General features: G+C 39.7%; 4 protein-coding genes across 14 annotated transcripts; all 4 read left to right on the top strand.

The window, feature by feature from the left end:
- The first annotated feature begins 1462 nt into the window (after positions 1-1462).
- arhgef1 (Rho guanine nucleotide exchange factor (GEF) 1) lies at positions 1463-45955 on the top strand. Of its 7 annotated transcripts, XM_085291571.1 has the most exons (32): positions 1463-1735; positions 19967-20053; positions 20163-20276; positions 22969-23067; positions 24236-24278; positions 24389-24494; positions 26085-26225; positions 27996-28025; positions 28850-28958; positions 29154-29223; positions 29363-29395; positions 29967-30155; positions 30595-30730; positions 31791-31802; positions 32524-32688; positions 33608-33795; positions 33907-34053; positions 34372-34454; positions 34703-34828; positions 35003-35117; positions 37258-37358; positions 37538-37612; positions 37728-37803; positions 38162-38329; positions 38418-38505; positions 38598-38714; positions 40480-40532; positions 40625-40768; positions 40892-41017; positions 41660-41841; positions 42281-42385; positions 42872-45955. In XM_085291571.1, the coding sequence occupies exons 2-31, from the start codon at positions 20003-20005 to the stop codon at positions 42350-42352; spliced, it is 3159 nt and encodes a 1052-aa protein (XP_085147697.1). In that variant the 5' UTR covers positions 1463-1735; positions 19967-20002; the 3' UTR covers positions 42353-42385; positions 42872-45955. The 7 variants fall into 7 exon arrangements, with proteins under 7 accessions (XP_085147697.1, XP_085147692.1, XP_085147695.1 ...); XM_085291566.1 differs by lacking the exons at positions 31791-31802; positions 32524-32688 and having other exon boundaries at positions 1465-1735; positions 19970-20053; XM_085291569.1 differs by lacking the exons at positions 31791-31802; positions 32524-32688 and having other exon boundaries at positions 1465-1735; positions 29369-29395; positions 29970-30155.
- A 142-nt stretch (positions 45956-46097) lies between these two features.
- Positions 46098-50209, top strand: cd79a (CD79a molecule, immunoglobulin-associated alpha). The gene is made up of 5 exons (XM_085291573.1): positions 46098-47652; positions 48111-48431; positions 49062-49177; positions 49399-49461; positions 49621-50209. Exons 1-5 carry the CDS (start codon positions 47613-47615, stop codon positions 49744-49746), a joined length of 666 nt encoding a protein of 221 aa, XP_085147699.1. The 5' UTR covers positions 46098-47612; the 3' UTR covers positions 49747-50209.
- Positions 50210-50399: 190 nt separating this feature from the next.
- On the top strand, positions 50400-79212 carry lipeb (lipase, hormone-sensitive b). 5 transcript variants are annotated; one of them, XM_085291559.1, is made up of 16 exons: positions 50421-50548; positions 50996-51032; positions 53970-54010; positions 57843-58084; positions 58962-59246; positions 59982-60072; positions 60448-60474; positions 61124-61269; positions 61693-61878; positions 64377-64529; positions 67208-67352; positions 69004-69231; positions 72113-72298; positions 73236-73417; positions 74363-74629; positions 75417-79212. In XM_085291559.1, exons 1-16 carry the CDS (start codon positions 50458-50460, stop codon positions 75816-75818), a joined length of 2709 nt encoding a protein of 902 aa, XP_085147685.1. In that variant the 5' UTR covers positions 50421-50457; the 3' UTR covers positions 75819-79212. The 5 variants fall into 5 exon arrangements, with proteins under 5 accessions (XP_085147687.1, XP_085147689.1, XP_085147685.1 ...); XM_085291560.1 differs by lacking the exon at positions 60448-60474 and having other exon boundaries at positions 50422-50548; XM_085291564.1 differs by lacking the exon at positions 50996-51032 and having other exon boundaries at positions 50449-50548.
- Positions 79213-80220: 1008 nt separating this feature from the next.
- Positions 80221-120790, top strand: tmem145 (transmembrane protein 145). Its single transcript, XM_085291558.1, has 15 exons — positions 80221-80385; positions 93822-93896; positions 94343-94420; positions 97765-97851; positions 98496-98597; positions 106031-106115; positions 106710-106781; positions 109520-109588; positions 110207-110287; positions 110612-110690; positions 112145-112238; positions 115169-115341; positions 116028-116148; positions 116502-116690; positions 118171-120790. The coding sequence occupies exons 1-15, from the start codon at positions 80275-80277 to the stop codon at positions 118408-118410; spliced, it is 1656 nt and encodes a 551-aa protein (XP_085147684.1). The 5' UTR covers positions 80221-80274; the 3' UTR covers positions 118411-120790.
- Positions 120791-122689: the final 1899 nt, after the last annotated feature.

The following is a 122689-nucleotide window of genomic DNA, read 5'->3' as shown; positions in this document are numbered from 1 at the left end:
CATGTGAAAAATATTTTAAAGAAAAAACACCTCACTATCAAACAAGAAACGTCACTGTGCTTGTGATGATCACTGGTACTCACTAGACAAAACATTTGCAATTGTCATTACCAACTGTAACTAAATTTGTTTGACAAATACACAAGGAGTGGGGCTGCAGACATAGAGGGTGAGTCTTTTAGAAAGGTGTGCAACAGAAAATAGTAACATCATCATTAAAGTTCAGATCATTTAATGTATATGTGGCATCCACGTCATGTGTACATCATTTGTCACCAAGCGCTTAGGCCTCACTACTTTTCTACGTTAATCCAGGGAGAGATTAAATTAATTTTCAAAGAAGTTTGTCAACCTGGAAAAAGATTTAAAGGTCAAAGAGAATTTATAAGCTGACACAGTACAGGTAGAGACATGTATTAATGATTTAGAGGTCAATTTGGAGACATTGTTTGCATCTACAATGTGTTCTTTCAGACTAGTGACACAAAAAATTCCCAAATACACATTTAAGGGTTTATTTTGCTACATTTTTTTTATTTATGTAACACAGTGCATATTAATCAGACATTATATTTGTATATGTAAACACTTTACTCATGTTACAAGAAACAGTTGCCTTAATGTAAGAAAAAAAAAACAAATCTTCTAAATCTTTATTGTTAGATGTATTTGGAACGTTTGCCCTTTTTATCTCAGGGTCAAAAAATCTCAATGTAGAGCAAAAATAAATACTTAAATATTCATTCAGTCAGTCAATACACACACACACACACACACACACACACACACACACACACACACACACACACACACACACACATATATCGTTAGGTGTAGATTTGTTGCCTGGTCGTTATCATATTTCTCCACAGTGCGGCGCCAGAAGGCTGGAAAATAAGTGAAGCATCGAGAAAACCAGGGAGAAAAGTTTTTTGAGAGTTCAAGCCTGTAAAATATAAATAATTCATATTAATACTTAATTTCCCGCAGACATAGTTCCTTCAGACATTTCTGATTTCTTAGCTTCGCAGTAGTGAAGATAATTTTTTTCTAAGCAGATACAGAGATTGACACCATCCTACATATCAATAATTTATGCTTTACACTGTCGGTCTTTGTTCAGAACATAATACACATTTTTAGAAAGAAAAAACTGTTTTGTTTTTGCTGCAACATTAATTATAAAAGAAAACTGAAGACGAATGGGTTTAACAGGTTTCATGTAAGTAGTGGACTGGCTAAGTAAACAATAGACAGAGGAAGGGTTTCATTTTGTATTGTGTTAATAACACTTTTTGGGTATCTCGTCTAGATATTTCTAAATGGTAGTAAGCGAATTCGTGTTTACACAAATATAAAGGGTCCATAAACACCGTGCTAATAAAATTCTCTTGTGTTGCAGAGAGTAGGTTCTTAATGGGGACAGGTTACTGTGTAACACAGTGCGGAAACAAGCCGTTTGTAGGGGTTACTGTTACGTTTTTATATAACATTCAAACCTTAAAACACACGTAAATTGACAAAAAGTTATAATATTGCCACTTTTATTTATTGCGTACTCGATAATTTCGAAGCGGTACACTGTAACTTCCCCCCCTCGCGGTTAATCACTCAGTTTTTTTTTTTATGTGTACTTCCGCGTACAATGTTATTTTTTTTCTTCCCACTGACACACGGCAACTTCGAACAGGAAACCTCTTAGACGTCTCGCCTGTCGGTTTCTCTGTATTTACGGGTAAGTACACCATTCATAATGTTCACATGCTTGTGAACATTATCACGCTTTTGGACTTTTACGGGTTTCAGTGCTATAGTTTGAGTGGTTTTTGGCTATTTGTTGGCGCTGGCTTCCCCCCCATACAGCCAGAGCGGCAGACGATAGCGTCCGCATACAGGAATGCTGTACTCGGCTCACTGCACGACATCTCGTCCTGTGCGATCAAAGCCCATCTGCAGACGATTTTATTCAACATTTTGGCCATTTTCATTAGCACTGGGATAGCCACAGGTTTATTTTGTGAACTTGTTTAACAAAGGCATGGGAGTAACAGGGGAAAGAAAAAAGAAAAGAAAAAAAAACTTAAGGTAGCAAACTTGTCTTTGTGTATTTTTTGGCAAAGCCATCGAAATTTTATACGACTGTCCTCAGTTTCGGTTTAGCCCAAACTACAAATCACTTTAATATTCTCAAATGGAGTTATGTTTTGTATTGAGCTAGTCAGTGGGAAGTTTATAGCTTGTGACCTTGAGAATTTTTATGTATTTTTTTCTTATCTTCTTTGAAATAGTATCTTTATGAAATGTATCATATGGGTAATCTGGTTGTTACAGCTATACAGTGTGAACCTGTGTGTATTTTACCTCATAAATGTTTTTATTATATCCAGCCTGTGATGCAAGTATACACACACATACAAAAAATACTCTCAGCACATTATAGAGGCTTAGGAAACCACTACCAGATCAATTCCTCTGTTTTCCTCTCATTTATTTGTCGACACTTTTTTCCCACAACATGAAAAGTAGCATCTGTCTTATCCCTCCCAGTTTTTCCCCCCTCCCCCTTTGCTTCCTGTTTCTATATAACTCACTTATCAGATCGGCCTATAGACTGGGGGTCTCAATGCAGACAAAGTTCAATAATTAGTGTCTGTATGTAATTGATTGCCAGTGGTGATGTTTTTTCTCTCACCAAGTGCATTGCCTGTGCAAAACAGGCAACAGTTTCCTGTGCTCACAGGAAACTATAATTACTGTACATCTAGTGGTGCATCTAGTACAGCTTCAGTATCTCATGCTACCCTAGACAGAGGATGCTAGGGTAGTGTGGGCTGTGTATGCCAGTAAGCTGTAAGTTAGTAATTAGTCCTCAAAGAAAAACGGTTGCTTTTAAACAAGTTGTCAGGGCAGTTTATCCAGGCTTTTTTTTAAAGTCACCAATCATGAGCTCAGTCAAAGCCACCTTAGAATCACCCTAAATTTTGATGATGCTTATTGCCCATTATTTGACTCTGCCTGTGTGGTAAGGGCATTGGAGCTGGCGGTTTTAGAGACTGTGACTTGTTCCCAGTCAGCCGCTGCACCCCAGAGGCCCCATGTGAAGCAGGCTCTGCCACTTCCTGTTACGCTCTGTTAGACTAGAGGTGCACTGCACTTGTCATCTTTCTCTCGCTACATTTTACAAGTGCAGGCTTGTCTGGAGCCCAAAGGCTACCTTCTCTTCCTTTTAAAGGAGTGTTGGCTATTTAATCTGAGTTGCTGCACTGCTCTCTCCCTCTCTTTCTTCCACTCTCTATTGTTTTAGACCTACATAAACTCAGCCATATCCCCTCTTTCTTAGTGAGGAGGAAGATAAACTCAGGATATCGCTACAGTGAGCCATTTTCAGTTGTTGTTTAGCCTATGTGAACGATACCAAACAACTGGAATGACGGGTAATGCACTTTCAGTGGAACAGCCAGCAGCTGTCCTAAGGGCCTGGTGGTGTATTGCTAGCACAATGATAATTTACTGTACTTGGGCTCTGACTTCAAAGGGAGCACAGGTATTCTTCTCTGGCTGAAGATAGTCTGACAAACAGTCAGCAGATAATGAGAGATGGAGTGGACTCCCTGCTATTCTCTCTGTGAGTCAGAAATCTCCTGATTCCTCCTGAATGAGCTCACTAGGTGAGGTGGGGTGAAGTTCCAAACAACTGTGTGAGATGGTGAACAGGAAGGTGCTCATGCTCTTCGGCGCGTGTGACGTGAGTTTTTGTGAAACCGCAACATATGACCTCTGATCAAGGCACAACACTATTGTGTCATTGTAACTACTTCTGCATTGGTTTGCATGGATCTCTCATACAGCAATAACAGCACAGATTTGTTGGCTGCATAGATATAATGTTGTAGCTTCTTTGCATAGTTTTTGTTGTTGTTGTTGTTTTTGCACGGTTGTGAAATTGTACCTGTACCTTTTTGTTGCATTTGCATAAAGAGAAAAAGGAGGCACTTTGCAACATCATATTTTTATTCTTGGACTTTGCTTGTGTAGCTTTGCGTGATTCACAGTTCAGACTAAAGTCGTGTCGTCTTGTACTGGGCTTCAGTGCAGTCTCTCTCTCTACATCCACCCCTGAGCAACACATTTCAGGACCTATCTATTTCTGACTGTCTTCTGATTGGCAGTCTCTTGCAAACAAAGGATTTGAACAGTAGGTGGGTTGGGCTGCAGTGCTTACAGGTTGACCATATTATTAGGGGTTATCAGTGCTCGCTGAAAGGAAATGTTTAGACCAGTCTCACGTTGTGAGCTTTTGCCTCCGCTGAATCATTTGCATATATGCTCATGATTAATATGAGCATCCATCATTGTAATAGCGCATATGTGTCAGAAAATAAGAAAGAGCGTAATAGAGAGCGAGCAGTATGTTTCTATGAGTATTTATGGTGCCTATGTGGCCTACATGTGGGAGTTCCCCTTTAATTGAGTAATACATTATTCATGTGTCATTATGGCTTTCCAGCATAGACCAGAATGTATCTGTTCTGGGCTTCTTCTGTGTTTTTACTTGGCTTGTCTGTTTTTGTTTTTGTTTTTCTCACCTGTTAAGTTCCGTCTTCCCTCTGCTGTCATTTATGTTCTGCTCAAACTGCATGTGCTCGAAGTGGATTTGCAACTTATGAGTCATATGTGTGCAGCAGTGATGTCCCGCTGCAAATGAAGCAGCCCTTTTGATTTCAAAATGAATGCAGCACGAATCCTTATGAGCTTTCTGACTGATGATAGGAGTTTTTTGTGCAATTTCAGCCTTGTCTCCAGGAGCTTAAGCGTCTCGTATGAAAAAGAAAGAAAATGGAAAGACTTGCATCTATCTGTCCAAATGTGAGTCAGACGGGCTGGCTGGAAGGCCGATGTGACAGGGGGTGAGGGAGTGAAGAAGCAGAGAATGAGCTCTTTCATTTGAGGGTCAGAGTGGAAAAAGCGAGACCAGACTCCACTCTTATGTTTACTCTCGAGGAGTGAAAGATGGTGGGGGCTTGGTGGGGTGAAAGGTCCTCCAGTCAAGTGTGTGGAGACAGTGTGTTGGCTGTGTGTTAGCACACAGCTCTTTACAAACAATCGCTCATCCTGTGTTATACAATAAGTCATCATTTCCATTGTCATTTTAAATAATGGCAACTTCTATATTTATATTTTGATTACACTGTTCCACTGCTAGTCTACCCTACATAATGTATTACTTTTAACTGTGATGTTTGGTGCACATTTAGCCTTACAGCTTCATACATGTTCAAGGGAAAAATTAAAAAGAGAAACCCCAGAAAAAGCAAGAGGAGAGGATGAGGGATTCGTCTTTTATGCTGGCTAGGTAGTTGGATAGTTTTCACACACAGAAATGTGGCTCTGAACTTGAAGCATTCCTTGTGAAGTACCGGTACACTGGAAGATTATTATTGTGACATACCGAAAATAATTCAGATACCTCTCCTAATACATGGAGCTTATTCTTAGAGCTTTATCTATCGACCTTAAAAATAGGCCCCTGATAAAAGTAGTAGCATTGCAACTAAGTGTTCCTATTATTAGGAGTGTTATAGTATAGCATTGTTTGTTAATTGGAAATATTTAAAAAATGAAATATTAATTTGTTGTTTTGTTAATGACAGAGCCCAACTGATACAGGAGACTGACACCGATATTTAGAGATTTAAAGAATGAGATATTATTTTATATCAGCCGATGTTTTTTTTTTCTTCTTTCATACACATGAAAGATAAACATTTATTTATTCCTTTACACTCTTTCCAACTCTGCCGGGATCAGGTTGTTGTTGTGTTTGTGGTGTTCCAAACACTTGTTTCCATCAGCGAAGTTGCCCTTTTGAGGACAAACTATGCAACATCAACTCTTATAATATTACTGAAGGGTGTTTCTTCCATCTCTTATTTACTTTTTAAATTTGAATTTATGAGGGTTTTAACATCCACATACCTGTGTTGATTTCATTGACCAATAGTTGTCGTCATTTTTTTTCCTGACAATGCAAGACAAGACAATAGCTAAATAAAAACTAATGCACAAAGGCAAAAATTATGATGAAATGTGTCAACACTTTCCTCAACTAATAAAAATGCAACTAAACTAATTTGGCTGTATAGAAAGGAGGGACAAGTTTGAAAGTGATCCAATCAGAAGTAATATCTTTGTGCAGTAAAGCTAGATGCACACATCTGATATGCCGCCGACAAACAAGGTGGAGGTGGGGGCAGAGGTGGTGGTTTCTCAAGAAAACACAGCAAAATGTCAACGCTTGGGAGGAAGAGCAGAAATTTCACAGCTGATGTGAAGGGAAAGATGCTGCTTTGTAAACTGAGTGGAGCCACTGTCACCAGAAAAAGACAACAAACTTTTACAATTTAAATTTAGAAAATAATTTAGATGCCCAAATTATGAGTTTTAGTCAAAAGGTTATGACTAAAACTAAATTAAAAAAAAAAAACTGTCAAAATTAACACTGCTAGATTAGCAAAAGTTAAAATCATTGGAGTGCATCGGCCGACTGATACATTGGTGGCTCTATACATGCAGCTCTAGTTAATAACACAGAGCTGTGGGGCTGGTTTAGTTATATCTTAACTAAACCAGCCCCAATGACTAGCTAACCATTGTATCTGGTTGTATTTTCACAATTCACATTTTTGCTTTTTGTAGCTTTTAAAATTTCCTTCATTTATTGTGATATCATCATCATTCATTCCTTTGGTTGTGTTTACAATGTGGTAAAAAATCTTTGGAGACAGGTCAATTTTCAGTAATGAATAATTCAATAATCAGTTTAATGTATGGTCTATAAAAATTTAAAAAGAAGTGCATTATTTCACTATGGTTGGCCGCTTTGGGGGTGCTCTCTATACTGTGCTCCAGTTTTTCCATCCAGTGTTTCCATTTTTAACTGCAGTCCTAGCAGTGAAAAATGGAAACCTTTCTCCAAAGTTGGAGTTGATGTATTTCAAAGGTTGTTTTGCCAGCAGTCTTTTAATGTAAGAGCTCTGTATAGTAAGAGAATCGGATCAAAATATGACCCAAGTTACACTTTTTTAGAGGTAGCATACAGCGTGAGATAATCCACTAAATATCCAGTCACAGTTCTGCAGATTCTTCCATTTGGTTTAGACAAGGGCATTGGTCGTGCGGATCATAGCACACCAGACAACCATTTTCTCATTGCGGTTCACCAGAAAATTTACCTATGCCAGTCTCACATTGGTTCAGTTGGACATCACACAAGCTTCTTACTAGGAAACTAACATGTAATGTTAGTTGGGTAATGTTTAGAAAGGTTCAAGGCTACAGTGCATATGTGAAAGAAGGAAATTATTTCTGTTGGCAAAATTGGAGCCAGTGAATATTGGCATCTGTGTCTTTAAAAAAGGCACAAGAACCATAATCTCTAGCTGAATGACTTGTAACTAATTTGGAGACCGGATTTTGACAAGAAAGAAGCCTGTGGGGATATTTGCAGTCCTGCTGCACTCTTTTCATTTTTTTCTTTTTTCTTTTTTTTTTTTTAAACTGCAGGCACACTTTGAGAAATATTATTTCTCAACATGTGTATTTCATTACTTGGAATGCTACTGGCTATAGCCTCCCAAATGTATTGTCAGTCAGTGTTTGCTTTAAGTTTTTATATTGATAACTGTCAATAATATTGACATATCAATTCACACTTGAATAACTGTGTTCTTAGAAAAATCTTCATTGCCAACCATGAGAATGATGTTTGAAGCATCCTGAACCAAGGTGCGCCTGTGTGCAAGTACACAAGCATTTTTTGGCAATGTTAACCTCAGAAGCTTTGAATCTGGGCAGGCTAAATTCCTTCCAGAAATATTCATCCTGTTCCCTGGCATTTCTGGCTTTGTTTGGTATAGTCTTAAAATCAGCAGCAAACGAACCTACAGTGGACACACTAATGCACGCAACAGACTTGTGAATTAGTCGGGAGTTGTTTTGGTCCGAAAATGCTAATCAGAGATGTCTGTGTTTGGTTTTTAGCAATTACTGCTCCACACACACACACACACACACACACACACACACACACACACACACACACATGGAAGCAGTTAGGACAAGCTAGAGGTTCACTGTGAACTGCCAATCCATGCCAGTCGATTTGCCTCAGCCTATCAACTGTTTCCATGAAGCCAGTGACCTCTATATGGGGATAAGGCGAGAGAGAGGGGATGGGGCGTTTTTGGCTTGGAGTTGAGGGTTATGAGAGTAGGAAAGTGAAGTATGCTTTAGCTCTGAGGCGCGACAAGAAAATGAATCAAACGTCTGTTAAGCCTTCATGAATATGTGTGCATGAGGACATGGAGGGGAGGTTATAGCTCTCGTTATATGGGATGTAGAGCTGGGCGATATGAGATTTTTTCATATCACGATATGTTTTTTTCATTTCAGGCGATAACGATATCTATCACGATATAAGCCAAATAACTATATTTGTAAGATTTAAATGTGCCGTTGCTCACAAGTAAAATGTGAAATAATCAGCAGCTTGTTTTGATTTAAATATTTATTTCTCATAATAAGTTCAACAGGGTAGATGTACTTAAGGAACATGAGACTTTTTCAGATAAATAAAGGCAAATATTGCAAACTACACAAAAGGCAGCCGCTAAAGCGTTTAAGTTTCAAAATAGAACAAACGAAACAGACTAAATTGTCAATTCCACTTAGAAACAAAATATTAATTCTAAAAATAAATCTTAGTTTGTTTTACAGAAGAACAGACAAAACTGACTAACTTTTGTCAATATCAAATAAACTGAGAACTAAAAGGAAATTCTCAATCTCTCCTTGTTGTATAGCTGAGCTTTTCAAACAGTTTTAACAGTTACTTTAGTCTGACAAAAGCTGAATGACGAATTAGCGCTTCCAGTCAGAGACTGAGGCTACATCCACACGTACACGGGTATTTTTGAAAATGGAGATTTTCCGTTTTCGTTTTAAAAAATAATCCGTCCACACATAAAGGCAGAAATGAAGGAAAACGCTGCTATGAACATGCCAAAGCAGCAGGTGGCGCTAGATTCCTAACCGTGCAGAAATGTTGGCCAATCAGAAGTCTAGAAGCCTCGGTGGGAAAACGTAAACAAAGCTGGGGCATAAAAGCAGAACAGAGTCGTATGTGTGGAGGGACAGTAACTGTGTGTATATGTAAGCATTTAAACACTGCAGAGAGTAGAATTAACAGTAACAGTATTGTAGAAATTCATTTCACCGAAACAATAACGTGGCGCACAGTGTGACGCATGCACCAGTTTATTGTATTTCCAGACTTGCTTTCGGCACAATTTACAGTGCACGCTACTCTGTTTTTGTCAGACTTGAAATAGCCGAAATACCTTCACACTACGGAACTTCTATGGCTCTTCCGTTCAACAATCTCTCCGGCGTTGGAACCATCATCTGTTTTCTCTTCGGTCACGCTCGGTTGATTTTTCTAGTCGGCACACTCATTTCCTCCATTATGCGCTGGCTCCATTACCCGCTGGCTGCTTCCCAAACAAACACACGTGCGGCTTGGCACTTGTGCTGTACGTAACAAGTCACGCGACGTGACGCTGCGGCTGTGATTGGTTCGGCTCTGCGCTACTTAATTTGGATTGGCTGACCTTTTTTTTTTTTTTTTTTTTTTTTAAAGAGGACAAGAGCGGCGAGGTCTATCGCGATAGCTTAATTTCTCTATCGAGTAAAAGTTATATCGCGATACATATCGTTATCGTTCTATCGCCCAGCTCTAATGGGATGCCTTGTTAACCTCTTTAAACTAACAAACACTGAGGAGTATTGCGCTGAGAGTTGGTTGGGGGGTTCTGTCCAGCATCATTAAAAACCTCTGAATCTGCTCAACTAAAACCATATGAAAAGAAGGTCATTGATTCTTTGCAGAGGTTTTGTCCAGATAAAGGTCACTGGACTGTTGCAACAGTCCAGTGGCCAATGTAGGATCTTGTGAAGCAATGAAGAAAAAAATCTGCCTGTGCTTTGCCCGCTCTGTTGGCCATAATCTTATTTTAGCCACTACGTAATGGTTGTTGAATTACATAATTGACCCTTGTCTACTAGCTATGAATGCACTGGCTGTTTTAGAAGTGAGTGTAAAAGGGGCCACTTTGTTTAACGCCAGAGGTAGAGGAGAAGAAAGTAATATATACTTAGAGAGATGAAAGTCACAGAGGGGAAAAAATGAATGGTAGACGAAAGCTGTGGTAATGCAGAGGAGGAGAAAAGGCAGTCTTACCTCTTCAGTGCTGATGAGCCACTCCCTTATTGCGCATGCACTGATGCACCGACTTCCCCTGTGCATGCACGCTGCTGTGCAACATAATTATGTCACAGGTAGCCTTTTTTTGTTTTTTGCTCATTCCCTGCCTAGTGACAAGGTTTCAAGGATAACTTTGCCCTCATGTAATGCTCAGACTTCTGTTCTGTTGCCCTTTTATCTCACACAACATTCATAATGTGACATTCAGTCACATCAGGACTACTTATCCTGAAATGTCTTATTGCTGAGAATATGACTTTTAATCAGATATGTTTGTTTCCTATGTCTTTGAGCTGATCTCTGCAGGAGTAATGCCCATGAGTCATACAAATTAAATAACACTCTCTTTGTACTGCACTGAGGCATTTTACACCTCACACGTGTTCTGCTCAAACCCTGCTCCTTCCTTCCAGCCCACTAACACACAGCCTTTCAGTGCATGTGCATTTAGGCCTGCACTTTTTCATACTTGTGGATGTTCGATTTATATGCCATCATGTCCATAGGTTTGAACCTGATGTGGTTGGAATGCAAACTTTATGTTTTAATTCAAGGCTTGAGTTGGTTAGATGCTGGGAAAGGATTAGTGATCCTCCATTTCAGTTGTCATCTGTGGTCTTTCATGCTGTTTGGTGTTCCTGAGCTGGCCAGTGCATTCCTTCTATTTAAGAATGTACCAGATTGTTGATATGGCCACTCCTCAAGTTTTTGTTATCTCTCTGATAGGTTTATTTTGTTTATTCAGCCTAATGACAGCCTCCCTCGCTTTCATCAACATCGCTTTGAGAGTTTCGGTAAAAAGATGCCAAATACAAGTTGAATCTTGTCTTTGTTTTGTCAGCTGGCCATGGCTTGTCAGTTAGATGTCCAATTACTTTTGAGCCTATAAAAATAGGGCTTATATATAAAAATGTGTATAATGCGATACTTTTGTTAAACACCAAAAATTCAAGCTGAAGGTCTGCACTTCAATCAAATCTTAACTGTTTGATTTTTAAATCAACTGTGATGGTGCACAGACACAAAATTACAAAAGAATGTGTCCAAATTCCTATGGATCTTACTGTGACCTTTTTGTGACCACAGGATGCTTATTAAGTATAAAGATGTATAAACACAACATCGGGGCTTTATGTGTTGCCACATCAATTTTGTGCTGGCACATCAATTTTGTGCTGGCTAAACATTCAAAGATAATGTGATGATGAGCTGAAAGACTTTAAAACTGTTGAGTTATTTTCTTTATAGAGCCGGCTGTCGGCTAAGTTGTTAATCTAAACATCTGTGTGGACTTGACATCCCAACACACAGCACATGCTCTACAGTCAAGAGTTCCCTTTGGTTTTGTTTATCCTGAGGTGCTAGCTTACTGTCAGCTCTGCCAGCTGCAGCTAAAACTATTTGGTCAAGGTTGGAAGAATCTAGTGTGCATGCTTGTTTATACTTGCTGAAGAGCAGATGTATACTCTGTAGGCCTTCAGGTGCAGGGCCATGCTCTTAACAGTGTTTCTCAGTACTTACATGCTTGCTACTCTTTCCAGGGTGTTTCACATTTATGTTTCCATTGCCTGTTTTCTCTGTTTTTCCATCGTGGCAGCCTTGTTCTTAATTTCCTGTTGAAGTGTGTCCCTTCTTTCTTTCTTTTTTTTAATTTCTGCTCCACACTCCCTCTCCTCCTCCTCCTCCACCTTCACCTCCTTCCTTACCAGACCACTGGTTTTACTTCTTCTGTCTTCCATAAGGTCAGTATAAACTATATACTGGTGCTTATAGCCACAGTTTGTTTTTTGTTTTGTTTGGTTTCTTGCTTTCTTAGTTATTCAAGAGCTTTAGATTCCAAGATCACTAAAACAGGATATATGTAATACATATAATCATTTTTTGGGAGGTTTTTTTTTAACATGTGTGTAGTTAACAAAAGAAAAATCCTGATCCACTGAAGCCATGCCTGCTCTTTAAACAGTTAAATGGTTGTGCTGCATAAGTGGGTACATTTGAAGAATGTGCAACTTATTAAATAATTTTTCATATCCGGCCAATTTTACATTTTGATAAGCGAGCCGCTACCTTTGTTATGTGGCCACATTTGGCCTTAAGTGTTAACCACAAGAGATGACTAGACCTAATACAGGAAAGTCAGGTTACCAGTTTTAGATGTCAGGCTTTTGTTGGTAGCAGCGTTGTGATATAACAACTACTGGAAAGTCCAAACTTGACTTTTTGCACAGTAGATTTAACAAAATGCAGCCACACTGCTGTCTTATTTGATGTGGCGTCAGTTTGGAGCCAAGTCTAAGCAAATCTTCAGAAAATGTAATCAAGCTAGTTTTCATAATAAGGTTTGAGTAAGTCCACAGTTGTGAAAACTTGGGAGTGTTCTTCAGAAGCAGCTTGTTTCTCCTGCTGCTCAATGAGTTAGTCATGAAAAGCTATTGTAGCAGTGCCTGCTGTTGTCTCGCCAATGGGAATTTAATTGGATGAGAGCATATTGACCAAACAATCAACCAGATTTTGAGATCAGTCTGATATGTCTAAGTGTCTTATTTAGCTTTTATTTTAAATATATATAATGTTGGAAAAAAATATTTTGAATATGTTTTAGCTGCAAGTCAGAGCACAATGTGTAGCCAGGCCCTGTAATTTAAGGCCATTTGCCCCTATTCACACCATTATCATTTGAGTTCTGTTCCTCATTTGTTCAACACTGGGTTTCATTTATGCACTGCATTAACTTCCTTATCTGGTTCCCATGTGAACTAAGAGATGAGCGGGACCGGAGGTTTGTTTGATTCAGTTTTGACAACCATGTTTCATGCGGAAACACTTGTGGGCACCAACTTTTTTTTTTCTTTTCAAAATGTCTCACTCATTCTCATCTCTTTTCTGTCTCGCTTCCTCTCTCTCTTCGCATCTGATAGGTCATACAGGAAATGGTTCTGATAGCTTCCTGAGGAAATTACACCCACTTCCTGTCTGTGTGCCTCCCCATTTGCCACCTTGTCCATTTTTTTTCCTAGTCTTTTCTCAGGCTCCTCAAGGATAAGCCACTGGGGGAGTGGAGGAGCAGCAATACTGCTAGAAATCCCCCAGTTAGTGCTAATGAGGTTGAGGCCTGATGAGCAAGCCAGATAAACCATACAGCAGTACAAACACAGCAGGCAATGGCCATTAGCTGTTGGGTTATTTTTGGATGCTACCCTCATAGCATATAGAGAACAGGACACAACCTATTGTGACCAAGTATAAGAAGGGAGCAGTGACATATGTGTATACAATGGATTCTGTAGCCAGGTGCACCAAGTAATTGTAAACAAGTCTACATCTATCTAAATTTAGTGTTTTCAGTACAGGATGTATGTGTCTACATCAACTGGTTCCTCACAAATTTCTCATATTTTCACTTAGAATAATTTCTTACTCTATCAGATATTTACTTATTTCAACTTGAGAGCCACTTGCTCACACTTCCTTTTTTTCTCTCTCACAATCTCTTGGGTGGTTCAGTTTGACTTTTAAAGCACTTTCAAAATATCAGCAAACCCTTGACCTGGTGTGAAAACCTTTTCTAATCTCTCTGATTAAGAACTTCAAATTTGACATCACCAATGGGGCTGACTAGCAGTGTGGTTTGTTGCAGAAATATGAAATCTTTTACTGCAATAGTTCAACTTTTTTTTTTTTAAACTAAAACATGAAAAGAAAAGAAGGGATCCTAAAGTTCCCCTCCAGACAAAAGTGTATTTTGTTTATTGTTACATTACATTTGACCTCCATTGTGTTCGAGGAAGCATGCTAAAGTTTTACTCCATTAAGCGGTTTTCATTTTCAATTTCTAAGGAGAGAAAACTACTGTGATCAAATCAAATGTGTAAGGATGATTTTGTGATAGCATAACTAGTTTGTAAACTCCTTGTTGTTGTGTTGTGAACTTCAAAAGTGTCAGTGCACAGTTACTAAGAGTGGACCAAAAATCATAGATTTGGGATTTTCGTGTAAGCAAGAAGCAGAGGTAGTTTAGAATTCGGGAATTGAATTGATTTCTGTGTACGTGTGCAAAACTGAAATACATGTCAGACACAAGTTATTATGTAAAGCATGGATTTTAAACATCTCTTCTGAACACATATGTTAATAAAATGTGTCCATAGCAAATGATCAAAATTCATCCAGTGTTGCACTGTTTATCTTTCTGTGCACACTTGGCTGAACGTATACTTCCACAGGTTTATAGCGTTCCTCTTGTTGCTGGCACTAGTTTTTCGAACTGTGGCATGGTTCGGGGTGACCTCTTAAGCTCTGTAAATAAATGTCTGCATAATATTATGTTAACATAATGTTGCAGTGGAGATTGCTCCTGTGGTTCAGTAACCTGAATGTGTTTTTTCTTTGGATAATGAACCTTTTAGTTCTTGGTTTTAAAAATGTTGCCATGCCATTTCTCCTCTGCGGTGCATCATTTAAACTTATTTATAACACAGGGGTCTGACAGCCACTGCCATGTGATTGCAGGAGTTTGATTGACAGGTGCAATGCAGATTTTGGGGTGATGTCACAGTTTGACGACTCCACTCTTCTTGGTCATAGGAGTTGTGCTAAAAAGCTCATTGTTTTAATGTCTTGCAAGTGAATGTGGGGTTTACATGAGAGCTGATGCAAGTGTTATCATGCTGCAGCAAAACCTTGGTGACCTGGTGGAAATATAAAATGTTAAACTGTGCAGGCTGGTTGCTGCTTTTTTTTTTTTTTTTTCCTCCCATCTTTTTTTCCAATTTGAAGTGTTAGACGTCTGCATGGTCTGAGATGAAGAGGAATGCTTTGTAAAGACCAGCTGTCAGAGAGCACACACACAAACACACAAGTTTACCAGCAGCTCTCTACAATAACATAGGAATGGCCCCCTCCCATATACGTGCTAGGTCCTAATGCACACACATACACACACACACACACACACAAAGGCACGTACGCTTGATGGCTATCATTAGATTGATGCCACCTGACACTTAGTTAGTACTGGAATGTGATGGAAGGGAGGGGTGGTGGGCAGCTGCCGACTCAGGAGCACCGGACCTGATCTCCGCGCTTCTGGGACGCTCTGTTCAAAAACTCACACCCTTCCTTTTTTTCCCCTTAGCAACGCCTGTATCAGACTGGAAAGACACTTGCAGCCTAGAGCTTATGCCAGTTATCCTGTAATGTATGTGATGGGCAGAGGGTCTGGTTATTGCTCAAGACCAAGACTGTATCCATCTGTTGTCTGAATTGTGCCATATGCTGGAATGCACCACTTGGCTCATTCTGGTCAGAGGAGTCCCTTCATAGTCCTAACCCTGCAATTAGCTTCCCTCTGCCTACCCCAGTTTGTCTTTCAATGTGTGAACTTGTACTGCAGCTCCTCTGAAATCAACCAAGACATAACAATAACAAAGGCTCAGATTTCGCTGTCCTGTAATAAGGAGAGTGAAATGCTGAGAACCAGTATTAAAAGCATTTTATGAATGTTTATATTCTTTAAACATTTAGTCAGTAATAATTGGGGAAACTACTATAAATAACTGCTATAACTACTATACCAGTATAGTAAGTTTGTGCACTTTAAGACAGTTGTTGGCTCATTTTTTCAGCTAAAACTCCAGTGCGGTTTGATGGTCAGAGAGTAAGTAAAGAATAAATATAAAATCTAATTCAAACAGTTACTTGGTATATGTGAACTTTAGAACCTCTTACTGTACACTGAGCTCCATGGATCTTACAAGATTGCTGATGCAATTTTCTGGTGAATTGACTGGTTAGTAGACATTTATTTTGTACCTGTAAGTCTGCATAAGTTACCATAGCAATGTACCCCGTTTTAAAAGTTGACCACTTTCACAGCACTGAAAACACAGTATTAGTAATGGAGTTAAGCTGGTTAAGCCCAAATTCTACTTCATATTATGACCCTCTGGACATATACATAATACAGTAGCAACATGTCCATAATAGCCTTTATAATAGGTATTACTACTGATTAAATAAATTAAGCTAATTATTTCTGGTTATTTTTGGTTAAACTCAATAGGAATGGCCAAAATTGTTCAGGAGTTCTGGGCACTTTTTGCCAAACAGAAGTAACCAGAAGTCAATAGGAATGGCTAAATTTGCCCAGGATTTTCTTTCTCATTTCAGTTTTTGTTCTCACGCACCTATTGTTAAAACTTGAGTGTGTTAAGAAACGTCCACAGCATTTTATCTTTCCAGTAAATGCGTAGATATGTTTTTCCAGCACTAATCATTGTCGTCATGGTGTCAGAACTTCTTCAGTGGCATGATAAGGTATCTTTGATGGTCTCACTTTAGTATGGCGTTGGCGGTTGGGTCTATGGGTGTGAAAAAGAGGAGACGTTTCCCTCTGTGTCATGTTTGTGTATGTCCGTGCAGATGTGCGTTCATGGCCCTGGCAGGCCTGTGTCTCTCTGTTTGGCTAACCCCTCCTACGCATGTTGCTCCAACACTGGCCTTTCTCAACCTGCAGCCCACTGGAAATGGCCATGAATGAACACATTCTCTCACTTTCTGCCTGTTTGCAATCTTACCCACTGTTTCACTCCCTCACTTTACCAGAGCTCACGGTGACTTTCATGTCTTTCTCACCCCACTTATCTTCTATTGAACACATACACTGAAATCAGGCCATAAATCAAATAATGATCATCTACACAGTCACATTTCCTTATAAACTCTAACCACTTAGTGAGTTATTTGTTCCTACTTAACAGACAACATGCAAAACCGCATATGTGAGCAAGTTTACAATGGCACAAAAAGTGTACTTAAAGTATGAAAAGACACTGAGAAACTCTGTGGATTTCATGAATCTTTTTTTTTTAGAAGAAGCTAATATAGTGAGTTTATCAAATATCTTACAAATTACAAGTTATGTAACTACATTGATGTAATAATCCTGAGAATTTAATATTGCTATAACAGGATATTCTTGTCTACACTGGTTAAAAAATAGTAAAGGTACAATTACCGGAGTATAAATGGCGATGCAAAGCTGAATAGCTGACACCTTTTCATAGTTTGCACTGTATACAGATTATAATAGGAAACTTGCTGTAAAAAGCACAACACTTATCCAAATCTGACTGTCTTTAGTCTTGACTCTGGGCTAGAATAGAATGTAAAGCTCTATATCATTAGTCCCTCCTACACTAAATACATACAGGTACTATGCTATTTAAACAAAATTAAATAGAAAAGAATGAATGTAAATGAGTCCTTATACTAAAGAGGTGCTAGATGAAACGTTCAAATATGCTTCTTGCTAACATTTGGTCATGACTTTCTCTTCTTTTTCCCCCTCCTATGTTTTTAAGATGAATCAGTTTTTAACCATTTTGTCTCTGTACTCACTGTGCCTTGTGTTCTCACCTAACACTACAGTGCAGCTTTTTAACGTGTGTTTGTGTGACTGTGTGTATGTAATTGGGTGTTCCCTGGTGGCGGCTCTGGGTCTGCAACCTTCAGAGGACTGAATACAAGGGCTGTGTGTTGTTTGTGTGTTTTGGGGAAGAGGAAATGGTTTGGGCTGTAAAAGGGTGCAGCTAAATTGATGTACTTTTTCCCATTCATCATTTTCTAAAGCAAAAATTAGAATAAACCTTTTATTTCCAATTACTTGAGCTGCATTTTTAGACCTGAAGAGCTTGTGTCCCAACTAGAGGAGAGATTTCTGCAGAATGTTTTTACTGAACCCAACACAAGTCTGGAAAAATAAGGGACAAAATCTGGACACACTTCAGAGAATGTGATATTTTCCAATGCATGTTATACCCCAGGGAGAATTGAAGGAAGAAGTAGAATCCAAGGAAATCTCTCTAAAAAATAAAAAAGGAACAAGGTTGAAAACCAATATTTAAAGCCTGTTATCTTCAAGTCATCAGCCAGCACTGCATTGCAAACAGCCGTATAAATCACTGTGTGGACTCCAGAATTCTTCCTAAACCTATCATGAGTGAACACAGTTTGTCACAGGGTCCATAATTGCCTATTAAATAAATTAAAGGTTCACCTAAGAAAAGTGGGAAAACTTGAACCCATACCCTGGGTTTAAGAGTAGATGGCCATATAGTTTCTCAGTAGATGGTTCAAAAGCCTCTATCCATAATGGTACTACATGGGAGATGCAACAAGGCATGGCTGTCTTATTCATCTATAAAGGCCCCATAAATGCTAATGTATACAAGTTTTGTAGCAGCATATGCCACCATCCATATGATGTCTTTCCTATTTCAGCAGGGCAACATTCAGTTCATGTTACAACAGCACTGGTCTATGGAGGGAAGAAACCCTGGTGCTAAACTGGACTATGTTTTCTTATTGAGTAAAAATCGTAAAACAATTCCCCTCAATTCCCAAAAGGTTGAGTGTGGTTATAAAGGTACTCACTGTAAACTCATAAGTTCAAAACGATTACAGCCTCACCAAAATGTAATGCATCCCTCACTCATTATGAGCCAACCAGCTGACACACAGATGGATATGTATAAGTAGCTGCTCTCCTCATTTGTGCAAACGGATAGTAAAGGTCAAGTTACTAACTTAGTTCCAAAAATACAACTATATGTGATTAGCTGTCTATCAAATTGTTACCGGGGGCACCTCTAAATGGATTTCCTAAACATTTTGGTGCTTTACTCTAGAGATAAGTTTTTGTTCTCATGTTCATACCTATAGTAAGTTTAGAATCACGTTTAACATCTTGATCCATACTCAATAATCCAGTTAAAGTAAATCCCAGAAAGATGATTGTGTTCATCATTCTATTTTGATTGTTATGCAACTGTACTGTTTATAAGGTTGGAGAAACCTGCAGGGAGCTGAGACTGAAGAAGTCAGTGATGAAACATTCTCCCACGGTGCCTCCAGATGAACAGAATCAACTTTCTGGGAATCACCAGTTAACGAAACTTGTATATTTAAACACAAACTTCACACAGAACAGGAAGTTTTAACCCAGAACTTCGTAGAGTAAGGCAGCAGTACTAACCACACCTATCTTGTCTAATTTACTTTTTTTTTAAATTTGTGTTACGATGGTGGCAATATTAACACAGTCTCATAAAGCATTGTCTTCTAGTCATTTAAAAAAACAATTTTAAATCAAATTCAGAAATACAGTTAGCAATAGTTCCTTTTAAAAGAAGTAGTAAGGACATTCATTTAACAGGTATTAAATTTAAAATGAACAGATCTTCTTTAAAAACATTTATAAATTTTTATTTAATAGCACTCATTGTTAGTGAAAAATAAATAATGCATTGAATTTTTGTGACTTTCTTGGATTGTATGAATGGGATTCTACTTAAAGCAGGTCTCTGCTTCTAATACAAGGACCCCACAACTATTATGGCCCATCAGGATTGTCTCGATCTCTCCAGAAGGCTGGTTTAGAAGCTGTGACATTTTCCCCCATCTTTCTGCTTGAACTTGTAGAACACTGGGAAAGTTCACTGTGTTTAAACTGTCATCTGGCTTTATGTCTGGCTCTGCTCAGTGGGAGCCCAGGACGTCAAAGAGATACCCTACCACTTCAAAGTATAGCACATAACTTTTGCTAATTGTTTTGTTTTCTTCCCCTCCCTGCCTCTTTCTCCATAGCAGGGTGTGTCTGGACCTCAGTGCTCTAACCCAGCCATGAGCATCATCGGGGCTGAGGATGAGGATTTTGAAAACGATCTGAATGAGGTGAGTGCAGAAAACAGTGGCACATGAAGGACTGAATGTTACTTGATCATCATATCTCAGATAAGTTATTCCATCTCCTTTTACACCTATTTATTTTTGTCTGTCTCAGTACGTGGAAGACCGGTCCAACACCTTTAACCAAATAGAGCAGTTGAAGAGTCGGCCGACCCACCTGCTGGTTTTCCTGCAACATGTCATTCTGCAGTTTGACCCTGCTCCCCTGGTGAGAACTCACATTATGCAAGGTCCACTACAGCCAACAAGCTATATTAAACTGAGATAACACAAGCTTCCACAGAGCAGCTGCTGTTAACAGATATTTTTACAAAGTTAGTGACGATAATGATGAGTAACTCTAAATGTAGAGTTAGTATATCACCTTTTAGATATGATCTAATCATGAAATCCAAATCATAATAGTCATCAGTTTCTGTCTGGCTTGTGTGAAACACATGAAACAGCTATTTTGATGTCCACTGTACCTCAGTGTGGATTAAGACTGTTTTACCTATGAGTCCAATTTTACTTTTCAGAGTTAATATTTGGATTTAGGATAAAGGTTAGAATTAGTTGTTGGTTGGGGTTAAATTGGAGACCATGGAATGCATAATACCGATGAGTAACCCCCATGGGAATAGAGAAAAAGGTTTGTTTGAGTGTGTATGTCAGTGCTGATCAAAGGCATGCCTGTCCTTTTCCCTTTATTCTGCATGCAGAGAACATGACCCACCCAGGTACTGTTACACGTTTCACACCCATGATGTGCTCCATCACCCCCCTGCTTTTCCCTCATGTTTGTCACGACTTGAGTCGTGTAGTCTGTTAACAAAATATTTGTAATTCTGCAGCATTTAAGAAAATGTGGTTTGCATCAGTGGTTGCGTGCTCAATTTGCTTTGGGGTTATAGTGCGTCCACTAGACAAATGCAGGTTGGGGTATGTGCATGATAATCTCTGGAGGGGACAATAACTACTTTATGGGATACTGTCATTAGGATTCAACTATTAAATTGATGTCAGTCATTTTGTGTTAGACATTAGGGGTGCAACGATACACAAAATTCACGGTTCGGTTCGATACTTTGGTGTCACGGTTCGATATTTTTTCGATACAAAAAAATGTTCATGCATTTTTAATTTGTCATTTATTAAAATTATAAATATATATTTTAACTCAAAAGTACAGTTTTTAAATTTAACCCTAACCCTTGTGCGTGTTTTTTATTTTGACAGCGAATGCGCACCTGCGGACCACTTATGTGCAGCCCTGGTTATTTAGCTCGTCATATTGCAGCCACAGAAATGATTTTGTCCATGAAACCATAAAGCTGCACTTTCTTTTTGCCTTATAGTCTGATTTGTCATAACTTCTCCGTTTTGTGGTAAGCTTTTCTTTGGCTGTCACTTCTTCACCCTGACCTGTCTTATTTGGCTCAGCAGAACTGAAATGCTTTTACACGCGCACTCACATAAGCTCAGCGATTCTCTGCGCGATCAACCTCTCACATGTTTAAGCTTGCTGCGGGAGATTTCACTTGTCATGTTTGCATAGTAAGCTAACGATGAATAAGACGATGTCAGAGGAATTGGTGCACAAATTATCATCACTCACAGATCAGTGCTGTCGCTCTCTATACACAGTTCGCACGATTGCAAAGTGAAAGCAAAAAACAAGTGCAAATTCAAACGCGACTTCAATATGTCACATATTGACAGTGGCTCACCGATGCCAATGACATAATTACCCAGCTACATTTCTGAAAGAATGCAAAAGCATTGACATATATTTTTCCTTCCTACAATAGCCCGATGGGCAGGGAAGAGATAGATTTTGGTACCCCGACTGAAAAAATCGCTAGCTCCGGGACGTCGGGCTAGCGATATTGCGAGCCCTGTATCTGATTGAGGAATCACTCATCTTTGGAAAAGAGAGTTTATTACAGAGAAATGGCTCTTTCCAAAATAAAAGCTATACTATCCGCTTCTTCTGGGCTATATTCTCAGCAGCATAAGGAGAATCATGTGCTAACAGCTGTCTAAATGACTCGGCTAAAGTTAGTAGCATGCTTGCTTTTTTTTGTCTGCTTCCACTTGTCTTTGCACTAGGATGATGTCGGCGTAAATGTGCAGTCATATTCGTTGTGTTCCCACTAGTGCTTTCAGGTTAATCTCGTTGAAATGACCTTAACGCCACAACACGGCAAATCTCCGTTAACGAGCTACCGCCGATCGCTCCGTGCATGGGGCTAGACGGCCAACACGTTAACGAGCTAACTGCGCTAACACACTAGTTCACACCAATGAGGCATTGCATGGCACATCCAACATACTGTTTTACTTTAGTCCATGACTCGCTTACCTTCAGAGTCATACGTCACATGAAAACCAAAATAATTCCAAACGCCAGATCTGAATGAGGTTCAATTTGCCTGTTGCAAGGAGAGCTTAACTTCTGTCTCGCTAGCTTGCCCTGCGCTCTTCCTTCTGACTATGCTGTCTGTGTTGAGCGCTCAGTGGATCTGCGCTGGACAGTGCAGCCTAGGCGGAGTAGTCGAACACAGATTCACTGAGCGCTCAACACAGACAGCATCGTCAGAAGGAAAATTGATAAAATAAATTACAAATGTTGTATTGTTCGATACATATGCGTACCGAACCGAAAGCACTGTATCGAACGGTTCAATATCGATACGAATATCGTTGCACCCCTATTAGACATGTAAGCACACTGAGTCAAACTGAAGTTGGGTTTTTATGTCTGGCATGCCTTTATGTGATGTAGGTGTTTGTGATCTTTAGTGGTCATGTCAAATAAAATTGTGACAGCTGTGGTCATAAATTGGCACAAGTAGTTATTTTAAAAGATTTTGGAGCTATTCAGTACTAAATAAAATTGTCTTTTTCCCAATTGTCAGCTCTGTTACCTCCATGCTGAGCTCTTCAAAAACCTCAGTGCCAAAGAGACCAAAAAGCAGTTTGGGGATTTTTACACAACCTTCTTGGACAAGGGTGCAGTAAGTAGCAGACTACTCAACATTTCTGTCTTTTTTAAAGCCGTCTCGATTATCAAAAATTGGCCCAAATGTTTATACCTTTCATAGCCAAAATAGAGATAAAGATGTAAAGCTTGAAACATTAAATTTATTGCAGACTTCATGCAAAAAACAAAAAAACAAAACACAGAACAATTCAGTACAGAGAGGGAATGAAGTCACTCTGATAATTAAATACAAAGTATTTTATACCCTTTATACTCTTTATCTTATCTGTCCTTATTTACCTTTTGCTGTAAATGGAGTTATAATTGCACTGTAAAAAAAAATTGATAACCACTAAAATGATTTCTTCCCTCAGATTCTTTTGGCTCATGGCCTGGATGATCAAACTATCAAAGTTCTGCTTGCATGATTTGAAATATACCCATAATAACAGACTGTAGGGTTGGCTCCCTGTCTATGTATTTTTAGATCATTGATATTCTCTTAATTCTTAGGTTTAAACTTATCTTTGAGCTTCTTAACTTCAAGGTTAGTAAGACAAAAGTAGCCTTTGTATGATCAGTACAATATTGTGTTTTATTTTTCTAAAATTATGAATTTACTGAGCTGCTCAGCTCAATAAATAAGATGAACTTATGAGAGAGGAATCCATTGTTTTTGTTTGCTTTGTCTGTACAGTATCTGTCTTGCACACCTGGCCCACATTACTGTCCGTTATATTTGCTCCTCAGAGCTCATGCACTGTACATGTCTATCAGTTGAGTCAAACTCCCTGCCAGCCCGTACAGCCTCACAGCTTCCTGTCGAGATCGTGGGAAAGCCCTGTAGAAGGAATCATCTTCGCTCAGTCCCTCCTTTCAGGGTGAAAAAAGGAGGGACTGAAAAAAGGAGGTTAACCCTCTGTTAACCTATTGACGTAAAGTTGGCCCATGTGGTTATTTTCATGTCAATGACAGAGCTGACATGAGCACAGAGCATCCCCCTTTGGAGTATCTGTTTTTTCTCTTATCTATATTTCCTGTGTTAAAATGCCACCCTGTGGTGACATCTAGCTACTGCATCACAGTGTTTTACAAAACAAACTGAGAATCCATACTGTCAGTTAGTCTGAATGTTGTCTGAATCGTATCTCATTTTTCTATTTTTCGCTCTGTATCTTTTTGTCATTTGCTTCACATTACAGGTTCTGAAAGTGGCAGTACCAGCTCACGTAAACTCTGAGTTGGGTAAGTTATTTTCCAGTGATGTTTATAGATATAAGTCAGTGCATTGTTGTTTTGTTTCTCTCTAGTTTTTGACTCACTCTTTCCTTTCTCTTTTCCGTCTTCTCCCTAAGATCGATCCCGTCTAGATGTGCTCACAGATGATATCCAAAAGCGCTTTGTTCAGGACATTCAGAGCGTCCAAGTTGCTGAAGTGGCCAAACAGTTGGAGGATTTCAGGTGAGAACTCTACTCAGGCTTTACATACTTTACTAAATTGGCAAGAAGTTTATAAATGCACAACAAGCATCTCACAACATGATTAGAACATCCAGGGTTGGGATTAATGGCTGGTATGTGATCAGGAACATTCTTGAAACTTTGGTTAATTAATTTTTAAAAAATTACTACAATAATAATTACACTTTTTATTAATCTAAAGGTTGGTGTTGTTGGTGTTTCTCCTCACTAAAAAAAAGAAAGCTTCCGTTTGATGATCTGTCTTGTTATTGTCTTTGATACATTTTCAGTGAGTTACTTCAAAACAAGCTGAAAAATAATTTTCAAATTTTGGTCTCAAAAAGTTTATTTTGTTTGTTGTTGGAAATGAGAGTTAAAAGGTGTAACAACACTTATCTGGACACTGAGCTGCTTTAAATTACCATCTCAGTTCTTTTGCATTGTTAACCCAATAACTACAATTCTGCATTACTCAAGTAACTTGAAACAGTTTTTTAAAGTAATTAATTGGATTCAACTTCTAGGTCTAAAGCTATTTATGAATGTTAGTATTTGACAACATTCAACAGTTATGTGAACTTAACATTACTGTGCATATCCTGATTGTAGGTATGTAATTTATAAAATCTAGCCCTCCTCCATTTAGAATTGCAACAGTGACTAATACACATTAGTCACTAAAGGGAAGATTAATACAAAACAACCAGTGTTTACACATAAAGATTTCAATATGAAATCTTTATGTGTAAACACTACAAAAGGTTGTCTTGTCTTTCTCTATCCTATGTTAATGACACCTGTGCTTAGGTAAACAGAAATATGCAGGCCACTCTTTACCAAAATCCATATGAAGCACACTGATCTTACATTTGAGAGTAAGATGACAAAGGAAGGTTGAAGGTCATGGAGAAAAAATGAGTAGGTGATTCTATAATTTAATTTTTTGCCCATTTCTCAGTCCTAGATTTATGTGTACCTTTTTAATGAATTAGAAAAACATAATGAACTTTGCAAAAGTCTTGAACCACAAAAGTCTTGAACCACCCCTCATTTTTTATGTGCAAGCTTAAATTGAAATACGGAATATAAGGTAAAAACACAGTTTGAACAATTCAAAGAAACTTGAAAGTAAGTATTTGGTATGACCACATCTATCCTTCAGCACTGCGTAAACTTCTTTAGGCGACTTTCTTGTCATTTCTTTAAGTACTCTTCAGGAATGGTCCAAAGCTCTTCTTTGGATGCTATCTGCCTTTTGTTCACTTTTTCACCAAGATGAACTCACACTGCTTCAATGTTGTTTAGGTCTGACCTCTGGAGAGACCAGTCCATGACTGGTTCTATTGTATGTTTTTCTATCTGGGTGTACTTTTACTGCTTTAGCAGTGTGTTTGGGGATCACTGTGATGCTGACAAATGATGCTATTGCTACTCATACACTTACCAGTCGGTATTACATGGTGGATCAAAAGCTGACTGTGCTTTTCTGTTACTTTTGCACAACACTGTCTTCATTTTATCCTTTTAGTGTTAAAAGTTTGAGATGTTTTTGCTAAACTTGATTCTCTGCTCTTGCTCTGTGTTGCCTAGGCAAAAGAGGATGATGGGTATGACCCTCAGTGAGGCTGAGCTAAATGACGTGGACAGCCACTATCCCACCGACCGTGTCCCAACGGATATGAAGGAGAAGTCTGTTGCTGAGAACCTCCTAGAGAAGATGTCTGAGACACAGTGAGTTTTACTCCACTTTTCAACAAATATTTCAGGTATCCAGCCTCCACAAAGTGAAGTTCAAGTCATTTTCTGCATAGAGATTCTGCTGGATGTGCTTAAAATGCCAACGATTACTAATAATGGGTAACCACTTTACATATTACAATAATTTTTTGTTAGATGTTCTTGGGAGCTATTTTCTCTGCTATTACTTTCTGCTGTGCACATGAAGATGACTGATCTGTTGGCTAAAGCTGGTAGTTTTGTATTAATCTTCCCTTATCTTGCTTCTAAACTTCCTTAAAAGGAAAGCGTTAGCATTAGTCGTGCACAAATCCATTTCCAAACAGCTTATAAAGCAGGTAATTGATGAAATTAAGATGACAAGGGACTTGTGATTGAAACACAACAAAACAGAGCCAGAAAGACATGAGGAAGCGGAGAAGAAAAATGGAGTCAGTAGTGCCACGCTGGCAGGAAGGCTCTCCCCTGGCATTTTGCCAACTGAAGGAGGGCTGGTAGTGGGAGGTGGAGGGGGTAAGACAGCAGAAGAGACAAAGGAAAAGAAAGGGCCAGAGGGTTATCGATGCTGGATAGCTCCTGCCCTGAACACAGTTAAAGAAAGAAAGTAAGAGATCTAGGGGAAAGTTAATCTATCCTTGACCCCGTGGCAAACCACAATGTGTTATCCTCTACAAGAAATGAGTCAGACAGAGAGGGAGACGAGGCCAGGGAAAGGGGCAGAAGACTGTCTAACTTCATCTTGTCAAAGAGAGAAAAAAAAGATCAGCAGAAATGAAAAGAGGTGCACTGTGCACAAGCAGCACTCATCCTGTGAATATAACCACGATGAGAGTGGAGGAGACACAAAAAGCCTGCAAAGGAGTCTCTATCAAAGACGTGATAATTCAGTTTTGACTCACTCAATTACTATCACACAGTTGGATCTTTATCTCCAGTGCACAAACGAATCATTCAGCCTCACTCCATTCAGTCCTGCTCGCTATTCCTCTCCGGCACTCCCACACTCAGTCACCCCTCTGCACTCACACGCACACACCTCCCTCCATTCTTGACCACAACACAGTGACCTCACCCCATCTGTTTCTTATTGGTCTCTTTGATGAAGCGAACAAGGCAACCAGTCGATGTGATTGGATTATGCAAGGAAATCCCGAGGAAACCCCTCCCATCCTTTATGTTCATCTCAAAACATCAGTATCCAATTTCCACAGTCTTGCCTGCATGTTGCATCAGACAAACATGGTTAAATAGACATTTCCGCTGCGCTGGAGCACTTCTGATTTTGCTTTGCAGGCGGCTGACTGAAGAGACAAAGCAGGGCAGAGAATTTTTGATACTGAGGACAGCAGTTTGGTTTTTCTTTTGCAAATCGCCAAGTGTGCAGATTGAGTTTAAAATTTCTGGAACAGGCAGAAGAGTAGCTTTTGAAGCATCTTTTGCACTTTTAATCTTTTTTTTTGTTTTAGATTTTTAGTTTTTCTTTCCTTTTTTGGTGGATTCTTAGAATATGATCAATAGCTGCAGCTCTGACCCCAACAGCATAACAATCAGTTTTGAGTTGTATCAAGAAAAGCTTAATCACTTCAGATTCCACAGGCCTAAAACAGAGTTCATAGTTAGTCGAGCAAGAGAAAGAAAAAATGTTACTTAAAAGGAAGAGGTGAGTTAGATGCAGCATCAGAATTACTTTTGTTGTTTGTTTCTTTGTTTTGTTTTTTCTGTCTACAATAGTGACATCGCTGACACTTGTCTCTGTTCTTTCAGATCAACAGGTGCCTTTGATGAGGATAAATGGTGAGTCAATGGTGTTGTTGTGTATATATATTTTTTCTTCTTTGTGTAGCAGCTTTGACCTCTGCAAGCCTGGGTGTGGTCCGGCCAAACATTTGGCATACTGTTTCAAAATGTATGTTGCTGTAGAAGTATGTTAGAAAATCCAATCCAAAAATATATATTTTTTCTGTATTGTCACTGCACTCGTTTTTATTCTATTTGCATTAAATTTTTCTTTTAATGTCCTTACTAGACAATATATTCTCTTAGTGCATATATTTGACTAACCTTGTCATGCATGCCTTAGTGTCTTTAGGCTACTCTCTGAGGACTCCTCGTCCTCTTCAGTTCAAATTCTTTATTGTACGCCTTGTACTCAGGCGGCAGACTCTGAGAAACTGTGCAGTGTCTGGTAATGTGATGCACTTTTGTTCTATGCACATCCCCAGTGTCTCCTCCCTTTCCTAGCTCCTTTAATATCTCCTCAGCTCTTTGTGTCTCTTCTTTTTCCCTTCCCACTCTTCTGAGCTCCTCCTCTCATGCTCCTCCTCTGGACATCTGCAATTCTCCAACTCCCTCTTTCCTTCTAGTCTTTCATGAAGTTCGTCCTTTTTTTTTTTTTTTTTTTTTTTTAAAACCAAGTGTCTCAACTGTATTACTTGGAGATAGAATAAGCACACTGGTATTTTTGCTGCCATTAATGTGAGGACACATGCGTCTGTAGGGACTTTAAATATAAAAAAATATATATATATATATAGATATATATTCTGGGAATTTAAGCAAGTTCATTTGTTTAAAAACTATATATTATTATTAACACAAGTTTCTTGTTTCTCCACTAGCCAAACCATCTTTAATGCTGTGGTCTTGTACATGAAACACCTCGGGGTTAAAAACAAGGCAGCTGACAGTAAGAAGTCCAAAGGAGGTTTCTTCACTAGAAAGACTAAGGTAAGGTAAACTGACAGCATTGGTATCCTATTAGAAAGCTAAATAAATGCATCAACAATCAGAACAGTGCAAGGCAATTATTGGCCTGCAGTGTTCTTCTTAAACCATTTTGTAGTTGAATTTGTATTTTTTCAGCCTTTTGATCTTATTTTAATTTTACCTTATTTTTTAATTTCCTACCTGGTGATATTGCAGCCCAAGAGTAAGGATGATATCCCAAAGGCCAAAAGCTCAAGAGTGTTTCCTGTTTTACCAAACTGGATGGGTGTGTATAAATTTTTTTTATTTTTCCTGTGTTATAATTAATATACTAAACTATATAATATACTGACTTTTAAAATTTGCTAAGTGATGTTGATGAATAATGTGGATATGAAAATATTTTGTCCTACCCTTCTTTCCAGTTACAGTTGAGTCCAAAATTAAAGTGGATGAAGGTAGTCACTGTTCAGAATCCTCCCCTTCTGCTTTTTAACTTGTAGATTGAGAATGGTACTAATTAACCCGCAAGCATGTGTGCATGTCCTGAATCAGTACAGCAAAGCATGTGGGTGGAGCATTGTTTAATTGATGTTGTGCATTGGAGTGGTTCTTTACAAATATTATACTAGCACTGAGTCTTTAAACACTGAAAATGTCATAAGTTTTCATAAATATTTTCTAATCTAAATGGTTGTTCCTCAACTCTTAGACCTTGTTGGCTAAAATCACTTGTGTGGCCCCCTAACCCATACCCATCCAAATCTCGTAGTTGATGACTTTGCACTTTAACTCAGGATTCCCCATTTGTTTTGTGTCTTGCAGAGACTTGCATTAATCTAAAAAACATTGTTGATATACTTTTTGTTTCAAACCAGTCCTTTTGTTAGCTGCAGAAGTCCTGTCTGTCTGACTTACAAAATCTGCTGTGTGCTGTTTTTTGTTTGTTTGTTTGTTGTTAAGTGAATGAGGTTCTTTGTGGTCATGGTTTTTTTGTTTGTTTGGGTTTTTTTTCTTCGTCCTCTCAAGCAGACAGGGATAGAGGGTCAGTCGATCGCAAAGGTCCTGGTGCTAAAACCACCCCGAATGACTCTGGAGTTCCCACTATATCGTTGAACAAGAAGCAGAGTCTAGTCCCTCCTGTGCAACCTGCGGTAGATGTTGATTCCCCAAGCAACAACGCCACCAGCACGACTACCATAGAGGCACACAGTGACGGTAAGGTTGCTCATTGATACTGATGAATGAGATACACCACAGTTGTTTTGGTGTCCTTGTTTAGTATTTTATTGCACTGCCGCTGTCATGGTGTCATGACATGCTTTTTCAGGAGATTATTTGAAATGATGGTGAAACATTTATCTGGCCAGAAATAGTTTTCAGTTTAAAACTCTTTTCTAAAATGAAAACATGTTGTGATTTGGGCTAAATTCTAACATTCTCCTAAAAGTCGCACCCTGACAGTACTAATGTACACAAGATATAACACACAGGCATTTTATGGGCACATAAAAATTGTATCACTATTATATTATACCAGCCTTCAGAGTGATTTGATGTGTTCTTGTAAAATGATTTCCATTATTTCTTTTGCTTAAAACAGAAGGTCAATTTTATTTAACAGAAAAATGCTAAATTTAATTTTCAATTCTTCTAGCTGTCCCAAGCAATCGTTTAGAGCTTCCAACTCTGCAAGATGACTTGCCCTCTGGGCCTGCAGGTGGGCTGATCGAGCCCATCTCGCCCATCTCACCCAGTGACATCCCGCCTGAGGAGCCTGTGGAGAAAGAAAGGTGAGAAGGACGGAGATAGTAATAACAAGTATTGTCTAGGGAGTAAGATAATATCTGCAGTGTAATGAGTAAGAGATTATAAGCATTTCACAGATTTAGAGATTGTAATCAGATTATAATTAGACTTTATGGGAGACGAATGACCAGGGTAAAGTGGGGGAACAAAATGTGTTTGAATTGCTGAGGCTGGGGCGAGCGTGGTAAAACTCCCCCAGCAGTCTGTCCCTGCTGTGTGCTAGCTTTTGTCATGCTGCCCATTGCTCGCTAGCTAACAGAGTCTTCAGTCTTGAGATGGACCCCGATCAGGTGAACCCAAATCCAGCCTTCTACTTCCAGCACTCTGCCTTTCCTTTCCTCATTCCCTCTCTCCTTTTTCTTCTCCATAATGGCACGTGTGCTCTTTCAAATATCTTCTGTGTTTTTTGTGTCTGCGTCCTTTGCATCTCTTGTTGATGTTTACAGCAGAGCTTTATTGCAGGTTTTGTCGCATATAGACATCCGCTGTGCAATTCTATCTTTTTTGGGGGGGATTGAGGTACATGTTGGCAATAAAAAGGCATATTTATCCATACTTGCATATTTGTGATCATAATAGTGCCATTGCATCAATATTGACTCTTTCTAAGTCACAGCCATTAGCCTTGTTAAGCCAAAGTAAAAGCTTTATAAGAATTTGAATATTGGCAAGTTGTTCTACTGCCAGGCTTGAGACAAAACTTAACACTATGTAATTACATTAATAGTCAAATATAGACACTACATTTAGTTCAGCGTTTTTAGTTCATTAGAGCTTTTTATTTTATGTGCTTTTCAAGGTGTCTCTGTCTGTTGCCATGGTCAGGGCCCGTCCTTTGTCCTGCTTGTCTCCACCGTATGTGGTGTTAAATGTTGTGCCAGGGGCTTTGGCATCGTTTTTGGCATGCTATTCTGACAGAGGTTTTAAAATTAGTTTAGGATAGTATGGAGGGATGTGCTTTTTGAACGTTATGGTTGTCACTGTGGCTTACAATAGTTGTGTAAAGGCGAGTGTGTAACAATGTGGTGTCCCGTGTTTTTGCAGACGGAAGACAAGGTGGGTGTCAGCGCCTTGACAGAGTCATGGACATGCTTCAGGCCTTATACTGATCGCATATCACACAAACACAGAACACAACACTCACATGCACATGCTCACATTGAGCTTCACAGTGCTTTGCAGATACGTAACATAAACATGGTGAAACATTTTTAACCTGCTTGTGAAAGAATTAGCTGATTGTTGAGATTAGCTGGATTTTTTGTTGTGTGAAACTGGAGAACTGCTGAGATAGCTTAAAGTTGCAAAACTGGAAACTTGTACAGTATAGTCCACAAAGTACAAGCAATGCCTGGCTAGTTTAACATACCTTTTGTAGATTGGCAGTTTAATGCAGTGTATGAAATATACTTTTACTATCTAAACATATGCATGTCATATCATGCATATTTGCTTGTTATCCATTTTCTTTTTCTCTACCTTTTGCTGATATGATTTATATTTTTGTGTAAATTCTCTATTGATTTATCTCATCCTCTTTATCATCCTAATTACCTATCTTCATATGTACATCTGCTACGTACATCTGCTGTCTTTTCCTTCTACTATGTTTTCTGTTTTTTCTTTTTATTCTCTGGCCTCCCTTTTCCTCTTAAAATCCACACATTTTCCTCTTTTCTTCCTGCTGCTTTCTTTTGTTTCCACCTGTCATTTCTCTTTATTCTGTCTCAAACTGACTCCTTCCTCCCACATCCTTTCCCAACTTCAACCCCTTCAGTAGGAAAGTGGCACGCAGTGAAAGTGCCCGAGTGGACCGACAGTCATCACGGCGGCGTGGCTCTTCTCGGGCCAAACAGTCTCGCTCCCGTAGCGATGTGGACCTGCAGCCACCCTCTTCCACGACAACAACACCTGCCCCGCTCACCCCCCAACACCTCCATCCGTAAGATGGGCAAACCTTCTCTTAATGCCTCTCTTCCTCGTGAGGTGCACAGCAGGGACAGACAGGATGTCAAGTTGAAGTAGGAACAGTGCTGCAGTCCTGAAATAATCAGGAAGCACTTTAAAAATAAAAAATAATTTTGAAGGCTTAAAGCCACCTGGCTCACCACTGTAAAGATCACTTAGGAGGCATATCTGTTAATATCTGTTAAATATTCATGGAAAATAGTGCTAATTGTGTGGATGAGTGGAAATTATTTAAAAAGGCACATTTCTGTTTTCTCCTGTTGAAATTGATCACTCTGGCACTGTTACTGACTAACAGTTGCCTGACACATTGGCTGCTTTCTAATAGTTGACCTGTACTGTGAGCATCAGGGAGTGAAGCATTTAAACAGCACTCTCATTTACAATGATAACGAGGTTCTTTAGGGGAACGAGGTCGGTCAATATTGACCGTTTGATAAACATTAAGTGCCCTTTTATTAGCTTAACTTGCTGTTTTCGAATGTAAAGAATTTTGCAGTTTCTTCTTTGATTATATTTTTATACAGTAATAGGAAATGGTGCGTTTTTCAAAGTTTAGATTTAATCTCAATTATTCTTGAATCACTTTAAAGCCAAAAAAATCTCGGTTTTATCTGAGCCATTGCCTGTTATTTATTGGTGAATTATCACAAGCTACTGAAATCGTGTTATTCTCAGTGAACATTTAGTACCTAGATTATCTAATGTTAACATGTCCCTGATATGCATTTAGAAAGACCAGCTGTTTCACAACTACTTTTGTTCCACAGCCAACAGCCTCCAGCTGTGCTGCCAGAAAGAGTCACATAATTTGATAACTGACTGGTCGCATTTCGTCTAAGCTGTAGTTCTTGTTCTGAAGTAATCCCTCTCGCCCCACATTCACTCTTCAGCCCAGAAGGACTAAGTTTTGCCCCAGACCCTGGCCACTCCCCCACCAGCCCTTTCCCGCAGGTGGAGGAGGTGGATCCGCGGCTGCAGGAGTTTGAGTCTGATCCACCCAACTGGAGGGAGCTGGCCTCTCCTGAGGCTCTGTCCAAACTGACCAAGAAGGAGACCAAAATGCAAGAAGTCATAAATGGTAATTAGAGAGAGACAAACAGTTGATGAGACGATAGAGGAGTTTGTTGTATAGACTATATTTAAATTTCCTATTAATCACTCATACTTTTACTACTGTCTTTCCTCTCAGAGTTGTTTACAACAGAGCACGCACATGTGCGAATGCTGAGTGTCCTTCAGGTGATCTTTGTCAGACCATTGGAGAGAGAGGAGCTTCTGACCTCAACTGAGCTGGCCGCCGTCTTCCCCAACCTTGATGAGATCACTGAAATGCACAGTAAGGGCTGCTGCAAAGAAGCATTTGTAAACACAGCCAGACAGCTGAATATAGCACCCTTCCTTCAACGAATATGCCATTATGCAAATAACACTCTTCCTTACTCATTAGTGAAATCACTAACTGCATGTACTACCTGCAATTGAGGGCACTGTCGTTAAAAAAGCATGATGCTAAATTTGTTCTGGCCAATAGTACCAAGTGTAGATACAAGACGAATGCATAGTGCTGCCTGAATTGCCAACACAGTGTTAGGAAAGAGAATATGCTCACTATCTACTTATAAGTCAGTTGTCTTTTTCTAACTTTCAATTTCAGGTAACTTCTATGAGAGCCTTAAGAAACAGCGTTTGGATAACAACTTCATAGTTAAATCCATCAGCACCACAGTGCTCAACAGAGTGAGTCGTCACAGTCTTTCACTTCATTTCATCATACAATATTTCTCTTTTCTCTCTGTGCATATTGTACAAAGTCAGTATGTGCCAACAAGTTCATTTTACACAATATTACTGTAAAAATGCAACAAGGATTTTGGCCTTTTCTGCACTTCTCGAGTTTGACTCACTTCATTATTATGATTTTTTTTTTCCAACTAGCCACAACACAATCTTTGATTGTAATGTTTGTGTGTGCACGTGTGTTTCAGTTTGGTGGTACAGAGGGGGAGTGGTTCCAGAAACTGACAGCAAGGTTCTGCAGCCACCAGTCATGGGCCCTGGACCAGATCAAGACCAGGCAGAAGCGAGATCCACGCTTCAACATTTTCATACAGGTACCACATACACACAAACATATCCCCCAAGATTGAACAGAGACATACATGGACGCACTTTGCAGATGCAAAGTAATGCAAAATGTGACAAAGGTGTTCTAGTCTGACTGTGTGTGTGTGTGTGTGTGTGTGTGTGTGTGTGTGTGTGTGTGTGTGTGTGTGTGTCTCTCTCAGGAGGCGGAGAGTAAGCCCCAGTGCCGTAGGCTGCAGCTCAAGGACATCATTCCCATAGAGATGCAGAGGCTGACCAAGTACCCACTGCTGCTGGAGAATATCGCAAAGAACACAGGTGTGTGTCTGTATGTGTCCCTGGCCTGTTTGTTGCTCACTTTCATGTGTCAGTATATGTGCATCGATATTGTAAAACTTATTGCATTCTTACTTTCTTTACATTCTTACTTTTTACATTTATTCTTTCCTGATATATAAGATAGTCAAATGCATTTTTATTACACTGTGTATCATCATATTACTCAGCTATATAATGCTGTATATCTGGGTTTGAAAATGTAATCGGAAGTACCACCATCACCAATGATTATGATAGATGTTTGTGGTGTGATACATGAACGTGCACGTGCATGATCCATAAGAATTTCCCTCCTGCTCAGAATCTCTTTCTCTCTCACTTGCTTTATATAATGCTCTGTTTGTTATATACATAACAAGCCAAGGAAGAGAATGGTGAAGGAAGGTGGTTTAAATGACTTTGAATCTGGCATGATTTTTGGTGCCAGATGAGGTTGTCTGAGCATTTCAGGAACTGCTGCTCTACTGTGATTTTCCTACCCAGCCATCTCTTGGGTTTACAGACTGGTCCAAAAAAGAGAGAAATATTCATTGAGTGGTTGTTCTCTAAGCAAAAATGCCTGGTTGACGCCAGATAGGGCTGTTTGATATAACGATATATATCGGATGACGATGTAAAAACGTCTATTGTTTCATTTTACGCTATCGTTTGTTTCGTGGTGTCGCAAAATAAACTGTTTACGGCAATATTTTTTCGGTTGATCTGATATCCTCATGTTGGTGTTGTTCCCAGACCATCATGAAAATGTTGTTCCAGGATCAACATTGCAAGTGACCAATCAGAATGATGGTCTGGGAACAACACCAACACGAGGATATCAGATCATCCCTCTCTTTCATCGTTTTGATGGTCACTGTAGTGGCTATATTAATTTCTTGAAGTTCTCTCTTTCTCTTATATTTAATATAACCACACTACGGACGGGCAAGCGCCTGTTTTTATGCGTTGTGGTTAGCAACAACAACAGTAACACCATGTTTCACATAAACCTTTCACAATAAAGCTCAAGATCCTGTTGAGACTTTTCAAAATAAACCGAATCACGTGAAAGAGCAGATTATTTACGGATGAGAAATAAAAAAGAGCCGCCAGGCGCTAAAAAATAAACCTTAGACTCAAATGTTAGAACAGGCTTTTCCCCGCAGCACGCTGTGTATTAAATACTCACAAAGGAAACGGCAGTCGTTACAACTTATGACTAAAAATGTATCGTTTCATGCATCGGTTAAAACACTCGACTCCAGCTACATGACGCGCAGCTGGAAACACTTCCCGCAAGTCGAGCTGCCCGAGATTCACAGAATTTACAGTTTACATTTTTGTAATTTATATCGTTATCGGGACGATAGAATTCCTATATCGGGATATGAGATTTTGGTCATATCGCACAGCCCTAACACCCAGAGGTCATTGGAGAACGGCCAGACTGCTGTAAGCTGATAGAAAAGTAGCCAAAATAATCATTTTACGATCAAGATATGCAAAAGAGCATCTCTGAATGCACAACTCAAGAGTATTTACAGCAACTTGTTAAATCTGTGACACAGAGAATTAAAAATGCATAGAACTTTGATGTTCTTTAAGGGACATTAAAGTAAAATAAACATATCTTGAGAATTTACAGCCTAAAGAGGTTTCAGCAGGATTCCTGTCTTCCTTCGTTTGAAGGATCAGCACAGAGTTCTATTGCAGTAAATCTTTTATATTCTTCAATGCCTCCATCAAAACAACTCACTGAAATAGGCAGCACCCTGATTGGGTGCCCCCAAGAGTATCGTAGAGTATCCCCAAAAGCTAAGGAAGAAAGCCAGAGTTAACAAAGAAAGTTACTAATTGCCCTTATGATAGCTGTCATCTCTTGCTTCAAAGTATATCCCCCTTCTGCAGGTGTTGATGTATGAACTATAACATAACACTTCTTGAGTACTTTGACTCTGTGACCAGAAAGTTGGTACCACGAGGAGGACCAATGGAAAGTTTTGGTGTGGGTTTTTTTTTTTGTTTGTTTGTTTGTTTGTTTTTTGTTAGTGTTTTGTTACACTCTTGATTTATGGCTTTTGTCTGGGCTTTGCTGTTAAAGACATATTTTTCTCATCTCTGTATTTCTCTCTAACTGCAGAGGATCTAACGGAGAAGGCAGCAATTGAGAAGAGTGCAGAGTGTTGCAGAAAGATCCTCAACCACGTCAATGAGGAAGTCAAAGTGATGGAAAACCTGTTGGTAAGAAATGCTCAATTCACCACTCAGCCAACAGCTGCGTGGTAACTTGGCACCAATTGAAGTTTTGTAAATGAATTTTGAGACTTCTTTAGCTCACTGCTTATAAGAGTACATCTTTTTCTGTGCTATGTTATCAAACAGACCACAGTCTGACTCACAATCATTCTCTCTGCTCCCAGACTCTGAGGGAATACCAGCGCAAATTAGACACATCAGGACTAAAACCCAGTAATGAGCTCTATAGTGAATATAGGGTGGGTTTCTTTCAACTAAACTTGTCTTTTGCACACAGTGTTGCAATATTCCTTTTTTTTTCCTCCAAGATTTTGTTGAAACATATTCATGTTATTCTCCTCCTGTCTGTACTAGAACATTGACTTGACTCAGAAGAAGATGCTTTATGAAGGCCCACTGATATGGAAAGTCACCAAAGAAAAGGCCGTTGGTAAATATGTGCTATATTACAGGCCTTTCTTTCACAGCAACAAGGTCAAACATTTCAATATATTGCAAAGTAATACTTTTCACACTTAAACTAAAAAATATTTTTAAAAGGAAGAAAAGATTTTGTAGAACGTCATACAGATTTTATGTCTTTCACTTCTCTTTTATGAACATCAAAATCGGCAAAAAAAACCCCAAAGAAACAGACTGACATAGTGATTTATTTACTTCCCCTTTAGCATTATTTCAGTTGAATTACCGAAATTTGGCAAGTTAATGAGAATCAAATAGGCAGCATAATGGTTGGCCTGTTGCCTCGCAGCAAGAAGGTCCCACTCTTTCTGTTCCCTGTCCTTCAGAGGTGCAATGTGTGTTGCTTGCGGACTTACTGGTGCTCCTCCAGAAGCAGGATGACAAGATGGTCGTCAAATGCCACAGTAAGAGTAACATCGCTGCACAGGACGGCAAGCTGATGCTGAGCCCAATTATTAAGCTGGACTCAGTCTTTCTCCGTGATGTGGCCACAGGTTAGCAGTGCACCACAGTACAGTAGTTTGCAAGTCACTCTAATCGTAAGATAAGTCTTTGAATTGCTGTTTTCTCCTGTTGTGTCAGATCGAAAGGCTTTCTACGTGATATTTACCTGGGAAAGCGGCGCTCAGATTTATGAACTAGTGGCTCAGTCTGTTGGAGAAGTAAAAATGTAAATACCAAAGAGAATTGTATTCATAAATCATGTTTCCTTTTGATTTCAAAGCGCAGGATAATTTCCCCCCCGTATTTCCATATTTTTAGTTGGACTCAAGTGATAAAGAAAGCAGTGGATGACCTGAAGAAGAGTGGCAGCACAACCAAGAAGTTGACGGTGGCTCCTGGAGTTGGAGTTGTAGGACCTCCCTTCAGTCCCATCAGGTGTGTGTGTGTGTGTGTGTGTGTGTGTGTGTGTGTTCCTGTCTAACTATCTTTGTGAAGACTGAAATGTGCATTCTACTATAAGATAAGATAACCTTTATTAGTCCCACACGTGGGAAATTTGTTTTGTCACAGCAGGAAGTGGACAGTGCAAAAGTTATGAGGCAAAAATTAGAATACAATAAGAATAAATACAGTACACAACTGTACAGAATAGAATAAAATAATATACTATATACAGTAGAATAAAATAGAATAAAAATATACAATAAGATAAAAATAGAATACAAATACAAATACTATATACAACTGAGTAAAAATACAACGATGACAGAAAGGATTATTGCACTTAGTATTATTGCACATGTGTGGATGTGTGTGTTTGTTCAGTTAAAGTCTTTGTTGTGGAGTCTGACAGCAGTGGGGAGGAAAGACCTGCGAAATCTCTCCGTCCCACACCGTGGGTGCCGCAGTCTCCCACTGAAGGAGCTGCTCAGTGCTGTCACAGTCTGCTGCATGGGGTGGGAGACGTTGTCCAACAGGGATGACAGCTTAGCCGCCGTTCTCCTGTCACTCACCACCTCCACTGGGTCCAGAGGGCATCCTAGAACAGAGCTGGCCCTTCGGATCACCCTGTTCAGTCTCTTCCTGTCCCCAGCAGAGATGCTGCCGCCCCAGCAGACCACACCATAAAAGATAGCAGAAGCCACCACAGAGTCATAGAATTTCTTCAGGAGTGGGCCCTCCACCCCAAACGACCCGAGTCTTCGCAGCAGGTACAGCCTGCTCTGCCCTTTCCTGTAGAGGGCGTCTGAGTTATGAGTCCAGTCCAGTCTATTGTTCAGATGAACACCAAGGTACCTGTAGCTGTCCACAGCCTCAATGTCCATACCCTGGATGTTCAGTGGTTGCAGTGGAGAATGCTTGTGCCTGCGGAAGTCTACCACCAGCTCCTTGGTTTTACTGGCGTTGATCTGGAGGTAGTTCAGCTGGCACCAGTCCACAAAGTCTTGGGTCAGACCTCTGTACTCCTTGTCGTCCCCATCAGTGATGAGGCCGACTATTGCAGAGTCATCAGAGAACTTCTGCAGGAAGCACTGGGTGGAATTGTGGGAGAAGTCTGCAGTGTAGATGGTGAAGAGGAACGGAGCCAGAACCGTTCCCTGTGGGGCCCCCGTACTGCAGACGACCCTGTCCGACACACAGCCCTGAGTCCTCACATACTGTGGTCGGTCGGTGAGGTAGTCCAGGATCCAGGTAGTGAGGTGATGGTCCACTCCAGAGTTCACCAGCTTGTCCTTTAGAACCGAGGGAAGAATGGTGTTGAAGGCACTGGAGAAATCAAAGAACATGATTCTCACAGTGCTTCCAGCGGTCTCCAGGTGAGCGAGGGAACGATGTAGGAGGTGAATACTTGTGAGAACCAACAGTCACTTGTGAGGACACACGCACCGGTCCGCACAAATTTGAAGGCCTTTTTGAGCCTCAAAATGCGGTTTTAGAGTCAGGGTTACAATTAGGTTATGGTTAGGTTTAGGGTCAGGGTTAGGCATTCATTTTTAATGGTTAGGGTAAGGGGCTAGGGAAACCATTATGTCAGTGAAGGTCCTCACTAAGATGGCTGAACGTGTGTGTGTGTGTGTGTGTGTGTGTGTGTGTGTGTGTGTGTGTTGGAAAAAGTGAGAGATATTCATATATTGCCAAAGTTTATTTATCAAAAAATCCAATTTCCTTGTTTTTACTTTTTTTTCCTCCTTTCTTTTAGTCTGAATCCCCCTATGAGCCCGATTGAGAATGGAGCTTTGAAAAGCAGCAGTGGTGAGACCGTTGTGACTGCACACCTACAAATTTGCCATTGTTACACACTCATAAAGACATAAGCAAAATTTAAGACTTATCTCTGTCTGTAGATCAAGATAAGGACAACTTGAAAGATAAAAAGTCGACCGATCCCAGGCACAGGCTGATTGATTTCCTGTCTGACAAAGGGTTTGACTTGATAGGCCACACCAAAAATGATCAGGAGAAAGTGGCTAACAGTGCATTAGATGAAGGTGAATAGGGGTCTTCCTTGTACTTATATTCATGAACTATAAATGACTATATTTTTGGCTTTACTTTCTTTCAAAGTAGCTTACCTATCCTAATAAAGCCAATGAATCTGTCTCCTCTGTTAGTCATGTCCCTGAAAAGGCTCCTGGTCGGCAGCATCAGTCTATCAGAGGACTCACAACCTGATGAAGAACATGAAGTAGGGCAATCAAAAGGCCCTGGGCAAGATGTGGAACAGCATCAGTTAACAGGTTTGGCCTATTTTTTTGTCTTTCTTTTTTCTTTTCTTTTTTCTTATTTTTTTAAAGGAATAGTTTCATAGCGATAGATGAAGAGAAGCTTAATACCACTCATATCTGTAAGCTAAATAGAGCCATCTTAGCTTAGTCTTGGTAGTTTTATCTGTACAACTTCCCAGAATATTTTTTTTCTTAAGCAGTGACTTTCCAGAGTTGTTAACATTAGCGGATGCAGCAAGGCTAGCTGCTTCCTATCTCCTCTTGATGAATTGTTATTAAGCATTTAATGTTGAAACCTCTGGCATGTAGTTTCTTGTCCTTATTTTTCACCCTCAAAACCCCAGTGTTACCTGATTTATTTGTTTTTTTTAATTAGCGACTTTACACATGATTCTACACATTAATCAAAAGTATTAAAGTATTTCTAATATCACAATTTGATATCAGTATATCCATTTTAAAAGCAGGATTGCAAATCCCCTCGCGTTAAAGCAGGATTTCGTGTATGTGTGTACTATTCTATTTAATGCAGTATTACAAGGAACTTACAATGTCAAAGGATTTTTGCAGTGCTAATTATTAATGGCCAGAATTTATTATTATTTAAAGACTGCTGACTCTTGACACTTTCAAACTAAATATTTCTATCCACAGATGAAAGTCAGACCACGAACGAAGTAGCTGAGGAGACGAACCCCACGAGTACAGACAAAGAAGGTCAAAACCCAAAAGGAGACGATGAGAGCATCAGCGCGCCCCTGGTGCTGTCCCAGGAGAGGAAGGAGGAAGTGTGCAGGAGGCTACGCAGCCTGGAGGAACAACTAAAGAGACTACAGGTGAACAGAGGGGGAGATGGAGGGGAATATTGAGAGAAAACTGTAAGCAGGGAGCAGAACGTATGACAGGGGCAGATAGAAATGTCAGCTCTAACAAAAGATTGGAACTGACTAGAAAGAGACTCAAAGCTGGGCATCAAGATTTCAGTGGGGATAACTTGAGTAAGGAGTGAGCTGTGGACAAATGGGGCCAAATGGCACAAAAGAGAAACCAGAGAATAGAAAACCATTTAACTGCTGCTGTTATTGCTTTGCTGAAAATTGCCTTGTGAAATTGGACTTCTCTAAAAATGGCTATTATGTCCAGCACTTGCAATGGGATGTGTCAGAGAAGCAGTGAGGGAGACGAAGAGAGGATGTTAAGAGGAGAAGGTTGAATTGTGTGTGTGTGTTTGTGTGTTCTCAGTTCCTAAGGTTATATTGATTTTGTGTGTTGCAGACTGTAGAAGAGGAACACCACAAGCTGCAGGAGGCCCTTTCCAAGTTCTCACTGGAGGGGGGCAGCTTCTAGTGACCCACCTTAATGCCTCCTGCTGGCCATTAGGTGAGAACACTAAACTAGATAGTCCTGTTAAGTATTGAATTGTCATTATGATTAATGGTATAGAGCCATTTCCACTCATGAATGGACAAGGTTAAAAGAATCAGGTTTAGCTTTTGGACAGCTTTTTATTTCACCCTGAAAAATATGTGCAGTGTTATAGTTAAGCTGTGTATATCTCAAGAAAAATCCATAAACAGGTTGGGGCAGCTTGTACGTGGCCTGAGAGGTGAAGCCCAAGGCAAAAACAAAAACCACTTACTGCTGGTAGTTGCAACTATTGGCCGTGAGCTAATGGCAACATTTGAAGGTGACTGATGACAGCAGCTGCATTTTTATGAGCTCTTCTCAAGCTGCATTTGCATTTTTGTGACTGTAAAGTCTGAAGAATCAAAATGAGTCTACAAAAATACTAGATTTAAAAAAACAAAACAGGATTTATATTTAAAAAAAATGTTTGTTTTTTTGTTTGTTTTGTTTTCTGTGCAGGTTTTGACTGGTTCTGGTTTGGACTGAGTGACTTTCAGAGGCTTTCCTGGAAATTCCTATACCATCACACGTCTATGACCGGACCATCGATACATTTCTTTTTCTTCCCCTCTTGCGTGTGTGTGGGTGTGTATGTCAGCTGTTTGCAGCCAATCAGAAGTTTTATTTTCTTTTTTCTCCTTTTACCAATTGGCCATTTAGGGAAGGGCTTTGTGCACAGTGCAGTGGTTCAGTAATGGAACATGTGTATGTGCGCGTGCATGCTGGATAGAGGGCTATACAAAAAAGAAAAAAACAATCCTAAATTGGGGTTTGAGGATGCTGTTAGTGAGAGGTGCCAAAGGAAATGAAGCAATATTTTGCTGTTAGTGAGTTGCTGCCTAAGAAAATATAGTGATTTGAGTCTGCTGTAACACACATACGCAAACCAGAAACATGCATGATGGAAAATAATTTACAGTAATGCCAAATTCTAATGTACAGTAACAGAGAGAGCCTTAAATGGCCAATATAGCATTAGGTCTATTGAAATACTACTACTGATATATAGTGTTATTTCTAGTCTATGCCAAAGTAAAACAGAGATGCACTTTTAATCAAAACAAGATGAACGCACACAGTTATTGCTAAATTTGTTACTTTTAGCTCTGTATTCTGTATGGTTATTAAGGCACCCCTCATTATTGAAACGATGCATGCAAGAAAGTGTGTGTGTATGTGCGTTACAATTTTTTTTAATTAAGGATATATTTCTTCAGATGATTCTTACTGTAATTAGGTCACATAAAAATCATTTATAAATAGTGGCAGTATAAGTAATCTTGCTGTTAATAGTGGAGATTTGTTTGTATGTACCGCTTTTATTTATTCCCTTGAGTCCTTGTGTGTCAGTGAGCTTCTTCACCTGAGTGAAGCTGATACAATGCCAGGCCAGAAACAAAAAGTGATGTGCAACTGTCGGACAGGACAGACAAAAACGAAGCTGGCGTGTGTGAAGCAGATCAGAGTGGAATAGAAAAGTGAAAGAACTGGGAACTGGTTTCAAGGGGGTTGCTTTTTAGAAACCTTTAACTTGATGGTCATGAGAGAGTAGAAAGTAGGAGATTGGGATTTGCGCCCCTATATTAAATAAATAAATATATATAGCGCTCAGTATTACTATGCTCATATCATTTCAGAAGTTTCAACTTACCTTTAGAGAGGGTTCCCAAATGCTCGTCCAAAACACTTTAGTTGGGGTTATACTTTTCAGACGTATTATGAGATCAGATTGATTTAGTATATTGCAAATTTGAGCTAAGGTGATATTTTATTGAGCGTTGACTATGGTAATATAATTTCTGATCTGTGGCGTAACTGGGGCTGTGCACACAGGACCAAAGAAGTAACAGCAAACCGCTAGATCCTCATTTGTACAACAGCTTTATTAGTGACGTGCATCATCTGTGTAGTAGTGTGTCACAAAATGTTGATGCGGGAATGGTGGCTCAGTAATGCAGTCTGGAATCAGCAGCCGCTTTTCTTCACCCCAAACACGAAGGGATTTTAAAAGCACATTGAATAATAAAAACACTTCTTTTTTTAAAGTTAATGTAAAGAAAATACCAAGATGAAAAACGTTAGATTATTTGGGATTAGTCATAAGACATGAACAATCTATAGGACTGGGAAGTTTAAAATTGAATGAAAAAGTTGCGCTATAGAGGATTAAGAGACGCACCGAACATGCCCCTGGTACTAAGCTGAACATATGGGGCTGATACTGACACAGCAGCAATACTGTAGCCAGATGAGGACACAAAGGAAATGCTGAAGGTCTGGAGGAAGGAAAACTGTAGACTCATTCCTACAGAAGCACGTCAGGAGCACTTCCTGACATCCATTCTTATTGTTGTTGTTGCCACAACAACAAATGCCACCTTTGAACCTACTGAACCTCACCGGGTTTGCTCATTTTGATCACTTAAGTGTTCATAGGCTTCAAAAACTATATATGATTCTAGCATCTCTCTCCACGTATTGTTCTTTGGACGTGTATATAAATGTAGTTTGAAGGCAAAAAAAGACAAAGACAAAAAAATAATAGCTCCCCTCTGTGTCTTAAGCTCTTTTTTTTTTTTTTTAGCTACACACTCTTCTTCATAACACACTCACACCTTTTAATTGCGTAATCACTTGTTTCTACTGCACAGTTTTATCCTACATTTTGTGTATTGAGTCACTTAAGTAGGTTGGGGAGGGAGTATTTTCCACAGAGGCTTTTGTAATTTTTTACTATGCATTTTCCACAATGGTGAGAGAGGCAGGACTTGCCTGTAACTTGTCTTTGCATTTTGATGATTGTGAATCAATTGAAAAAAAAAAAAATTCAGTGCCAACCAGCTCTGTACTGTGGGTACTATACCTCAGGCTACCCACAGTGCTTTTTAAGAAAAATTCAATGTCAGTGGTAGACATTTGGAGTCCAGCTACCACCAGCATCAGCTGATTCCTTCAGTCTCCACTGGCTCAACGACTACTACAGGCACTTCTCGCGCTCTCTCCTTTAAATGCTTTTCCTCATGTATTCCATATACAAAATGTATAGAAAACTTTATTTATAGAGTGGTGCCTTGTTCTAACGATCAAGTTGTTTGCTTCATAAAAGACTCTTTAGTTGAACACAATCACTGCTGTGTACCTCAATGAGAAACATGACTAGTAAGCAGAGAAAAATCATGACAGGATTCAGATTTTGGTGGTTTAAGGTTTGAGGGTTGTTTCTATATGTAGATTTAACTTGGGCTTCATCGCACTATTTTTGTGTCCATCTCTATCTCATAGTGAGGATGTAAGCCCTCTACCAACTCAGCCGACCAGTGCCCAGTATATTTAAAAAAACAAAATAGACATTGCTCCTTGCCATACTGGTGTTTGCCACCTTATCTATAAACATTATATATGCAAGAACTATACTGTGTATTTGGGTTTGATTTTTATTGTGTAAGATGCTCTTTAATGATGTATACCTAAACAAATTTGTGGTACGTTCTATTTTTTAATTCTTTTTTTTTTTTTTTTTTTTCAATAAACTGGGGAAATTTTTTTCTGTTTTCTTATTTACAGTTGGGAGAACATCATGACAATTGTTTAGGGTTCAACCATAGTTGGGCTTCACTCCATTTGTTTTGAAATATACAGTGCATATTTTAAAACACATGAATTATAGAATATCAGGATTCCATGTAAATCCCAGTCCTTTAAATTCTAAATATTTAATTGAAAAAATGATGTGTCAAATCTCAAAGCTGATAATATTAATCTGCAATATTCAGTTAAATAATTGTGCCCAGAAAGGTATTTAAAAGGTAAAGATAATGGCTTTATATGCAAGTAGCTATCTCTTTCTAAATGTTGAATTGCAAAGAATTTACAGGGGTTTTTTTAATAGACAGGGAACAAGGCTGAAAAATATTAAATGGATATTAAGGCAAAGCTGTTTGAAACAATAGATTTCTGTAGTGAAAGGCACTGCATTAGTTCAGGAACACAGTTCATGACACTGCATGCACCAATTAAACAAAGCTCCGCTATAAAACAAGAAAGGTAAACAAGATCCAGAAACTCTCCACCTATGGGTCTGACCTCATTTGAGACAAAGTGTTTGTTTTGTCTGATTAATCTAAATTTGACATTCTTTTAGTTTTGATGGGTGCACTCTGTAACAATCCAGCTATATCACTGGAAGGTTTGGATCAGCCATCAAACAGGACAAGAACAGACTACAAAGGACTGTGAGGTCTGCAAAAAAATAAAACACACCCTAGACATGACCTCTTCCAACTATTCCCCTCCAGTAGGTGCTATAACAAGCAGTGTCACTACTAGAATTTGGCAACACTGGGACCTTAAACAGGTTGCACAGGTATTCCAACTCCTCCAGGAAAGTACAGCAATATTTGCCATTGCCAGAAAGCTTCCAGTGTCTTCCAGTAATGGTTTTAAGAGCATAAAGGTTCCAAGAGACAGGCAGCTACTTTAAGAGAGCAGAAAAGGTACCTGCTCCTTTGTGCAAGGAGGAACAGCTGGAAAACTACAAAATGACCTTCAGCAGACTTCAGAGGGTGGCCGGAACATTGATGTCCTCTAGTGGGTCCTGTGCTCACTGGAGATGATATGTATTCATATCATTAGCAGGTAATGTAGATGTTTAAATGTTAGGGATTTAAATGTTAATCAGAGTGGTGATGAGTGGGAGGAACAACAGCATGGCTCCAAACTGAAATGGTCTCACCCAGTGGAAACACAAGACACTGAAAAGAAAAACGACTGACCAAGGCTCCGAACTGTTTAAAAGTAAGACTTTTACTTCAAAGCTCGAACAGTTTGTCTCCTGAGTTAATGCTTTCAGAAAGAAGAAGAAATGCAATACATTGTCCCTCTATCAACTGTTCCATTTCCACTTTTTATATTTGCAATTTTCAGTCAAGAGCAGCATTTAGTTGCTATTTGCATGTTTAACAGACTTTTTTTTTTCTTTTTTTTTTAAACAAAGTTCTATTTTTTTAAGCATTTGGATGCAGCACTTAAGCAAATGTGGGCTGGTGGAAATTTATTCAAGCATAAATCCTGCCACTGAAAAACAAGACACCAGTGTGATCTTGCAGAAGAGAAGACTGAAGCAGAGCTGTGTGTAGAATTTTTTTTTTTTAATCAGAATTTTATCCTTTTTTATTCCTAGATTGAATTTTGGCTTACAAAAATGGGGATGGTTGTAATATTTGTCCTCTCCAGCTTGGTGGGTGAGTCAGATTATATTTTTAATACCGTACATTCAAGTATTTGAACTTGTTTTATTTAGAAGTAATCATTGACATCATCCATTTATTATATATTTCAGTAATATCAGTTATGTTTTTGAAAGATTAATTATTTCAGCGTGTCATATTTCTACATATCGGTTCAGTATATATGTACTTATGTATTCATTTTTGTTTAACTCTTTTGAGTTCTGCTTCAGTGAACCACATTTCCTGTCAAAACAGATGGCTGTGCTATCATGATGACATTTTTGCTTCAGTCGTTCTGGTTACTTATGCTATACAATTATAGATCATTTGGCATTTTTAAAGCATATTTTAATACTTTGTCAGTTTTGAATATGGGTTGTGAAATTATATGCAGTCATCATTAAATAATCGGAGACCTCAATAACAAATCCTACAACATAACCTGTCTTAACATGCGCTTTCTTCAACAGTGGGTTTTGCTTGGGGTGAGCTGATTTTAGAACCAGACAGACCCTCACTGAGTGTGCCAGTCTCTGAAAATGCTTCACTGGAATGCTGCTATAAATCACCGTCGGGGAGAGTGAATGTCCACTGGATCTATTATAACAAAACTCAGCAGATGTTGTTAGATAAAACAGCTGAATCACAGAAAGATTCCAAATCTGAAAAAATATATTGTGCCCAACTGAACTTCCCTGAAGTAAAGCTGGAGAACCTTGGATTTTACCATTGTCAGCTGAATGATAGTGGCAACACATATTACACACATGGAACCTACCTGCGTGTCTACAGTGAGTGTGTGTGTGTGTGTGTGTGCATGTGTTGTTGTTGGGGCGGGGTGTCACTACTTCATAAACCATAAATCCTGTTATTGTTAATCTGCCCAAAAGCTGTGAAAGTGGCAGCATCCACATATATTCAATTTATTTAATCTTTACATCTTCAGGATTGTTGCATTGCAGTATGCTGCACCATTCATTCACTTTAAATAGCACCAAATTTAGAATTAAATTTCAGTCAATGTGCAAAGGCATTAGTCACACTGAAAGGCCACTTCACACACTAATCTCATTAAAACCAGATGGTAGATGAGGAAACATAAAACTGCCAATCTGAGGGATTATGTGTGCGATAACCTGCATTGTTAACGTGACTTAACAGTACCACCAATTGTATGTTTAACTGTGATCCTTATGCTAAATTTAACCGTTATATAACAAAACTATCAGTGTCATAATAAATCTCCCAGTAAGGCTTTTGAGTAATTATTTTGTTAGCCTGCGTTTTCATGTGCAGGCTAACAAATACGCAGCATTCACGTGTTCACACTTAAAGCAGAAAACGATAACTCGTGTTTAAAAACCAATACGTGCAACTGCTAATTTGTTTGTTTGACCTCTGAACCCTTTCTGCATTCCTAGAGCCAATGGAGAAGACCATAAACCTGAGAGAAACCACCAAAAACAAGATCCTGATAGCTGAGGGATTCTTACTGTTACTGTGTGTGATGCTGCCTTCTGCCATTCTTCTGTTCAAGGTCGTTGCATTATTATACAATGAACATCAGCACTACTGTTGAAGCTATGCTTAATTTCAAGCATTTTCCCAAAAGAGCATTACTTTTACTTTATTATTCATGCATTTAAAAGTAATGGCAGAGCTGTGCGACTCTGGCATGGATTTGTTTTTCTTCCTTCTCCGTCAACAATGGGAATTTGCAACATTTGACTGATTTATTACTTTTGGTTTGCCCTACAGTCAAAGAAGCTTAATGAACTGGAGAAAAAGAAAGCAAAGAAAGAAGAGGAAAATATATATCAGGTCAACATTACATATTCTCAATCTCTTTCCATTACACAAGGCAAAGCAGGAAAGCAGGAGCTAAGAAATGAACACCATTTCTAGTTGTTGTTGATGTGTATATCTTTCACTGATAATAGCCTTTGCATGATTTCCTTTTTGCATTTTCTCAAAAACCAGGGGCTAAATCTGGATGACTGTTGTGCAACATACGATCAGATTGAACGCTCCCAAGCACAGGGCCCGTACCAGGATGTGGGCAACATTAAGGAAGAAGAGGAAGAAATCCAGCTGGAGAAACCATAAAACAAAGTGAATAACAGACAGTTACGAGTGTTACATGTAAATAGCAGGCTTCTTACAACACGCTCTGATTTCAGAGTTTTGTTCTCTGAAGTTTTTTATTTTTTAAGATTTTATCTGTATTTGTCAAAACAATCATAACACAATATCCACTGGTCTGCAACCAGGATTTTAGAAATACTTCCTTATCAACATATCAACTATAAACTTTTTTTCAGTTTTTTTATGATGTTTTTAAATATACTCCTTTACATTTTTAAATATATGTAGGTGTTTTGCTTTAGCTTTTTTATTCTAATTTTGCACACAGATTCCAGAAAAAAAATGACGGGTCAGACTGGTTACGTATGTACCCCAGGTTGCGTTGTCAGCTTTTTAAATATTCATTGACGTGCATCTGCTACAATTATGTGTTTTTTGCTATTTCTGTGAGTGCTGTAATAATAAAATAATATTTAAAAAATCCATCAAATCTCTCTGTAAATTGTCTGAGTAATACAATTGCCCTCTGTGTGCAGTGAATAGGATAGGATTGTTTCTTTTAGGGGGTTGCACAATAAAGAGAGTAGGGCGGCACTTACGAAATTTTGATTTGTCCTGATTGGTTACTAAACAGAAGTAGGTTTTCATTGGCTTACATTTCTTGCGCGGGCGTGGTCTCATGGCTTCTCAGGTAGAAATGTGAGAGGCGGTGCATAAACAGAGTGGGCGAATATGGCGTCCAGCAAGAAGGGTAGTGGGACTAGCAGACTGGAAAAAGGTGTGAATGGAAGGCGCTCGTCCAAACACAAAGAGGGTCCACTGGGTGAGGTTTTTTTTTTTTTTTAAATTTGGTGTACCTACTACGCTCCCTCTGTGGCTTGTCCCTTTAATAACACCCCCGCCCCCCAATTTGTACGCTGTGTCCTCCTGCTAACGTTCGTTAGCGGCTAAGTTAGCTGTCCTTTGGTAGCTGCCGCTAGGTCTGTTTTAGCAGTAAAAGTCTCGTGATTCTTGTATGACAGAAAGAGGCGCTGAGTTAACATGTGTGAGCTGTTGGTGAAATAATTGTCAAGACAAACTCTGACACTCTGTTGCTGGCATGTCTCTAGTTAGAGCATCCTTTAGACGTAGAAGCCGCCTGCACACTGTTAGTAGTCATTGTAACGTTAGCAGCTAGGTTATCTATGTAATAGACTTTAATTAACGGGACACATACTGTATGTAGCACGTGCTCGTATTTATGTTCACTTGTCACTTTTCGTGACTCTAGCGTCGACCGCTGACACCGACCGGACCCACCTGAACAGGTACGCCAAAAACAACCACTAGAGGAGAAGACTAGATTAACCAGATTAAAGCTGCGAGCGTAACACATGCACACAAAGGGGGAGTTTATAGTTGTACTGCCCTGTGCACTAATCGATTAAGGTGGACTGATGGTGACGCTGTCACTAGTTCGACCGGTGTGACGCAAGAGCAGGGTGACACATGGTGACTAACGGCAAGTCTCTGAAAGGCGGTGGCAGACTTTCAAAGCACGCTGCTCGTAGGGACTGTGGACGTGCTATTATTACTAAACACACTCTCGATTTTGCTCTGTTCGTCTGGTAACTAGTCTTCTGTCTCATTGTTTCTAAGAACAGTCCAGGCCACCACGTTCAAAAGGCCATATTTCTGACCGCAGTCTGAATCTTATCTTTGTCTTTGCTATCTAAACAAATGGCATTGTGTGTTGTAAGCACTTATAACTGGATAGGAAACGCTTCCCTAATCTTACTTGTTATGTAAATTTCCTAACATGCTCAGGTTTTATCATCAGACTTATAATTTTCTTACGTGAACCTATTTATGTAAAGGGTGTGGAGGCTCATTGTTGCAAGTTTCCTGTTGTTGAGTTTGGACTTGTGTGCGTGTGAAGGTGCTCTGTTTGGTAGAAAGGTCAAAACTTCGTTCTCATTATACTACTGGGCTCCTGCTGTGCGCTCTTCTGTTTTGCCTTTGCCCTGGACAAAGATGTCTTTCTATAGATTTAATTCTTTGAGTATGACACATGATGTGGCAACTGTCACATCATATGTAAAGATACCATCTTTCAGAGGTTGTGCTGTGATGGAGGGTGCCTTTTGAAAAACAGCCAATTTTTATGTGCTTGGGACTATAATTACCCACTTTTCTACAGCATGGGTCTGTTTAGGCTTGATAAAGTGGGGAAACAAACACCAACGAGTTAGAGAAGGCTTAGACAAGATCAGTACAGTAAGTCAAACTGGCATTGAGAAGATACTTCAATATAACAACTTCGGTAGTGTTTTCTGAGTGGAAGGAATTTCAAGTGAGAATTTATAGTCAAGACAAAAGGAAAGCTCTTAAGTTTATTTATTCACTGCAGTCACCTGACATTTGGAAAAGCACAGGTGTTACAAGCAATGACAAGAATTCCCATGGGGGCAGTGAGTCAGTCAGTCAGTCAGTCCAAATCCAGATGGAATGAGAAACATTCATTTTATTATTTACATCTGTTTCTCATTATAAAATGTTTTTATATCTCCTGAAAATTAACATAAAAATAAACATCTGTCTGTCCATTTTCTTAACTGAATCAGAATCGTGTTTATTGGCCAAATATATGTGCAGACACATACAGGGAAACTGCTTAAGAAAATGAGAAGAGCCCTGTATTACAAAGTCAGTTCAATGTACCAAGGTATTTTTTTTTTGTCATCATCTGGATTCACTTGCTCTACCCTGGTAACAATAAAAGCAATAAAATTGTTTTAGATTTTCAGCAAAGAGGGGAAAAAAAAACAATCAAGGAATAATGTTGTGACTAAGAATCTCTGTTTCTTAGTAATGCTCATCAGGGACATAAAATTAAAAAAAAAACAAAAAAACAAAAAAACCCCCAAAATATTAGATGCTTTTTAAAAACAAAACTTAAACCCCTCCTAGTGTCTGTGCCCACTCAGACCGAGTGATGTTCCTGGAATGGTGACACCATTTTTCCAGAGAAGGTCAGTAGGTGGTGATTTCATATCTGTCGTTTTCTAATCTGAAACTTAACCTGTACTTATGCCGAAATGTATTCTGCTCAGGAGGTTAAGTTAGGCAGTTCATGCTCATACTCTCACTTAAGGCCAGTTTAGAAGCACCAATTTCAACAATATCTTTGGACTGGGAGAGAGATGCAGGCACTGGGAGAGAATGCAGCGGAGCCTTTTGTTCTGCTGCACAGTATTTTTTGTGTGTGTGTGTGTGTGTGTGTGTGTGTGTGTGTGTGTGAGTTTGTTTATCTCAGTATTTCTATAAGTAGGTGAAGGTTCATGTCTCCATTCACTGAGTTATGAAACTGTCATCTGTGATATCAGTCAAAAAGTTCTCACTGAGGTCATGTTTTCCGAAAGGAAAATATCCTTCAAATCATGTTTTCACCATCTGTTTTTGGGTGTTCACGTGCTGTCCATGTCCTGCATTCATCCCTGAACATTAGTGTTTCTCAAGAGTTGGTGCAAACTGCATGTTTCTGATGCTTAAATTAATACGAATGTATTAAAGGCACCTCAAATACTCAAAACTCTAACACATGGGGTCACAACACTAAAGTGTTATTGGCACTTTAGGTGTAATGCATATGAGTTAGACTAATGCTGGTGCTAAGTGGTGGAAGGTTTAGTTAATTAATCATAATGTTTTGATAATTTAACAATTTTAAAGTGAATTTTGTTGGGGTAACCATTTGTGAAGGTAGTTTTGTGTAGGGTTTTTTTTATGTAGTTTTTCCTAAAAAGTCTAACTGTTAGTTCTTGGTAACAAGTAAACTTTGTTCTATTTTATTTAAATATTTAATATTAAAAACCAAACAAACATTTTAACAGTTAATATATTGCTATCATATCATAATCTTATGGTTGTAGTTTGCCAATTAAGTTTAAGGTCACAGGGAGTTCCAAGCTGATCTGCCAATAGCAAAATAGCCTCGAGTTACAGGGAGAAAGTTAACTGGGCAAGGGTCGTCCTTGCTGTCCGTCCTTTTAAAAGAGGCATGGTTAGGATCAACAGAACACAGGGAAGAGCAGCATATTGCTTCTTGTTACAACGTCTGAGAGGTAAAGAGATACATCACAAAGACAAGCGAGCAAGACAACAGAGCTGGAAATCACTTTCTCTTTCCTTTAGACAACACCAGCATCTATTTTTCTTTCTCTCTCATTCTCTCCTTTTTTCCCTCCATGCTCTCATTGTGGAAGAGAGGACACAGACATGGACAGAGCCTTGAACTCAGATGCTGGTAAACACTTTCACTTTTTTCTCTTTAAGCTATTCAGTTTTGATTTTTGTTTTTTTGTTTTTTTTACTACTTCATCCTGTCAGTTGTATGTTATGCCAGTGGCAGTCAGCAGGTATTTTTATGGATGCTAAATTCACTGTCTTTGGGCCCCACAGGGAACATTATGTGTCTGTAATGTTGTTGGTGTTGGTTGTTGTACATGACTTATTAATGCTGACTCTCATCCATCTTTAATGTGGAGAGACCAGGTACAGCTTAATGGTTGCAGTGGCCACTTGTTTTACAAAAATATGGAAAACAAGGCATGTTGAGACATTTTCAGTATTGACATACTAGCTAGAGGAAGCCTGGAGCATTTGTGAATGCATACAAAGCGGATGTGATAAGGACAGTAGGTGAGTCATGTCTGATGGTATATTTACCATCTGTAAATGTACCGTTCCTGTAATGTTATCAGCTTGTGTGGGTGCATGTGTTTCATTATGGAAAATCCTGGCAAGATGACAAGATTATATGCCTGTGGAGAAGTTTTATCAATGCAAAACTTTATCACAACTTTGCACGACGGTTTCACAAAACATCACAAGTTTGTAGTTGAGTCTAGCTGAAGATGAATGTGGTTTTATGCATGGTGTAATGTACCATTGTTTACGCCAACACATGGGTTGAATGCCAGCATTTGACAGGTGTTTAAATGCTTTGCAAGATACTTTCTAGTAACAGCTATCCTTTTCCCTCTGTTCTAGGCATTATCATTTGTCAAACAAAGGTGAAGTCTTTATTGGATCATTGTATGTTTGAACTCTTAATAAGATGGTACTGGTTTGCCTAACTTTGTTCATTTGCATTTCATTTGCGTGTAATTTGGTCCCTGCAGTTAGATAGGGTTGTAATGTCTCCTGGCTTAATTTTCATTAAACAAGTTTCAGAGCAGCTTATGCTTATCCAAGGGTTCATAAAGTTCAGGCCCTTTCAACATCAAGCTTATTGGCATGCTCAGATGAGAGAGTTGCACCGCCGGCTCTAATTAGGCAATGTAATTTTAATATTGGGTTTGTGCCCAAACTGGTTTGACTGCATTAGCATTGCTTTTGGGTGATTACTTGACTAGCACCACTCACTGTATCACTTTAGGTCACACTGCTGTGAATGTGTTTATGCAGAAAGATAAAAGTATATTTATAGATGTTCTTTGTTTGTGTCCTTTGGTACTTCATTCTGATGTCATTGTACATTACATGACTGCTTCCTGTGTTGTCAGGCTCTGAACGTTTGCAGTCCACACATAATCCACTAGCTCTTGGTCAAATCCTGAAATTGAGCAAGAGTTGTATAGATCTGCAGGTAGCTGTTGAGTTGTTTTGAGTCTTAGTCTAGGTTTACTTCATTGATCTTTACCAGGAATATGAGTAAGTAATGCTTGTGTAACATGTCAGGGTGAGTGGGACATTGAAACTCTGGAAAACATCCACCAAATAAATGTAAATCGCCATTGTTTTCCTTTGTCTGATACACCTGGGCTTGCTTGCAAACATGGACGAGTCAATCTGAGAAGCTGTCAATATTGAGACAAATCTAAAAAAGTGAGAGAAGTCCTACCAGTCTACAAACCTAAAAAGTATTGATGTTTAAGGAGTTTAAGTAGTTGTCCATATTTCTAAATGATAAACTCGTGGTTCATTGAGTTTGAGCAGCACAACGTTTCAGAATCCCCAGAAATCATGTGATGATATTAGACCACAAAAAGTATTCCTTTCACATGGCTGAACTGGTTGGAAATTTGCCCTGAAGCTGCTTCATTAAGCTTTGGATGAATAAACAGAACTATTTTAAGCTGAAATTTTTAAAAAAGAAACCCTTTTCCCACTGCAATGCTGTCCTGTTTAGTTCAGTGATTTTTGGTTCCACATTTGTTTTGGTCTTTCTGTATTCCCCAGGGTCAATAAATGCAGAAACTAACATTGCTCACATAAATCACATAAATTCAGAGGGTTTTGTGTTTGTAGAGAAACGTTTTCTGCTTTTGACAAAAGCAAGTTAAAACAGACACAACTGAGTGGACAGTGGACATAATATCACAGCACATAATGACTGTTTGCTGATTTGGAAAACAAACAAGTCTCAGCTCTGTAAAATGTGGACTTGGAATTAGGTGTATTCAGATGATGCATATTTTAAAACAATCAAGGAAAATCTGCTTGATGTAATTAAATCATTTATTACTAAGTGTACAACAGTTACAAAAGTTGATTCTTCAGAGGCTCTCTTCTAGGATATGAACAAATTGTTGTTTTTTGTGTTTGTTTGTTTTGTTTTTGGGGTTTTTCTTTGTCAGAGTAGGGGAGTGAGAAGCAGATGCCAGTCAGGAAAATGAGCGTGTGCGCGTGTGCGTGCGTGCTATAAGTTGTCTGGCTGATAAATGTCTCTTTGCAGATATCAGGGGGACGTGATTCCTCCCAGCAGTCTGAAATTGCCTCTCCTATTACTCTTCCTGAATGGCAGAGAATAGCAGAATAATTGTGCGATTAGGGCTCCATTATTTCTTTGACCCTTGAAACAATATTTCTCTCTGTTATCTGTTCACTTTTCAGCATGCAGAGCCTACTCCTGCTTCCCAATCAATTATGTCTCTTTGGGCATTGTTTTACCAGAGTTATTTATCTGCATTTGTTCTGTATTGCTTTTTCAAAGTTGAAAATGTAAAATCCAAAGTTAAAGGATTGAGGCTAATTCTTAGAGTTGTCATTTAATTTAGCATCACTTAAGTGGTGATAATTTACTCTACGAACTGATTACTATCGACATATTGCCATACTAATGAAAATCTATTAAATCAAGAAACAACAAAAAAACCTGTTTCCATTTCTCCCATAGTTTCTCGTCTTTTTTTTTTTTTTTTTTTTGTTGTTGTTTTGTTTTGAATTGAATTGAACTTTTCTGCGTGTCCAGTGCCCCTTCTTTTCTTTCCTCTTTCTCAGCATGCCAGAAACCTTATACAAGTACCAGCTAGTTCCCAGAGATGTTATGGAAACTCTGATCTCAAGTGACTCAGTAGGAGAACGCCATCCTACAGTGATAATCCAACAGGGCAAAAGTGCTACATCTTTGTTATTATTGTTTTTTGTTTTTAATTTCACTAGAGAGGTGGGCACACTTAATAAACACAGTCTGCTGATGGTTGTCTACTGTATACCTCCCTTTGGGATTCGTATGCAAGTTTGTTTATGTGTTTTTGTCAGTGTATGACTAATCTGTGTTTGTTTCCCAGCAGCATGATACCAGATCTTGGTGGATTTTTGGTGTGCAGCTTTGGTTTACATCATTTAATTTCAAGCCTCGCTTAACACGTTTCAGTTCATGAGATTCCATACATCAGGATGTAGGGGCTCAGTTAATAAGACTAAGAACATTTTGTAGGATATATCCAAAAATATCCCACTTGGTACAGTTTCTACATGCTGATTACAGCTGTGGGTGTGGTGCAGAATATTGATCAGGGTGCTACTTTTTATGGTAGTTGGAGCAGATGCCAGCTTTCAGTCAGGTTTTTAGAAACGCAGCATATAAGAATACATTTGGGATTAGAAGGATAGTGGTATTAGTAACAACAATGTTACTAATAACTAGTAACAACAATGTTACTAATAACAGGAACTGCAAATTATTGCGATTACACCCCTAAATCATCAGTTACGTGCCTACAAGTGAAAAGAGACATTCCCCAGTGGAATACATACTCATGTTAAAAGAATGTTGTTATTCTTACCCACAGTAAATCTGATTCTTTCATTGTTTCATTCGTGGCCTTTTCCTTTTGTTTCACTGCTTTTAGTGATGGATACCAAAGCAGTATTTGCGGCCCTGTACGGTGTGTGCGAAGAAAATGCAGCTTTCTTCTCAGGGGGAGCCAAGGGGTCACAGGGTGATGCTGCACGGCGGCTGGTGGAGGCCATGAAGCAGATTCAGGAGCACGCTCGCAATCTGGAACCTGTTATTTCTGGCTTTGCTAATGTTTACCATCACTTTGATTTTGATCCACATATACCAGCTAATGGCTATCGCTCCCTGGTCAAGGTAGGCTTTCTGATGTTTTAAGGTCTTTTTGCGTGTATAAATGAACTCTTGGATGTGTGTTTTGTTTTTATTTAATCTCTGTGCAGCTTGGAGAAATGGTACCTCTTCTGCAATACATTCTTATCAATATTCTTTCCACACTGTGAGAAACTATTCACAGCACCTCTTTGCTTGAATATCACTTTGTTTCAAGGTCAGTCCATTTGTTTTACAGATTGATTTTATGTTACAAAGTGGGCAAGATAAATTCCTCCAGCTGCGAATATCTGCCTCTACTGTATCCACTGTACTTTATCTTGTACAGTTATTGATGAAACATCATGACCTTCGGTTACTGCAGCCCACCACAACAGAATGAGTCTAGTAGAGCAGCAAATGAATCCTGTTCTGTTTTCTGGCTTCTCTGTTTCCACATTTATAATCCTTCTCATTCCAGCAGTACCACTCTTGCAAATCTGTAACACCCAGTGAAGCAGGAAGTTTTTTACATGTTCTCATTTAGCCATGCTTTCACACATCCTCTCCTTTCCCTTTAGGCTTACCACACTAATCTTAATCACAACTTAAGCACACCCAGAAGACTTGTCTCTTTAATGAGTGCACAAATGGAGATTTTAGGTTTTGTTTTTTGTTCTTTCAAATAATGCGTATTGCTGTGTATCTTCATTTCAAGAATAAATATAATTCTATAAAATTGTATCCCTTTAACACCTAGTAATATAATGTTTCCTAATACTTATATTAGTACTTAATAAAGTTTTTAAGGTTCGTGTAATGTGATTTAGAATTTGCTGAATGTCAAAGTAAACTTTATTGTGTGGCGGATGTTTTCTAATTTTAGGTACCGGTATTTTATTGTCACTTTTTTATTTTCTAGGTTGTGCGTTGCTGCCTTCTCCACATCATCCACAAGGGCCACTACATCACAGCCAACCGCCGCAGCATCTTCTTCCGAGCAGCACATAATGCAGGGGAAATGGAGGCGTACTGTAATGCTCTGTGCCAGCTGCGTGCCCTGCTTTACCTGGCTCAGCGCATGCTACATGACAACAGCCACGGCAATTTGTTTTTCCAGGATGAAAGCGGGCTCAGCGAAAGTTTTGTCCGTGAATATGCATCCATGCACAAGGGTTGCTTCTATGGCCGTTGTCTGGGCTTTCAGGTGAGATGAGCTGTTTTAGCAGTCATATGATGTGACAAGGATAAGCACTGGGAACTGTGGAGTGGTGAGAGTAAGAAAACGTGTAAAACTCTTATAACAGTATAGATGAGCAGCACTACTCATAGCTACAGTTCTGGTAAAGGTTATATACATTTTTCATTCATCAAATTTTTCATATTGCATTCTACACCTTTAACTTTTTTATATTTTGTGTTGTGTTAGGACTAGTTAGTTGCGGAATAGCGGTCTCAAAGATTTCTATAGTAATTTGTAAAGTATTCTTTAGTTTTGTAAAAGAAAGAACTTGTTTATGTTTGAGGCAACTGGCCTGTTACCTGGTCTGTGTATATTCCCCTGCTTTTATTTTAGAAATAGGAATTGACCCTAAAAAGAGATGTTAAGGCTATGAGAAATACAGAACGACGATCTGGTCATCTTTACAGCAGTTCCCATTTTTCTCAGTTGAGCTTAACAAGGGAGGCTGAACTCTCACAGCACAGAGGTCAAAAGCAAACTAAAGGGAAAAAATGATGAAGCTCCCTTTGAGTCTATTTTCTATCAATTTGTAATCTCTTACAATTCTGATATTATGAGATCTTCTCATTCTTTTTTTTCACTTTCTTTTGTAGTGATTCTAGTCACATTTGTGTTCTATTTCTTATGTTTAAATGTGTGGATAGTGGACTGGAATTGAAATTATTTTCTCTGTTTTTGTACATGCCTTCTCCCCTCTAGTTCACTCCAGCCATTCGCCCCTTTCTTCAGACCATCGCTATCGGCCTTGTGGCCTTTGGAGAAAACTACAAGCGGCATCAGTCAGGAATAGGTCAGCAACATCTTGTCTGCATCTGCACCCTCTCATCATCCAGCCAGATCGTTTTCATTCATAGATCGTACTCATCCAGCCCCACACCTCTTCTACATTGCTCCCTTGCCCCTGACTGTGTAACTTTTGATGTTGTGTTTGGATTGTAGATGCTCTTTCATCCCTTGGAATCTTGAGGGCTTGCTGCTGTGCTTCTTTTATATTTCAGAATGTTTTGAACATGCACATAGTTATGTACAGAGGCAGCAAGAGAAGAACATGCACTGTGATAGACACATGTATTGTGCATGTGTGTACACAGACAGAAAACTATTTAACATTCAGTAAAGAATTATCCATTTCTCATGGTTTCTTGTGCTCTCTGCTGCACCACAGTGGAAGCAGGAGGTATTGCACCATATGGTGAGTGTGCTAGACCACCACCCCTTTTATAATATTCCTCTGTAGTGGTCTGTATAACTGTGTGAAGAAACTTATTTTATTCTAAAGCTCTTACTCTGCCAAATTGTTCTGCATTTAGCACTGTAAGCTACATTAGCATTCCTGTACCTGTGTATCATCATGATAAAAGGCCTTTCCTTACTGCCCATCCTTGACCCATAATCGTGGGCAGTAAATAAACCGCTGAAAGCAAGAGAAGATTGATAATACAATTGAGTCCTTGTGTGGCTTACCATGAGCCCAGTACAGTAGACTTAAAAATCCCTGTGGCAAAAATGACTATAGTGTTTTGACTATGTAAAAGCCAATTTCACCCTTCTGTTTTTTTTTTTTTGTTTTTTTTCTCCCCTGCTAGGGACCAGACACTTGAAACTTTAATGTTCATTCCCTCCTCCACTTGTTCCTGCTCTTTGTCTGTGTGTTAAATGTGGCTCCCTTACCTGTTATATTTTTTTAATCTTTTGTCCTTGCTATTTAGTTTCTGTTCCATTTTTAACCCATCATTATCATAATATGCATTCCTCTTTTTTTTTTTTTTTTTTTTTTTTTTTCCCCATCGCCTTATCTCGGTCTCCTCCTCATCATATATGCTTCTCCCTACTTTTTTCAGGGGTAGCAGCCAGCTCTTTCTTTACCTCAGGAAAGTATGCCATTGACCCTGAGTTGAGGGGGACTGAATTTGAGCGCATCACCCAGAACCTGGATGTCCATTTCTGGAAGACATTCTGGAACATCACTGAAACTGAAGTCCTGTCTGTGAGTAGACTGTTAATGTTTTTTGTGTCTGTCTGTTGACAAACACACAGAGACACCCGCTCTTGGACATCTGTAATTGAGAAGAGTTATCTTTGCTAACTCATGTACCAGGATCTGCACAGTGCTGTTTTTAATTTCGACGCAGTATCAGGGATACTTTGCTTTCCTCTGGTAATGGTACCTTTCTATCATTATGCATTTCACCTACAGGCTGTTAGTAATAATAGAGTGGAATTCAATTTATTCAATGGGGTTCATGATTTATTCATTCAGTTTCTCTTTCCCTCCAGTGGTCTGCCTCACTCTGAAACTTGGACTTTTTTTTTTCCCTCATCTTTCTTTGATTTGTTTTCTCACTAAATGTCTGGGGTTTGTTGTTTTTTTTTTTTTTTTTTTTTTCTTTCTGTCTGTCTCTTTTACCAGAGTCTCGCCAGTATGACATCCACTCAAGTCAAGGTAAACCGAGCTCTTTCTGTGCCTCCTGCGACCTTTGACCTTCCCTTGGCGGCCAACCACAGAGCATCAGTAACTATAGCTCCACCATCAGCGCACATCGGCACTGCTCCTGTTCAGATGAGACTCATTTCTTATGATCTGCGTGAAGGACAGGTACTTGAATCTTTATTCAGTCCATACTATAGTGGCATACTTGAAAATTCAATAAAATCTTTATAATCTCAAACTCTCTGCAAAAGTTTATGGAGCTTTTAAAGACTAATGCTGGCACTTGCTGTACACTTGTCTCTATGTCATTGTTATGTTGAGTTCTAATCTCATTCTGGATGACTGCCAGAGATGGGATTGTAATACGTTAATACGGTAATGTGCTTTTCATGCCTGCGTAGTAGGTTGAGACATAACAACAAAGTCAAACTTGTGATCTGAATGACATAAACAACCTGATGAAAGACCCTGGCGCTGATCTGATTATTCTCAAAAAGATTTTAAGTAGGGTTGTAACAGGTCTGAAACTGCTAAGGATACACTGCAGGCACTGCCAGTTAGCATCTGACTTAAGGGCTTCATCTGGAAGCAAGGGAGGCATCAGTCGCTGGTGTTTGATCTAAACCTTGGTGGGCCTGCACACAGCCTTGGTCTGGCTAGCATTTGTGAAGTCTGTTAAAGAAAAACATATAAGGGGAACCTTCCTAACTCACAAGGACACCACCAAGGCAAAAGAATATAGAAAAGTGCAGCTACAAATTTAAATTGTTAAATTGCTTTTAGCATGTACAGCACTTTGTGAACTCTGGTTTTATGTTAAAGTGCTTTATAAATAAAGGTGGTATGGTATTGTCCTTGTGTTGCCCACAATCCACATATGTCTCCATGGTAGAGGTTAAATGTCAGAGAAGTGGTTAGTTATTAGCTGGAGAAGACTGACAGATTCTTTGCTATAGTTCAACATAGTCACAATAACAAAGAACAGTACAACAAAACTAGTAGTCAGAATTTAAAAAAGCAAAAGATACAACGGCGTGAAGCAGTAATCTACCTGTACAATGATTGGAGGTGCAGCGTGGTTTGCAAAGTGTGCCCCTTGAGGAAGTGAACTACTGAAACTCCTGTTAATTGATATTTATACAAAGCCGTTTGTTGAAATGAACTCTTGTCTATGCTCACTCTGGGCTAAAAGGTAGCTAAGACTTGCAGGTTACAAGACAACTGGCATACGCAGTAAAGCACTGACAGCCATTTATCCATCCATTTTCTGCTGCTTGTCCAGATCACGGGGAGCAGCCATAGCAGAGATGCTCAGACCCCTTCTCCCCAGCCACTGGCTTCAACTGCTTTGGAATCACCACTGAAACCTTCACAGGCCCAACATAATCTATCCAGCAGCTGACCCAGAAGGCAACTGGGAAGCATCATAGACTGATGTCCAGACCACTTTATCTAGCTTCTTTTAATGCCAAGCAGTATCTGCTCTTCTCTGAGCCCCTCTTGAATGCCTTAAGCTTCCCACTGTGTCTCTAAGGCTAATCTCAGGCTCCCCACCACTTGTAGGCACAATTTTATTCTTTCTGTAATTACCCACAGCTTGTAGCTGTAGGCTATGTAGCCAGCTTTGCCTTTGCACTCAGTTCTCTTGATCACTTCAGTGCAGTGTCTGCATCACTGTAGGAGCTGCACCAATTCTTTGTCAATCTTTGACAACCAGTGACAACAAATACAACCTGAGCACTTAGACAAGAAGATAAGTAGAACGCCAGTGCTGGGTGCTAGGCCAGTCCACAGGTTGTTTGTGTCAACCAGATGACACCTGCATCTTTCTTGGTATTATCTGTGTGTGTGATGCATATTTAAGTAGCCAATTCTGGTGGTTAGGAAAGTGTACTGAAATAGGTTAGTTTTCCTCCATATGTTTTTGCTGACCTTGCATATATCAGACATTTAAAAAAAAAAAAAAAATCTTTCAGTGAACAATTCAACAATATTTGTTGGCATATGTGGCATTTTCCTTGTTTCTTGTTTAAACAGCAGCTTGAAATCATCATCTTATTCTGCTTAATTCTCACTCACACACACACACACACACACACACACACACACACACACACACACACACAATGTCATTACTTTCTTTCTTTCTTTTTCTTTTCCCTTTGCCTCCCTTTTTCTCTTGGGAGACTCCCCCTTTATCCGAGCTGCTCTTGTAGCCTGGCAGTTAACCAGACATACAATTTCTCACATTGATCATCCAACAAACAACAGTCCTTTTTATGTCACAAAACACAAGCCTGCATCAGTCGAAACACTTTCTTAGCCTCCGTCCTTGTTTCTGTTAATTAATGGGAATTAGTATGTGTTCCTGCAGCCAAGCAAGGTTGTCAGCAAGCTGCTGCAGAACAACTGGTTAATCCACTTCTCAAAGGAACCCTGTTGCTAACATTAGAAAATTTATCAGCAATAAGACACTGTTTGGAACCACAGACACTGTGAATACTAGACCCAAATAGGAGATCTTGATTATTTGTCTTTCTGTTCATCTTCTAAGTTATTCGTTCTCCTAATAATGTTTTTTTTTTTTTTTTTTTTTTTTTTATATATATATATATATATATATATATATATATATATATATATATAAAATCTCACTCTCTCAGGACAGTGAAACACTGCTGTCTCTGTCCCGCTCCGAGGGGGGTGCTATCTCTCTTTCCCTGGGGCTGAAGACCAAGCGCCTCCCCTCTTCTCCATGTCTCCTGATCCATTTCCATGGTGGAGGCTTTGTGGCACAGACCTCAAAGTCTCATGAGGTGAGAAACTACTGTTCTACTGAAGTTAGCTCAGTTTCAGAAGTGTTTTATTTTGACTAGAGATTCATTATGATTACCTCTGTCTTGCATGATAAAGCTGGTTAGATTCAATGGACTGCTTTTCCTTGTATTTAATGGAGGTTTGTATAGGACAGTATTGATGTGTTTGTAAGATTTTATAATAGAACACAGACCAAGAAAACGTGGCACTTACCTGTCAAAGCACTAACAACAATACACCTCTAGCATTAGATGCCAAGTTCAGGTTTTGAGCCTCTATCACCAAAGCTGTCATCCAGCTAATTTCATCCTCTCATCCCTTCAATCATGTTTTCTCAGACTAATTGTAATGAAAACCCAACTAATTAAAGTGTTGATGAGACAGACACTAGTTGACAGCAGAGGAGAAGAGGGGTTACCAGTCTGAGTCTCTTCCCCTGTCAATAGTGTGACATGGATTGAGAATTTAGACTAATTATTTTTATAATTATCCCCTGAAAACTTAACAGAGACTCTCTGACCTTACTCTGTGGCTTACTTACTGGTAAGGTGCTTGCAGAGCTGACCCTTGTCTGTCATTGCTTTCTGTCATCTAATTCATCCTCACTCCTTTTTGTTCTCATAAAGGAGGAACTTGTATCCTAGATTTAATTTCTGGATCACTGTGCTAGAAAAAAGAAGCACACAGACACTAGCCTTGTATATTATTACTATGTAAAAAACCCTTAAAGTCTTTTTTTTTTTTTTTTTACCCTTTTGATCATAAGTTTAAATTGGTGGCAGTAAATAAATTTTAACAGGAAGACTGCATATTAGTGTGGTTTGTTGATTTATAAATAGGAAGATTTTTAAAAAAAATATAGTTTGTACCCCTGTACTTTATCCTGTGCTTGTGTGGTCATTATGTGGCATGAAGCTACTTATAGCTGCTTTAAGACAGGGCTCTGTGAAATTGCAAAGGACATTGGCATCCTTGATCTGCAGCTGCATAGCAACCAAAGGATGAGAGGGAGCAATCAGAGAAGGGATGTGTGGGGCTGTCATGTTGAATTAACAGAGAACTGTACAACCCCGCAGAGAAAGATTACCCAGGGCACTAATGGAAGACTTGTCAGACTATCCTTCTCTCTCTTTTTTCTAGGCGCTCGTTTCTTTTTCTTTTCTTATTACATCCTCCTTCTCAATCTTTTTGATATCACAAAATCATTTTTGTTCACTTTGTGTCCTTTTTCTACATCTCAGTTTAGTTGTATTTGGACATCACTTTACTTTCTTTCCCCCTTTTGCCTTTTTGGATCCCTCTACCAAGACCCAGAAATGAGGAATACAAAAATGAAAGATTTTATGATGGAGTGGAGATGAGCATTTTTGCCTTCAGTAGCTCATTTAACCTCTTCTGGATCCTGTATCTCCCATCATATGGGTGAGATGAACAGTTCAACCTCAGATGAAGAAGCCTGTGGTGGTCTCAGTGCATAATGATGCTGATATCACAGGAATAAATGTACTTAGAGTCTATGTATTTAGTAACTTGGGCACAAACCCACATTCAGTAAATGTTGAGGTATTTGCAGATTAACTGCTATTTCTGTCGAAGAATCAGTAGGACAGCAGCGCCTCTTAATTCCAGCTTAGAGGATAGATTTGGGACCCTTTAAAATTATGTGTGTGAGAAGAGTTTCCTGAGTCATTTAAATTTATACAGCCTGGTTCCCACCCATTAAAACTCTTGCACACACCTCTTCTCATATTGACTTGTTGTAGACTGCCAGTAATGGCTGTTGTTCTCACTAAGTAGAACGCATATACACCTTGGGAGCAGCTTTACTGATTTGCACAAACTCACATTGCCTTTCCTGCTCAGTGCTCGGACTGCATGCACACACTTATCTGTGTCCTCACACTGAGATTTATCGTGACAGGTAGAGTTTTAAGACATCACAGCTGACTGCTGGAGCTGCTACTTTTCTTTTTGTCATACTACGGTAAATCAATGAGGGATGAGACAGCACATAAACATGTACACACTGTGCTCTTCCTGCCATTGTGAATGGTGATCTGTTGCTTTTACCAACACCTATCACAGCAAACGTATAGGTGTTGGAATTTGATAAAGACAGAAGAGGAAAGTGCGAAAGCTTTGCAAAAGTAATATTGTCAGAACTCATCGTGCCTTTCTCACATTTCAAGGTCACTGCCTAAGCAGAGTAAACACTTAACCTGACTGTAACAATATAAAAAAACGATCAGTATTCTGACAGCAAGTCTGTATCTATGGATTTTCTTTGTATATCCACACCACCTCCTTCTCTTTGTCCTCTCTCTTCATACTTCACCAAATAGGACATGTGGGCACATTTGTTATTGCAGTGCAAAAAGAAGGAAAATGGATTTGACTGTGAGGGCAGCGCTCATTCTCCCTTTGTCTAGACAGTAAGCCAGAAAGCAGACAGATGACATCAGAAGAAAGCATAATTTTCATAACTTTTTGTCCTTCTTTTCAAATGTTCCACACAGCAGGCTTTTCCTCAATCACTTCTCTTTTTTATTTCTCTCTCCCTGCCTCTGTGTTTTATTATGGCTGCTTTTGTGTGTCATAAATTTACCAACATAAAAAAAGCATTGTTTTTCCTTTTATAAAGTCATGTCTTTGTATCATTATCTTCTGTGTGAAACAGCCCTATCTAAAGAGTTGGTCCCAGGACCTTGGTGTTCCCATACTGTCAGTGGACTACTCTCTGGCCCCTGAGGCACCCTTCCCACGCGCCCTAGAGGAATGTTTCTATGCCTACTGCTGGGCTTTGAGAAACCACCACCTATTAGGTATATGCATCACACAGCATTGTTTATACTTGAGTATGGCTGTGTATCTCTCTTGTATATTTTCTGTTTCTTCTTTAAAGTCATGGGAATAGTATACAGCAGATTCACAAAGTACTCAAACCCTCTCATATTTTGTTCACTTTATTGTACTAAAGATTTAATTTAAAATGGATAAACAAAGCCATGGAGTCAGCTGGGAGCTTTCTGTAGATCTATGCAGTAAGACTTGAGGCATAAATCAAAGTGAGGGGTACAAAGCAACTTTTAAATCTGAGTGTTCCCAGGAGTCCGGTGTCCTCAATAACTGTGAAATGAAAGAAATTAACTACCAGGAATGTTCCTAGTATTAACTTTGTAGTGACATAGACCTTCAGTGTGATTTGATAGACATATTGGTCTTTGGGCAAAACTCTGAGCCTTATACCTTTCAAACACCAGGCACTGCTCATTACTTGCTAATACTAGCCTATGGTGAGGCATGGTGGTAGCAGCATGGGGTTATGGAGGAACTCTGTGACAGAATAAGCAATAACTTGTCAGAACTGACGAAACGCAGCAATGATTTCAAGCATGGAAAGGCATATTCTGGACCACTCAAGGATCAAAGTATGTCCTAAAGCCCACAGTTAAACCCCGGAGAGTGGAGATACCTCAAGATACAAGTTCATTTTCTTGCAATCCAGTCTGTTGGAGGTTGAGAGGATCCGCAAGGAAGAGTAGATAAACTGCCCAAATCGAGCTTGTATAAGCTGCCAGGGATCTTCTACAAGCTACTGATTTCATGTCTGAATACGTTAAATGGTTTTAAAGGAGATTTGAGTTTTTGATTTCTGGTTTTAAAAAAAAAAAAAAAAAAAAAAAAAAGAGAAGAAAAAAATCTAAACAAGTTTGTGTTAAAAGTAAAGCTGTCTCTCTGTGTGTGTGTGTGTGTGTGTGTGTGTGTGTGTGTGTGTGTGTGTGTATATTCTACATCTTTGTATGCAGAAGTAACAGTATGTCCCTTAGGCAGATGAAAGAGAAGAAAGTTATTAGAATTACTGAGCAGGCACGTTGAAGGGATAACACCCACCTATTTCAGCGTGAAGGTTTCTGTGGAGTGCTTCTCTAAATCCTCCACTGCGTTCACCAATTGCTTGTACCTCCTGAGAGGATTCATTTATCACTTTGAAAGTGATCATGCTGTATGCTTCTTGCACTTTACTTGCTGTTCAGTGCTATCACACCAGTTGTGATGCTCAGTATTTCGACAGAAAAAAAGAAGCCATCTGGTCGGTTTGGGGTACGCTCGTCCGCTGAAGCACACTGTGTCAAATTAACAGAGATTGCAGTGCAATATGCTACTGCTGTAGTACAAGTCCTCAATATCATGGCTATGAAGTAGATAGGGAAACCCTAGTTACAAGAGCTGCCTATTACCACAATGGTGAACAGAAAAGAGTGTTGCTGTTACACTGCCTTTTTTCTTCTTCTTTCATTTCAGTAATGTCATAGTTTTTTTTTGTTTTTTTTCCCTTTAGAAAAGATGTATAAAAAAAGTAGTTCTTGTCCCCTTCATGTTATCTCATTTTTCAAAGTTTTCCCTGTGAATTACTTTTCTTTCTATCCGTCCTTGTACCAGAAGTCTATCATTTTTATTTATTTTTCCTTACAGGGTGGACTGGAGAGAAGGTGTGTCTGGCTGGTGACAGTGCAGGAGGCAATTTATGTGTGACGACATCGATGCGAGCTGCTGCTTTTGGTGTGCGAATGCCAGATGGCATCGTGGCAGCCTATCCAGCTACCCTGCTGACAGCCTACGCATCCCCTTCCCGTCTGCTAACACTCATGGATCCCCTGCTGCCACTCAGTGTGCTCTCTAGGTGTCTCAGTGCCTACGCAGGTAGGTTTGTGTGCATGTGTGTATTTCTGATTTTTACCTGAAGTTGAGATTTAAGTTGAATCCTATTTTTCGTTTCTGTCGAGCACATCTGTCTACTCCTTGTTATACATTACATAAACATATTGGTCAACCACCAGGTGACAGCTTTACTCTACTGGATGTATGATAAATTTTTATTGAAATAAGTTGTCAGGTGGGTAACAAACATTAAAATATAAAAGGTCAAGTTTTCAGCTCAACACACAAACAACTCACACAAAAAAACCTAGAGTTACATCACTATATTCAGGAGGCCAACAACGGCAGGGAGAAATGAGTTCTTAAATCTGCATCTTGGCAGATTAAATCTGCAGCTAGAAGGAAGAAACCTGCACTGTTGAGTAGTGATATCCGATACCAAGTAATATTCAGGGTGGTATCGACGATACTGATCCGATACCGGTACTTTGTACAAAAACTTATTTTATTTATTGTATCTCAAATTATAGCATAATAATGATTATAGGACATCAGATTACTTGTTCTTATCGCTTAATGCAGGGTTTATCATATAGAAATAAAAAACTGAAGTTGTGGCTATTTGAACACCTTGCCTGCCTGCAGCACTAAAGGACTCCGTGAGAGACGTCTGTCTCGCCCTAGCAGCACCTGTCCCTGTCCTCCTCTTCAGTTCGTCTCAACATACGCTCGTCATATTCTGTGATATGATTTACTCTGAGGTGTTTTACAAGGTTAGTGATGTTGCCACAACCATACATGCCAACCCTCCCGATTTTTCCGGGAGAATCCGGAATTTCAGTGCCCCTCCCGAAAATCTCCCGGCGCCACCATTCTCCCAAATTTCTCTGAATTTTCCACCTGGACAACAAAATTGAAAAACCATATTGCAGAATTCATAGCGCGGCCCAGCCAATTCCAGTCTCCAACAATGACGACAGCTACTTAGTTTTAATATTACTCTTATTTCTCTTTCTGGGTCGCAAAAAAAACGTTTAACATATTTTCAGGTGAGAATGTAGCTGTGTAAACTTCAAATATCTGAGCCAACCGACACATCGTTTTCAAACCCCCGTGGTCTTGCGCTACTCGGGTTAAACATGATATATAAGTCACTTTGATAACTTAAAAATGTTATTGTTTGGCTTTTTCAGTGTTTTATTTGTTCGTGGGTAAATCGGTTTGGCTGAGATTAAAGTTATTCGATTAGATTAAATTAAATGTAACTTTATTAATCCATCGGGTGGGTTCCTCTGGGGTTTTCACACAGCTGAATAAACGTCAAACAGAAAACGATTAAAGAGAAGCGTGAAACGGTCGAGAGTTTACGTCAGCGCCCGGTTATATTTTAGATAGCAAGGAGCAGACGGCCGAGTTTCACTCCACGGAGGGAGCTCGTGACGTGCTACCCGGTTTTCTTTAGGCCGCGAAGGCCGGGTCCTCAGGTGGAAGCAGCCTCTGAATTTGGACACCCCCGCTGTTTCCAGGCCGGTCAATAATAATGGTGACATTTAATGTATTTTATCCGATAAATAAACACTGTAAAATGTATTTATCACCCCCCCCCACCCCAACAGCCCTTTTGAATATCTCTCTAATTCTGAGTTCTCAAGGTTTGCAAGTATGGTAAATGGTAAATGGCCTGTATTTGTATAGCGCTTTTCTAGTCCCTAAGGACCCCAAAGCGCTTTACACAACCTGTCATCCACCCATTCACACACACATTCACACACTGGTGATGGCAAGCTACAATGTAGCCACAGCCACCCTGGGGCGCACTGACAGAGGCGAGGCTGCCGGACACTGGCGCCACCGGGCCCTCTGACCACCACCAGTAGGCAACGGGTGAAGTGTCTTGCCCAAGGACACAACGACCAAGACTGTCCAAGCCGGGGCTCGAACCGGCAACCTTCCGATTACAAGGCGAACTCCCAACTCTTGAGCCACGATCGCCACAACACCTCACTCTTGGAGCACTTTTTTGCCACATGTATCGCAAACTACGTCTCAGTTGTTTGTGGAGATAAAATAAATCCGCACATGACTCCAATTACGCTCAGCCATTGTTGTGAGTGCGCACGCCAGCGGTTGCGAGACATTAATACAGCTGTATTTCGCACATAACTATGAAAGGCAGAAGAGGAAGTAGTTCCTTTGAATGTAGACAATCCGAATGTTATAGTTTCTTTCCACTGTGTTCCTGTTAATGATAAACTACAAATTTACCCTAAATTACTAAAATATCGATATTTTAATGTGAGAATCGATTCTAGAACATAATTGATTGGTACGTTGAAACCAAGCACACCATTGTTTTTTCTTGTGACATTACCAATAAGTTTGATGTGTTACATGGCCCTCTTCCTATTGAAAAAACAAAAAACAAAAGTTGTATCCAAGATGGCCGACTTCTAAATGGCCACCATGGTCACCACCCATCTTGAGGAGTTTGCCCCCTCACATATACTAATGTGCCACAAACAGGACTTTAATATCACCAACCGTGTGTGTGTGTGTGTGTGTGTGTGTGTGAGATAAATTTTAGTTTCACAAGGCAGGAGAACTGAGGACAATGAATGACTGCAGGAATTGGCTAACAATTTGTGACAAAGAGATTGGCTATGCTGACTCTCCTTTCAATAACTGAACTAAAACACTCATCATTTTTCTGTTCCTTCCTGCTGTCCACATTGTGTATTGTTGGCTTTGCAAATAATTGTATGGCAGTATTGAACGCACTCTGTCAGCGTTTACTGGACTATTATACCTCTTATTATTGCTTTCCTGTCTTCTCTGTTGTTATTCATTTGTGCTTACTGAAGAATAACAAACACTTTTATCCATTTTGTACATTTACTTCCTTCTTTTATGTCTTCTTCTCCAGGCAGTGGGCCACAGACCGAGAAGCAGGTGGAGAAGGTGAGCACGCTGAGCCTGGTGAGGAGAGACACTGCACTTCTGCTGCGAGATTTCCGACAGGGAGCCTCCAACTGGATCCACTCTCTGCTCGATTCTAGCAGAGCTCCAGCCTCCACCAGCACAGCACCAGAGGCACCAACAGAAGCCACAGGTATACAAGTAACTGTTATAGTTGTTAGTTGTCAGGTTGGAACATTAGGTGTGGCTTGAATGTATTTGATAGGCAGTTGCAGTCTGTCCATGTCTTGGTCATCTGCCCCTGCTCAGATATGTGTGGGTGTATATCTCCCACATTCTGTGTTTTCATTGAGCCAATTAATATAAGTGTTCCCCAAGTTCATTTACACCTCTCATGAAAGAGGTCAGTGATATGAGAACTTCTTATGCAGCATCTAACTAATTATTGCTTTAGCCAAACCATTTGTGTAGTACTCCTGTGTCCATATTCATATCAGTTCTCATCTTTGGGATAGCAAAGCATTGACAGTAATTGTTAATTGTAGCCACCGTAAATCTGGTGGCGAATTGTAATTTTCATGGTGTGCCCCTTACCTTGGTGACACCCCCACAGCTGCAAGCCCAGTCTAATGAGAGTATCATTGGTGGGTGTACATTAGTAAAAGGCCATCGTGGTGCTGAGATGGTTCATTATTAAAGAGATAGGAGATCGGTAGAGCTTTGTGAGACCAGCTACTAACTGCTGTGTTTTGACAGTTCAGGGCGGGCAGATGCTATCATCGTGTGACAGCACTTTTTGAATTTCCTCCACCTACTTCTCATCTCTTCCAGATATAGCTCAATTTGCATTCTAGGCTTTTAACTATTGGCTGTCAACCAGAGGACATATGATAAGTGGAAACAGTAGATGAAGTGAAAGTGATTGTGTGTCACCAGTGTTATTTTTCATGTGTCCTTCAACTGTGGTTAGTCCAAATGAACTAAATGCCCTCTTCATTCTTAATATGCTCTGATCTGTCAATCCTGTGTCGTTTCTGAAACTTAATTGTACTATATGTTTGTTTCTCATTGGCATTCTTAATTTCAGTTGTGCATTCATCAATATGGTTCCTTCTGTCCTTGCTTCCTAGATGCAGTGAGGAAGAGCATTTCGGAGGCGAACATCTCTTCTCCTCATACAGACCCACCTGTCCCCACGGATCTTTCGGAGTTCCCCAACAGGAAATTATCAGTGAAGAGCCAGACGTGCCAGAACTTGGGATCCTACAGCAATCCCATTCCCAGCAGTGCACCGCTGCTCTCTGAGCGTGCTGTAGGTCATGCTTGAACAGCTTGCTTTCAGCTGATGCTCTTATGCAGAAGAACCTAACAGTATTAAATGGCCAAGATCTGTTTCTTTAATAACACCTGGCTGTTAGTGGGAATCATTGTGAGAATTAAACCTGTCGTTATTTGACAATGGGTAATTTAATGATGATTGTAGCACCACTTTAGTGAAGTGAAATCCCACTAGCCTCTTGTCTTTGATCAGGATATCTCTGCTTTCAGCTTGCTTTAAAAGGATTTGGCACGCAGTTGTAGCCTTTTTAAGAGGTCGAACATTTTTGGGGCATTGAAATATTTTGGCCGTTGATCAAACAATGCTGTCTACCCTGTAGTGATGTGCATGTGTCACTTTGATGAACTCATCCGAGACTGTGTCACCCATCCCTCACAAACAGATTTGGCTTTGAAATGCTGACAGGATATCAAAAGGTTTTGGTTGTGCGAGTACTGGCAAGGTGTTGCAGATTATCCTCATATTTTCTCGCAGGCACACTGGATTAGTGGCTGGCGCAAGCAAAATTAGCAAGCAGAGGTGACGTAAGATATTAAATATGCTTTTCCTTCTGAAATGGGAATCGCTCAGCCAAGAGTCAGGCACTGAGCCAAGATTTTTCCAAGGACAAAGTGGCGTGTGTGTTTACATAACTGTGGCTCATGGCTCATCGCTAGGCAGTGGTGCAAGTTTCAGTCATTATGCAACTGTAATGTTTAGTAAGTTTGGGGAAACCTGCAGTCAGCTTAGATTGAAGAAGTCATTTGGACGAGTGATGAAGCAGTTCTCCCATTGAAAACTGAATCCAGATGGATAGAATAAACTTTATAGGACTTATAAAACCAACTTTTCTTGTAAAAATGTTTTAGCCTTTCTTATTTTTTATTGATATAAAGATATCCTTTGAACTAACCTAATATTTTCTCATCCTTTATGTAGCCAGAAGATGTCAGTTTCTTCTTTGCCAAAGATGAAGATCCCTCAGTGATCACTGACCTGTCTTCAGTGGCCATACCACCCCCTGCTGGAGAGGAGGGCTCACAGCAGGAGCACCCCAGGGAATTTCCTCTTGGGTTTGAGCCACTGCGCTCAGAGCAACTAGCAGAGATGAAGGTGGAGAGCTCTCCAGTGGTCAAGGATCCTTTCTGCTCACCTCTGCTAGCCCCTGACAGCATGCTGAAAGGGCTGCCACCTGTACACATAGTGGTAAGAGGACGTAAACGGTTAATTACTGAAATTACTGGTTTGCAGGTTACTTGTACAAATCTATTGTTTGCGTTACTCATTGTGTGCTAACAGTAGTCTATATTTTATAGCAAAGTGTTTTCTGTGAGAACGTGTGTGAGATTCAACTTCAAGTATAAGTTGAGCATTATAAAGGTAGACTGGCAAAAGCACATGCTCCCATGGTAGTGGCTATGGAGTTTTCTGTGGAAGCGCAGCCTCCCTCAGTAGATGGAGTTTAACTGTGTGTCACATAACTGTACATATTTACTGTCTAGTCTTCTGAGCACTTTCTGAAGACTTATTGTTCACTTAAAAGTTGAGACTTGGGGGGGGCAATGGTGTCATCACTGGCTGGAATTGGAGCTTTTGATTGTATTACACAATCCCTTTCGATGCATTATATACTATACATGGTGCTGCAGAGGCATTAAAGTGTTAACTGACAGCATACCAAAAGATGTACGTGGTTTACAGATATTGAAGTGAAACAGTGTGATGGGAGAGAGAGGGTAGGTTAAAGTTATGTTTTTCCTTTTCTCTTTTCTTATTTTTGTTGTTGTTGGGTTTTTGTTTTGTTTTGGGTTTTTTTTTTAATTCGCTGGAGTGAGTCAGTGAGAATGTAAAGAAATTGGGGACAAAAGAGACTGAGGATGCTTGGCTTCGTTTTCTTCATCCACTAATTAAGATTCATGACATGTCTGAAGGGAATCCAGATTTGCTTCTCACCATTTCTAACCCTTCTTTTCCTCTCTCTCCCCACCCTCAGGCTTGTGCACTAGACCCCATGCTGGACGACTCTGTAATGTTTGCCAAGCGTTTGAGGAACATAAACCAGCCCGTCACTCTCTGTGTGGTGGACGACTTACCCCATGGCTTTCTCAGCCTATCTCAACTCTCAAGGGAGACGAGGGAGGCTGCCAATGTCTGCGTGGAGCGAATTCGCGCCGTCTTCACACAGGACACACCCCCAGAGCCACGGAAGCACCGCAAGTTGGAACGGACCGACGGGGGTGTGTCAGCATCTTCAGGGGAAACCAGTTCTCTCTTTGTTGGCCCCACTGAGGGAGGAGAGCTAGCTGTCGGGAGAGGGGCTAAAATTGCTGATGGGGAGGGCGCAGTTGCTGTGGCAGCCCAGAATAACACTGATGCTGGTGGCATTGGGGCTTAAATAAGGGTATATAATAAAAAAGGGGGACTGCATTTCACTCGAGGAGCGAAGAGAGAAGGAGTAAATGAAAGTCGGACAAATTTAGGCAGCGTAGTGCCTATATGCAAGGCAAAGCATCCTGAAAACAGACAGGGGGTGGGAAATGCAGTCTAGCATATCGCCCAGTGTTTGAGAGACAAAAAAACAGCAGAGGAGGAGCACTGAAATATAACTTCCTCTGCTTTACAATTCCTGCCACTTGTCTGTGCACCATTATACACCAACGCAAATCTGGCAGACAAAGTGAACGCACCCACAAGAGACAGTCATGTTTTAGAATAAAATTATTTAGCAGCTACTTAGATCAAAGACCAGCACTCACCCACACACACACAGCAGTCGTACTTAACAGAGTTGCTGTGAGGCAGCAAAGGCTCGAACATAAAGAGGCACAGACTATTCTCGAGACGAGGCCTGAATGGGTGATTCATATAGGCCGAGGCAGTGATTCGAGGCCCTAATCAGATAGTAGTAGGGACACTATATGCTTCAGTGTGGAGTCACCTCTATCAGAATGGCCATTTGTCCGTTAGGGAGCGACTCTAAATAACACTTAATAGCTCCACATTGTGTTCTCAATTACGCCAGTTTAGCAGTCAATACAGCTCACTTTGTGGATGGTAACTGTGTAGACTCTCTCCAAAATAGAATTACAAAGCTAGAACAACAGCGTGAAACACTTGAAACTGGATAATTGATTCACTTCTTTTCTCATATTTGTTGCAGTTTAAAATCATTTTATGAATTCTATGCAGTAGTATTAGTTTTGTTATTTATATCAGTTTTTATTGCAGTTATGCCAGGCTTAAATGTTCTTTTCTGTTCTATATTATATAATGAACTCTTTTCATTTCTTTCCCCCCATGTTTTTCAGTGTGCTGAATATTTACCTCTGCTTTTGTGTGTGTGTAGCAGCAGCTGTTCTGACATCGCTGGCCTTTCCACTTAAGCTTCTGTTCTACCCTCAGCAATATACAATGATCAGAGTAAATGTAGAACATTACACAGGCACAGAGTGCCCTGCCTTGTGCATTTTTGTAGTGATATAATAATGCTAGTACAAAGACTGGACTGCATTAGTTTGTAGACAAGTACACTTAGGATACATCTTGTAGGTCTTTCAGTGACAATCATTGCTTTGATATTTTAAAATGTTTTTTCTTTTTTTTTCCTTTTTTTGTTACAGCAGCAGAAAGTCCAGCTCTCAGCTATCAATACACATTTAAAATTTCACTACAGTGATTTCCTCTCAAGTTGCCCTGGTCACTGATTGTGTGCTACTGTTCACTACTTCTCTGCACAGTAGGGACTGTGTCAAAGTGCCACTTCTCTGTAGCTGTGGGATTTCCTGCCTGACAACTCTTTTTCTTTCTTTCTTTCTTTTTTTCTTTTTTTTTTTTTTTTTAAATTATCACGTCTAAGTAAATATAGATGCCAACAATGCTGGCACTGTCCTGCCCTTGCCTGGTAAGAGGGCTGGGGTTGTCAGGTCTGTAGAGAGGGATGCTGTGTGATGAATTGGATTTAGCTGATGCTCAGAGAGCAAAATCCTCCCCCTGTTCAAGAGCAGGATTTTCAGTAGGAAAGTCATGCTACAGGATTATACCATACTCAGTTGTCAGCTTCAAGTACTTACTGCAGTATTTTTAGTCAGATTGATGGAGAGAACAAGGACCGAGAAGAGGAAGAAAGTTATACAGTCGCTCTTTCCGAGATGCTGGGCCGAAGCAAGTGTTTGCTTTACTAGCCGCTGTTTATGCTCACTGTGCACTTTTGCAGTAGTTGCACTGTCGCTCAGTACAAGTTTAATTTAAGCAAAGCTTGAACATGTCACCTCCCTCCCCTCTCCCCGCTCTGTGCCTCTGTCTGTGGCTGAAATGGAGAATGGCTGCACACATAATCACAGTTGTCTGCTACGTGTTGAGAAACACGACCTCTTTGTGTTGTGTTCATATCAGACAGGAATGGCACTTCACACTCTAAACTATTCATAGTATTAATTAGCTGTTGTTGAGAGATGTCTCTAATGTAGTCAAGCCTCTGTGAGACAACAGTTTTTATCTGATATAATGTACACAACCTCATCCATACTGAAGTCAACACCGCACAGGATGAACAACAAAGGTGACGGGCCATTAGCAGTTTCTTCTATAAGGAATTTGAGTTAACTTGCTTTATTTTGATTTTGTTTAAATTGTGTCAAATTCTTATAGGCCTTCCTATGCCTCATATCCTTGATGACCCTCGAGCATCAGGCTAACCTGAGTGCAGGCGGTGGACCAGGGAGTCCTTGTGGTGTTCTGATCAGACAGGCTTGCTGATTCTCATTTTTGCTTCTTTTGTTGAACCGTTTGGTGCTTTAATGCTGCCTACAACTATTAGCTGAAATATTTTGTTCAGTATTGATTCATTTAAAGCTCGGTTGATGTTGTCTCGTGTGTTTATTTTGTTTAATGAGCAGCTGCTGTGGTAGTTGTTTAATATAGCTGTGTTGTTATTGTTGTTATTATTATTATTAATTCAGTCTCAAGTCGTGCAGTATACCTCTACAGTTTGACTCTATTCACTAGAGATTTTCTTTGCCTCAGGCTGTTTCCAGTGAAATGCAATGCTAAGTGCAATACTGCTACAACATGAGCCATTGGAGCAACATTTGCAGCAAACCTGTGTAGTTACACACCAGCACAATATTTTTTTCTTTTCATTCCCTGCTTCCTCCATCACTTTTTTTTTTTTTTTTTGGTGCAATATGTTTGACTCACTTCACAGCTCATATGTAGGTTCCTTGAAGCTTGCTTCCTTTACAAACACCTCTGTGTTAAACTGACTTTAAGCACTTTGCAGAAATGTTACATGTCATTCATTTATGGATAAAGTTTCAAGTTGAACCAAAGACTGAAGCCAGAGTCTTGTAACAGAGATGTGCTGACATTACTGCTTAATGTTCACTGTTCTCATTGAAAATGCAGGTGCTAGTCAGTGTCATAGTCTGCCTGCACTCCATATGCAAATTGCACTGCAACAGTTCTGATGTAGAATATGATTAGCCTTTAAAAAAAAAAAAGCTTGTATACATGACAAGCCATAGACTATAAAAGTGAGATGTTTTTAAGTTTGTTTTGTTGCTGTTCTTTAAAAACACCGTAAGTGCAAACCCATGAATAAAAAGAATGTATATTAAATATTATGATTTATGTAGATATTTTTACTTAAATTTGTTAATCAGATTGGTTGTAGATTGATTTTTGACTGCATTTCTTTGCAGGTTCCACGTTAGGGTGATGTGTCTGCTGCGCCAGGCTAGTTACTTCCTTTGTTGATTTTTATCCAAATAAAATTCTGACATGAACCCTGCTGTTTTTGTATTTAAATTTTTTGAATTAACCTTTGTTTATCATTGATCTCACAAAAGGTTAACTAAAAGTCACAGACTATGACATACTGGTTATAATTCAATCAGATATGACTTTTTATACAAATTGAATCAGGATTCGGGATTACATTTTTGGACAACGAAATTGCTTAAATTAACTTTTCTAACATTTTGATTCAGCTTAGACTTTGGAAAAGGTCAATAAGAAGTGTGACCTTTAGCTAAAAAGTGTCATCTAAAACCAAAAGTACACAGCACAGACGGCTCTCTGCAGAGAGGTGCGAAATGAAAAAGTACTCTTAAGTAGTTTTGAGGCGCTTGCCATTTGCATGAGTGTTTTCATGTGATGCCACTTCTCTCCACATTGCACATGCAAAGACCTGCAAGCTCTCAAACTGCTGAACTTCTGATTGCTACAATTATTTTACAGATCAACGTGGTCATAAAGGTGATTGTGTGACTCGAACAACACAACCGCAAGTAAATATGTAAATTGGCTCTATTTCATCCACTTCAATTGGAACTGTAACAAAGTAATACTTAAGTTTGCATATAGTAATTTTATTGTAACAGCATTTTACATCCTAAAAATGCCCTATACCTAAATGATGGAACCCCCATCTTTTTCTCATGGGTAATTTTCTAAGTAACTCGGCCCATTGAGTCACGTTGCCGCTGATTCTTCTGGTTAGTAATATCATATTTGGGGCCAGGAGACCAACCAGCATCTGTCTCAGCGCAACTTCATTAGAAGTGCGTGACCTCTAATGGAAACATGATTGTAATCAGCCATGGCATTTTGAGCGTGTGGACATGTCGCATTGACGAAGCACGAGCGGAACCGTGCGCGCGCTCGGCAGCCGCCACCCCCTCCCTCCTAAACAACCGCCATCCAGCTTCACCTGCCGGAGGGGGGGCACATGCATTGAGGCAGCCGGCGCGAGCGCGCCTGATTCCTCTCTCTCTGTCAACGCGCGCTCTCGCGCGGAGACTGGCTTCTGGGAGCTCGGAGAGCAGACGAGCGGCAGCTGAGGAGAGAGAAAGATGGAGGTGAGGGTCGGGGAGAGACTCCTGTGCCTGGCCGTGCTGTCCAGCGTCCTCTGCATGGATTCAGTCCTCGGGAAATACGTGAGAGGCGTCGTCAACACAAAAGAGGTGAGCGTTTGTTTCCCCCCCCCCTCTATCTTTAATTTGTTGCCTTGCGACAATGACCCCACCGCTCGCTGACAGAAGCGAAACCGACTTGACTGCGAATCCGTTCGCAGGTGTCTCTTTGGTGGACTGTTCCGTTAGACGAGGGGCCAACAGCCGATTCACGGATCAAGTTGCCTCGCATATGTGCACGGCTCTAGTGTCAGCGTGTGAAACACACTCACCTCTATTCTGCCCTAAAATCCCGCGCCATCTACGTGCGTATCATGCGTGGCGTATGTTTTACCCTCATCACGATAGTCTTCTGTATTATTGCTGCCTCTAAAGCGGCATCACGCCAGTTCAGAGCTGGAAATAAATCCTAGGAAGTGGTTACTCTTCTTTAAGTCCCATCCGTGTGTCCGGGGTTTTGTTGCCATGCTTGGATGTAAATTAGCAGCGGCTTTTCTGTTTATGATCGGAGGACCTGTCACAGGTGTGAGTCATATGGCCCGTGGCACGCGGCGGTGGTTTGCTGTTTGTTGAACCTGGGCTTAGTACCGCCTGTTAAGGGTTTGGGGGGAAGCTGTCAGCATCGGGATCACTGTTGTCCTGACGAGATCTGCGAGTTCAAATGTTGACTCTGCAGCTGGAGCAGGTATCTCTGCGCTGCTTGGAATTTACCACCTCCTGTGTCACATCTCTGCAGGCATCCACGCGAGTTTGTTGGGATCAACTTTTACATAAATGAGCAGTAGAGTTGGGTCTACCATTTTGTTGTGAGTGAAGCAATAGCCCAATCAGAAGAAAGAAGCAACCACCTCCGACAAAGTTATTAATGGCTGTTTTGAACGTGATCGGGATACTTAGAATATCTGGTAAAAAGCGAAGGAGACAATGTGGAATCAGCTGTTAGTGTGTAACATACACACAACATTGAGATTATGAAGTCAAAATGCATATGCTGCCGAAGTAGTTTCTTTTTCATCGCGGGTTTGTTTTTACTTGATAAAATAATAGTTTCAGCTTAACAGGGGCGCTCTCAGCTCTTAAAGCCTCCTGTTGCCACAGTGGAGTCACTCAGTGACCAGAAGCAGGGAGGTAGGGTCCATTGTTCCACTGTGTGGCTCAGATATCTCTTTGAAAAAGGCGGTGGTGGTGTTTGGTCAGATATTTTGCTCACGTCATTGTACAGTTTTACCTCACTCGTCCCAAAAAGAAGATTTAAACAGAAACACCAGACATAATAAGCTTTGATGATTCCTCTTACCTGCTGACATGCACTGCTGGCTTGTGTGCTCTTGACTGCAGTTTAAGAGGAGTTGAGCCAAACGGTGACATTGAAGTCACCATTTTTAAATCTGCAGGATGACGATGGAGATCAGAATAGATAAATTGAACAGGAGGCACTCATCCATCCATCACGGCTGGAGAGATGCCCTTGAACACAGGCTGAATGTGCACCTGCTCCAGTGGAGCTGCACAGTGGCCAGCAATATAGGCTGCACTGGGCAACTTCCAACTGTTTGTGTGCATGTGTGTGACTGTCCAGCTGCTGAGCAGAAGGACAGCCATCTACTCTTCTAGAAAACCACAGTGAAAAAAGATTTAGTTTTTCTTTATTGCTGGCCTTGTTGTGGCAGGCTGGTAATAAAATATTATTCATGAAAAGTAAATCTCATAATTTCATGAACCACTGTAGGCTGATTTTTTTGTTCTCACAGTTAATTATTTCATCAATCAGAAGTGGACAAAATTTCACCAAAAAGGGCGATGCCAGTGAATTTCTTTTCTTTTTCTTGCTTAAAAATTATTAAAATAATTGCTGAAATTGTTGCTATTGGGTTACTTGTTAATTTATCAGCATGTACCTTTTTTGGTTTTATTGCAGAAGAAAAAAGAAGAAGAAATATTATGAGAATAAATAAATGAATAAAAGGAAAAAAACCAACGCTTGGTGTCTCCTAAAAAGTTGTGGTGCACTTTTTTTTTTGGTTTCGTTCTGTAGCTGGTCAGATATTAGTTGAGTGCCTAAAGAAAACAGAGCACTTTGAATGACATCCTGCAACACTGGGCTTGACATATTGATATTGCGTGTGTGCGTGTGTCTCTGTGGTTCACTCCTCATCAGTCTTGCTTGCGCATTCCTGCCCCAAGGTCATCCACTAACTTTACTCAATATCCCGCCTCTCTTAGATACAGACACACACACACTCCCATGCACACAATCATGTTGACTTCACACTCCTATCAGTCTGTCGCGCTCACATGCTCACTCATTGAATAAACTCTGCTTCGGTCCCTTGATGCGGTAGCTGTGTCAATGCCTGCAGAGGTGAAGGCTGAGTTTGTGCAGAGCTGCAAATTGATAAATGAAATTTACCTCACTGGGAGAGGGATGAGCTGTTGAAAAGTGCTGGACAGCTGGAGAAATATATGGAGAGGCACACGCCTAGTTGTCCAAAGGCAGTGGTGCGGACTTGTCAACAGCTTTCTTGGGGCTGGTCGATGTGTACAATTAGTCTAAGTGGCTCATAGTGTGTGGACGCACTGATAAAATGTCCCTACAGAGGGGTGGTGGTGCTGTTAGATTAAAGGACAGGAGAAGGACGCCATTTTTAAAACCAGTTGGGAAATTTTGAGAGGGAGAAAAAGTTTGCCCTTCTTTAGCACACAATGGCACAGGACCTCTGAGTAAGGCAGTAAATCCACCCTATGCTTCAGTCTGGGTCTCTTGTGTTAATGTCCATAGAAGCGTATGAGTTTGCAGCATACTGATATTAAAAATCAGCTGAAGCAAAGACTTTATTCAACCAAGCTATATACAGCTGAGCTGTATCTCTGTTACATTTTAGCGGCACACACCTGCCGTTGAACCGTGAAAGTTTAAGTGCCCGCCTTTAGCTTTGGTGTTTTAAGTACTAAAGCTGAGAAACGTTAAACGCTCAGAAATCTTGTATTTTGTCCTGCCATGAATGAAACGTCTGTTACTGACACCATCCAAGCAAATATTGCAATCCAGTTAGAAAAAGTGAATAAACTTGGTTAGTGAGCTGTAAAAATGACTTCTTTGTATTTTTCCCCAGGATGCTGGGAGTTGGTTTTAGAATGGGGCGGGGAAGCCCATTGAGCAGAGGTGTGCTGATAAATATCGTTGCTAATGTTTCCAATTGTTTAGCACCATTATGCAGACTTTTAAAACAGCTGGAACTTTTCATTGTTTGACTTACAGACAGAACAGATAATTATAGATTTCAGTTTATTAAGGATCATTTAATTGCAGTTAATCAAAGTAAATTTGTCTACAGCAGTTGTTAAGTAGCTAAAAAACACTGTAAATTGATTTGTAGAGAAGTGTTGTTATTGAAGGAAAAGAAATGGAGCAGTTTCTGGGTCAATTGAGTATTTAAGTGCAATTTAAAAGCAGTGGACTCTTTCAAATTACAGTTTTGGTATTGATAAATCAGTAAATTAATCATTTAGTCCTAGTTTTCTGCCAACTATTGGGCATTAAAAGGGAGGTGGGCTTGAGGATTCAGTGCTGAATACAGATATTAAATAAAAATGTCCATGAGCAGGTTTAAATGTTTGTGTTCTTCACAGTTAATTAAAATTTGTGGTTTTATAAAGAAAGGTCTTCAAACGGTTGCCTTTTAAAAATCAACAAATGGCCTTGAAACTTCTGTTTCTAAATGAAAAATCTAACACCACGTTCAGCAGCATACTGCTGCCCACCGGGCCTTTCCCCGTCCTAAAAATCAGCACCTCACATCACATAACACTGACATATGTCTGGGTTGATAAAAGCAGCAGATCTGAAATGAGGGATTTTGCCAGGAGTTCTTGGTTTAATAGGATCATGAAGAAGCCTCATATGTGATGTCTTACTTTAATTAATGCCGTGTCTTATCTTAAAACATGCCAGTTTTGAACTCTTGAAATTCACCCAGCAAGACTTTTAAGAGTCACTTAAAAGTCCTTTAGCTTGACTTTGAAGTAAGTTTTGGGAACCCTGTGTGGATAGTATTATCTAGTCCACAACTCAATCAGTTTTCCTTTATCTCTTTTTAATGAGGACATTGTGATCAGATACAGGTGCCGTATGTGTGTAAGTAGGTGTGGCGAGTGGGCGTTTCATGTGCTCATAAGCTGGGTTTGACATGTATGTGTATTTTTATGTCTGCAAACCCAGCGTGTGCTCACTGAACCCCCCCCCCCCCCCCCCCCCCCCAAAAAGACAAAAAAGAGAGCTGAGTGTGTTTGCATGTGTGCCTGTGCGTGAGTGTGTTTAATGCATTGCAGCATTGTGTAACCCTGACTAATGAATCATTGAGAAGCCCAGCGGGCCAGGGGTGACTTGACTAGCTGATTGGTAATTAATTGTTAATGAGGCTTAGCAAGCAAACAGGGTTTTTGGTGAGAAAGAGAAAAAAGATAGAAAGCTACTGAGATGAAAGGACAAAGTGTGAGGGAGGGGGAAAGAAAGGAGGAAAGAATAGGACTGCGAGAGGCTGAATTGACCAGATACTGCATCAAGGCATCGCACTTGATTAATGGGCGTACATACACACATGTACAAGTGCAACAATGCACACACACTCTGGAAGGTGGTTGAGTGACTCTGCATCACAATGCAGCGGCCTTGGGGAAATAGGAAGACTAAAAGGGGATTAAGGTAGACACCTCATCCACTGTTGCTGTTCTCCCAGGCTCATTGTCTTTTCTGGACTTCACTCACACACACACATACACACACACACACACACTAGTGGGAACGTAGTTGTTAACGTTTGTGGAATTGCTCAACACCTGTGTTGAACTATCTTTGCATCCATCCAACAGTATACAAGCTTGCTGATGTTGTCATGACTCAGTTAGACTCTGTTAGCTGCTTGATTTAAAGCATCCACTGTGGAATTGCAGTGCTGGGAAAGTTAAGTAGGAAACATAGCTGCATTTAAAAAATTATAAATAAATTGCTAAGTAAATAAATGAATACTGCACTATTCACAGAAAAATGTCATCCTTGACTCTGCATGTCAGTCAGACCCCTGCCTTCTAGAAACTTTGGGGTATTGGACATAACATGATTAATAAGTCAGGCAACTTCACTGGTAATGTTTTAATAGATGTAATGAATCAGTACTAATAATGAGTACAACTGGAACCTAATATGTGCTAGTTACCGGTGAGCTTACTGTCCAACTTCCCAGAATCATCCTGAGACCTAAATCTGTCCCTAAAACACATCACCTCAGCACTTGTGGGCTTTTCATAAGAACAAATTACAAGCAATGTAATATTTTTGTTGATAGCACATCTAGTTTGTTTTAAATATGGGTGGTCAGCAGGGGTTCAGTAATGTATAGTAATAATCCCCCAGATTTATAGTTTTATTAGTAAACGACACAGAAATGACAATTTGCATGTAACTTAACTACTGAAATCTAAAAGCACACATGGGTAGTTGATCTGCTAGCAAGCTACTGAAAAATGTAGTTAAACTGGTTTAACTACATTCATTGTATCACATGCTGTTTAACTCTGTAGCAGCAGCAAAATATATTTTTCTTCATTTATTAATCCTGCTCATCAAATCATTGACTGATCACTTGATCAACAAGGTTGAAGGTTGTAATTATATACAGTCACCAGTCTGAAATCACTGTTTGGTGTTTTAGCCTGAAAAGTGACCAAAGCTACTCCAGTAATTAGAATAATTACCTGCTATACCAATAATATTTATTCTTTTGCGTTCAATGCTGGAGCCACATTTTCTGCTTCAGCGTGATGATATCATATACACAAGGGCAGGTCCATAGAAAGGGCTCTCTGAGTGTGTTGAGGAAATACTTGACTGGTGTGCACAGAATGCTCAGACCCATCAAACACCTTTCGGGATGAAGTGGATTGCCAATTGCAAGCCGGGCCTTATCGCTGACATCAGTGCCTGACCTCAGTAATGCTACTGCGGCAGAAAAGAACCAAATCCCTGCAGCCAGGTTCAGAAAACTTGAGTAAAGACTTTCTACAATAATATTGACTTTTATAGTGATATTCTTATGTCTATGGCTTAGGAATATTTGTTCTCAAACACATATAGATGTGATGACTGGATGTCAACGGGCTTTGTTCAGCAGTTCACATAATTTTGACTATGTACTGTGTTTTATTTTGTGTTTGGCTCCACTACTTTGTTGTTTCCCACACATAGACTTGGGGGAACCATCCAGGTCTATTAACAGTTGCCCAATGAAGGCAAATTAGCCTTTTTTCTTTTATCTATCCAAAATAATAACATAATCAAGCTCATTTGCTCTTACTGTGAAAGTTCAGTTGCAGGAAATCAGCTAGTCCTGTCTCCTGTTTCAGGTTGCTGTTACGGCAGTCCTTCAAGTCGCTCAGCTTGCTTGTCTCTCGATCATACACTCCTACTCCTACGTTACCTTCTTGGAATGCAGCTGGTAACTCTGGTCCCGTTTCGCACTGGAGATTTGCTGTAAGCTGAAGGGTGACTCTCACCAGAACGTGTAGCAGGTGGAGAGCTGAGGCTCAACGAAGCTGCAGAGCAGAACAAGGACTGCCATCAGTACCTGGGGTTCAAGACAGTGGAATTTGAGTCTGTTCAGGGGTCTTGGACATTAGTGTGCACCCACTGCAGTCTAATTATGTGGCAAACACTGAAGTCTTTTAAGTCTATTAAGCATTTAATGGCAGTATGCATGACCAGTAGATACTGGGTCACTCATTGATGGTTTAGTTGATGCAATGCTTAAATTTGAGATGAGAAATTTTCAGTAGGATCTTGATAACTGGAAATTCATCAACTCTGTTTTTATTCTCGAGTCTTTTAGATTCATTTTTTTGTCACTTCATTAATCAGTAATTCACTTATTTGAACTTGATCCAGAAATTAGTGTGTGAAATTCCTGACTGTCCTCTTCGGTGTGAGAAGCTTATAGAGTTGGCAAGTAAGTTGAACTTAAATCCGCATTGAACCTCATTGTTTGGACTTGTATTCTACTCCCGGGTACCTGTGCAGGAAATTGAAGGACAAGTACACAGCAAAAACACAAAACAAGGATTGTGTGTTGCTTAATGTTTCTATGGCAGCTGCAAATGAAGGTATGCTGTGGTTGCTATGGCACTAATGGGGGAGGAGAGAGGTTTGTGTGTGCATTAAGTGATCTTTATCGAAGGGTAGGCATGTGTCACGTTGGCCATGGCATGCTGTAAAGTGTGTGATGGATGCATTCGAGCAATTCTGTGTGTGTTCGTGTAACAAAAGGGTCTTTCACAGTCCTGGCCTGTGGTGAGTTAAATTACACCCCCCACTATCTCAATAACCCAACTGGACCACCCCTCTCTCCTCTCTCCAGGGATTCATCTCTGGGTCAGTGTTTTCCTTTCCTGCCCTGGTTGTCATGGTTACTGCCTTAAGCGTCACCCAGGACGACGCACGGAGGTGGACTTGAGTCCCGGGCTTCACTGACTTTTGGAGTTTGCCATGAATTATAACCCAGAGGCTCCAGGGGCTGAAGCTGGCTGGCAGTAGCTGAAGCTGGCTGGCAGTAGCTGAAATATGGCTGCAGTTTTGTTTTGCTGTGATATATGGAGGCGGCGGCGCTAGCCATGCTACGCTGCTCTGGATGCACTTTATTTCTCAGCACAGAAATCACCGTGCTTGTTTATGTAGGGAGAAGGCAGGGCAGAGGTAATTACAGTATAATGGTGCATGGGGAGTTTTCTTGGTTGGTTGGAGATCAAGAGTTCATAACAACTAACCTCAAGGCTTGTTTTAATAAGAAAGAGGCAAACTGTGGTCTTTGGAGAGGTTGAAACGTGCAACAGGATGATACGCACACTGTGCAAGAAAATGTGCTCATGTTTTGGATCAGTGTGTTTTTAACATTTGAGGAGCACAATTGATTTTAAGGATAGTAAATATTAAGCACAACTCTGAGATCAGCGTGAAGTTTGGACACACTAACCGACTCGTATAGGTGCTGGTACTGCACAATAATAAAATATTTTATCCACATTTCAGGGGCTATATCTGATTTTCTGCGCAGCATGTTACAGTTTAAATGAGCTTTTACCAGTGAAGCTAAATTAGTTAATTCAGTTATCATCTTATATGTTATATGCATGTGCCTGTTCCATTGTCATAGCCTCAATAGTAATCAGCAATCTTAGGTTAGTAAATAACTTAAAAGCCTCATATGTGGCCACACCAAGTCAAGCCGAACCAAAATTTCGAGTACAGAATAGAGTAAAATAGCCTCTACGTCCTCTGATTTGTTGTCAGATAGTATTGTCAAAGAAAAGCACTTTTGATAGACCATATGCAGCATATGGACGCAGCATGATACCTGCAATTTTTTAGTAGTGTTTCTACTTCAGTAGCATTTACCTACTCTGTATTGTCTTATCAGTGAATTTTGTACAATTCGGCGAACTGTCTTGCTGACGTGAATCGGCTAATATTAGCCAGCTTCTGTTGACAGATTACACACTCGGGCTGAGACCTGTTCACAGACCAGTGAAAGCAAAAAGATAGATAGCTTCTGCTGTTAAGTCGCACCTTTTTTTTCTCTTTTGTTTAGGTGGTGGACATCTGCACTGGTGGTTAGTTGCAATTGCTTTACGTGCGAGTGATTTATTTATATTTTTTCCCCTCACGGGATTTACTATCCTTCTCGCTTTCAATCAAACATTCATTGTGTCACGCTGTCATGATTTCCACCATCTGGCAGCTGCACGAAGGGACTGGAGTTCCTTTTGACAGTTTAAAGATGTATTTTTAGGAGAAATGAATGTGTACAAACCACTGATACAGTAGACTAATGATTAATTCATACTTTTTGTGCAGTTGCATCTTTCAATAATAATGAATAGTTGTAAAAAGGTTGGTAGGGCTTCTTGACTGAAATTTTTGTTTGGTAAAAGCCAAATAAAATGAGTTTTCAAGTTTATCATCAGTTCAAGTCTTAATTAGGAAATCAGAACAAATTGTAATTTTATAGCAAAATTCTTGAATGGTTACATTTTTTTAGAACAAATTAAAGTGCAGATTTCTTCATTGTAACTTACTGTAAACCTTTAGTGCAGCTTTTAGGATGTGATGATCAGCATGTGCTTATGTGCGTATTGGTATCTCATGATAAAGTTTTGTGGGAGTTTGCGAAAGGCTTTTGGAGCCTCGTTTCTTCGACATATGTGACAGTGTATTTCTTTTATATGTTTCTTGTCAATTAAATAGACCAGCAGCATCTCTCCTTAGGTGACAACCTCAGAGAATATCTGGGATTGTGACATTTATAATGCAACACCTGCTGTCAAGGTTACCATATGCATCTTATATAGCTTGTAGAACCACTTTTAACAGGAATATTTTAAAGCAACCATTTTCTGTATGACTTGATAAGTCTCCCATCATTGTTGAGGAATTATGGCTCACTCTTCTTTATAAGGTTGTTTATTGAGTTCATTGATTTTTGGGCATTTGTTTATGCACAGCTCTCTTAAGGGTCCCCCTCATCATGAAAATCTGAACTTTGTCTAGAAAACACCTTTTTAATTATTTTGTTTTTCAGCAGATTTGCTGCTGTGTTTGGGGCCAATGTCCTCTTGCATGACCTAATTGTGGTCAAGCTCCAGCTTGGCTCTAGAATACTTAAGCATACAGAAGAGTTCATGTTTAACTCAATGACTGCAAGGAACCCAGGGTCTGTGGCTGCACAGTAAGCTCATACATAACCTCTCCACCATTGTGCTTGACAGTTGGTGTGAGGTGCAATATGAGCAAACATCTCCACTTTGGTCTCATCTCACCAAAGACATTGTTCCATAAGTCTCATGCTTTGTTCAGATGCAACTTCACACACTTAAGCTGTGCTGCAAGGTACTTTTTTAGAGAGAAGATGACTTCTGCAGGCAAAACAGGCCATTCTTGTTCAGTCTTCTGAGGCCTGTAGAATCTGAGATGTAGAACTTGGGTTTTTTGCAGTTTCCTTAAGCATTGCATCGTCTGATCTTTGGGTGGGTTTGCTGGGACATCCACTCCTGGGAAGAATGATGTTTTCCACTAATGAATCATCATTCTCACTGTAGGTGGAATTCAGATTGTTTGGAAATGACCTTATAACGCTTCTTAGATTTATGTGCGGCAACAATTACTTCTTTAAGACTGCTGATGACTTTCCTCTTTAGCATTTTGTTAACACACGCTTGAATACTCCAGACCAAAACATCTGCATTTATAGAGGTGGTCACACTTACTGATGATCAGTTAATTAAGTGCATTTGATTAGCAGCGCCTGGCTGCTCCTTAAATTGCAGCATGTAAATTGTTCTAATCTTTAAGATAACAGTCTTGCTTCATTTGACGTCATCTGTGGATCAGCATTAAAGCTTTTTCGTATTGTTTTTTTTGTCACAAATACAACAGAAGCTAAACTGGAAATTGTTTTAGTGCTGGAAGTAAATACTGTAATTGTAGGTAAGTACAGCTCAGTGCTTGTAACAAAAATGTGTTGTATTGTATGTAGTTTGATTTCAAAAATGAAAATTGTAAAAAGAAAATGAGGAGCTGCTTTTGGCTGCTCATTATTTCTCATGGGGTTACTCTGTTAGATGGATCTGTATGTTTGATTTCCCATTTTTATACTGGATGCTTTTCCTGATTCAAGCCTCCTCTTTATCTGGACTCGGGACAGGGGTTAAGTCTCCTGCTGGTCTCGAGCCAGGGGTCCTAGTGTGCAAGTTGAATTTGTTAACTGCTACGTATAAATCAAAATTCACAATGTTTCTTGCCTCAATGATTTATTTATTTACATTTCAAATGCATTGTTTAAACAGCTTTGTATTGTGTAAGTATCAAAATTAATCTAATACCAGCAGTGTGCAAACCTTTAAAAATGACATCCAGCACTAGATGTAAGCCAGAAATACTTTGACTTTGTCAGAAACGCCCAGCCTGTACCCTAAATTTAATCAGCTACTTTTGTAAACTGCAGAGGCCATTGTCTGTCATTTTGCTAGCCAAGCACTTAAGATATTGTTAATCACAGGCGACACCCTAGTGACTGTGAGGCTTTTACCACAAACCTGCAGTATTTCAAATATAAATCCAGCCTCAGTCTTTCCCCTAATGCCATTTGTACAAATGAGACTTCTACCATTTGGTGTATTAATTTTACAAGATTAGCTGTTACAACTTCTTAAGGATTTGATGTCTCATTTTAGTTTTAAAGCAGTTCATTCATTCTGGCTGCCTCAGTAGGGCCTACTCGCACTGGGCAGTCATCCAGACGGAGAAGCGTGTGTAAACAACATATAAGTGATGTGGTGTTAGTGCTGTGTTCAGCACTATGATCCATATCTACAGTGTGTGTCTACCTACAGCTGTATAGAACAATTTATAGAGAGATCACCAGTGACTGATCCACCATCCTCACGCTGCTGCAAGTACCTTATGTAAGCTCAGTGAAGTACACCATCAGCACTGTTATCTGGTCTCATGCTGCTAAGTTTATGGATGAATAATATTAAGAAGAAATACTTTTTTCTTCCTCTCCACCTCTTTCTTATTAATGTGCTCAGCAGCCCCCTAATGCCCTTTCTGCTTACCCTTTCTAGAAGTTTATGCTCTTGGCACTAGCTCTTTCATTTATACTTTTCTTTTTGTTCTTATTCCGTCAACTTCTTGGTTTTTCACTGCTTTTCTGCTTTCTTTTTTTTCTTTTAATGCTTCTTAACTCTTCCCTGCTGTTATAACTCGCTTTCCCGGTGTTTGCTCTTACTTGTCTTTATAGCTCCATTTATGTCCTCACCATCTCTTATTTTCTTTCTTCTCTTCCCTCCGGCTCCCCTTCCTTTTATATCTTTAACTTCCATATGTCTCCTTCCCCGCAGTCTCTCTGTTCTTTAGCCGAGCTGGTGCTGTAGCTTTCAGGCAAGTTAATGTCTGGCTGCTGGTTGGTCTGTTTACTGATATATCCAAGTAATTATTGGATAAGCTTTTAAATACATTTTGGATGCAATATCAGCATTACCCAGAGAATGTACGCAATTAAAAGTTTTTTGTTTTTTAACTTGTGCAACATCTAAATGTCTAATCTATTCTCCAACTTTACCTAAAGAAAAAACTCAACCATTGGAGTTGACTTTATCAGTCCTTGTGGAGGAATTTTGTGGGTTGTGGGGATTCATTTATGCACATCTCTCTAAGGTCATGCCGCAGCAGTTTTATGCAGTTTAGGTCTGGACTTTAACTGGGTCATTGCAACACCTTGATTCTTTTCTTTCTCAGACATCCTGCTGTGGATTTGTTGCTGTGCTTGGGCTCATTGTCCTATTTCATAACCCACTTTCAGCCAAATTTTAGCTATCAGACAGATGGCCTGACATTTGACTCTAGAATACTTTGGTATTTCATGGATGACTCAGTGACTGCAAGGTGCCCAGGTCCTGTGGCTGCACAGTAAGCCCAAATCATCACCTCCACCACTGTGTTTGACAGTTAGTATGAGGTGTTTGTGCTGATATGCTGTGGCGCTGTGCATCTCCACTTTAGTCTCTGCATTTTTTTTTTCTTTTTAGAGAGAAAAGGCTTTTTCCTCACCTTTTTGAATTTTCATAACTTGCTTTAGATTAATCTAATGAACAAGTAAGAATTTTAATTTATCTAATGCTTTTGAAATAAGCCTTAGTATTTAGTGCTAATTAGCTTATAGCTGGCATATAAAGATAATATGATGGGGACCATAATTTGCTAGACAAGCTCCATGTTGTATTGTGAAACAGTTGAAACTACTGATTGAATTTATGAACTCCATGGAAAAATGTTAACTGAGGTCATAGCTCAAAATGTTTCTCTGACAAGTTTAAGGCACTTCCACAGGCTTCAATCTTTAGACCTGGAAGCCTCCAAAATGGCCTCATCACTGCAGCCAACACTTTTCTAAGGTGCAGCTTTTATTTTGAAAGCAAACGGTCTCCTTTTCTGGTTTGTGTTACACTTATCAAACTTTCTTCACTGCTGCGATTGTAGTTGGACAGTTCTTATGGATGAGGTTGCGTGCTCCATGCAAACTACGAATGAGGTTTTTACCAACCGGTTGGGGAAAACACATTTATTTCCTCACAAACGTTGGTTGCCAGATGGTTGCAGACTGGTGTCTTGGCCCATGTGTGTGACTTGAGGCTTATTAACTTGATCCTATAGTGTCACAAATCCAAAATAGTGGACAATCTAAGATTGCATGGTTAGTGGTCTTTTAACTACAAAACTTCAATACAGTCTGATATTGACAGCAGCGTGAGGCAAATGCTTAGAGAACTGCTGTGATGGCTGAAAAAATGAATAGTAGCATGCTGGTAAAAGTTTCATTTTACCTTGATTATATCAATTTTTTAATTTATTTTACATTTTAGCTTCTTTCTTTTCTTGATTACAGGACTGGGTTTTCCTTACACGCTTCTGCTTTCTTACCGAGTTTGGGCGGTTGGATTTCCGATTTCGCTACCCAAAGGTAGGATGCCTCATGTTAAGTTTAATGTGTGTCTGTTACACATTACTTTTGCGTTCATCATCTGCTCTGTCTTCACAATTTTTTTTAATTGTTTAGTGTTTTCCTCTCGGCTAATTCTGTCTTTTTTCTCACCTAATAAAAACTGATACCACTGCTCTTTTCCTTCTCTCCTTCTTCCTCTGGCTGTTCCTGCTCTATCTGCTTCATCCCTTTGTTAATGCCCTAAAAAAAAGAAAAAGGAGGAGTCCTTTTTTCCCTTTAGAGTGTTTTGTACATCCACTCCATCCTTTCTTTCCCTTGCGTTGCTTTACTGCTTTTGCCCGCAGACTTTGGAAACAATTTTGTCAAATAAATCTCATATTGTCTCACTGCCTCCTCTCTGATATCCACAAACCAGCGCAATCTCTTTCTCATTCTCCTTTTCTCTCTCTGTCTCCTCTTTGCAGTCTCGTTGCTGTCAGAACATATTGCTCTACTTTGATGACAGTTCTCAGTGGCCAGCTGTGTACAAGAGGCCTGAAAAGGTGAGACATCGACACCCTCAGCATCATGTCCCTGACAAGCTATTATCAAAGGAAAGTGCTGCTCCATTTGCTTATTCACATGTCATCGCTGGTGCTAATTTTCACATTTAAACCTTTGGATCACACGTTTCTCGCTCTGCTCCGAATAAAGAAAAGTTGTCCTTAAAAGCTGACAGTCTGGGGGGAAAAGGAGGGTTTTTTTTTTTTTTTAGGTTTTTTCTACTATCTTTTTACTATTTACTATCAGGCAATTGTGTATTATTGATGATACTTGCAGTGATCAAGTATGGTACAATCCAAAGTTGTGAACACAAAGCAAGACACTAGGGAGCCCCGTGTGAACCGAAATGACAGAATAAGCTTCCTTCATATAAATGTCTACTTTCTAAAAGTAATAACACAAAATTAAAGGCTGGTTCAAGAACATTTTTTGTTGTTCCCGTGCTTTTCCCTAACATATTGGATTACAGTGCATACTCATGAGCTTAATTTGATCACATTTATATCAGTTTTGGTGAGCAACATAACCTTGTCTTTATACGAGGAAACTGATCAAAGGCTCGGGCTCTATCTTTAAATGGTCTGTAAATCCTTTGCACTGACTGAATAGACTTTTAGCTTCAAATGCCCTCAAAGCAAACAGCCTGCACTTCATTAGTGTATTAATGCAGTTTGTTTAATCCAATATACTTGAGAGAAAAGGCAAAACAATAGAACAATTTATGTATGTGCACATATCAACCCACATTTAGTAAAACTCATATATATATATATATATATATATAGATATATAGATAGATATCTTATCCAATGTTGATTGGTTGTTTACAATACAATGACTAAAGATTGCATAAAAATGCTGAGCCATTGAAACAATGCTTTTTTTATTATTATTATTATTATTATTTTATTTTATTTTTTTTAGACCACCCAATGTGAGGTTTATGCCATAGCTGACCTAAGTTAACAGTATTGTATTGGTAATTACTTAAATCTCTTTTTGATGTTTGTTGTAATGGTTAATCCACCAATATGCAGAAGCTCTCTAATTGAGAAGATTACATTAAATGACTTTTAATGCTAAAATATAATTATTACTATCCACTTTTTCAAATCTACTGTTAATTAATTAATACTTGATTAGTTTCTGACTTCTCAGAAAAGACCAGCGTGCCGGCTCAAATTTTATTTGCCTAATAAATAACAATATAATTTTCAGTTTCAAAGAACTTTTTGACTCATTTCTAAATATTAATATTTTATTTTTTGTGACGAGTAGTCTAATAATTGGTCTAATAATTTTGGACTGTATCCATGTGATGTTATAAGATATACTGTATCGAGATCTATATATCTTAACACATGACATGTTTATTGGTTGATTATACGATAATAACTAAACATTGCACAAAAATCTGGAGGGAATAGGGAACTTTTAAATATTTTGGTTCGTGTTAAACAGAAATACTCTATTTATTGAAATGCAGCGTTTTGCACTGTTTTCCAACTGAGATCTGGGGAAACATTTCCAAAAAGAGGATGGAGCTGGCATGTCACAGAGAACCCAGTAATGAGATGTGTTGGTGTGTGTGTGTGTAAGGAGGGTGTAAGGAGGGTGGAAAGGATCTGGTCAGAACAGTATGCTGTGCAGTGATGTTCTGATGCTGATGTGGAAATGAAAAACAGAATTACATTCAGGATGATAAATTCTTCATTCCTGCACGTAATGAAGTCTCAAAAAGAACTTTTCCTTGTCATGTTCAGTTCTTGTAATTTAAACACAGAGTCTTGATGTTAAACTAGGGCTGTGCGATATGCCCAAAATCTCATATCCTGATATAAGAATTCTATCGTCCGATAACGATATAAATCACAAAAATGGAACATTTTCTGTAAATTCTGTGAATCTCGGGCAGCTCGTCTTGCGGGAAGTGTTTCCAGCTGCGTGTCATGTAGCTGATACAAACAATACATTTTTAGACATAAGTTGTAAAGGCCGCCGTTTCTTTGTGAGTATTTATTACACAGCGTGCTGCGGGGAAAAGCCTGTTCTAACGTCTAAGGTTTATTTTTTAGCACCTGGCGGCTCTTTTTTACTTCTCATCCGTAAATAATCTGCTCTTTCACGTGATTCAGTTTATTTTGAAAAGTCTCAGCAGGATCTTGAGCTTTATTGTGAAAGGTTTATGTGGAACATAAACAAGCGGACCCGCGATGGTGACACCGTCGCTGTTGCTAACGACAACGCATAAAAACAGGCGTTTGTCCGTCTTTAGTGTGGTTATATAAAATATAAGAGAAAGAGAGAAGTTTAAGAAATTAATATAGCCACTACAGTGACCATCAAAACGATGAAAAAAATATTGTCGTAAACAGTTTATTTTGCGACACCACGAAACAAACGATAGCGTAAAATGAAACGATAGACGTTTTTATCGTCATCTGATATATATCGTTATATCGAACAGCCCTATATTAAACTGTTTTTTTTAATGATCCTATTAAATGCTGCTGTAATTTTCTTCGTAAGTTAAGCTGTGTGACGAGAGTGAAGGTATATCTACTGTAGGAAATGTGTTTGTCGCTTTGATGATGAAAAGTGGTCAGTTTAAAGTACTTTTTGACCTTTGATTTACCCTCTGTCAGTATATAATTTTACATCTGTCTTCTGTAAAAGCCTTGTGGTCCAGCAGCATGTGTGGAAATTAACCTTCTGTTTTTTTATAAGTTTCTAGTGTTTTTTAAACCAGGGCGGATTTCAGAGTTGGAAATGTAACAGTTATTTAGGTTATGAAGTGTTTTGCGGCATATTGGAAAAATCCGTGCTAAAATGGTTTAGAACAGCCAAAAAAAAAAAAAAAAAAAGACCCAAATACAGTGCATTTCTTGGCTGGTGCACTAAAGTAATTTGGTTGGTGGTGTATTCTTCTTCTCCCTGACATCTTGTGACACACAGACATCATGTTGAGATATTTTCAGTGCACTTACAAACAGCACATCATTTCTCAGCTTTCAGTCAGTTTCTCGTGTCAGATTCTCTAAATCAAACACTGTGGCTCTTATACGTCACACAGCTTTTAACATTAATGTCAAACAGTCAGACAGGGAACAGAAATCCACTGCAGAAGAGTCAGAAAACATCAGTTTTATTTGCAGCATTCAAACAGATCAGAAGCACGTTTTCAATCAGATTTCAACTAAAATCACCATGAATTCTGTGCACTGAGAAATATCTCTCTGGGAGCCCAACAACTGTGGGTACATCTTGTCCTGAGGTTTACTGAAAAGCACTTCGTGGAGGCTTTAAAAACTTGTTTTGATATTTCTGTGTCCGCTGATGTCAGAACTGCTACCAGAAGGAAGCCGTGCTGAGGCCTGAAAACAACCAGGTCATCAACCTCACCACACGCTACACCTGGTCAGGCTGTGTGGTAAGAGCACCACACAAACACAGATTTATATATACACGCACAGTTGCACTCTACAGCATCTTGTCCCTAAGCAAGAAACAAAGCCAATCTTTACAAATCCAGTGCAGGGATGCTTTTCTGTATTTGAAGTTGACCACTGAGCTTGCTGTCTTGAACAGCATGTGTGTCCTTTACAGAGTATGATGTTTTCTCCTTTTATCATCCGACAGTTGAGCATATTTTTTTCGTTCCTATTGTATACTCTTCTGTAAAGTAAGAGAGCAAATCAGTAAACCGAGAGGGAGTGAGAGCTAAAGGCGAGTAATGTGTTTGCATAACATTTTACTTATTTACATTTTTCCTCTGGTAATGATGCATCTCAATCAAACAAAGGTTCCCAAAGATCTTTCTTCACACTTTTTTTTTTTTTTTAACTAAGCAACACAAAGTGGTGTATTACTTTAGAATGTGTGACTAACAGCATGACTCTGTTGTTGTTGCGGTTACTGGATCTTGTTGCCACATTTCAGGCTACGCTGGGGTGTGAAATATGTTTGTATCTTGATATTTCAGGCTCCAAAATCTACTATGACAGCTCAGTGTCTCTGTGAGGCAAAATGTGCTGCATTTCTGGATAATAATACGTGCATTTTTTCCCCTCCCAGGTGGAAGGGGATGGAAACGAGGAGGTCCTGAGCTGCGTGGGTGGCCGCAGCTTCCGCTCGGTGAGGGAGCGATGGTGGTATATCGCTCTCAGCAAGTGCGGGGTAAGCACTGACCTCTGACCCTCCGCAGCCTTCCCTGACCCTGCTGCCCTGGTTTTCTTTAGAAAGAGCAGGTTCACCACCAGACAATGCCGTGATGACGCAACACCTTTTTAAATGGAAAAACACAGAGAGAGCTCACAAACCCACTCCTGTGGTCACTGTGTGATTCTGTTTGTATTCTAAGACAAACGCGCGTCATTACTGCCATCACCCTCCACGTCATCGTCTGCTCTAGCCCCCCCTCTAGACACTGAGGAAGCAGGGAGTTATATTCTTGTCTTAGATACCAATAAATTGATTTAAATGCTTTTTTTTTTTTTTTTGCGCATTCCGGCAGAAAGCTCATACATTTCTGGTGCAAACAGCTGAATCAGATATTAAAATAGAAAAGCTCAGGCAAAAATACATCCAGCACACCCCGAGGAGGGCTCTGTGAAATATTGGCTATTTTAAGGCTACTTTTTTGTGCTGCTTCCCAATAAATTTTAAATCAACGTGAGCATAATTTCTGTCCCAGTGTATGCTTACCCATTTGGGCATTTTGCACCAGGCTAGACTTTAAATAGTGGAAGTAAAAATATCTAAATAGGGGAAAAAAGAATTATAATCCAGTGATTTAGAGTACTTATTCAAGCTCCTAACCCAGTTAGACAGATACTCTTACAAACATTTAGAAACTGGTCTTCAGATAAGGATTATGCCACATGTTACGTTAAAGATTTGTGTGTAAAATGCCACACAGACACCCCTAAATTCATCTCCTCAGATGTTACAACCGATCCTTTATCTGTGTATCTGTCTCTGGATTTCCGCCTGACACTCTGAAGTGTCTTATCTCTCCCTTCATACTGCTACACTTTCTGCATCAAAGCACAGAGACTCTGAGTATGCAGCCGTCTGCTTCAACTGAGTTAAACATGCCTTGTGAGGCCTCCGCTGTAGCTGACTGGCTCGCTTTGGGGACATTGATGCATTGTGTTGCTTTATAATGGGATTGGTGTTGTGGTAATGGTGTGCCGGGAGAAAATGACCAAAGTGCTAGCTGTGGTGTGTTGTTTGTTGATACGAGTCTAGGCTGGGGCACCCTGTCCAAAAATTGTGAGCCTGGCTGATGATAGCTCAGTGATGATACCGTATATCCTCCTTCAGTCAAGGACAAATCCCAGTGATAGCTGTGTTTTTTGTTGTTGTTGTTTCTTTCTTTCTTTTTATTTTTTAGAATGCAGGTAAGAGAAAGTGTTAAATATCTGCTGAAGGTGTACCCCAGCATGCCTGCCTATCAATGGCACACTCACCTGTACGCGAGCATGTCATGCTCCGATTCTGTGTGTAATTGTGTGTGAGCATTCCTGGCCTTGTATTTTTTGGGGGAGGGGTACGTAGGGTTGTTTTTGTGCTGCCACTTGAGAGCCCTAGCTGAAGAGGGATATGATTAGAATGGATGCTTCCTGGAGAGTATGGTTTAGTGTCACGCCAGCATCCGCTGAAAGACACGCTGCCTAATGCTGTTGGACTTGAGAATAAAGGCTCGCCTCCACTCCTGGGGAAATATGCATGCTACGTCCCGCAGCCAATTTCCACCCCTCGTCTCTCACGGCTTGCGTTCTCGCTTCCGTTTTGCTTCCACACCTCTTCATCTTTCTTACCTCTGTCGCTCACAATCTTTAGCTGTGTCTCTCTTTCAACTCTGTCACCAAGCTGTGACGCGCTCCACGCCATTTCATATCTATTTACTCCTGCATCTCCTGTTCCTCTCTGTCAGCCTGTGCCTAATTGTGTTTCTCCTCTCCATCTTGCAATCTCACTGGTCTCATTTCTTTTTTTGCCTCTCGCTCATTTAATGCATTTTCCCCAGCACCCTCACTTTTATCTGCTACTCCCTGTTTCCCACTTTGTTCCTGTTTCTCTCTTATCCGGCTCTTTTTTTGTTTCGTGTACTTTCCATCTCACTCTTTACCTGTGGAAGTGGGTCTAAATCCAAATCAGCTCCTAAGTCCTTAAAACAAGAGGACGTCTGTTCTCAATTCCCTTGCCAGCATAAACTGGTAAAATGTGAGGCTGGTCTTTATTTAACATTTCCAAGCAATTTCACTTGATTAATTATAGCAGGAAACCTCAAGGCTGCAAATAATTATTATTTCATCAGGGGAGGAAAAAAAAAAAAGACATTAATAAATAAACTTGAAGTCATCCCAGAATTTCACATGATGATTCATAACATCAAAACTTTTACAAAGCTTTACAAAAAAAATCGTTGTTATTATACTGTTGTCATTAGACTGTTTTGAAAAGTTGGTATATTAATAAAACTTGTCATGTAACTAATTGGGTACCATCAATAGAAAGTGAAGAGAAAACAGAGCAAATGCAGAATAATTACTTGCATTTGTACGAGCAACTGTTGTCGGAGCATTATTGTGTACTTTCAAACACAAGTGAAGATGTAGAAGGCTTTGAATTGCTGTAATCAACTTTTTCTTTATTATTCCAAGCAGAACTACTGCTAATGAAGCAAAATTACTTCAGCAGGGAACCAAGAAAGAACTGAAATTAGCTTGGCTGTAAAGAGGCAGGGGTTAAAGAAACGGCCAGAACTTTGCAGCTGTCAGCTTGGCCGAGCGACAAATCACAGCTACTGTATTTTGTCCAGGTTCTCCTGTTCTAGACGGGGAGCCAGTTTGAACATGAAACATTGCGCTTGTTCAGTGTAATAAATAACAACAACAAAAAAATAACAGGATTAGCTGACAGTGTTATGAGTCTTCTGGGAGATATATTTACCCATATAAAAAAAATCAGACTTTGTGATTTGTAGAATGTAATAGTAGTTCTGGTGTGAACACAGAGTGCAACAGTTAAAACTGTGATTCTAGTAACATGTTCCTACAGTACACAGTGTATGCACCATCTGTGTGTGAGCTGCAACTAACATTTACCTGAACGATTAGGTGCTAATTACTTTTTTCATCAACTATCAGCTCACGGTCATCACAATTCCTGAAAGTGCAAGGTGATGCCAACACCTAAATATAAATTACATTATGTTATTTTACATTGTATTACATTATGTTATTTTACATTGTATAGATTAAAAAATATGTGGACAGGATCCCTCGCTGAAGAAACCTAACAAAAAATCTCGTCTGCTATTTTACCCATCTGTCACCTTCTTCTTCACTGCAATTTAAAAATTTCATTCATATGATAAATCGCCACCACAAAGGGTCATGGAGCAGTGACTCTGGCAGGGAACTTTTTAAAGGGTTTGCATGTTTTTCTATTTTAAAAGCGTAAAGGATTTTGCAGCCATGATACAGTATATTTCTGTGTTTTGTCCTACACTGATACAGGAGTGTACTTTTGGCCTGAAGGTGCTTATCATGGTCTGGGCTCTGCTCCTTAGATCTATAAAAGGAAATCTTAATCTGTTAATCTGAGTTTGTTGTTGAAGCATTTCTCTGACCGTCTGGCAATTTCAGTATGAGTTGTAGCACCAACTGCGAGTCAGGTCTTATCTCCCGACATCCATGCCTGACCTCACTGATACTTCAGTACCTGGCTGTGAGAAAATCCCCTGCTGCGGTCAGGTTATAAAATCCTGTGGCAGGCCTTCCTAGAAGAATGGCTGCAATTTCAGCATTATGGGAGATTTCACCTAAATTTTAATAACCACTTGAATTTACTGGTCATGCTCAGTGCTACAAGCTTGTGAAAGCAGATGTTTAATGGCCTCTGTAGCTTTAGAGAAGCAAATGATGCTTAAATAATCATAGTCATCAGGGCTAAGCTGACTTTAGTCAGGGAATTACCCAAGTAGATGCTATAATATTGCTACAGTGGTTTGGGTTTATTGGAGGCAAACGGGGACTACAAATCGGGATTTCTCCCCAAAGATGTCACGGATCGATCATCAAATAAAGCAGCTTTAGAAACCATCTGATCTTGACTGATTGTATGTTGGACATGGACAAATGTTCAAAAAAGTCTTTCTGTTAATTAACTTCAATATTACCAGGCTAAGGGGTCTTATCCCACCTTCCCTTTATTTCTTGTAAGAAATAAGTCAACTCTCATTTGAAAAGTGAGGTTTTTTGAGAGTATAGGTCATGATATTGAGATCATCATACCACAAAAAGAGTTTAGTGAATGCTACTAATGATCTGGACCATGAACTTGTGTCTGTGCTTGTCTGAGTGCAGCATCCAGCATTACCAACATTTTACATCAGAGGAAAAACAGCAGTGCTGGTTGGAGTCATGATTATCTGATGATGAATTGTTTTATTCACGTAAATGACACACAAAAGATAGTCTTAGAGTTTTACAGGGTTCTATTCTTGGGCCAGTGTGTATGACATCATCCATGCCTTGCTCAAGTAACATTCATTGAAAATGTTGCATACATTTCCACTGCTCTGCAAGTAATATTTAAATCTGCATTGCAGATTAACTACTATCAAGTCCCAATTAAATTAAAGCCTAGATGACTTGAAATGTTCTAATTCTAAATTCACACTAAACTGAAGTTACTGTATTTTTAAAAACCCATTCTGGATGGCATTATACTCACACATAAAACTGACTGTGCAAACACAATTTTTGGAGAAAAAAGGGTTTGTTGCACTCAAACGCTACCCGAACATTTACGTTCCAGAGGCACACTCTCTCAAAAGACTCAGACATCCTTTGAAAATATTGTTATCTGCAGCTTAAGGGATCACAAGTTGTATCAGACTGTTTTGATGTTGGGTGAGAACACCTTCATTGTGCGATACATCAGTGCGGTACGTCGAAAGTGGGTGCCTTTTACACCAGAAACCACCCAGCAACCCTAAACTCATCTGTGAACCCTGTGGAGAGAAGTCCTGCAGTGAAGTGCCACTTCTTCCCTCATCTCCCCGTGCATCTATTTCTCTCTCTCCCTTTTTGCATTTTCTTGTTTCCTCAACCTCTCTTTCTCTCTACCTGTATTTTAAACTTTCTCTCTCCACATCTATCACTCTCCTTATCTCTGTCTCCTTGCTCTTTGTGTCTGTATTGATTTTGTGGCAGTGCACGCTCCACGCTTCTCGCCCTTTTTTGATAGAGGGAGTGAGATGGAGTCTCAGGCTGCCAAATGAAATCAAAGTCTTTTCCCTCCCCCTCCTTCTCTGGTCCCTCGCTCAAGCAACAAGCGCGAACTCCATCGGCTTTGAACTTACGTCTGTGAAATGAGCTCTCCGTGCTCTGATTGTCAACCCATCTTTGTGCACTTTCTCTTGTTCTTGCTCCCCATACGTCTTTTTTCTCACCTCCCAAATTCATTTCAATTTGATGCTTTTTGTGTTGAGAACTGACAAGTAAACATTCACATTAATCCAATATTGGCTTGCCACAGGGGCATGCTAGTTTTCTTTGTGATGTTTCTCCTGACTTAAATAAAAATAAATATTCTCTCTTTGTGATAGCTTTCATACCACCGCACTGTCAGGCAGTTATATCAGATCAACATTTGAAGATATTGAGCTTAACAAATAATTAAAATCACAGTATTAATAATTGAGACCAAGAATACTCAGACTTAAGCAAGAGAAAGCTGTTGCTATGGCTATGATCTTTTCATCTTTCCTGTAATTTGAGCATCTCTGGATTTGCAGCACAGTGTCGGCAGAACAGCCCAGATTCCCTTTTCTTTACCCATCAACTTTTTCCGTACACCTGGAGGATCCTGAGGTGCGCCGAGGCCAGCTCGAAGAATGACTAAATGACACAGTTGCATTCAATGCATTCAGTTGTAATCAGGTATACCATACCTGTCTCCTCATAGTAAATTACCAGATATGCACCAATTGCCATTTTCTTAGTCGAGTCCAATTCCTCTGTCGATTTTTTGCAGAACTCCGATTTTCTTTCTGGGAACAATGACTTGCAGTATATGCAACCAAAAAATAAATAAATAAATACAAAATATAATTTTCATAATAAAAGAAATAATTAAAATTCACAATTTTCCCCAAACTGGAGAAGGTTACAGAAACGTCACTTAATCAACTGAAAATAAATCGCTCTGCTACTGGAACGAGGCACAGATAATTAACTGAAAACGAATTACTGGACACCCACCTTTACCTGACATATTTTTCACCTTACCAAACAAAAGCAGGTGCAACATATTTATATAACAAAACAACTGTCGGGTACTTAACAACACTTTCCAATATATGCGTAACTTCACCAGGATGTTGACCCTTTTTTCGCTCATCTCTATAATTTTCCTAGTATCTGCTTTGATTCTTTGTTCACACTGAGGCTGCAGGCTTGTGGCTGGCTCCTGAGCTCTGGATGGCTTTGTCCAGTTTTCCTTTGTAACCTCTTTCAAAAAACCAATGTTGATTTAAGTGCTGGAATAAGTTTGTGTTCATGAACCTTTTCGTGGTGGTCCCGCATAATTTACTTTCACATACTTTGTTTTTATCTTCACAGTGAAAAGCCTCCATGGTAATGGCACACCAGCATGTGGCTCTAAATATGCATGTATTTAAATATATATATTTCGGGTTTCTAAGACTTTAATTATGACAGACATTTGAGAGTAAACAGGAAAGGTGGGAGAGCGGGGCAAAGTAAATAGCAAATGGCACACGGTGGAACCGAACTAAGGCCTCTGTAATAGCCTTGAAGCATATGGATCACCTGCTTAACCCCGTGAGCTTGTGGATAAATATTTGACTGCGACAGTGTATGTGGTGCGCATACAAGAAAGGGAGCTGCTCCTAATCTATAATTTACAACAATGCAACCATTAACTGTATTTGGTAGTTATAATGATATCACTCATTAGCCTAACATTATTATTCTTTGGAGCCATATTTGGAGGAGAAAGCTTCCAGCTAATGTTAGCAAGTTGGTTAGCTAGGTTCAGTAACAAACAATGCATACAAATAAAAGGCCACAATATGACTCACCTAAACTTCTTGGGCAAGTTCTTGATACAATTAGCTGCAAAGAAAGCTAAATAATTTGTCATTAAAAATGCTTCACAAGGGCCCAAGTACACAAAAACGGTCAAGGAGTTGAATTAGCCAAATGGATGTCTAACAGCCGGCTAATGTCACTCGAAATGCCCATGCCCCTAATAATGCATAACTTTAAATGGGTAAGTTATGAAAAATTCACCCACCCTGTATGGTTGCATACAGGGTAAAAAATAGCTATAGAGACCAAAATCATTTTTCGGAACTAGCTGTAAACATGTTTACTTCCTCTCTAAAGTAATTTGGTCTGTGGGAGTGGATTTGCTTTTTTTGAGCCAGCCTTGAGTGACCATTTGTAAAAGCAAAAATATCACCCAAATTCATTTTTATGAAGATCATAGATAAACATAGTGCATTAATATTTTGTACAAATCTGCTAACCATCCACTGTCCACTTCTGCTGCTCTCTTATGTCTTGCAGGGAGATGGCCTGCAGCTGGAGTATGAGATGAAACTGACCAATGGCCAGTCTTTCTGGACGCAGCATTTCTCTGCTGACGAGTTTGGTAAGTGTGATTAGACTGAAAGTGAGAGATTATGGAATGAATCGCTGATGGCACAAGCCTACGCCACTTAGCACGGCCAATAAAGCACCTTCAACTGAACAAATTACACAAATGACAATAATGAAGGGATGGCTGAATGAATTAATGATGCTAGATAAACTGAGAGGAAGGGATGAAAAGAATAAAAGAGGGCCAACGTAGCATCTAAATTAATTATTCCTACATCACTAATGTTTCCTCCGATCTCTCACACTCTTGCTCTACTGTAATTGCCTCTCACTTTTTCTCATTTAATCCAATATATGGCTATAGGATCAAATGAGAATCCAAAGAGCAGGGTGCTTGATCCATATCAAGCACCCTGCTCTTTGGATTTATTGTCCCTTGTAAATTATCTGTCTTTCCCTCATACGTTCTACTTTCTTTTATTGATCTGAACACTTTGTACACCTTATTTACTCCTTCTTCCTTTGTATCTAAACCCACTGTGTATCTTGTACATTTGCCTTCTTTCATATTTCTATTTCGTTCTTTCTCCTCAAATGTTCTCCTTTTATCACAAGTTTTCTTGAATTTTTCTTCCTCCTTTCACAGGCATCTTGGAAACAGACATCACGTTCCTGATCATCTTCTCCATGGTGTTCCTTCTCTCCTGCTACTTTGCTTGTAAGTACTGCCTTTTATTTCACTCTTTTAATGTAATAGGAATTCAAAGCCCCCCAGAAATGCAATTTTTGTGTCAGATCTATTATAAAATCTACATGGTTTCTTGATGGGATGGGAGTAAGTTCTCGTGTTTGTTCAGATAAGTAAAGGTGGAGCCTGTGCCGTTTTCATTTTGGGCTGAGACTGAACACGAGCATCAGGGAAGCAGGAAAGAGGAGACGGTGATAGCGAGCCTTGGTTTTCAAGTAAAGGTGAACGGTTGAGTGGAGAAGGTAGCTGCAGCCTTAAGGTTACTGAAGCGAGTTTGTCACGCAAAGGTCAAAGCTGAAATAACCCTGAAGCAACTGAGAACAACAGCTCCTGGCAAAATCCCCTGCTTTCTTCACGTCGGGCGTTTCTGTGCTATCATATGCATATCTTCCTTTTTATAAACTGGCAAGGGGGCAGAATCACTTGTATTGCACCTAATCTGTAGTTTGCTTCTCTAGACGATCACAATTAAGCATCCATTTAATGATCTTTGGACCCAATGAGGCACGCTTCAGATTAAGAATGGAAGGTTGAATCGCACAATCTTTCACAGCACTGAGAGTCAGATTTATATTTTTAAGTCTGCCTACTAAATTAAGTTCTGGTGAGATTTTTCTGTTAGCGCTGTTAACTCTCACTTTTTGTCCAGCTGTGAACAAACTGATGCATGTGTTTTGTTTGGTTTTTCCCATGTGAATGCTTTTTCTGACATCTTTATTGGGGTCCTTACTGACGCTGGGTCTTGAGATTGACTTCATTCTGAAAATCTTCAGAGGATTTTAAATTAAACAGTCAAGATGTGGCTGAATTGACTTTTAGCTTTAATACAAGGATTTTAACAAAAGTAATGCATTAACTGTTTAGCAATTGCAGTCAATTCTATATGTAATTTTTAGTATAGAGACACAAAATTGTGTCATTGTCCTTATGAACATAGAAAAAAAGCCATATAACCAAACAGAACGCAAGGATTTCACCCTTTATTTGACTAAAAATGACAACAAAAAAGAACAAGAAAAAGAAAAGATCTCAAATTTTGAAATGGGTAAATATGTGTGTTTTTAAGTATGTAGTCCTATCTGAAATTTGTTGACAGAAATAAACTTCAAAAAATTGAAACAGGGTAAAAAATACTTCGAAAAGTTGTGTAATGTCTTAAAAAAAAACCTTAGTCGAATCTACACATACACACACTGTTGTAACAGATTGGCTGTTTTACCTTTGGTCGCTGAAACTATTTTTCCTGCAGTTTTTTTTTCTTCCTCTTTTGATGTTGCCTTTACTAAAGCCAAAAATGTGTCCAAACAACAGATGTAGATTTTTTTATTTGGCACAAGCTGCTCGAGTTGCACAGTGGGCTCGGTGTTTGAGTTTTTCCTCCATGATGTTACCATGGCGCAGGCTGGACGGGGCGGGCTCACGTGACGACGCTCTGAGTACTGTTTTAAAGGGGACTGTAAATACCGGCTGGAGTATTAACAGAGTTCGAAAAAAGCAACAAGAAAAACGAAACAAACTCAGAAATAACCAACGTGGGCAAGATTACGTCGATTAGAGGTTCTGACTGTCGGTTTCAGTTCTCTTTGGATTAATCCCCCTGCTCCACTTGAGTCTCTAGTGGAAATCACTGCATGCTCTCAGAAACACTTCTGAGCACTGTTTGTTGCTGCATCCATAAAATGCAAGTTGCAATACTACTACGCAGGAAAAAAGCACTTGTAAACAAGATCCAGAAATGCCTTAGCTTCTCTGGGCTCAGCTCATTAAAGGCTGACTGAGGAGAAATGGAAACTGTTTTCAAGTCTGAATAATCAAAAATGTAATATCTTTTTAGAATTCATGGACGCTTTGTCCGTTAGAGTACAGAGGAGAGGGCACTTGTTAACGGCACACAGTCCAAAAGACGATGAGGGTAAAAAGGAAACGTGGGATGGGTAACTTGCACATCTGTATGCAGCATTAATACTGAACCACACATGGAGATTTTGGAGCAGCATGTCCTGTCATTGAGATTAAGGCTTTGTTCTTTAGGGGAGGCCTTGCTTTATTATCACCACATTCTATACATACTACAGCAACGTGTCTCTGTTTTAAAAAACAGGAACAGAAAACTCGAGAGACGCGCACTCGCAGAGAGGGGGGGAAAGCGCAACAACAGTGTTTGCAAAAGCTTCAAAGGGCTGTAAATGAATATGAAATTTTTTGGAAGTTTTTGTCTCTTTAAAAAATATCATTAGAGCACCTGCAAAATTCCCAGGAGGATTCAGCAACACTTGGCTGGCTAAGCCTGCTGTAATACAGGAGAGCTAAAAGAGTGTGATCGTTTATGACCCTTCTTCTCTCTATAAATTTTCCCCCTAGGCCACTGCTGTTTGCCGGAGTGTTTTGGTAGTAAAATAGGCTGCTTAAATACGCATTAAGAATATTTCCTCTCGGATTATGTGCCGTGAACAGAGAAGATGTATAAGGCGTCATCTGGAGATGTGCATCATGAGATGGATGCATACTAATGATCGCTCCCGCCCATTTATCTGGCCCGTTCCCTTGTTCTTGCTCTTTTCTTCTGCCTCCCAGTCTCTGTACCTCTCCCGCTCTCCTTCGCCATCTGTCAGTGTATCCTCATCCTTTTTATCTTTCCCCCAGCACACACACCTCTGTCACCTTTATCTCTTGTTATTTTATTTATTTATTTATTTTTTTACCTGTAGACAATCTGAAGGGAAGACAGCTTCTTCACACAACCTACAAAATGTTTATGACGGCAGCAGGTGTGGAAGGTGAGAGCTTCTGTCCTGAACAGACACGCACACTGACAGAACACACACACTCGAGATGACTGAGCCTCTTGCACGGTTGCAGCATCTCACACCTTAATCCCCACTTCAAGAGCACAGATATTATCGCACTTATTAGCCTCTGAATAGGACCTACTGCAAACAGTCGCCCTGTGTTACAGTGTTTAGTGGAGCATGCTGTTACTGATGAACCCCCTCCCCGCTCTCCTCATCCTGTCCTCTTCTTTTTCTTCACCCCCTTATCTCACTTTCTTCTTTCTTGCCTGCTTGTCCTCTGTCTAAATCCCTTCTCGATTCTCGTGCCACCCCTGAATTCGCTTTCACCCTCTCCTCCCACTTCTCTCAAGGATTTTGCTCCTTTTATAAATTCCTTCTTTTTTTCTGTCTTGCTTCCCTTCTCTCCTCCCTCATTATCATCTGCCTGTCACCTTTGTTCTGTGTATTTTCTTAACTCCCACATCTCTTCCTCTTAATGCCTTTTCTCCTCTTCTGTAACGCCTGCTCACCCATCTCTTTTCCCTCTTTTCTTCCTTCTGGTGTTTTTTTTTTTTTTTTTTTTTTTTTAATTTCTCTCCTCCCTGCATCCTTTCCACTTGGCAGTGCTCAGCCTGCTGTTCCATTGTGTCTACTGGGGCCTGTATGCTAGAGAAGGAGTTGGCAATGGCAGCCTCAAAATACTTGGTGAGTTCCTCTCCTGCATCGATCACTGACTCAATGACTGACACTAACTCTGCACTGGAAAATCGCTCACTGCCTGAGCAGAATGAATGATAGGATGCTGATGGGTGCGTGTGCAGCTGAAGAAATGTAATAGGTGGTTCAGCGTGCACGGGCTGGATTGGGTGTGATTGTACGTGACTGTGTGCGCGAGCAAAAATGTGTGCGGTGACCTGATTTTATCGTTCCCCTCTGATATCTCAGATTCGGAAACCACAACCTAATTACCCCTTCTGTCTCCTCTCTCTCATTTTCTGTCTCTCCCTCCACCTCTGTGACCATCTCCAGGGAAATTACTGTTCTCCGTCAGTTTCTTGGTGTTCCTTCTGATGCTCATATTGTTGGGCAAAGGTTTCACTGTCACCAGGTGGGCGCTTTGTCTGTGTGTACATGTATTATCTCACTACACTGCAGTGTTGTGCGCGTGTGTGTCTGTTTATACAAGCCTGTCACATTTTGTAGGTATTTTTATGCTGAGAATGTCACTCACTGTCAGCACTTACCGTCACCATGATGACTTGATGATGCCGGGTGACAGGAGTCAAAAAGTCAGTTAGGATGCTGCGTCTAATAATGTGGGCGAGCGCCTGATGTGTGTGAAGGGATGTCATGGATAAATGATGTTATGGTGTGAACTTTCTGATGCTGAAGCATTACCTTTGGCTCGCAGAGCCGGCTGACAGGTTTTTTGTTTGCTCACTAGTTTCTGGCAAGAGTTAGCAGACATTTGCTTGGGACAGGCAGTTAGACAGCACAATGGATTATTTAAGAGTGCTTTTCTTCACTGGAATGTCAGCATTTATCCATCTTCCACATGACTGGACAAATGCCCTGCTCATCCAACTGTCATTGGTCTTGCCTGTTTTCGAATGCTGGATTCAAACTCCAGTTATCAAACGGGAGAAACGTGCCAGTTTTTATTTGACATCAGTTTCCGAGTTAGCTTTATGTGCGAAGAAAAAGTCATGCAGCTATACGATCTTGCTTTTTTACAAATCACCTCTGTTTATAAGGTATTTTTTAGAATCTTGATTTTATTTTTCTGGCAAGTCATCATCTAAACATGTGTCAAAGTTTGAAGATTGGTTTTGCTTTGGCTTGGCACAAACTAAATCTCTTTTTTCATACAGAACTCACAGCAAAAACTTAGCTTGCAAAATTTTTAAGCTGGCTTTTTTGACTCTAGGATTAGATCCTCCTCTGGGTTCAGAAGATTTCTAGACGTATTAAACTCTCTTAAAACCCCAGTGAATAAAACGAACTGCTTCATGGCTAAGCATGAGGCAGAGCTATTTATCTGCAGCGTTTAACTAGTTGACAATTTGCAGATAACTACTCAACAACTTTGATTTCTTTTTTCTTTTCTTTTTTGGTTGAGCGTAATGATGAATTAGCTGTGCAAAAAGATCTTTGAAATGCTGATGAAGGCTTAACGCTGAAATGCTTATTTGTTGACAGCTACAAATAGAGAAGCATTAATTTCTGTTTTTGCTCCATCCATAAGCCTGCAGCTGTTTTAAATATATAAATAGCAGAGAGTTTAATGCTCACATATCTTTGTGCTGTGTAGTTCTGAATAGCTGTTTTTTGATTAAGCTGTCTGCTTGAGTGTAAAGAAGCAAATGCAGGATTTTGTGTCTTTCTGTGTGTGTGTGTGTGTGTGTGTGTGTGTGTGTGTGTGTGTGTGTGTGCGTGCGTCTGTGTGTGTTTTGTATCTTAGCTTTCCTTTGTGTCTCTTAAAGTGTGTCATTGTATTTTCTTCTTATCTTCCTCCAACTTGTGTGCAACCTCTGACCCTGTGTTTATCCTTGCATATCACAGGGCGAGGATCAGTCACAGTGGGTCTGTGAAACTGAGCATCTACATGACGGTTTACACAATCACCTACGTCATCCTCTTCATCTATGAGGCGGAGGTACTGTTTACACAATCACCAACACTGCTGGAAGGGACTGGAAGTTTATTTTTAATATCGATTTTATCTATACATATATTTCTAGCCAGCAGTATAGCATCATACTTTTAGAGCCAGTTACTGTGCCCAGAAATAATCATGCTGACTTTTTCCACTATGTAAGATTGACAGGCTTGTGATAATGTGAGTAGGTGTGCAGGGAAGTAGCTTGGCAGCTATAGTGTGGATTGTTGGCAAAATTTGAACGCCATGCAGTCGACTGGCATAACTCTGAAGTTCTTATTGTTTTAATTTGTCCAATAATTCTTTGGTAACAAAATGCCTGCGAAACTGTACTGGAGCATCAGCTGTGTTCTTGTTTTAATCGCCAATTAGTTTGAGCAGACTAGGACATTTAACTAAGATAGTAAGCGAAATCTTAATCCTGCTAAACATTAGCACATCTTCACCCCTGTGAAGCTGTAAAATGCTCAGTAATGAAAAAAATAATCTTAATTGTTAATGATGCTGATACAGTATGACCATAAACATGTGTGATTCATTTTTAGTTTTCAAAAGATTGCTATACAAATACATATTTGAGGGCTACGTGTGAGAATATTGTTGATGTTATTTACTTAAGCCTGAGCCTGTTCGGTCACGATTTGTTTATATAGGTGGGGATCTTATATTCATTTTTTTGCACAGTCTGTTTACTATGTGGTGACTGAATAGATAAATATTAATTATCAAAATTGTGGTCAGGCCCTGTGATAGACTGGGCACCTGTTGAGGCTGTACTTTGCCTCTCACTCTGACATCTGGGATAAACTTCAGGCCCCGGGAGACCCCGAATTGGAGAAAGTTGAAGGAAAATGTATGGATGGATAGAAAATTGTTCTAAATTAATTGAATATTGATTAATTTGCTAATTCAACTATAGCTCCAGAGTCAAAATGAATTAATAATTATGCTAATAATGATTTAATACCAAGCATTTTCTGGTTTCACCTTGTCAAATGTGTGAATTTCATGCTTTTTATAATGCTTTGGTTTTGAAGTCTTCAGTGGATAGAATGAAATAGTTGTCTTTTGTACGGATATATTAATTAAAGCAAGATTGATTGCTTCAATGGGGGAATAACTGAAAGAATAATCAAGACTGAAAATATCCTTTAGTGCCAGTCCTGTGAACGGTGGCGATCAAAGCTTTCAGTTCAAATACGAAAACTTTCCGATCCCTTTGCCCTTCAGGTGTGACATGAAAACAGCGTCTGAATTATATCCGGGATGATTGGGTACAAGATTTCTCACACACCTAAACTCGACACAGCATCTGCACTTGTGTTATTGCTGTCTTTGGCTTTTTTAATAATCTCATAAATATTCATAGAAGAGTTGGGCCCATAGATCAGCGTGGGGCGTAATGGCTTTTCCTGTCAAGTTATTCATTACATTGATACATTACTAATTATGAAAATGCATCAAGTTGATTGTAAAAACAAAATGCTGAAATTCATTGATGAGTTACAAATTTTCTATCTTGACAGAAACAACCAGACAGTTCCCAAGTGCAACCACAACATTTATGGTTCCTTATGCCAGTGCATATAATGTACTCGAGCTCAGATCAAGAACCTTTAGAGTTTTCCTTGACAGGGACGTTAGACTTTGTAATCAGCCTCCACTCATTAATTCTTATGCCTCTCTAGGTTCCAGCTTCGATGAGCTTATGAATTAATAACAGACTCGTTGCATACATCTCTGCATACTGTAAAGCCTGCAGCAACGTGACATGTAAACATGGTAAATGCAGGGACGGTGGATTACAGTGTTTGAGGACAGCACGGTGGTGATACATTTGGCACAGTGTAGTGGAAGCTCACTGATAACTCTCACAATACAATATGTGGATCCGAGGCAGTATAATTTCTCTGGTGCCTGCCCTCTTATATGGTCGCTGCTATTAAAGAGCTCAAAACTCCAGGGAGCTCCTGCTAAAAATAAGCTTAACTAGGTTACAATTGGAACTGAAAGGAAAACTTGTACACTGTTTCTTGGGTTGCAGTCAGGAATCTGCCAGGCCCTCTGAAATCAAAGCAGGGCTGTGTTCTAAGTGTTATAGCTGTCTATTACCATATCTGAATGTGTGAAAGCATTTAGTGTGACTTTTTCCAAGTGTCTGAATGAGTGAAAACAATGTTGAATTATTTCTAATCATTCCTACTGGCGATTCAGGAGGAAGTATCAAAAGTGTTTGTACTTCAAATTTTATTTGTGCTTTAAGAGCAAACTCGTGGCCGTAAAAGTGGGATTTTGTCATAGTTAAGTTCTGCCTGAATTTCCTTTTCACCCTTAAATCATAGACAGACAACTTCAAGCTGTTGTGGAAAACCTGTTCACAAAATTCATCCACAGCACAACCACACGTGTCCCTGCAGGTTCAAATCTACATCTTTGCATCTTCTTTTCTCATTCTTAAATTTATACAAAAATTGTGTACCCTTTTAGATATTGCAATACAGAATTAAAATACTTTGTGACTCTCTGGTGTGCTGGGGAGGTTTCAAGCAGGTCCACACAAACTACTCAGATCTATGCATTATGCAGTATGAGTAACCCTGGATGGCCCATGCTATCCTGTCACTGGACTGTGAAATGCAATCTAGTATCAGCAGATTCAAGCACATGCCCCAAATACACACATACAAAGCCGTGCACACAAATACCAGTGACCTAGTTGTGAAGTATCGGTGTCAAAGACTCACACTGAATGCTACAAGCAGAGCTTTGCCTCTGTCATCACAGTGGATCTGCTGAACCATGAGCTATCCATCTTAGTAATTAAAGCACCAGCTTCAGTATAAAGCTTCTTCCCTCCTTTTGTGTAAAATATTTTGTACTTGTTTTAATGTGTGCGTGGTAATTTTGGCATCATTTCCTCCTGCCAGTTCTTTGACCCAGGTGAAGTGCTGTACGCCTACGACAGCCCTGCAGGATACGGACTCATGGGCCTGCAGCTGGTTGCGTATGTGTGGTTCTGCTATGCCGTGCTGGTCTCCCTGAAGCACTACCCCGAGAAGCAGCCCTTCTACGTCCCTTTCTTCACCACATACACACTATGGTGAGACCTGCACTGCTCTCTGCGCTTAATAGCACCAGAGATGGTACTGGGGTTTTGATTGCACAAGTATAAAAAAAATACACATTTCTCTGCTTGAGGACTCTCGATTTGAATAATTTATGCTGTTCTGTGGGAAAAAAGTGCATGAGAAAGCTCATGTTTGAGCTATCTGGGAATAAAAAGGTGTTTACACATCTTCTCTGCAGTAGTGTGCGGCCAAACACTTTTACCTCACACGGTTGCAGTGTATCATTGTTTCTGACTGCATGATTGCTAAACAATACTGTGTGTTTTTCTGAGTTGGTGAGATATCTTCTATTAGAATAATTTATGCTTCTTTATATGTGTGTCAGATATTCAGTGCTTTGTACTGGATCAGCTACATACTTCTACACAATCCTGAGAAAAAAAATCTTGAAATTACACTGCTTAGTATCTCTAGCCATCACCCACTTATATATAACAGCAGAGGCTTGAAATGAAGAGTAGATTACAAAGACTAATATTATCTATGTATTTCTCCCTCATTGCAACCACAATCCCCCGCCTCATTATCCACATCTCTGCTCTTTCCATCTTTATCTCTCTATATGCTTTAAATCTTTTAATCTCTCCCACCATCAGACCACATTCTTGTAGTTTTTTGGGGGTCTTTATGTCTAAATGTGTTCACTTTTCCTCCTCAGGTTTTTTGCTGTCCCTGTTATGGCTCTGATTGCCAACTTTGGGATTCCTCGTTGGGCTCGGGAGAAGATCGTCAACGGCATTCAGCTCGGGATCCATCTCTACGCTCACATCGTCTTTCTTGTTCGTATCGATCGCCCACTCGCATGCAGACGAGTTCATATTATTTAAGTCACTTTTTCCGTTGTCAGTCATACATTATTTCTTACTTAACTTCCTCATGCTGGTTGTCTTTTACACACATCATTATCTTCCTTTTTCTCACCTTCGACACGTTATTATTTAGTAATGAGCCCGGCTCAGGCAAATTTCCGTTCGCATGCCTGCTCACTACATTCCTCGCACTTTCCTCTTCTCTCTTGGATCTGGATGCGTGAAGGCTACTATATACCCTGATTTTAAACTGCGTCTATATGTATATGTGTGTTTATTTTATATGCACATCTGTGTCATTTTCTAATCTGTTTGCCTTTTAGGTTATCACACGGCCTTCAGCTGCCAATAAGAACTTCCCATATCATGTACGGACATCCCAAATTGGGATTCTGCTGTCCAGTCCGAAAGGCGGTGAGGGGGCGGAGAGTTTTCCTCATCATGCCTATGGAAATAGCTCCTTCCTGGGAGACTCGCAACCTAACTTCACCGAACTTTTCTCCATCCAATCAGTAAGTGTAAACTGCAAGTGTTTATGTATATTTGAATTTATACTATATAGAATATAACTGGATCAGTTGTTTCCTAATCCTTTTCAAATGTGCACATTTCTGTGAAAAGTGAAATTACCTCATTGCCTCACCCTAAAAAATTCCATTAGCTTAATAATAAAGTAACTAAGGGAAAATGTTTACAGGGATTACTTCTTCCCAGAAACTTTCATAGCTTCCTAAATGTGACAGGCGAGTGCAGTGAACACAGACTGATATTAAAACACTTTAGCACAGTGAAATAATAATTAAATAGGAACTTTGACCTGATTTGACCAGAAGTATTTTTTAGTCAGATGCATTTACAACCCCCCCCCCCCCCCCCCCCAAAAAAAAAACAAAAAAAACAAACAAACATCAAGCCCCTGACATTTAGGTGGTGCAACATATCTACAAACTTGTTTTTCTGCCCCTACGAGGTTGTGGTGTTCAGGTTTCAAGTTGAGTAGCAATTTTCTTAGAATAATTCCTCCTCTTGAAGCCCTTGACTGTGAAAGTTGAGACCTGATAGATGAGTGCCATGAACAAACTCTAGGTTGGTATATCCAGACCTTGGACTTCTCTGGCAGGCCTGATTTGTTAGTGGAAACCAGCCAAGTTTCCAGTCTTTGGTTGATATTTGATCGATGCCGCGTCACTCAGGCTGTTGTAAGCGACTCTTCTCAAGCCCTTCACTGGTTTCTTGTGATGGATGGTATCTGAAAGTTTCAGCTTCAATTAGAGCATGGAGACTTTTCTTTCCTTCAGCACCAGCAATCTAAACCAACTAGATAATCTGGCATTGCAGTCAAGACACATTTTGAGTGTGGTCCCACTTGCATTTCATCCACTGGACCACTATTTCTCCTGTGCTTTCCAGTTTTATCTCCATACCTGTGTACTACAGACACCTCTATTAGGATTCATGCTTTCTGGAGTAACTGAGGAGGTATTCTGCCCCCTCAGGCACCTGTCAGGCCCACTAAGCAGGAAGATGGTTGGGTAGATCTGGGGCATTCATCACCGTGGGCTGCACTGGCCTGTGAGCCAGAGCCCAATAGCTGTAGTTACTGTGAACAATTACACTTCCATCAGAGGCCTAGAGACCTGGTAGATATTCAGAGAGCACAAGGTGTTACACACGCTTTCCAAAACACATTTTATACCTTTTTGTTTTCCACTGGTGTTCTTTCTTCTTCAAGAAGAAATACTAGGTCAGACTAAAGACTAAAGATATTTCTGTGTCTTCTGGTGTTATCATTCTGTTATTGGTAGTCATTAAAGGCCACTGTTCCAGTCAGGTAAACCTGTATATGTTTAATTTCCCTCAAAGTATCTCGGGCATTTGCTGCCATAGTTGGTTTACTGATTGGTGTCTGCAAAGTCCTAATTTATGGTCAAGACAGCCTATGTAGAGGATCAGACCATGACAAATGTGAAACTCTCTTCTTCTTTTTTCCAGGAACCGGTAAAGACGGTGGAGGAGACAGTGGCCCGTAAAGGGCCAGATGTGCAGAGAAATAGCGAACAGAAGATCGTCACCACTGCTGCAGACTTAACGTCGATATTGCCCTCACCTCCGCCTCCAATACCCCCGCGCCCGGCCACACGATCACCCCCACTCCCACCCCGGCTTCCGTCCTTTACAGAGTATTTCACCATGCAGAGTGGAGGAGGAGCAGGATTTGGAACAAAGGCATGAGATGGAGAGAAAGGCAGGACAGAGGAAGTTGGGCAGTAGGGCGGGGGGGAGCATGAAAGCAAGGACAGAATGACAATAAAAATAGAAATAGTGACAATAACTTAAGAAATATAGTGGAATTCAAAGTATTACACTTATGACAGAAAAGGTCAGCCGAAAAAAAAAAGAAATGAAAATGTTTGGAAGGACGAAGAAGAGATCATCAGAAAAGTGAATCCCTAAACGGTCGCTTTTCACCTTTGAATGGAAACGATCAGAATGGAGGAGTGAGGAGAAATGGCTGAGGCACAAGTGCAGAGCTTGTTAAAGAATAAAGAAGCAATAAATATTTGATGTTGACCAGTAAAAGGCACACAGGGAGAAAGATGACAAAGTGGATGTAGCCAGAGCAAAAAATGATAGCTGTGCACAAAGCGGAAATGAACAAAATTCTTGAAATAGTTTTCATTCAAAAATTCATGAGGCATTGATGGTGTGCCTGAAAGAGTTTGTAAATAGCTAAACCCGGTGAGTGCTACCAATCTACATAGTTTTTTATTTTTTTTTTAAAGAAGGAAAGATTTATTTTTGTTTTTTCCACATCATTAAATTGTAGTTGGTGCTGTGACCATAGAGAAACATCATGCCATTACATGTTCTGGGTTAATCTAAAAAATGATTTTTTTTTTATTTTTGACACTGTTTGATAAAGCTTAGATACATTTACTCTATACGAAATCTGTTCGGTTTATTTATATTCTTATATGCCTTCATTGCAGCTGGCTATACTGGATTGATATGCTGATGTGTAACTGTAAATGTCACGTTTACTGTGGGCACTCCTAGGTACAGTGCTTGTAAAAACACGCATGTTTGTATTGTATTTCCTGTCTGATTATATGTACTCAACATGACCACACAATATTTGCATATTGTGTGTATTGAACTCTTTCATTTTGTAAATGCATACAATAAGCTTCAGTATATTTCGACTGGATAAACTCTGTTGTTACTCCAGTCAAAAGCGTCTTGCGCTGTTTGAGACACAATATAAAACAAATGTTATATTGTTTTTTTGTTTTTTTTTCTTTGGTTGAATTTTCACTAGAGTACAGAATATGCCTGTTTAAAAAAAAAAAAAGTCATTTCTGTGTATGTAGACGTTGGTGAATGTACTGATGCAATACAGCACAAGGACAGGGGTGATTTTCAAGTTACTGGAATTACTCTAGTATACCTTTTGTCAATTTTTCTTTTTGCCTCTCTTTGGCTTCCTTACATCTGACACATCCATGACTTAAAAGCTGGAGGCTGCCTTTTTTTTATAGAATACAAGTAACTTCATTCTCACCTCTGTCTCAATCCTGAAACACGAATATTATATTTGTCGGGTTCTCGCGCCTGAATAATTTACCCAGTGTGAGAAGCTGAACAAATATTACTAGTTTTGTATCCCCTAATATTGAGCTATAACAAGAAAAAACAACAAAAAAAACTTGTAGATGAACTGTGAAACAGATACCGTGTACATTTCGTCTGTCCTGCATGGAGCACTTTAATGTTCCTGGTCTTAGTCTGTTTATTCGTGATGATGTCACCTTATAAGACTGCTTTGAAACCTGTATTCCTACAACATCGAGTACTATTCCAGATGCATACACCTGTAAATACAGTCCAAAAATGCCATCAACTGTCCAAACGTTTGAAGTTAACGTTTCATGCTTAGTCAGTGTAACACAACACTGAGTCTCACATGCTGGTAAGATTTATGTAAGAGTGTCATTGAGACTGAGTACACTTGACAAATTCAGTGTTTTTTTTTTATCTCGACCTTTCATTCATTTCTGGCTTATAAAATCTGTGGCTCTGCTAATTATCCACAGATGTGTCACTGGCAATCTTTCTGTAATGGAGTTTAGGCAACGTTAGGACTGTGGTGTGTACCTTGTAATGTAATCAGAGGTGTAACTTAGTCTGTGCAGCTGAATGATACTTGAATTTGGAGTATTAGCTGTTATTTCTGATTATGTTTCTGATTTGTATTTGGCATGTCTGCCATTTCGTCATCTGTTGACCATTGTTATGGTTGCCATGACTTGACAGATTAGAAACTGGGTGACTCGATATACCTACTGAATTGTGTATCCCTGCTTCAACCTTGTTTATAATGACTTTTAATTACAGAAATGACACAAAGAACTGGGGACAGAGCGCAAAGAAAAGAGATTGTGTATGCATGACAGAAAACAGCACAGCTTTTAGGCTACTCAGAGTGATCTGGTTAAGAGCACATCATTAAAGCACCGTCAAATGCATTTTAATGGTGTCAAATAATAATTCTAAAGAAGCTGTACATATACACTTTTTGCCAAAATAATAAAAAAAATCTTTGGTTTTATTAGAGGCTTTGCCTGGCTTTGTGTTATATGGCTCCTGTGTTACGATCCAGTTAGGACAAGGGCACGTGTCCAAAGGAGTAAATCTAATATTTGTAAATCAAATTTAGAATCTGTTCTCATTACAAGTCCATTAAAGTAAAACACCACAGGGACAGACTCCAGCCTGCTCACAATCTGATGTAGGCTAGCCTAATTGTTTCGCAGTCACTGCCAATATCCTGTTTGGTGACCCCTGAAGTACAGAGCCACAACAAAATGCCAGTGTTTGAGTTTCAGGTAGAGACACAAGCTTTCATTATGACTAATGTAACAGTCTTCAGAGAAAAAAATGAAAAAATATAATGCTTGGTAATGAGCAGTGTGATATAAAGCAATGTTGCTTCCCAGCAAGAAGGTGCCTGGTTTAAAGCCAGGCTGGGGCCTTTTTTCTGTGGAGTTTGCATGTTAGAGTAACCGGTGAATCTAAACCGAGAATGAGTGGTTATCTGTCTCTATGTGTTAGCTCTGCAATAGACTGGCAGCCTGTCCAGCCCAGCTGTGATCCTGAATTGGATAAGAGGATGGATGAATTTGTTTTTTTCTTTAGTTTAAAAATACACAGCTATTGCTGGAGCCATGGCTAATGTTATTAGTTACACGTGTGCTTCCACACTGAGTCATTCACTGCTCCCTAGATGATAAACACTGTATACCAAAAGGTGCACTTTTATAGTCTAGTAAGCAATAAACTGACACATGAAGCACCGCTGTTATTGTTCCCAGAAAAAGTGACATGTGACACATTGTATTAGGGATTTGTCAGTATGAAGTAGTGTATATGCAAAGGCACTAATAACAGGATGGTGGAGGGAAGATGTAGGCCATTATTTTGTAAATTTAGGTCTTAGATGTGAGATTGGCTGCCACTTTATTAGGTACATTTTACTAGTTATCATTTTGGACCCTGTTTTGTCTTCAGAACTCCATTAATTTATTGTGACATGGATCTAACAAGGTGCTTGACACAATCCTGAGAGATTTGGTCCTTATTGACATAATATCACAGAGTTCCTGAAGAACCCAAAGATGCTCTGTTGGATTGAGGTCTGGTGACTGTTCAGGCAATTTGAGTGCAGTGAACTAATTTCTATTTTCAAGAAACCAGTTTGAGGAAATGCACTGTGATGCTAACCTGCTGGAAGCATCCACCAGCAGACGGGTACATCGTGCTCATAAAGGGTGAGCAACAATACTCAGATTGTGACATGTAAATTACACTGTTTGTGCCAAATTCTGACGTTCCCATCAAAATGTTGCAACAGAAATCAAGACCAGGAAATCTTTTGTTACTCATTTTTTTGTGAGTCTGTGCAAATTGTAGCCTTGGCTTCCTGTTTCTGACAGCAGTGCACCTAGTGTGAACTTCTGCTGCTATAGTCCATCTGCTTCAAGGTTCAACATGTTGTGCATTCAGAGTTGTTCTGATCATGGTGGTCCAGGAAAATCAGAGTAGATCAGCAGTTTCTGAAATACTGACCAGCCCATCTGCCATGAATGAATTGAGCTTCTGCCACAGATTATCTGATTAGATATTTGCAGCAGTGAGTCGCTGAACAGGTGTACCTAACAAGATGGGTAGTGATTGTACAGTTGTGCTTTATATAAATGAAATTTGAACATGTCCATAATTCCTTGTGTTAGTTCCGCTGTCGACTAATTTTATATATGACGTGTCTACCATTGTCTGTGCTGTTGCATGTCAATAGACGTGACTCAGGTGGCTGAATCACTACTTCAACCTTGTCTATACTGACATTAACTACAAGACTGGAAAACGATTAGTGAAGAGAACTTAGAGACAACGTACTGTCCAGAAGTCCTCCTTTAAACTGGAATTACACCAATTTGCACATGAAAGCAAC

This window comes from Mchenga conophoros, linkage group LG11, assembly GCF_057382185.1.
Source record: "Mchenga conophoros isolate Kocher_MC1m ecotype Shallow Benthic linkage group LG11, M_conophoros_male_GT1.1, whole genome shotgun sequence".
Classification (NCBI taxonomy): Eukaryota; Metazoa; Chordata; class Actinopteri; order Cichliformes; family Cichlidae; genus Mchenga; species Mchenga conophoros.
Note: the sequence above shows the minus strand (reverse complement) of the source record. Positions and strands in the feature narration are given on the sequence as shown.

Coding starts and splice junctions, on each gene's coding strand:
- arhgef1 (XM_085291571.1), top strand. CDS start 20,003: ATGAGCATCATCGGGGCTGAGGATGAGGATTTTGAAAACGATCTGAAT. Junction 20,277..22,968: donor AGTTTGACCCTGCTCCCCTG/GTGAGAACTCAC, acceptor CCCAATTGTCAG/CTCTGTTACCTCCATGCTGA. Junction 35,118..37,257: donor GAATATCGCAAAGAACACAG/GTGTGTGTCTGT, acceptor CTCTAACTGCAG/AGGATCTAACGGAGAAGGCA.
- cd79a (XM_085291573.1), top strand. CDS start 47,613: ATGGGGATGGTTGTAATATTTGTCCTCTCCAGCTTGGTGG. Junction 49,178..49,398: donor CTGCCATTCTTCTGTTCAAG/GTCGTTGCATTA, acceptor TTTGCCCTACAG/TCAAAGAAGCTTAATGAACT. Junction 49,462..49,620: donor AAGAGGAAAATATATATCAG/GTCAACATTACA, acceptor CTCAAAAACCAG/GGGCTAAATCTGGATGACTG.
- lipeb (XM_085291559.1), top strand. CDS start 50,458: ATGGCGTCCAGCAAGAAGGGTAGTGGGACTAGCAGACTGGAAAAAGGT. Junction 59,247..59,981: donor GCCGTTGTCTGGGCTTTCAG/GTGAGATGAGCT, acceptor TCTCCCCTCTAG/TTCACTCCAGCCATTCGCCC. Junction 60,073..60,447: donor GCGGCATCAGTCAGGAATAG/GTCAGCAACATC, acceptor GCTGCACCACAG/TGGAAGCAGGAGGTATTGCA.
- tmem145 (XM_085291558.1), top strand. CDS start 80,275: ATGGAGGTGAGGGTCGGGGAGAGACTCCTGTGCCTGGCCGTGCTGTCC. Junction 80,386..93,821: donor GCGTCGTCAACACAAAAGAG/GTGAGCGTTTGT, acceptor TCTTGATTACAG/GACTGGGTTTTCCTTACACG. Junction 110,288..110,611: donor TGGCAGCCTCAAAATACTTG/GTGAGTTCCTCT, acceptor GACCATCTCCAG/GGAAATTACTGTTCTCCGTC.